At 33.9% G+C, this 128385-nt stretch overlaps 1 protein-coding gene across 1 annotated transcript; it reads right to left on the bottom strand.

Moving 5' to 3' along the window:
• Positions 1 to 6830: 6830 nt before the first annotated feature.
• LOC141550954 (mannosylglucosyl-3-phosphoglycerate phosphatase-like) lies at positions 6831 to 104662 on the bottom strand. The gene is made up of 7 exons (XM_074282111.1): positions 104534 to 104662; positions 90469 to 91049; positions 83940 to 84087; positions 82354 to 82519; positions 28586 to 28733; positions 27727 to 27910; positions 6831 to 7015 (listed from the first exon to the last, which is right to left on the bottom strand). The coding sequence occupies exons 1-7, from the start codon at positions 104577 to 104579 to the stop codon at positions 6831 to 6833; spliced, it is 1458 nt and encodes a 485-aa protein (XP_074138212.1). The 5' UTR covers positions 104580 to 104662.
• Between the last annotated feature and the right edge of the window lie 23723 nt (positions 104663 to 128385).

Raw genomic sequence — 128385 nt, 5'->3', positions numbered from 1 at the left:
AGAACTCTTCGTCCTGGAAGTGCCCACATTCAACAACATCCCTGGCCCACAATTCTCAATGGAGGCTAAATCTCTGTAGTACAGTTAGGTCTGATGCTCCTTATTAGCAGAGGTTCCCTCAATTTTCCTGACTCAATCCATTCCCCACACTATCTGGGAAGGAAAAATTCCTGTGGCCAAGGCTACTTCCTAACCCAGATAACCCTGGAGGCTCATTGCTAGTGTTTCATTAGAACTGTCTGGCAGTGTTTACATTTCACAGGGGCCAAACCTCTGTGGTAGGATTTTTCTTCAGATCTGATTGTCTCAGGAGGATCACTATTTTGTGCCAACTCCTATTTGTTTTTTAGCTGCACTATGTTCACCCTGAGGTGCAGTTATGTCTAATTTGTGAGGAAAATCTAGAGAGCTTGGAATTTTCCCACATTTAGTGGGAACAGGAAAGCTTCTCATATAAAATGGGATTTTAGCTGGTTCTTGAAGGAAGCCAGGAACATCAGGACATGGAGATGAGGAGGAACTAGCATTCTAAGCACAGGGGAACAGTCAGTTAAAAATGAAGTCAAGAGGTGTGACTATAGCAAGGTGAATGTCATTGAATCAAAGAACTCATGAAGGGAGAGCAATCTGATATAGAAGATTGGAAAAATGGGAAAAGGGACAGACTATGAGAGACTTTGAAAACCAAATTGAGAATTTTATATTTTAGATGAGAAATAATGAGTAAATGGAGTTTACTGAATCTCGGGGTGAGTTTGGGGTGGGAATGGTATGTGATATGGTCAGACCTGCACTTTAGGAAGATTATTTTGATTACTAGGTAGAGGATGGGCTAGCATGGGGAGAGATCTGAAATTATGATACTGCAGGAGTCCAGGTATGAAATGATAATCAGGGCTTTCAACAGCAAAACAAGTGTCAGAGAAGTGAAAGGGATATTTTCAAGAGATGGTACAAAGACAAGTCTTGCCAATAAATTGAATGTGTGTGTGGGGTGAGAGTGAAGAGTCAGAGATGACATATAAGTTATGAGGCCGGGTGACAGGAAGTATGATGTTGATTTCAACAACAGCAGAAAAATTAGGAAGAGGAAAGAGTTTAGGGGAAAAGATAATGAGTTCAGTTTTGGATATATTGAGTTTAAGATGTCTTTGGAGCATCCAATTCAATATGTCCAATAGGCATTTGATAATGAAAGACTGGAACCTGGGAAAGAAAATAGGGTTTAATAGCTAACTGTTATTAGTCAGCTCAATTTTAAAAGACAGCCACTCCCCTCAAAGTGAAAGGATATTCTAAGTCTTCCCCCCTTACCTCTAATTGTATATTGGTAGCTCAACATGCTTTGCTCTTTACTACCACCTGCTGCCTATATTAAGAACAATGATATAATAATCAGCATTTACATACCACTTTGGTTTTGCAAATAATTCTCTCATTTGCTTTTCACAAGTCTTGGAAGTAGATGCTATTGTTATTCTCATTTTACCTAAGAAAAGTAAGAGTCACACAGCAAGTTAAGTGCTTAAGGCAACTTTCCAATTCAACTTTAATTTTCTAACCATAGCACTACCTAGCTGCCTTTAAATATAGTACCAAAACATAATCACTATAAACACATCATTCCACAAATATACATACATCACTGGAAAGAATAGATTTTCTTAGCTCTTCCATTTGGAAGGCCTCATAGTTAGGCAGGCACATGTGACCAAAATATACTCATGGAAGAGTAACTAATATCTGTGACATTGGTAGAACTTTCAATGTTTCCCTCCCTGAAATCCTTAATTAGTTCTTTTTCAAGAATTCAACAGACACTGCTGGGGAGGGATTGGATTTGTTTATTTTTTTTTCTGTCATTAGAAATAGGTAGGAGCCCTTTTTGGGGACTAACAAACATTTCTCCTGTTAGCCATCTCAATTCCTATCTGTTAGGGGACAATAGCTAGAAAACCTCTCCATGTTAAAGAAAAATCGGCATCTAATCTTATTCATAACTATAAGCTATGAGCCACCACACCACCGAAAATAGGAAAATTGCCTTTGGCATTAAGATTAAGTATTTTCTTTTAACTCCAATCTGACTGAATAATATATATATATATATATATTTTTTTTTCCCCAAACAAGTATGTGATAAAGGATTAGAAATTATCTTTCTTGTCAGTATTTATTATGTCTTTCAGGAGCAAAAACAGATCTAACTTTGGGTGACTTATCAATATTACTCTAAAATATAGTCTGATCAGAAGAGAATGCAACAGAATTTTGTAGAACTATTATCACATCTCCCTTAAGGTAATTTGTTTTATTAGCTTTCTTGGTTGCCATATATCATACTGTTGATACATATGGAGCTTACATCCCACTAAACAAGCCAGATATTTTAAAATAATTTGCTGAAAAATTATTTCACCCATCTGTGCTTCCATAAACTAAGAATAATACCACCTAATCTACATACTTCACTGGATTGTTTGTGATACAAAATTCATTTTGAGAAAAAACTGATATAAAATACATTAAGCAAAATAATTTTTTAAGAAAGGCTGTGCTGCTAAATGTTTAAGAACTGACTCAGAGGGGGAAAATGTATATAGGGTACATTTTTAAATTTAGCATTTTTTAAGCCTACACAATTAACAAAACTATAAATCAAGTCCTGATTTGTATTGTTTGCTGAACTCTGAATAAATGCTCATGCTGAAAGTTTAACAGTCTGCTCTCATAAACGGGTTTGAGTTGGATCTTTCATATCCCTCTCCCTCAGCATCTAACACAATGCTTTACACAAAATCAGTACTCAACAATATATCTTTTGGCTTTTATCTTTGTAAAACTAGTGCCTAATACAGTCTAGTGGAGTTTTCCAAATAGGAATCTCTCTTTTATTAAGTAAAGCTTTTTATTTTCAAAACATTGCACAGATAATTTGACAACATTGACCTTTGCACAGCCTTGTGTTTCAGATTTTCTCCTCTTTCTTCCCACCTTCTCCCCTAGATGGCAAGAAATTCAATATGTGTTAAACATGATAAAATATGTGCTAAATCCAATATGTATAAATATATTCATACAATTCTCTTGCTGCACAAGACAAATCAGGTTAAAAAAAAAAGTAAAGGAGTAAGAAAACAAAATGCAAGTGAACAACAATGAAAAAAGAGTGAGAATGTTATGTTGTGATCCATTTTAAGTCCCTACAGTCCTTTCTCTGGGTGTAAATAGCTCTCTTCATCACAAGATCATTAGAACTGGCATTAATCATCTCACTGTTGGAAATAGCCATGTCAATCGGAATTGATCAACATATAGTCTTGTTGCCGTGTACAATAATCTCCTGGTTCTGCTCATTTCACTTAGCATCAGTTCATGTAACTCTCTCTCTCCAGGCCTCTCTAAAATCATCCTGCTGGTCATTTCTTATAGAACAATAATATTCTATAACACATTCATATAGCATAACTCATTCAGCCATTCTCCAACTGATGGACATCACTCAGTTTCCAGTTTCTTGCCAAAACAAAAAGAGCTGCCACAAACACCAAATAGGAATTTTTTAAAGGTTTATTGAATTGAAAGATATTTTTATATGTTACTAAATCTTTAACATCTACAACAAAAACTATGACGCTAATCCAATAAGAAAATATGAAGAGTATCTGAGGCTGGATTTGAACTCAAGTCTTCCTAATTCCAAGTGCAGAATTCCATTGCCTCATTTCCAGAATCACAAAGAACTGAGTCTGATACTAATTCAATTATCCTGGATAGATCAGTTGACTCTGTTTGCCTTAGTTTCCTCCATTGTAAAATGAGGATACCTACATCTTATCCTCAGTTAGGTTATTATGAAGATAAAGTGAGATAATTTTTTTGTAAATTGCTTAGCACAGGGAGGATTCTGAGAAGGTGGCAGAATAGGTAAAAACAATTCTAAATTCTCCAGATTTCTTCCACAAAAAAGAAAATTATGCCTCAGGACAAATAAAGACCAGTGACAAATAAAACTCAGGATAGAACAGAGAGGTCCTCCTGAGATAACCTGAGAAGATTTAAAGAAAGACCTTGGAACCCAGGTTTAACCGTTGTGAAGTGTAAATACCTCCAGGCTAGCTCTATAGTAACAGCAAGTAGGGAGTCCTGAGGCTAGCTGGGTAAGAAGGTAGCTTTAACCCCAACCACAGCAACTTTTATCTCCTAGATAGCTTGGAGAATAGTGATTCTAAGTCAACAAACTAAAACATGTTTTAGTCTTGAGCAGGACCTACCCACTAACTTCTGTTTAAAATATAAACAGTCTTTTGGTGATGGCAAAGAATTGGAAATTAAGGAGATGCCTATTAACTGGGGAATGGTTGAACAAGTTGTGGTATATGAATGTAATAGAATACTATTGTGCTCTAAGAAATAAAGAACAGATTTCAGAAAAATCTTGAAAGACTTACAAGAACTGATGCTGAGTGAAGTGAGCAGTACTAGAAGAATATTATACAATAACAGCAACTTGTGCAATGATCATCTTTGATGGACTTGGTTCTCTTCAACAATAAAAGACAATTCCAAAACACCATGATAGAAAATGCTATCCAAATTCAGGGGAAAAACTATGGAGTGTGAATGCAGATCAAAGCATACTATTATCACTTTGTTTTGGTATTTTTCTTTCTTGTGGTTTTTTCCTTTTGTTTTGATTCTTTAATAACATGACTAATGTGGAAACATGTTTAATATAATTGTACATTTATAAGTTTTAATAGATTACTTGCTATCTTGGGGAAAGAGGAGGGAGCAAGGAGGGAAAAATATGGAATTCAAAATCTTATAAAAGTAAATAATGAAAACTATCTTTACATGTAATTGGAAAAAATAAAATATGGAATTCAAAATCTTATAAAAGTAAATAATGAAAACTATCTTTACATGTAATTGGAAAAAATAAAATACTGTTAAGAAAATAAAGAATAAATAGAATCCAGTCAAGGCTGGTCCTTCCCCTGAGGAAAGAAGACCCTGAACTTGTCAAATCTTTCCAATAGAGTTTAGGGTGATCCAGCTCATGAAGGAGAAAATAAACCAGAGAGGCCTAGGTAGAGATGGATTCCCCTGTTCATATTATTGGAGGCTACTGAATCTCAAGAGCAAGTCATATTTTCTGCAAAAGCTGAAAACTTCTAGCCCACCTCTTCATGTAGTCAAGTCTTTATTATGAAGTCCTTTTAAAGACTTCCTCTTTAAGATCAGAGGTGTCTCAATTTTCTTATTTTAATATATAGCTTAAAAAATTGGTGAAATGAGACCTGAAACTAACTCAGAAATCATGTTAACCATTTCTATCTGCTTCTTATCATCAGACATTCATCAGAAGGCCTTGGCAAACTGGTATATCTGTTTCTACTTCAAGGTTCTGTGATCATTACCGGTTTCACAGTAGAGGAAAAATAAACCCTAACTATACCATTGGAGCTCTCCTCTCTACTAGATGAGTGTCTAATTTTAATAATTCTGCTTAGTTATTGCTGCTGCTTAGTAGTTCCATGTAAAATGTGTATGAATGGATCTCTCTTTTGAGGGCTAGGAGAATAATTTCTGGATTGAAAGTATTAGTGGAACATATTACAATTATCTCCCTAGTTATTCCCCCTAATTATGATTCTATCTATGGAAAATGCTAACCCTCAATTTTCTGACACCTAACTTAAATTTTTATTTGAATATTTATTCCAAATATTCTAAAATTAATGACTTTTTTTACTTCCCTACAAACCCCAATGAAAATACCTATCTCCTCAATATAGCTAGATTTCAATTAGATGCTGGGAAGAAAGCAATCTGATTAAACTGATTCACTTATGTAGGTGACTGCTGAGTTATCTGTACTTAAAAATTTTTTAGGCATCTGTTTACTCAAATTAATTTTAAAATCACAGATTTTCAAGCAATGTAACAATGAACTGGCATACTCCCAAGCCAGTATTAAATCAGCCCCAAATATTTTTCTCTGTAATATCTAGAAATTTTCACTTCATAGTTACATTGTTTGAAACTCTGTGATTTTGACATTAATTTATTATTCTGTATCATCTGAACCTATAAAATTTTAAATGTACCCACATTTTTCACAATAGCCTCAGTTTTCATAGCAGTTGTGATGAAGGCTTTGATGATAGGGAGTCAAAAGAAGAAATGATTTGTGAGTAAGGACATGTCTGTACTGGGACAATTAAGAGTGTTAATTAATGTCACAAACATGTTTTTTTCCCTCTATTTGTCTTCCTGGAGCTAATAAATCTATGCTCCAGTTTGAAAAGTTAATGGATTCTTTTTGAAACCAGGGATGGAAGGAAAAGGACAATCATAACGAAGTAAAGAACAAGATGAAGATACATTAAAAGAAATGCTTATAAGTAGGATAAAAACAAAACAATTAAGTAGTATTAGATATATAAATCAGCACTATGAAATGTAGGTAAAAGAATTATTTAATATGGAAAATAACAGTATGAAATTCATTCATTTAAGGTAAATACAACAAAATATTCTGCACAAAATATATACATATCCCCCCAAATGACACATTTAAGATGCAATAGTTCACATACTTGTCTTGATAAGATATATGGTAAACAGAAACAAAAACTTTCAGTGATAAAAGTAAGATAAAAATCACAATTTAAACAATTTAAAAAATCTAAATGCATTAAATATGCTATTATTAAACCTGAATATATTAAGATTATATATTAAGTGCAATATATTCTATTAATTGGCAAAATTTTCTGTAATTAGGCTTCAAATATTAGGCTGTATTAGACTCCAATAGTATTTCAGTCAGAATCAGAATTTTCACAAATATTGTCATTAATTGTGGGATATGTTCTTAATCCTTGTTTTCTTGCTGTTCTAAGTTGCCGTAAGTGCTCTTTCATATCCTGAGAAATATGGCAAATCCTTCCTTCTATACCAGGTACTGGCATTACTGTTGTTTTTTTATCTGCTTTTTCTTCAAAGGCTGTGATGAAGGTAAGTTTATTAAACTTAAAATGCAGAATTCATTCAACAAATATTTATTAAGCAGTGATGTGCAATAATATCCATATAGATTATTGTCTTCTTGTGTTACATAAAATTTATTTATATATGTGAACTGTATTCTTTACTATAAATAAATTTTCTAATAGAGATTTCTCTGTTCATTCTCCCTGAAGCAAACTATAGGGCCATATCCAAATTTTAATAGATAAATATTATATTCCTAAATAATCAGAATTCCATTCACTTTTCTTAATTAAAATGACAATCTAATATTATTTCAAGAGACCTTAGGTCTTAGCTCTTTCAACTTCATTAATGAATAAGGGAATAAATAGGCTTGCCACATCTTAAAAAAAATAAATCTGATCTGAAGTAATAGTAAATTAGTATTCAATAATATTTTATAAATTTATAAATTAAAGAAATTTCAAAATAGAATTTAAAATATTTATCAGACACCTTTCTTTAAACATTTGTAAGTTGCTGTGCTAGGTTATTGCAATATATTAAAAAGTATACAAAAGCATGAAATAAGGAAAACACTTCTCAAAATAGTAACTATTTCAAATATTAAATCTAGTCATAATACACTATATTAAAAAGAAATAGAAATTCTATTTTAAGACTATTACCCTGTTACTACAATATTGAAAGAAATACTCATTTTATTATAGAATTAATGTTCTGTCATCCTCCACCTCCCACTATTTCTCTATATTCTCTATAAAGTACTGTTCCAATATTTCTTCATGGCATGGAAATAAATGCCATGTTGTCAAAGACAATGCCTATGAAATATGAGATCCATTAGGTCCTACAACGGAAATAACTTTAAATATAGTTCTGGCAATAGACAATCAGCTTTCTGAATACCAGTCCACTTATGTATGTAAAAACCTATTACCAATGGAACTTTGATGCATGCTTTGGCCAGGACAATCCATATAAAAAGAAAAAAAAATTTTTAAAAACCCTTAATCCTGTGTGGCCTTATGCTGCTTACACAATGATGGTGGTATACAAGCTTTAATTTTACTATTGATACTCTAAACAAGAGAGCCTTATCCAATGAACAAAGAATGGAAGATTTAATATTAGAAGAGATGAATTATTCCAATCTCAACATTCTATAAACAAAACCAGAACAAGGCATTGCAGCTAAATGAAAGGATACATTTTTCCATTGGAGTAAGTTTTACATTAAAAAAAAAAAAGTAAAATAAATAGTTATATTTTAATGCATAAAAAAGATAGGGAACTATGAATCGGCTTTCTGTGAACAGTCAGACCATCGAGTTGTCATAGCAAAGATTTGGAAAAGCAAGAAAAAATAAAATTGAGGAAAGGCATGGAAAGTCAAAGGCAATACAGCTTTACAATGAAAATTTGTTTGCAAAATCTTACAAATAAAGATGAAAGACATTTATGGACACTGTCATTTTGATAAAGTATAAAGAAGTAGTGTAGAGTTAAACTAATTTAAGAAAAGCCTAGCAAGAGATCAAATTAAACAATAACCCCAAAGCCATTTATGAATGAAAATAAAAGGACAACAAATAGAAGGAAAATTTAAAAAGATCTGCAAAAATAAATAGTATTAATTCAACTATCAATGGCAGTGAAACCACATTTGAATCCTAATATCACAGTTCCAAATGTGATAATAGAAGTATAAATGGCATAAAAGTGAACAAAGATGAGAAAAACTACTGGATTGGGCTGAGTATATACAGAAAAAATTAATCCTGAAAGAGACAAGTAAGGTGGTTTGAAGAACTAAAAGTGAAGGTATCTAAAGAAGGATATACCAAGGTTGTTTTTTTTTTTTTGAGGGGGGAAATAGTTATTAATATAAAAAAGGCAAACAAAAACATCAACATCAATATATATGTGTATGTGTATGTGTGTATATCTACTTGTCCATCAATACAAAATCTTTGCAAATCATCTATTCACAAATTGAGGATATTTTCCATAATGACATGAAGTAGGTTTATACAAGTGACATTAACAATGGACCCCATCTTTACCATTTTATAACTGACTGAAAGATGAATAAATCTCAAGAGTTGGTTGTACTTATTGTTGGCTATGAAAAAGCATTTGATTCAAGATAGTAACAAGTATAGTAATATTAAAGATTCTTTTTTCCAATGAGTCTCATAGATACATCAAAATCATTAAATATTCCTTGAGAGACTTCACAATAATCATATAAAATAGGATACACTAAAAGTTTGGAGGTTTTGTTAGTTTCTTTGTTTTTGGACAATTGCAAGAGTAAGATGCCCACTCTCCATTATTTTTGATAGTTTTAAAAATGTTAGCGGTAGCAATAAAAGACAAAAATTAATAATGAAATGAGAAGATAAAACTATCTCTATTTGCTGATGGCATGATGTTTGCTTCTATTTTCAGGCAGATATTTTTTATGATATTGCAAAAAGATCCTTTTTTGCCAGATGTTCTCAAACTTTTGAACCTCAATTCACTTTTTACTCCTAAAGATTACTGTTTTATCCTTATATTTGCTGTTAGGAATTAAAACAAATTTCTAAATATTTAACCTATTTAAAAAGAGCAATAATAAACACATTATACAAATAATTTTTATGAAAGTAATCATATTTTTTTACAAAATTGTGAGAAGAATTACATTGTTTTATGTATTTTTAAAAATATCTTTAATGTCTGGCTTAATAAAATAACTGGATTTTCATATCTGTTTCTGTATTCAATCTGTTGCAATATGTTGTTTTGATTGAAGTACATTAAGAAAATCTAATCTCAAACATTTATTTGCTTGGAAAAAGAGAGGGGCATTTTAATAGAAAAATATTTTAGTATTATTATGAAAAGTTTTGATCTTGGGGCCTCCCAGGGGTCCAAAAATCACACATTGAAAATCTATACCCAATACTTTTTAGGGAGGCTTTTTTTGTTAGCATAAATGAGTTTTGTAGTTTGCCAGAGTTATTTCTTCATTTAAAATAATTACATTTCAGATATTTTCATTTTTTGTTTTAATTTTTTTAGGTTATACAGGTACATTCATTTCTTTATATATTTCCATGTGAATCATGTTGGAAGGAAAAAATCAGAACAAAGGGAAAAAAACACAAGTAAGAAAAAAAAATGAAAAGTATGCATTGATCCACATTCAGTCTCCATAGTTCTCTCTTTAGTTGTGTATGGCATTTTCCATCCAAACTTTATTGGAATTGTCTTGAATCACTGAATAAGTTATCATAGCTGATCATCACACAATCTTCTTGCTGCTATGTACAATGTTTTCCTGATTCTGCTTGCTTCATTCAGCATTAGTTCATGTAAATCTTTCCAGGCTTTCAGAAAATCATCCTTTTTTGTCATTTCTCATAGAACAATAATATTACATTCCTTTCATACACCATAATGCATTCAGCCATTCCCCAGTTGATGGGCATCTACTTGTTTTTCAATTCTTTGCCACCACAAAAAGAGAAGCTGCAAACATTTCTCCACATGTGGGATTCTTTTCCTTCTTTTCTGATCTCTTTCAGTCTTACAGACCCAATAATGGCACTGGGGGATCAAAGGATATGCACAGTTTTATAACCCTTTGGGCGTAGTTCCAAAATGCTCTCCAAAGTGGTTGGATCAGTTCACAGGATTTTTTTTTTAATGATTATGCTGTTTTCTAATATTGAGTCATCCTTGCATGTCAGATATAAATCCAAATGAAGTATAGCTGATTTCTTGCATTAATTGCTGTCAATTGAGAGGATTTTACTTCAAACTTTTGAATTAATACACAATAATACTCATAATAATAATTTTTTTTTGCTCTATCCTTCGTTTGTTTAGGAATTAGGACAACAGTTTTATCTCTTGAAAAGAATTTGGTAGAGTGGTTTTTCAATTTTTGATAATTTGTGTAGTGTTAGATGTTTTTGTCACTATGATTTTTTCATACTATCTCTGGGATTTGTTCTTTGATCCATTTACTATTAACATCTACATCTTTTCTTTATATTCCCTTAACTAATTACTATTAATATTATGCATTTACCATAAAAGATGTTGATTATTTCTATCCTTATACTTTTATTTTCAGTTCCTCTGTATCATAATTGTTGTTGTTCAATCATTTCAGTCATATCTGATCCTTCATGAACGCATTTGGATTTTTCAGGGGGCAAAAATACTGGAGTAGTTTGCCACTTCCTCCTCCAGCTGATTTTAGAGATGAAGAGATAGGCAAAAAGGGTTAAATAACTGGCATATGGTCACACAGCTAAGGCTATGAAGCCAGAATTGAAGTTAGAAAGATGAATTCAGAAAGAAGACACTTTGGATCCTGTACACTGGGCCACATAGCTGCCCACTTGTGCATTAATACATAGTTAAATTTTGTAAAACTTCCATGCTAAGAAATATATATATTGTTTAATGTTCACTTTTAGGAGACATTTTCATTTGGAAGATATCTTTTAACTCTTATTTCTCTCCACCAGTGTTTATTTCAATATTTTCCCCATTTTATCTTTTTGTTAGATTTGTCCAAATCTGAGAGGACATTAAGGTCTTACTATTATTGTATTACCATGTGTGTCTTCTTGTAATTCAGTTAAATTTTCCTTCATAAATTTAAAAGTATGATATTTGGAGAACATAAGTTTCATATTGTTATTGGTTTGTTTATGGATCCTTAAAGGATAAAGTAGTTTCCTTTTCTTTATATTGTGATGGTTTTTTTGTTTGTTTTTTCTTTATCTAAAGCATGCTTGCAATTCTTACTTTTTTTTTTTTTTTTTACTTTATGCATAGTAAATTTTGTTGTAAGCAACAGATTGTGGGGTTTTGTTTTCTTATCCAATTTCTTAATCATTTTCTTGGATTGCTTAAAGTATTTGCATTTCTGTAACAAAATTTTGTTTTTTTTAATTTGTCTCTAGTATTAGGTTTTTTTGTTTTGTTTTTTGTGTTTTTTTTTTTAATTTTTGCACTATGTTACTGTTTTGGCAATTCTATTCCCACAAGCTCTCTTCTTACCTTCAACCTACTCATGGAAAGTAGGGCTCTATGCCATTATTATCTTTCATCTTCCTTCATTTTGGAGTTTTATTCAACTTGATTCCTAGTTCCTTTTATTCATCTATGTAAACCTTTTATTTATCTAATTATTCCCCCTTGCCTTTTTATGTTCAGTTTTAAAATTTTTCTGCATTTCTTTTTCTAATAAAGGATTTCTTTTGTTCTTATTTTCTTCTCTTGTCTAAATTGTTATTTTACTCATGTTCTTTATATTTATTCTTTCTTTAGTATCTTGATGTTTCTCATGGAATTAAAACATCTAAAATGCCAAGTTTGAATTTCTTCTTCTAAATAATTTCCATATTAATGTCTTGAAGATATTGTTTCCTCAATCATTTCCCCTCCCACCCACATAACTTTTTTTTTTTTAATTGTTGCTATTTTGTCTAATCCTTACAAGTATCGATTTCTATTACAGGTAGTCAGAATGGAAGTATTGCTCCGTTACTAAATGTGTCTTTTACTAGGTCTGTATCCCAAGGAAATCATAAAGAAGGAAAAAGGATGCATATGTTCAAAAATATTTGTAGCAGTTCTTTTTGTGGTTGCAAAGAATTAGAAAATGAGTAGATGTCTGTCAATTGGGGAATTGCTGAATAAGTTGTCGTATCTGAAGGTAATGAAATATTGTTTGATTAAAAAATCATGAACAAGCTGAATATAGAAAGGCCTTGCAAGATTTACATGAACTTATGCAAAGCAAAACAAGCAGAACCAGGAATACATTATACACAACAGCAGCAAGGATGTGCGATGATCAACTATTAAAGCCTTGGTTCTTCTCAGCAATTCAGTGATCCAAAGCAATAGACTTTGGACAGAAAATGCCATCTGCATCCAGGAAAAAGATCTAAGGAGACTAAATGTAAATCATGTGTTGATTTATGTTATGTTCACTTCTCTTTTTTTTGTTTTTTTTTTTTTTGTTTCTTTTTTTCTCTCTCCCATGGTTTTTCCCTTTTGTGACCTGATTTTTCTCCCAATATAATTCATAAAGCAATGTGTATTAAAAATAAACTTTCTACAATTAAAAAATAAAATACAAAAAAACTCCTAAATGTTTATTTCAATTCTACTCCTTGCATTCCTCTCGATTACCATCATTTCTTTCTGCCATGGAACCTCCTCTTTGGATCCATGCCCTTTCACCATTTCTCAAGACTGGCTGTACTATGGAGCTCAGATTTCCCTTCTTCTGAGTCAATATTGTCAATAAAGGATCAACATTCATTCAGAGGAAAGGATATAAGTATAAAGTCTCTGTAAGTTATGCATACTTCAAGGTTCCCCCTTTTCTGATTATAAAATCTTTCTCCATTCTTGAATCTCCTTGGATGTTTTCTTCAATGGGATCTCTTCTCACCACTGATTCAAGAGCTTTCCTTTCTCTCATTTCAATAATTTCCTTGCCACTTAATCCATTTTCCCATAGTCCCTCTTCTTGATGAGATACTTTTGGAGTTACTTCCCTTCATTATTTACTATTAACTTTATTAGGTTATATCTTACATTTCCCTATAACTTATGCCTTTCCTCTTCCTTTTAACATATCTTCAACTTCTTCAGTTTATTTCCATAAATATATATTAAGTTACTTGTAAAAGAGGGAAAAACATAAAATGAAAGATTGAATCTATGGTGTTTCAGACCTCTTTTTCTACTGCTTCTTCTATCTTCTTAAGTTCCACTTTCATCATTCACATTATTTATTATTATTCCCTTGTATATTTTTAATAAAGAAAACACTAAATAGTTCCTTTTTTTTCTTTCAGCATAGAAGTATCTCTATAGGATTTTCCTTTGAATAGTATTTTGAAACAAGATAATTTATTTTGTTACTTTTTTTCCTTAGTAATTTTATTTATTTATTGAATCATATTTTTGGTTACTTGAGGTGTTTTTTGCAAGTCCAATAATATACTCATTTTTGGGGGGATTGGTAGAGATGCTTCAAAAGCCCTTCTTTTATTTAGTGACCTTTTTTCATTAATGATCAGGTTCAAATTAATAAAATATATCATTTAGAGTTGCATCTTGAGCTTCTTTGATTTTTGGAATATATTGTCTCATTCTTTTATGCTCTGGTGGGCATAAAATATTCCCATACTATCTAAATTTTCCTTCCTTTATATTTGAAAGTCTTTTTCCTGGTCATATGAAGAACTTGTATCAAAAGAATAGCTGAATTTATCATAATAAGTCCTGGAGTTTGAAGCACAGGTTTTTGTTTTTTTTTTCCACTCTTGAGGAGAAGTGTAATTTTTTTTTAAATTAGCACTTTCTTTTCTGTAAAGTTATTAAAGGTTCTTTTGCATTATTTCTTTTTTTTATTAATTTTATAATTATAAAAATTTTGGCTGTATGTATGCATGAGTAATTTTTTTAATAACATTATCCCTTGTATTCATTATTCCAAATTTTCCTCTCCCTCCCTCTATCCCCTCCCCTAGATGACAGGCAATCCCATATACCTTTTACATGTGTTACAGTATAGCCTAGATAGAATATACGTGTATAAATCCAATTTTCTTGTTGCACGTTAAGTATTGGATTCCAAAGGTATAAGTAACCTGGGTAGATAGACAGTAGTGCTAACAGTTTACATTTAATTCCAAGTGTTCCTTCTCTGGGTGTAGTTGTTTCTGTCCATCATTGATCAACTGGAAGTGAGTTGGATCTTCTTTATGTTGAAGATATGCACTTCCATCAGAATATCTTTTCATATAGCATTGTTGTTGAAGTGTATAGTGATCTTCTGGTTCTGCTCATTCCACTCAGCATCAGTTCATGTAAATCTCGCTAAACCTTTCTGAATTCATCCTGTTGGTCATTTCTTACAAAGGAATAATATTCCATAAGCTCCATATACCATAATTTACCCAACCATTCTCCAATTGATGGACATCTATTCATCTCCAGTTTCTAGCCACTACGAAAAGAGCTGCCACAAACATTTTGGCACATACAGGTCCCTTTCCCCTCTTTAGTATTTCTTTGGAATATAAGCCCAGTAGTAGCACTGATGGATCAAAGGGCATGTACAATTTGATAATTTTTTGGGCATAGTTCCAAATTGCTCTCCAGAATGGCCAGATTCTTTCACAACTCCACCAATATTGTATGTGTCCCAGTCTTCCCACATCTCCTCCAACATTCATCATTATTTGTTCCTGTCATCTTAGCCAATCTGACAGGTGTGTAGTGGTATCTCAGAGTTGTCTTAATTTGCATTTCTCTGATCAGTAGTGATTTGGAACACTCTTTCATATGAGTGGATTTAGTTACAATTTCATCATCTGAGAATTGTCTGTTCATATCTTTTAACCATTTATCAATTGGAGAATGGTTTGATTTCTTATAAATTAGGGTCAGTTCCCTATATATTTTGGAAATGAGACCTTTATCTGAACCTTTACCTATAAAAATGTTTTTCCAATTTGTTACTTCCTTTCGAATCTTGTTTGCATTAGTATTGTTTGTACAGAAACTTCTATTTTGTGATCAGTAATGATCTCTAGTTTTCCTCTGGTCATAAATTCCTTCCTCCTCCACAGGTATGAGAGGTAGACTATCCTCTGTTCCTCTAATCTATTTATGATCTCATTCTTTATGCCTAAATCATGGACCAATTTTGATCTTATCTTGGTATATGATGTTAAGGGTGGATCCATATCTAATTTCTGCCATACTAATTTCCAGTTTTCCCAACAGTTTTTTTCAAATAATGAATTTTATCCCAAATGTTGGTATCTTTGAGTTTGTCAAACACTAGATTGCTATAGATGTACCCTTTTTTGTCCTTTGTACCTAATCTGTTCCACTAATCGACTGGTCTATTTCTTAGCCAATACCAAAAGCTATATAATATAGCTTTAGATCAGGTACACCTAGACCACCTTCATCTGACTTTTTTTTTCAATAATTCCGTTGAAATTCTTGACCTTTTATTCTTCCATATGAATTTTGTTATTTTTTCTAGGTCATTAAAATAGTTTCTTGTGAGTCTGATTGGTATAGCACTAAATAGATTAGTTTGGGGAGTATTGTCATTTTTATTATATTCGCTCAGCCTATCCACAGGCACTGAATGTCTTTCCAATTATTTAAATCTGACTTTATATTTGTGGCAAATGTTTTGTAATTTTGCTCATATAATTCCTGACTTTTCTTTGGTAGATGGATTCCCAAATATTTTATACTCTCAACATTTGTTTGGAATGGAATTCCTCTTTGTATCTCTTGCTGTTGCATGTTGTTGGTGATGTATAAAAATGCTGAGCATTTATGTGGATTTATTTTGTATTCAGCAGCTTTGCTAAAGTTGTGAATTATTTCTAATAACTTTTTATTAGAATCTCTGGGGTTTTCTAAGTATACCATCATATCATCTGCAAAGAGTGACAGTTTGATTTCCTCATTACCTACTGTTATTCCTTGAATCTCTTTCTCAACTCTTATTGCCAAGGCTAGCATTTCTAATACAATATTGAATGGTAATGGTGATAGTGAGCAACCTTGTTTCACTCCTGATCTTACTAGGAAAGGTTCCAGTTTATCTCCATTACATATTATGCTTACTGATGGTCTTAAATATATGCTGCTGATTATTCTAAGGAATAGTCCATTTATTCCTATACTCTCAAGCGTTTTTAGTAGGAATGGATGTTGGATTTTATCAAATGCTTTTTCTGCATCTATTGAGATGATCATATCTTAATTTGATTATTAATATGGTCAATTATACTAATAGTTTTTCTAATATTAAACCAGCTCTGCATTCCTGATATAAATCCTACTTGATCATAGTGTATTATCCTGGGGAGGATTTTCTGATCATTTTTTGCTAATATCTTATTTAAGATTTTAGCATCAATATTCATTAAGAAAATTGGTCTATAGTTTTCTTTTTCAGTTTTTGATCTACCTGGTTTAGGTATCAGTGCCATGTCTGTGTCATAAAAGGAGTTTGGTAGGACTCCTTCATCCCCTATTTTTTCAAATAGTTTATATAACATTGGGTCTAATTGTTCTTTAAATGTTTGGTAGAATTCACATGTAAAACCATCTGGTCCTGGGGATTTTTTTCCTGGGAAGTTGATTAATAGCTTGTTCTATTTCTTTTTCTGAAATGGGACTATTTAAGCAATTTATCTCCTCCTCTGTTAATCTAGGAAGCCTATATTTTTGGAGGTAGTCATCCATTTCACTTAAGTTATCAAATTTATTAGCATAAAGTTGGGCAAAGTAACGCCTTATTGTTTCTCTAATTTCCTCTTCATTGGTGGAAAGATCCCCCTTTTCATTTGTAAGACTAACAATATGATTTTCCTCTTTCCTTTTTATGATTAGATTTGCCAAAGGTTTATCTATATTATTGGCTTTTTCATAAAATCAACTCTTGGTTTTATTTATTAATTCAATGTTTTTTTTTTTACTTTCAATATTATTGATTTCTCCTTTTAATTTTAGTATTTCAAGTTTGGTTTTTGGTTGGGGGTTTTTAATTTAGTCTTTTTCTAGCTTTTTATTCATTAATCTTCCCTTTCTCTATTTTGTTCAAATAAGCCTCTAAAGATATAAAATTTCCTCTCGTTACTGCTTTAGCTGCATCCCACAAATTTTCTCATCATTGTCATTATCTTGGGTGAAATTATTAATTGTTTCTATAATTTGCTGTTTCACCCAGTCATTCTTTAAGATGAGATTATTCAGTTTCCAATTACTTTTTGGTCTATTTATCCCTAATTTCTTATTGAATGTAGTTTTTATTGCATTGTGATCTGAGAAGGCATTTATTATTTCTGCCTTCCTGAATTTAATTTTGAGATATTTATGTCCTAATATATGGTCAATTTTTGTATAGGTTCCATGAACTGCTGAGAAGAAAGTATACTCCTTTCTATCACCATTCAGTTTTCTCCAAAGGTCTATCATATCTAGTTTTTCTAATGTTCTATTTACCTCTTTAATTTTCTTATTTGTTTTGTGGTTTGATGTCTAATTCTGAGAATGCAAGGTTGAGATCTCCCACTATTATAGTTTTGCTATCTATTTCTTCTTGCAACTCTCTTAACTTTTCCTTTAGGAAGTTAGATGCTATACCACTTGGTACATATATGTTTAGTATTGATATGGCTTCATTGTTTATGCTACCTTTTAGCAGGATATAGTTTCCTTCCTTATCTCTTTTAATTAGATCAATTTCTGCTTTTGCTTGATCTGAGATAAGGATGGCTACCCCTGCTTTTTTGGCTTTACCTGAAGCATAATAGATTCTGCTCCAACATTTTATGTATCTCCTTGCTTTAAGTGTGTTTCCTGTAAACAACATATTGTAGGGTTCTTACTTTTGATCTAGTCTGCTATCCATCTCCGTTTGATGGGAGAGTTCATCCTATTCACATTTACAATTAAAATGACTTATTCTGTATTTCCTGCCATCATATTATCCCCAGATTATGCTTTTTTTTAATCCCTTGACCCCCCTGAACCTCTTCCCCAATATTTAATTTATAGACCTCACTTGTGACATGCAGACCTCCCTTTTTAGTATTCCTCTCCTCTCCTTTTAAGTCCCTTCCCCTTTCTTGTACCCTTCACTTATTCCTTTCCTTTTCCTTTTTTCCTCTCCCCCCCTTTTAATGAGGTGAGAGAGAATTCTCTGAAAAACAAATATGTCAATTATTTACTCTTTGAGCCTCCTCTGATGAGAATTTCTCCCCCTCTCTAAATTCCCTCAGATGTGGTAGATTTTCTATGCCTCTTCCTGGGATGTAGTTTACCTCTTTTTATCTCTCCTTCCCCCTTTTCTGATACTATCCTTTACTACTTCCCTTTTTTTTTTTTAATAGTATATCAGTAAAATCAAATTATCCATGCGGACTTTCTGTATATCCACAACAGAGATACAGTTCTCAAGAGTTCTTTTTATCTTTGTCTGCTTCTCTTGAGTCTTGTGCATGTAGATCAATTTTTCTTTTTTAAGTCTGGTTTTTTTCTTAGAAACAAATGGAATTCCTCTGTTTCATTAAATAACCATCTTCTTCCATGGAAGAAAATGCTAAACTTAGCTGGGTAGTTTATACTTGTTGCAATCCTTATTCTTTTGCCTTTCAGAATATCAGGTTCCAGGCCTTCGATCCTTTAATGTGGAGGCAGCCAGATCTTGCCTGACCCTTATTGTGGCACCTTGATATTTGAATTGTTTTTTCCTCACTGCTTGCAATATTTTTTCCTTAGTTTGGTAGTTCTGCAGCTCAGCCACAATGTTCTGTGGAGTTCTATTTTAAGGGTCTTTTTCAGAAGGTGTGTGATGAATTCTTTCAATGAAGGTGTGTGATGAATTCTTTCAATGCCTATTTTCCCTTCTGTTTCTATTATCTCTGAACAGTTCTCTTTGATGATTTCCTGTAAAATAGAATCTAGGCTCTTTTTTTGATCATAGTTTTCGGGAAGTCCAATGATCCTCAGATTATCTCTCCTACATCTATTTTCCAGGTCTATAGATTTTCCCAGTAAGTATTTGACGTTATTCTCAAGCTTTTCATTTTTTTTGTTTTGTTTTACTGATTCTTGGTTTCTCAATGAATCATTAATTTCTATTTGTTCCATCCTGATTTTTAATGAGTTATTTTCTTCACTCACATTTTTTAGTTCTTTTTGTAAATGCCCAATTGAGTTTTTAAATGAATTATTTTACTCTGTTGAATTTTTTTCCATTTCACTATTTTTTTTAGTGAGTTATTTTCTTTTTCCAATTCAGAAATCCTACTTTCTTGAGAATTTTTTATCTTTTCCAATTCAGAAATCCTACTTTCCTGTGATTTTTTTTAACCTTTTCTAATTCACAAATTTTGTTTCACTGTACCTCCTATGAATTCTTTATTTTTTCCAACTCAAATTTCAGGACGTTGTTATTCTCTATCATAGCTTCTCTTTCCTTTCCCAATTTTTCTTCAACCTCTCTCAACTTTCTAATAGTCTCTTCTAGGACAGAGTTATGTGATGGGAGGCAGGTATCATTCCCCTTTAGGGTGTTATCTGCAGACTCTCTGCTGTTAGCATCCTTGGGTTGGATGCCAGCTCTTTCTCTGTGTAGAAGGTGTTAATCGTTCTCTTCAGCTTCTTACTCATAGTTAAAAATCTGTTGGGGTTTGCCCTTGGGGTAAGATGTTTATTTATTTATTTACTAGCTTCTTCCCAGACCAGAGGTAGAATGCAACAACCCTGTGACTGGGCTAAGAGAGAGCTCTGGGAGAGAGTTCCCCTCCCCCTTCCCTGGAAATGCCTCAGAGGTGATTAGTAGGGCTTTGCTGTGATGAGTGCCCAGTGAAGGACCCTGCTGTATGGCCTAGCCACTGCCCTGAGGTTTAAGGCTGAAAGTCACAAACCCCAACCAATGCTTCCCCTGGGGCTGTGGATATCAGCAGCTGATGTGAAAAGCCCCTGTGCTCAAACCGGAAGTGTCTGCCCGGAAACCGCAGTCCCTACTTCAAAAGTTCTGCTCCTCTGAGAGTTCCACTTCTCTGGGAATTCCACAGCTGCTAGAATTCCACTGCCTCAGGCTGAGCCCTGCACTATGTGGATTAGAGGCTGCCTCGGGCTGTGTTCCCACTGTTGGGGCTCTTAACTACCCCAAGGAGAAGCCCCAGGCAGCAGTGCAGATCTATTAGGTCACTTTCAGATTGGGGTGGTTTCTAGGCTCTGGCTTTATATTTTAAAGTGGCTTGATTTCTCTTCTGATCTGCTGTTTTATAAGCAGAGCCTGTGTCAGATTCCTCTATCTCAGTGGCTTCTCTGATCCCAGAGTTCTCCCCAGCCCTATCGGCACAGTGTGTTAGCACCTAACCTTGTCTGTGCTGGCCTTTTTTTTTTCTTCCCCTTGGAACCGACCCTTTCTGTTGAAATTCCACATTCTCTTCAGCTGGTAAGTTGTGCTTCTGATCCTTGTGGTTTTTATCAGTCCAGCGTTATTTTTGAGGCTGATTTAACTAATTGGTAATGAGGGAAGAAGGGAGCTTGCAAATTCGCGTGTAACTTCTCCGCCATCTTGGCCTGCATTATTTCTTAAATTATGGTATACATTTATTGTACCTGTTATATTCTTCTTTAAAAATGTTTAACTTAAATCAGAAAGCATTTCTCAAAAAAGGTAATTTATATACATTATCATTATATACATTATCAGATTTTGCTTTCTTAAATAAGTATAGTCATGTATATTACTCTGATTCTAGAAGTCAATTATTTTGTTTCTTTTCATATTTCTTCATGTATTTCATTAATATTCCATTGTATTGATATCTTATTATCTGTATGACTGAGCAAGGCTCATTTTCCTCTATGCATAATTGCTTCCTCATCTAAATGGGAAAGTTGGACTACATCTCATAGAAGTTCTTTTCCACACAAATATTCTATGACTCTATACATATGACACTTTGCTCAGTTATTTCCCACATTTTGGACATCTTTTTTTCTTTCCAAATTAAGCTGCTATGATTTGTTAATATAATGTCAGATTGTACCAGTTTATTGGGATGCCAGATAAAGAAAAATGTATCCCTTTGCCCAGAATATGACTAGGCTTTGCTAAGCCTGAGAAAGCAGCAACACAGTGACTTCAGGGGGCCAGATTCTCTACCTTGCAATTCAGGGGAAAAGTAACTGGTACCATTGGAAGGAATACATGCTATGAAGAAACTTCTAACCATTCAAATACCATTATTAGGCATGAATATCAAGAGAGATTTTAAAAAGGGGAAGAAAGAAAAAGGACCTATATGTAAAAAAATATTTGTAGCAGCTCTCTTCTCAGGGCAAAGAATTGTAAATTGAGGGGATGCCCATCAATTGGGCAATTGGGAAATGGCTGAATAAATTTTGGTGTAAAATTGTCATCGAATATTGTTGTTCTGTAGAAAGTGATGAGCAGAATGCTCTTGGGAGAAAAAAAAACCTGGGAAGTCCTCCATAAACTCAAGCAAAGTAAAATGTACTGTATACAAAGAAATAATAACATTCTAAGATGACCAGCTGTAAATGACTTTGCTATTCTCAACAGTACAATGATCCAGAACTACCCCGAAGGACTTATGAAAAATCTTGTCCATACCCTATGTCCATAATCATATAAACTAATATACTGTAATAAAAGCAAAAGAGTTCTGCTTTGGCTGTATCATCGGAGTTTTAATATGTTTTCCTTATTCATTCCCTAATTATCACTTTCTATCTCCTCCTCTTTTGATGGCTGATCCCCTAAGGGATGCTTCAAATTCATGTAAGTTTCCTTTTACATAAGGGAATTCATTTTATATTAGCCTCAGTCCTTGTCTAAAGTGCCTCCTTGGGGGACAGGACTGACCTAAACTAGTTCTCCTTTCTCCAGGCTGGATATAAATTCACATGAATACTGATGCCCTCCCTGAGGTCCCTTTGTTCTTTAGTTCTCTGAACACTCTCCCACCCTCGTATATATCCTCCTTTGCAAGTAAGAAGACAGAACTGAGATATTTTCTTGTTACTATAAAATGGTGAGGTGAGGGCAGGGGCAGAGTGTACTAGCAAAAACTGCAAAAGCAGCAAGAAAATATGAATCCTGTAGCTGGTGTATAGGGTTGTGCATCTTGCCAGAGCATGGTAGCCTTTGAGGATGGGAAGTAGTATTGAGGGATGTAATGTGGGGAGGAGTTAGGAATTAGTGTTCTCAACTTAATTCATGAGGCTGTTACCTAGATCTCTTGGTGTCAGCCTGTGAAGAAAACTGTAATTGCTCTATCTCTAATACACAGTTGTTTTCTCAGGGAATTTTAGGAGGTGGTAGGGAAAAAGAAAATAATATTCTGACTTATTGGTCTCATAATCTAGGAGGCCTGAGTAAATTATTTCCTCTCTTTATAATATTAAAATCCTTCTAGACTTTTCAAGAACCTTTCACTCAAATCTTACCATTAACTTACTATTTTCCTTGATCATCACAGCCTATAGTGATCTTTCTCCTCTTAAGTATTATAGTAAAATATTGTGTATTGTGTTATGACACTTTCTATTATTGTCATAAACTGTTCTTTAAATATTTAGCTTTTCCCATGTTTATGGCTTGGTTACCAAGAAAAAAGTTGGCTTAAAGGCAAGAACTAAACACCCTCGAATATTTCCTTAAAACACAGGTTTTTTGCATATATTGGGTGCTCAATAAATACTTAAAATTTAATGTCATTTAAACTTCGGGGAATGAAAACTTTTTGAAAATTTTTAAGCAAAAAAAATAAACTGATAAAAATAGTATTATGGTATTCCAAGGTCTTAAGAGTCTTAATTAGGATGGCAAAAATAATAAAGATGATAATAATAATGTTTACATTATGCTTTAAGATTTACAAATATATTTGTTATTTTTTTTAACCTAACAACTTTTTGAAATGGGTACTATTATTCTCATTTTATGCTGTGTCCTGTCACTGAAATAAAATCCAAAGGAGTGGATTAAATCAAGAAATTGTGGAGATACAAGGGATAGGCTAATGTATGTGGGACGGAAAAATAGAAAGAAATTAAAGATTGCTCCAAAATTCCCAGACTAAGTAACTAGTAGGATGGTAGCATTACTAAAAGAATTAGGAAGTTAGGGAGGGAAGTCAGGTTTTTTGATATAAAGATGATTTCTGTTTCTGACAGCAAGTTGTGAGACATCTAAATGGAAAAACATGTCAAGTAAAGCAGTTGACTTTGGTTCAGAAGAGAGCTTGAGAATGAACCTTAATTATTTGGGAAATCATCCAAATAAAAGTATTAGTTAAAACCATGAAAATAAATAAAATCTCTAAGAAAATGAAATAAAGACAGAAGAAAAGAGAACTGTGTGAAAAATGATAAATGGTAATACTTAAAGGGTAGGAAAAAAAATAAGATGTATGATTATACATAATCACGTTGAGAAAATCATTTTAAGATGAAAAGTACTACAAAAGAGACCTGACTCAGGATTGTCAAGTGGTTCAAGTTCAGGACTATTAAAAAATAGGTAATCCTAACATATTTTTATAACTGACATTTAACAAAAGGAAGTTCATGAAACCATAGCATGAAAAGACATTTAGCAAGAATGCAACACTGATTCACTTGGGTGCAGTTTTCCTACTTCTGCATTTGCCATAGTGGTATGCTAGGTGTCAAGCTTGAGGAAAGCACTTTTAACTCCTTGTATACTGTTTTTAAGCCTCAAACACTTTCAACAGTTTTTAAAAGAAAATTACCTCTCTCCTGAAGTATAATCACCTATCTTCAATTTGCTCTTGAATATATGGAGTTGGATATCCAATAGGCATCTCAAATTCAACATTTATAAAACAAAACTCATTATCTTAACTTTTCTGAACTCTATCAATGTCAATGACACTTCCATCTTCTCAGTCTCATTTACCCATCTCATAATTTTAGCCTTATCCTCAATTTTTCATCCTCAGTAACTCCAAATATCTAATCAATTGATAAATCTTGTCATTTCTATCTTCACAACTTCTCTCATCTATATCGCCTTCTGTCCACACACACAACCACATACACACATATTGTAGATTTGATCATGTTACTTCCAATAATGTAACGTGCTCTCCTGGCAGTTACAATTACTATTCTGTCCTAGACCCACCAGAGTACCTTTGACCACTGTCCTCTGCAGTGTGAACTCTACCCGGCTCGCCTCCTCTGAGGCCTTCAAAGGTCTCTGGCCACAATCTCTTGAATCTATAGCTTAATAACCGGTAGCGCACTCAAGAACAGCCACGTGTAATCTTAAAAGCCTTTATTATACCTACTCACATAATGCCCTGACTGATGCCCTGACTTGTTGGTTCCCGAGTGAACACCTGGTCAGAAGACCCATGTGTTCACTACCAAAACCCTTACCTCTTTTGGCTATCCATCTTGGCTTGGCCACCCAGGCTAGGGAGCCAGGGTGAAGAGCGCCAGGTTAAAGAGGGCGATTGCTGCCTGCAGTGGGCTTATATAGGGCCTGTGAGGTCACACACACAGCCAATCAGTGAGAGAGTCACCCATTATGAAGCTATCTCAATATGGCCAGGATCCCGCCCAAGGGCAGTCCTAATATCCACAGAAATTACTTCCGGGCCTCAATCTCCCAATGCGCTGTGGCACCCATTTAAAGGCCCCTTACACAATAAGCTCCACTGCTCCTTCTCACCATCAGAATCAAGTATGTATTCTTCCTTTGACATCTCAAGCTCATCACAATCTGCCTTCTTGCATTCTTCATTCTTCTTATCCTTACTCCTCTACATGAACTCTGTAAGCCAGCTACACAGTCCTACTTGCAGTTCCTTGAATACAGTATCCCACCTTCTTTCTCCATACTTTTGTTTTTGCTGATTCCCACACCTCACATGCCCTTCTCTTTCCCCTATAGCTCTTCTTGTCCTAGACTTCCATAAGGACTTATCTTAAATACCACTTTAGATAAGAACACCCTTTTCTGGTTCCCTTGTTGCTAATCCTATCAGAATATTTCATATGTATTCTGTACATAGCTTATTCCATTATTATTATTAGTAGTAGTAGTATTATACCTAGTTATTCATATATTGTTTTCCCCATTAAAACTTGGAACAGTACCCTACACATAGTAATAGTAGTATTTTGGCTTTTTTGGCTGTATTAAATCACTAGTGTCAAATGTGATCAAGAGAACTGAGGACTGAGGAAAGGCCATTAAATTGGGAGACTAGGAAATTAAAAGTCCTTAAAAGAGTGAAGAGGGCAGAAGGCAAACGATAGTGAGTTATGAGTTACTAGGAAAATGGAGTGAAAAAATCAAAGCAAAACTTGGATAGATTATTACCTTATAATCAAAGATGGGCCAGAAAAAAAAAAAAAAAAAAAAAAAGAAAAGGAAAAAAAAAAGGAAACAGGATAGTTGTTTTAGGGGGCAAAAAGATTTGAGTGCCATGAATTTTTCCCTTATTAACAAAAGGTAATTCTGACCACTGTTGTAGACTAAAAATCCCTAAAAAAAATTAAGACTGAAAGAATAAGCATATAGAGGGAGAGGAAGTGAATAGATGGAATCATAGATACAAAATGAGAGACTAACCATAAAAAAAAAAAAAAAAAAAAAAAACTTTTACTTTCATATGAGAAAGAAAATTTAGCATGAAATAAAAGGTTTTCCAGTTCAAATTGGAGGTGAATTCAGAACAACTCTCCCTTCCAGAAAATCTAAAGTCCAGTTGTAAATTTTAAGTTAAAAACTAGCATATGTAATGAAAGGTTGCCTAACATGAAGGCCCCTTTTATCTCAATAGTCCACTACCTGAACTGAATCAAGAAGGGATTATATACTTCTTTCCCTTTCTCCTTTTAGGTCCTGTAGGATTGCAATGTTTATATTTCTCTTCTATTTCATTTGTTTTTCTCAGATTTGTATAATCCCCACAAGACCCAGCATTTCCAGCCATATTGACCTTGGAACTAGAATTCCAAGTGGGATATTACAGCCAGCTAACTCAACAGGGAACCCTTGAAAAGATTGAGTGTCTGGGACTCAAGCCCAAGAAGGATTTTGGACTATGAATTGGGACTGTGCTATACAGAAACTGAATCTATGAATCTAATCACTTTCTCTTCTCCAGAGAATGAAGTGGTATGGGGTTGGGAGAGAATAGCATAGGACTTATGCCTCCTTTGTGTTATAGAGTTTGTAAACTTGTTAGTATACCTCTGATGTAAATATTCCTTTGCAAAAACTAATCTGACTTTTAATGGTTAAATGGAATTTGGGTTAAAAGGGGTCACCCTTACAATTAGAGAAGCATCACTGATGGGGGCTATTGCCAGTGGTAGAACCTGGACATCCAAGTCCTTTTTAAGAGTACCAGGGAACTCTGAGGAAAAGGTGAAATATAAGATAACTGCTTTAGACAGTAGGGGCCAGAGTGGTCAAGTATTTATACAACAAAACAAACAAGCTTTTAGAAAACAGAAATTTCTAAAATGATAGTTTAATATTAGTACTCCTGGAAACCTTTATGTTTCATTTTTGTAATACTGTTTATCTTTTAGGTAATTCTACGGGATATAGCCTAAACCCCATACTTAGATAGTAGTTGTGATTCATTTGGAAATTATCCTTTCCATTATTCCTCTAATACATTCTCAAAAGAATATATAACATTATATAACAAGATTTCCTTATAGGGAAGAGTGATATGCAGAATCTTTCTATTATTTACATGACAAATGAAAAGCCCTGAAGAAGGCCAAATATGCACAATTTGTCCTCTTAAGAGACACTCAGTGTTTCTCATAGCAGTAGATAATAAATAGATCGCTTATTTCATAAATTAGAAGCCACAAAACTACAAATGCTCAACAGGAGATCCAAAACCCAGTAAGATTATTAAATAACTCAGATATTTGACCAAAAGTTGAAACACAATGGATAAGAGTATCTATTTTTGACATTTGAGTATATCTTCAATCTTATTGTATCAAGTGATGAGTGATATAAAAATGAATGTGAATCAATACTGAGTAAATGATACTTATTAAAATGTCATGAGTAAGCTATTTTCTATAAAACAAAATGCTAATTACCTGTATATGAAGCTGATTTGGACATAGTAATTAAGCTCATTCGATGGCCTGAAAGGCACTGCTTCCTACCCTGCATAATTTTGACTGATTCAAAGTGATTCAGAACCACGGTAGAAAGTGTCTGTGCAGTTTCTGTATCAAACATTCGAGGACAACTTTTAAACATTATATAACCATCCTTCCCCTGAAAAATTAAAAAAAAAAAAAAAAAAAAAAAGATTTCAATTATCCATTTCAGGTTAGACAACACAAAGGACAAAGTTTTCATATTTACTTTTGAAATAATGACACACATTCATTACTATATAATCAAAAACGGACAATTCTACACATGTGCATAACTAAACTCACAAACTCCCTTCCCACTTCCTGGGCTTACTCCTGATGCTTTTGACTGTTATCAAGCAGTCTAGGGTTTGTGTGGGCAGGAAGTTCTTACAAATGAGCCCCAGCAGGTTTAAGTTTTTACATAATCAAAAGCTACTATAATTAATAAAATGTGTTTAAACAAATTTAAAATATTTATAAAATAAAAATGCAGAAATTCATTCTTTCTAGTAAATATAACTAAGAATGCTGACAACTGATTTAAAAAAAATAATGTCAAAAATAAGATATATGAATGTATTACTGTATTTTAATTATCTAGCCATACAAAAAGCATAATTATTATAAAGTGGCTAAAAATCCAACTAATGAAAAAAACAAAATTCAAAATGCAGGAAACAACAAAAAATATGCTGGTAATATTTACTGAAATCAACAATAAAATGAAATCATAAAAAAAAAAAAAACAGTCTTTACAAAAGACATTCCAAGGTACTAATTCAAGTTCAAATATTTTTTTTTAAACTCTCACATTTGCAATGTACTCTTTAATAGCAAGAAGATACACTTTTTTTTTCCTTAAGTATTGTCCTTGAATTTTTACAGTATCTCGTATAATTCGGTGTCCTGGTTCAGCATCTGGATCAAATCCAAATTCCATTCCTGCAACCTGAGGAAATCTGAAATTTAAAAAGATAATTTTCTAATAGAATTGTTATCTCTATCAAAAGATATATAAATGTGAGAGAAATCATTTTTTAAATCATACAGGAACAAACTTTGTTAACCAGTTAAAAATAAGTTACCAAAACTAATTACCTTCAAGAATCATGAACCATAAGAAACATTCCTTAAGTGCTGCACTCAATATGCCAGCAAATTTGGAAAACACAAGAGTGGCCATTGGATTTGGGGAAAAAAAGATCAGTTTACATCCCAATCCTAAAGAAAGGCAAGGTCATCTTGAATTGGATGTTCAAATTATCAAATAATTACATTGATTTGTCACGCCAGCAAGATTATACTTCTAATTCTGCAAGCTAGGCTTCAAAATATGTAAAACAAGAATTACCAGAAAAGTATACTGACTTGTTTTCAAAGAAGCAGAGGAACAAGAGATCAAATTGCCAACATTCATTAAATTATGGAGAAAGCAAAGGAGTGCCAGAAAAGCATCATTTCCTTCACTGACTATACTCTTTGTGTATGGATCATGATAAAACATGGCAAGTCCGCAAAGAGATGCAAATACCAGATCATTTTACTTGATTCCTGAAGAATCTATATTCTGGCTAAGAAGTAACAGAACCCGAAACTGAGCAATTAATTGGTTTAAGACTGGAAAAGCAGTACCACAAGGTTGCTTATTGTTACCTTGTTATTTGACTTATCAACAGAATATATCATGTGAAATATCAAAATGGATGAATCAAAAGCTGGAATTAAAGTTGTCAAGAGAATTAGCAATCTCAGATATGCAGACAATACTATTCTGAAAGCAGAAAGTGCAGAGGAATTAAGGAGTCTCTTGATGAGAATGAAAGAGGAAAATGTGAAAGCTGGCTTGAAGTTTAACATAAAAAAAATCTAAATTCTGGTTAATTGGTTCCACAACTTCCTGGCAAATAAAGAAAAAATGTAAGAAATGTCAGTATTCTCTAGGTAGGATTCAAAATATATAACAACAAATTGCCAGATCAAGAAAGTATATATATATTAGCAGGAGAAATTATATTCATGTCGACTTTTTCTTTACTTCCTTGTAAATTGTTCTTTGGTTCACTGATGCATGCCTTATTTATTTTATTCTTTTTTTCCTCCTTTCAGCCCCTCTCCCACATCATCCCCAAGCAAGCTACAGTTAAGATATACTTATGCATATATATATGTAGATATATACATTCACACATATACATCTTTCTTATCTCTTCTGACTCTAAATTCTGCTCCCTAACTTGCCTTACTATTACTTTACCTCCCCCCACCCAAGATCCCTCCCTTATTTTCTTTCCTCATCTTTGCTTTACCATCTGGTAAGGGTTCTTTCTTCTTTGCCAGTTCATTTTTTAAAATATGAGGTATTAGTGTAAGCATCTTTAATTGCGGCATGGGGAAATAGTATCTCAAGCTTCCTTTCAGCTCTCCACTCTGACTAGGAATTCCAAACCAAGAGTTCCACCCTCGTGAAAGTGCCAAAGCCAGTGTCCCTGCCCCACGGTTTCTTATTGGTGTTTCCTTCTTACCAAGGGACCCATCTCAGCAGCAAAGCTGCTTTCTAATCAGCCAAGGTTTCCTCCTTCCCAAACTCAGACCTCAACATCACAAATAGTATGGAAGATAAAAGTCTCTGTGGTTCTTACTGAGACTCTAGTCACACCTAGCTAGCTTGAGGCGTCCACATTTGGTATTTCTATGGGGAGAGCCCAGAGGTGCTTCAAACAGGTTAATACTCAACCCAGGTTCTTTCTTCAGATTTTCTTGGGTTGTATCAGGAGACTCCAGTTCTGCTCCAAGTCTGTGATCACCCTAAGATACATTTCTGTTCTATTTGTATGGGAATTCAGGAGAGCCTGAAATTTACCAACCTACTCTGCTATCTTCCCAGAATCTTCCCCCCTCCTCAGATTTTGCATTCTCAAAAATCTATGAAGATGACAACTATAGTCATGAAATCAAAGGATACTTCCTCCTTGGGAGTACACTAATGTCAATTCTGGACAGCCTACTTTAAAAAGCATGGACAACATATATTCAAAGATGGTTTTTCTAATAGCAATGTTGGGCTGTGAGAATTAAGACTATAAGAGAAATTGAGCACCACAAAATCAAAGCTTTTGAATTCTGATATTGGAGAAGATTTTTGAGAGTCCTTTGGACAGCAAGAAAGTCAAATTAGTCAGTACATAAAGCAATTAAAGCTATTTAATGAAAGGTCAAATACTGAATCTGAAGCTTAAATACTTTGGGCACACAATAAGCAGATGGGATTTATTGGAAAAGACCTTAATGTTGGGAAAGATTGAAGATAAAGGGGACAACAGAAGATTAGATGGATATATAATATTATGGGAACAACAAAACATGAATTTGGACAGTCTGAGAGAAATTGGAAGATAGAAGGACTTGGTATGTTATAGTCCATGAGGTCATAAAGAGTTGGCCATGGACTCAATAGCAATTATATTTCCTCTCTTGCTCTTTTCTCTCTGTCTCTCTGTCTCTGTCTCTGTCTCTGTCTTTCTGTCTCTCTCTCCTCTCTCTCTCTCTCTCTCTTGGATTCTCTCTGTGTGTAGACATATACATATATACACACATATACATGTATATAGATATATGCACTATATCTATATACATATACAGATATATAGCGACTTATATTCCTTTTTCCAGTCTTAATTCAGTCATACACACACACACACACACACACACACACATACATATATTACATAAACACACACACATATATTAAAATAGAAGAGAAAAAGAATCAATGTTGGGAAATGCAAGACAGGAAATGTATGAGAACAAGTTTCCCCATAGATAAGATCAAAGGATACTAACAATAGTTTTCAAATGAAGAAATGAAAACTATCCACAACTATATGAAAAAGCACTCCAAATCACTAATAAGAGAGAGAAAAATTAAAACAACTTAAAGGTTTTACCTTACAACCACATGACTACCAAAGATAATGTAATGAAGAAAATCCTAAGTATCAGAAAGTTAAGGGAGAACAAAAATCCTTTTGCAATATTGGTGGAAGTGGGAATTAGTATAACTATTTGGGAAATTATTCTGGAACTATATTCAAACTTGTGGCTTTCTGGACTACCCATATTACTACCAAATACATGCCACCTATCAGATACATACCAAAAAGAGATCAAAAACAGAGGGAAAAAAACCCATTTCTAGGTCTATTTCTTTTTTTTTTTTAATTTATTTTTAAAAAATTAATTAATTAATTAAATTAATTTTTATATTTATGCATATGTAATTTTTCAGCATTGACAATTGCAAAACCTTTTGTTCCAACTTTTCCTCTCCTTCCCCCCACGCCTTCCCCCAGATGGCAGATTGATCAATACATGTTAAATATGTTAAAGAATAAGTTAGATACAATATATGTATACATGTCCAAACAGTTATTTTGCTGTACAAAAAGAATCGGACTTTGAAATAGTGTACAATTAACCTGTGAAGGAAATAAAAAATGCAGGTGGAAAAAATTAGAGGGATTGGGAATTCTATGTAGTGGTTCATAGTGATCTCCCAGAGTTCTTTTGCTGGGTGTAGCTGGTTCAATTCATTACTGCTCTATTGGAACTGATTTTGTTCATCTCATTGTTGAAGATGGCCACATCCATCAGAATTGATCATCATTGTTGTTGTTGAAGTGTATAATTGTATTGTTGTTGAAGTGTATAATGATCCCCTAGTTCTGCTCATTTCACTCAGCATCAGTGCATGTAAGTCTCTCCAAGCCTCTCTATATTTCTCCTGTTGGTCATTTCTTATAGAACAATAATATTCCATAACATTCATATACCATAGTTTACCCAACCATTCTCCAATTGATGGACATCCATTCATCTTCCAGCTTCTAGCCACTATGAAAAGGGCTGCCACAAACATTTTGGCACATACAGGACCCTTTCCCTTCTCTAGTAGTTCCTTGGGGTATAAGCCCAGTAGTAGTATGGCTGGGTCAAAGGGTATGCACATTTTGATAACTTTTTGGGCATAATTCCAGATTGCTCTCCAGAATGGTTGGATTCTTTCACAACTCCACCAACAATGCATCAGTGTCCCAGTTTTCCCACAGCCCCTCCAACATTCATCGTTATTTGTTCCTGTCATCTTAGCCAATCTGACAGGTGTGTAATGATACCTCAGAGTTGTCTTAATTTGCATTTCTCTGATCAATAGTGATTTGGAACACTCTTTCATATGAGTGGAAATAGTTTTAATTTCATCATCTGAAAATTGTCTGTTCATATCCTTTGACCATTTATCAATTGGAGAATGGCTTGATTTCTTATAAATTAAAGTCAATTCTCTGTATATTTTGGAGATGAGGCCTTTATCAGAACCTTTAACTGTAAAAATTTTTTCCCAATTTGTTACTTCCCTTCTAATCTTGTTTGCATTAGTTTTGTTTGTGCAGAAACTTTTTAATTTGGTGTAATCAAAATGTTCTATTTTGTGATCAATAATGGTCTCTAGTTCTCCCTTGGACACAAACTCCTTCCTCCTCCACAAGTCTGAGAGGTAAACCATCCCATGTTCCTCCAATTTATTTATGATTTCATTCTTTATGCCTAAATTTTGGAACCATTTTGATCTAATCTTAGTATGTGGTGTTAAATGTGAGTCCATGCCTAGTTTCTGCCATACTAATTTCCAGTTTTCCCAGCAATTTTTGTCAAATAATGAATTCTTATCCCAAAATTTGGGATCTTTGGGTTTGTCAAAGATTAGATTGCTATTTTTATTCACTATCTTGTCCTGTGAACCTAACCTATGCCACTGATCAACTAGTCTATTTCTTAGCCAATACCAAATGGTTTTGGTGACTGTTGCTTTATAATATAGCTTTAAATCAGGTACACTTAGACCACCTTCCTCTGACTTTTTTTTCATTAGTTCCCTTGCAATTCTCGACCTTTTATTCTTCCATATGAATTTTGTTGCTATTTTTTCTAGGTCATTAAAATAGTTTCTTGGGAGTCTGATTGGTATAGCACTAAATAAATAGATTAGTTTGGGGAGTATTGTCATCTTTATTATATTCGCTCGGCCTATCCAAGAACATTGAATGTCTTTCCAATTATTTAAATCTGACTTTATTTTTGTGGCAAGTGTTTTGTAATTTTGCTCATATAATTCCTGACTCTCCTTTGGTAGATATATTCCCAAATATTTGATACTATCGACTGTTATTTTGAATGGAATTTCTCTTTGTATCTCTTGCTGTTGGATGGTGTTGGTAATGTATAAAAATCCTGAGGATTTATGTGGATTTATTTTGTATCCTGCGACTTTGCTAAAATTCTGAATTATTTCTAATAGCTTTTTAGCAGAGTCTTTGGGGTTCTCTAAGTATACCATCATGTCATCTGCGAAAAGTGACAATTTGATTTCTTCATTTCCTACTCTAATTCCTTGGATCTCTTTCTCGGCTCTTATTGCCAAGGCTAGAGTTTCTAGTACTATATTGAATAGTAATGGTGATAGTGGGCAACCTTGTTTCACTCCTGATCTTACAGGGAAAGGTTCTAGTTTATCACCATTACATATGATGTTTACTGAAGGTTTTAAATATATGCTTCTTATTATTTTAAGGAATAGTCCATTTATTCCTATACTCTCAAGCGTTTTTAGTAGGAATGGATGTTGGATTTTATCAAATGCCTTTTCTGCATCTATTGAGATGATCATATGGTTTTTATTAATTTGATTATTAATATGGTCAATTATACTAATAGTTTTCCTAATATTAAACCAGCCCTGCATTCCTGGTATAAATCCCACTTGGTCATAGTGTATTATCCTGGGGATGATTTTCTGAAGTCTATTTGCTAATATCTTATTTAAGATTTTAGCATCAATATTCATTAAGGAAATTGGTCTATAGTTTTCTTTCTCAGTTTTCGATCTACCTGGTTTAGGTATCAGTACCATGTCTGTGTCATAGAAGGAATTTGGTAGGACTCCTTCAATCCCTATTTTTTCAAATAGTTTACATAGCATTGGAGTTAGTTGTTCTTTAAATGTTTGGTAGAATTCACCTGTAAATCCATCTGGTCCTGGGGACTTTTTCTTAGGAAGTTGGTTAATAGCTTGGTCTATTTCTTTTTCTGAGATGGGACTATTTAGACTACTTACTTCTTCCTCTGTTAATCTGGGCAAGCTATATTTTTGAAGGTATTCTTCCATTTCATTTAAGTTATCGAATTTATCGGCATAAAGTTGAGCGAAGTAGCTCCTAACTATTGTTCTAATTTCCTCTTCATTAGTGGTGAGTTCACCCTTTTCATTTTCAAGACTATCAATTTGCTTTTTCTCTTTCCTTTTTTTAATCAGGTTTACTAAGGGTTTGTCTATTTTGTTGGTTTTTTCATAAAACCAACTCTTAGTTTTATTAATTAATTCAATAGTTTTTTTACTTTCAATTTTATTAATCTCACCTTTTATTTTTTGAATTTCAAGTTTTGTGTTTGTCTGGGGGTTTTTAATTTGTTCCTTTTCTAGCAATTTTAGTTGTAAGCCCAATTTGTTGGCCCTTTCTTTCTCTATTTTATGCAAGTAGGCCTGTAGAGATATAAAACTTCCCCTTATTATTGCTTTGGCTGTATCCCACACATTTTGGTATGATGTCTCATTATTTTCATTTTCTTGGGTGAAGTTATTAATTATGTCTATGATTTGCTGTTTTACCCAATCATTCTTTAGTATAAGATTATTTAGTTTCCAATTATTTTTTGGTCTATTTTCCCCTGGCTTTTTATTAAATGTTATTTTGATTGCATTATGGTCTGAAAAGGATGCATTTACTATTTCTGCCTTACTGCATTTGATTTTGAGGTTTTTATGCCCTAGTATATGATCAATTTTTGTATAGGTTCCATGAACTGCTGAGAAGAAAGTATATTCCTTTCTGTCTCCATTTAGCTTTCGCCAAAGATCTATCATATCAAACTTTTCTAGTATTCTATTTACCTCTTTGACTTCTTTCTTATTTATTTTGTGGTTTGATTTATCTAATTCTGATAGTGCAAGGTTGAGATCTCCCGCTATTATAGTTTTGCTATCTATTTCCTCTTGCAGCTCTCTTAATTTCTCTTTTAAGAATTTAGATGCTGCACCACTTGGTGCATACATGTTTAATATTGATACTGCTTCACTATTGATGCTTCCCTTTAGCAGGATATAATGCCCTTCCTTATCTCTTTTAATTAGATCAATTTTTGTTTTTGCTTGATCTGAGATGAGGATGGCTACTCCTGCTTTTTTGGTTTTGCCTGAAGCATAATAGATTCTGCTCCACCCTTTTACTTTTAGTTTGAATGTCTCATCCTGTTTCAGGTGTGTTTCCTGTAAACAACATATAGTAGGATTCTGACTTTTAATCCAGTCTGCTAACTGCTTCCTCTTTATGAGGCAGTTTGCCCCATTCACATTTATGGTTAGAAGGACTAATTCTATATTGCTTGCCATCCTATTAACCCCTGCTTATGCTTTTCCCCTTTCCTTCCCTTTTACCCTTCTATCCAGTATTAAACTGGTAAACACCACTTGCTTTTTACAGCCCTCCCTTTTTAGGATCCCTCCCCCACCTTAAAGATCCTCCCCTTATTTTACCCCTTTTCCTCGAAATTACTGTATTCCCTTCCCCTTAGCTTACTCCTTCCCTTTCACTTTTCAATGAAGTGGAAGAAGTTTCACCATAAATCGAATATGTCTATTGATACACGCTATGTTCATCTCCCTCCTTTCTTTCTCTCAGATATAATAGGTTACCTTTGCCTCATCATGAGATGTAGTACCACCACTTTATACTTTTTTTATGATACAATCTCCTTTCCACATCTAGTTTCTAAGACAAATTGTACATATGTTCTTTACATATTTTTTGATAGAAGTATAGTTCTCAAGATTTCTTTTTACCTTTTTTAGAAGTCTCTTGAGTTCTGTATTTGAAGATCAAACCTCTTATGTAGGTCTGGTTTTTTCATCAAAAATAGATGGAATTCATTTATTTCGTTAAATGTCCATCTTCTTCCCTGGAAAACGATGCTCATTCTTGCTGGGTAAGTTATTCTTGGCTGCATACCAAGTTCCTTAGCCTTTCAGAATATCATGTTCCAGGCCCTGCGTTCTTTTAATGTGGACGCTGCTAGATCCTGGGTTATCCTTATTGTGGATCCTCCATATCTGAATTGTTTTTTTCTAGCAGCTTCCAATATCTTTTCCTTTGTCTGATGGTTCTTGAACTTGGCCACTATATTTCTTGGCGTTTTGATTTTAGGGTCCCTTTCAGTAGGTGATCGATGAATTTTCTCAATGTCTATTTTACCCTCTGTTTTCAAAACGTCTGGGCAGTTCTCTTTGATAATTTCCTCGAAAATGGTGTCCAAGCTCTTTTTTTCCTCCCATTTTTCAGGGAGTCCGATTATTCTCAAATTGTCTCTCCTGGATCTGTTTTCCAGGTCTGTTGTCTTTCTGGTAAGGTACTTGACAGTCTTTTCAATTGTTTCATTTCTCTGGTTTTGCTTGACTCCCTCTTGGTTTCTCCTTGAGTCATTCATTTCTACTTGTTCCAGTCTAATTTTCAATGATGTATTTTCTTCACTCACTTTTTTTTATATCTCTTTGTAATTGTCCAATTGAGTTTTTATCTTCTATGGAATTTTTTTCCATTTTATCCATTTTATTTTTTTGAGAGCTGATTTCTTTTTCCAGCTCTCTAATCCTGTTTTCCTTGGAGTTGTTTACCTTTTCCAGCTCACTAATCCTGTTTTCCTTGGAGTTGTTTACCTTTTCCAGCTCACTAATCTTGTTTCTCAATGATTTGATTTCTTTATCCATTCTGTCTTTGAATGCATGGGGTGACTTCTCCAGGCTCTCTTGCCAAGCTTCCCTTTCCTTTTCCCATTTCTCTTCCAGCTCTCTTGTGAGAGCCTTTTTGATTTCCTCTATGAGGTTCTTTTGTATTGAGGAGCAGCTTATATCCCTCCCAGGGGATACATCTGGGGACAGTCTGTTCCTAGTCTCCTCAGCATTTGAAGTCTGCTCCCTCTCCACACAGAAGCTGTCAATGGTTAGAGCCCTTTTGAATTTTTTGTTCATTTTGTCAGAGTAGGAATCAAAGAAAACAAACTGACAAGAGAAACAATTGGTCTGTTTTGCGGGGGATAGGGCTGGATGTTATTAATGGGCTTCCTCTACAGACTGGGGGTAGGGCAGCAGAGAGCCACTAACAGAACAGCAATGATTGTACTGAGTCTGCGCTCTGAGGCTCTGAGAACGCACCGAGTCAGTCCAGGTGGGGGTTGGGGGTGGCCGGGCTCTGAGAGACGCTGGCTTTCTGGGGTTTTAATCTTCACCTCCGGTGTTTACACCCTCTCCACCGCTCCTGGCTTGCTGCCAAGACGGAGCATCCACACTGGGACAAACGCCCTTTCACAGAAACGGCAGAGATCACACCCCTCCCCCTCTGGTCTGAGCTGTGTGAGCTGCCTGTCTTGCTCTGGCTGCCTGCCCTCAGTCTGCGCCCAGTCTGATTGACCCTCCCCCGAGCAAACACAGACCTTTTCTGGCGACTCTCAAGGATGTCTTCTCTTGGTGACCATCTGTGGATTTCTTTCTGGGTCAAGCATTAAGTCAGAGGCTTGTCATGAAGTAAGTTCTGAGAGAATACGAGGAGCTCAAGCAGCTGTCTGCCTCCACGCCGCCATCTTGGCCGGCCAAATAATGAATTCTTATCCCAAAAGTTGGGATCTTTGGGTTTATCAAACACTAGATTACTATTTTTATTCACTATCTTGTCCTGTGAACCTAACCTATTCCACTGATCAACTAGTCTATTTCTTAGCCAATACCAAATGGTTTTGGTGACTGCTGCTTTATAATATAGTTCTAGATCAGGTACAGCTAGGCCACCTTCATTTGATTTTTTTTCATTACTTCCCTTGAAATTCTTGATCTTTTGTTCTTCCATATGAATTTTGTTGTTATTTTTTCTAGGTCATTAAAATAGTTTCTTGGGAGTCTGATTGGTATAGCACTGAAAAAATAGATTAGTTTAGGGAGTATTGTCATCTTGATTATATTCGCTTGGCTTATCCGAGAGCACTTAATGTCTTTCCAATTATTTAAATCTGACTTTATTTTTGTGGCAAGTGTTTTGTTATTTTGCTCATATAATTCCTGACTTTCCTTTGGTAGATATATTCCCAAATATTTTATACTATCAACAGTTATTTTGAATGGAATTTCTCTTTGTATCTCTTGCTGTTGGATTGTGTTGGTAATATAAAAAAATGCTGAGGATTTATGTGGATTTATTTTGCTAAAGTTCTGAATTATTTCTAAGAGCTTTTTAGCAGTCTTTAGCATGTCATCTGCAAAGAGTGATAGTTTGATTTCCTCATTACCTATTCTAACTCCTTGAATCTCTTTCTCGGCTCTTATTGACAAGGCTAGCGTTCTCTAGTACAATACTGAATAGTAGTAGGTGATAGTGGCAACCTTGTTTCACTCCTGATCTTACTGGGAAAGGTTCCAGTTTATCGATGTTTCTAGGTCTATTTCCAAACATAATTAAGGGAAAGGAAAATAAATATCTATGTTCTAAAATGTTTAAAACAAAGAAGTGGAATGGCATATGTTCATGATGGAATATCACTATAGTATAAGAAACTATGAGCTCACTGATTTTAGAAAAACATGGATAGACTTGCACAAAATAATGAAGAGCAAAATGAGTAAAACCAAGTGATTGTATATAGTAAGAAAAATATTGTTTTAAGAACAACTTTTAGCAAAACAGTAATTTTGAGTATGATAAATACCCAAATTAACTCCAAAAGACCTATGAAGGAAGATGCAATTTTCATCCAGAGAAAGAACTGATAAGTAGAAGTAGATATAGAATGATTTTACATATATATGTGTACACACACACACACACACATATATATATATATATATATAAATAAATATATATATATATATATATATATATATACACACACACACATACATACATGCATTCATGCATATTTCTATCTAATTATTTCTAAGATAGGGAAGTGAGGAGGAAAGGGAAAAAGTGTGTGGGAGAAAGTCATATGATAACTATTATATTTAAATGGACATTCTCAAATTATACATAATAGAGTTGCTGTTTCATACACAATTATTTTAATTCAACTGTTATGGAAATATTCTTTTTACTTCATAAATTAAAAATACATACAAATTTAAAAAAAATGATAACATCTTACGTTATATCAAAGAACTAAAAACAAAGTACATGCTCATTAGCTGGGAAATGATCTGCATTGGGGGGGAAGGAGAATTGTTAGACCCTTAACCACAGGTGCTGGTCCCCACATGATGGTTTTGGGGAAGTCAGAATGAAAAGCAAGATTAATTGCTAGGTAATGCTCTTTTTAGAATTTTATGGTACAAGATACTTGGTTGTTTTCATGAGAGTATCAATGGAAGGAAAGCAAGGGTTTGGTCTGCTTGGTACTGCTTCCTGTTTCACAGAATTTCATATAGTTGGCTTGCCTATCTCATTGGCAGTAGATAAGCAAGATGTTGTTGAACTCCTTTTTTATAGGTGTTGCTTTCTAATATGAGAATTGAAGGGGGCATTCTGGATGCAATGATATGAAAGGTGTATGGGGGCAGGGGTCACTGCTTATTCCCAAGGCTCTGACAAACATGGATTCAGGGAACTGTAGAGAGATTTATATGAGTTAATGCAGAATAAAATGATGAGAATCAGGAGAACAATATACACAATGAAAAGAAAAACCCTGGAAAAGGAAAGGGAAAAAAGGAAAAGGAAAAGGAAAGGGAAAAAAGAAAAGAAAAGAAAAGAAAAAGAAGAGAAAAAAGAAATAGAAAGAGGGGGAAGGAGAAAGAATAGAAGGAAGATGGATAAATGGAACATTTAAAAATACAGTAGAAAAAGCACAAGAGATTCAAATCAAAAGTGGATATAAACAGGAAATTTTGTTAAATAAAGTAAATATTTTAAAATTACATAATTGAAGTCCAGTTTCACATGCACTCCTCCTTTTTGATCTTCTTTATATACTTTATATAAAAATGAATACATTTTTATTGGTAGTTAAGTTCATAATAAAAAATAAAAATTTTAAAAAACTTACCAAAAAAAGACAAAAAGCTTAATCCTCCTACATAATAGTTGCAGTTTAAAACTAAATAAATAAAAAGTAAAATACAGCTATAAAAGTAAAAATGCTTTTCTGACTAATATTACAACCATCACCAAAAAGTATATAATATTTAAATAAGCACAAATGTCCTCATGACTTTATGCAAGGTGATATGCCAATTTTAAGAAACTGAGGATATGGGCACTGGGTGTCACATAAAAAGCTGATGCTAAGTGAAATGAGCAGAACTAGGAAATTATTGTATATGACAACATCAACATTACGCAATGATCAATTCTGATGAATGTGACTCTTTCTAACAATGAGATGATTGAGGCCAGTTCCAGTGATCTTGTGATGAAGAAAGCCATCTATCTACACCCAGAGAGAGAACTGTGGGAATTGAAAGTGGATCCCAACATAACATTCTCACTCTTTTTGTTGCTGTTTGCTTGCATTTTGTTTTCTTACTCATTTTCTTTCCTTTTTGATCTGATTTTTCTTGTGCAGCAAGAGAATTGTATAAATATGTTTATACATATTATATTAAACATATATTTTAACATGTATAACATATATTGGATTGCTTGCCATCTGGGGAGGGGTGGAGGGAAGAAGGTGGAAATCTGAAATATAAGGGTATGTAAAGGTCAATGTTGAAAAATTATCCATGTATATGTTTTGAAAATAAAAAGCTTTCAAAAATAGAATAGGATTAATTTTAACTGAATTTGAATCCAACATTTAGAACCTGAAGATTTATTAGGAAAACTTACCTGTCAGTTTTTCTTCCTTTGACTGGTATTCCTACATATTTTCCCCCCTACCAGTTTTTTTATCTAGTACTCTATTTGTTTAAGTGAGTCCCATTCTTCTCATACACATGTAATTTTGTAGTTGGACCAAATTTCATAATCACAAGTCAAGTGAGTAGAATTTCTTAAGAGAATATCAATACAAAATGTGCCATGATATCCATTCCACCACTGACAAACCAACCTAATAGAAAATTATACCTGCTTTTTCCTACTCTCATCACTTTCCTACATCTCATGCATGCGTGTGTGTGTGTGTGTGTGTGTGTGTGTGTGTGTGTGTATACTTTCACAAAAGGGAAAAGCCTCATTTCTGATCCTTTTGACCTATTTCTTATACTAATATGAAAGTTGAACTATTTTAATTTTCACCATAGTTTACCCATGAGAAATATCCTCTCCCTCCTGCATTGGAGAAAAAATTCATTCATTTATTAAATAAACTAATATTTATTGAATATCTATTCATTGTTCTAGATATTGCAGGTCATAAATAAAGCAACAATCCCTGAATGTCACCTCTTGAAATCTACCTCTGTGGGCTCCATAACTTTTATTTTAATGTAACCCTCATTTCCAAAGTATAAAAGAGATGACATATTGGTTTGGATTAGTAAATGGATTCTGTTTATTAGTTTAATCCAAGAAAATAAAATGTGTAAATAAACTATAGATAGATAGATAGATATAAACATTGTATATATATATATATATATATAGATATGTACATATCTATATATATATATATATGTAATATGTTTATTTGTATCCTTCTCTATGAAGTTGCCATAATACAATCCCTCCTGTAAGAGATTTTTAATTTATCTAATCTAAATGATAAACATGTACACAAAATAGGAAAAGAAGGAAATACATGATACAAAAAAGGAAAACATTCTTTTCTCTATTTTACTCTCCTTTTTTTCTTCAATTAATAAGCATGTATTAAGGAACAAGCATTCCAGGCTTCTGAAATAGGCAGTACAAAGTTAGCAATGATTAAAAAAAAGGCTATTGCAATAGTCTAGACATGAGATGATAGGGCTTGATCATGATAGTAGCAGTTCCATGGGAGAGGAGTAAAATATAATAGATGTTATAAAGGCAGAAGTGACAAGCTTTGACAATAGGGTATTAAGTGACAATCCAGTCAGTATGATTGTAAGAGTTATTGGGAAGATGGTGGTATCTTGGATAGTGCTAAGAAATTTGGGATAAGAGAAAGGCTTGAGTAAAAAGCTAATGAATTTTGTTTTAAACATGTGAAGTTTGACATACCAACAATATAAGAGCTTAAAATATTTTGTTGGTAGTTGGAGACGGGAGATTAGAGGTTAGGGAAGGATACACAAATCCAAGAATCCTCTGCCTAGAGATGATACATAAACCATGAGAAGTGATAAGAACATCTAGCAATATAAAATAGAGGAAGAAGAGAAGAGGGTCCAGACTAGTGCTCTGGGGGACATCCAGAGTTAATAGCTATGACCTGGGTGGAAAACCAATAAAAGATACTGAGAAATAATTAGGCAGATAGATAGCCACAAATGTCTATACACCAGATACTTTATTATTATTGTCATTTAATCCTCAGAACAATCCTGAGATATCCTCTTTTTATAGATGAAGAAACTGAAGCAATAGCAGTAAAATTACTTGCTCAGGGTCCACATTTGAACTCAGGTCCTCCTACCTCTGAGTTCAGGACTCTTTATTGACTGTGCCACCTAGCTATTCTTAATAATCATGCAGATGATGAAGGGGAAGAATTATTCTAGAATTATTCTATTAGCTGTTTCTAAACAATAAAAAAATATTAATCAGCACATGTCACATAGAAACAAGTGGGTCATCCAACAAGTAAATAAAGTAACAGCTTTTATTCAGCATAATACCTTTCTCAAACAAAAGTTTGGCTTGTTTTCTTAATAGAAAAGCAATGAAGTGGAGCCAAGATGGCAGAATAAAGGCAAAGGCTCACCCAACTTGTTCCCCACATCCCTCCAAATATCTTTAAATAACGATTTTAAACAAATTTTAGATTATCAAAACCCACAAAAATATGGAGTAAAACCATTTTCCAGCTGAAAACAACTTAGAAGATCAGCAGGAAAGGTCTGTTGTCTCAAGAGTGGGAGAGCAGGGCATTTCCAGCACTGCCCTGTCCAGCATAGCCTTTGTCCCAGCAAACCAGGGGAGGGGATTCTGAATCAGTGGCAGCAGCAGTGGTTTTCAGACCTCTCAGCACACACACACCTCAAAGATCTCTTAGAAGGTCAGCAGAAAAAATGTCTCACTCGGGTGAGAAGGCCTTGGGAAACCAGAATAGCAAGAATGAGTCGTAGGAGCCACTGAATTATCAGTGGCAGCTTCCAGAGGTCTCATACCACAGACATTAAGTGGGACAAATAACTAGTTAGCAGGAGGTTTCTTTACTAGCACTGAAGCAGAACTCTGTTGCTTTGCCCATACTCAGATCTGGGATACAGTCCTGGCGCACAGCTCTAGGGTGAGTAGGAGCACTAGAACTAGAGCCTGAGTGGATTAGATAGCCTCCTCATTGGTCTAGTGAAGAAAAGAGTACATGTAGTCACTCACAGATTAGAGCATAGACCAGGAGAGCAGTAAACACACCTCTCCTTGGATCATACCACTTTGGAAGAACTGAAAATAGAAGTATCTCTGAAAAGAGCTGCATAAAACCCCTATAATTTGGGACAGTGCACCCTCCACCCTGGAAACAGGGCCCTACTTTAACAAAGCTAAGTAACAGTACTATGGTGACAAGGAAGATCAAAGCACAAACTCAGAAGATAACAAAGTGAAAGCTCCTAAGTCCAAAGCCTCCAAGAAAAAGTAAGAATTGGTCTCAGGTCATAGAAGAGTTCAAAAGGAATTTTGAAAATTAAGTAACAGGGGGCAGCTAGATGGCACAGTGTTCCAGCTCTGAAGTCAGGAGGACCTGAGTTCAAATTTGATCTCAGACACTTAACACTTCCGAACTGTGTGACCCTGGGCAAGTCATTTAAACCCAACTGCCTCAACAAAAAGAGAAAAGAGAGAGAGAGAGAGAGAGAGAGAGAGAGAGAGAGAGAGAGAGAGAGAGAGAGAGAGAGAGAGGAGAGAGAGAGAGAGAGAGAGAAGAAAATTAAGTAACAAAAGTTGAAGAAAAATTGGGAAGAGAAATGAGTGATGCAAAAGGAAGTACAAAAAGCTAATGGGAGAAGAATGATTTAAAAAGCAAAACTGGCCAAAATGGGGGGGAAAAAAAGGTACAAAAAAACTGAGGAAAATAATTCCTTAAAAATTAGAATTGAGCAAATTAAAGCACTAACTTTTGAGAAATCAATAAAAGCATTAACTTTATGAGAACTCCAGAAATAATCAAACAAAACCAAAAGAATGAAAAAATAGAAAACAATGTTAAATATCTCATTGTAAAAATAACTGTCCTGAAAAAATGGATCCAGGAGAGATAATTTAAAAATTATTGGTCAGAAAACTCATGATCAAAAAAAGAACCTGGATATCATCTTTCAAGAAATTATCAAGGAAAACTGTACTGATATTCTGTAATCAAGGATAAAATAAAAATTGAAAGAATCCACCAATTACCTTCTGAAAGAGATTCCCAAACTCCCAAGAATATTATAGCCACACTCTGGAACTCCCAGGTCAAAGAGAAACTATTACAAGAATCTAGAAAGAAATAATTCAAGAGGGCTTAGAATATGGTATTCTAGAGAGTAAAGGAACTAAGATTACAACCAAGAATTAATTCCCCTTACCATATTTTTCCTTCATAACAAATCCATTTTTACCTCATGTTTATTTCATGTATTCTTTTTATCTTTGTGGCCAGGACATTCTTTTCTCTGACATTTCTAATTGAACTTATAGAGCTCTCCTCTCTATCTCAATGGACCATTCGGACTTCTCTCTTCCCCTCCATTAGAAAGCTTTTTTTTTTTTTGCTTTTATGGCAGATAATTTATGCCATTCTACCTTTCCCTTTTTCTTTCTCTAAGTATATTCCTCTCTCACCCCTTAATTTTATTTTTTTAATTATTATCCCTTCATATTCAACTCAAACCTATGCTCTCTGTCAATATATACTCCTAACTGTACTTATAATGTAAAAGTTCTTATGAGTTACAAGTACTATTCTCCTACATAGGAATATAAATAGATTAAGTTTATTAAGTCACTTAAGATTTTCCATTCCTGATCATCTCCTTATGTTTCTCCTTAGACCTATATGTTAAAGTCAATTTTTCTATTCAGCTTCAGTCTTTTTATAACAAATACTTGAAAGTCCTTTATTTATTTGAAGAAACTTTTTTATTGAGTCAGAACTAAAGTGGTAAAGAAGCTTAGATAATAGAGAGACAGAATGATGGTAAAAAAAGTTTCTGAATTTGGAGGCAGAGATTATCAGCTAAGTTGAATATAGGATGATCCAGTCATAGAAGGAAACAGGATTAGGTCAGCATTCAAGCAGCAAATATACAGGCATCCAGGGTGCCTGTGATAGATCCATAATAGGAGACAAGACCAAACAATTCCAACAAAAGATAAAGCCCAGTCTTACTCAGTAAGTCAGGATTAAATAAAAACCTACTCAAAGTAACAGACTGCAGTTTGCCCCACATATCAGCCCTTAGTTCAGAAACTGCTGTTGAAGTCTCCAAACACATTGAAGAAATACTATACATTTGAAAGAAGTCCAAAGACTCAATTTATAGAGAGAGAATAACTCCCCAACAAGTCCAGTTAGAAATATCAGATAAAAGAATATTCTGGACACAAAGATAACAAGACAATATGAAAGAAACTTAAAATGCAAAATGGACTAGTTATGGAAGAAAAATATGGTAAGGAGAATTAATTCCTTAGAATAGATAGTGATAAACCTTACCTAAGAATTAAATTCCCTAAAAATCAGAATGGGCCAAACACAAAACAATGACTATGAGACAAAAAGAAATATTAAAACAAAATCAAAACATTTAAAAAACAACACATAAAAAATTTTTAAAGTACATATTATCAAAAACAACTAACCTGGAAAACAGGTTAAAAATAAATCATTTAAAAGAATCATATGACTACATGACAAACCTCCCAGGAAAGTCATAGCCAAAATCTTACATTTTCCAGTTAAAGAAAATATGCTTCAAGTATCCAGAAAGAATGCATTCAAGTACCAAAGAACTGTAATCAAATCATGTAAGATCTTATAACTTCTACTAAAATTTAGAAGAAATCTTAGAATAAAGTATTCTAAAAGTCAAAAGGAATAAGACTTACAACTAGTAACAACTGACCTTGCAAAGGTTAGTATAACCCTTTATGGGTAGAGGGGTAGAGGGGGAGGAAATAGACCTTCAATTGAATAAAAAATTTGGAGGGTACAAGAGCTAAGATGAAATATAAACACAAGAATGATGATCAAAAGTGAAGCCAAGAAACCTAGAAAGGTTATGTTTAGTTTAGCAACTGAAAGAAGCAATGTGATAATGAAGTACTAATATTCTGGATGACAAGAAAAAACATTTTAAGAATGCTAATGTTCTGTGGTCATGTGACTTGTCCAGGGTCATACAGCTAGGAAGTGTTAAGTGTCTGAGGACAAATTTGAACTCAGTTCTCCTGACTTCAGCACTGGTACAATATCCACTGTACCACCTAGCTGCCCCAGAATGCTAATGTTTTCAAAGAGCAGTAAAGGAATTTAAAACAAACAAGTCCCTAGGGAACAAATAGGTTATTTATGTTTTTGGGGATTTTCAGAGGAAAAAGAAAAGACAAGGTCTAAAGAGGAATGCACTCGTGTAGAACAAGGCCATATAACTTGTAATTTCATGTATCAGAGAGAAAACAGTGAATTCTGTCCATATCTTCCCTTAGAAAAAGAGTTTCAGGAAACACACTTTCTCTAGTACCTTTAAGTCTTAAAAGATCTAGTTCCTGTGGAACTTGTCATTTCTCTATAGTACTTATAATTTCCCTTCAAACTCTTTTAAGCTCTTAGATATAATCACCATGTCTGCAGAGATGTTACCAAAAAAAGACATGAAAAAGCCATACAATACAATAAAATCAATACCTTCTTTAAACTCTGCTGGGACATAAAAACATGAAAGTTATAAAACTTTCCTGTTTGTGCAAATGGGTGCTGCTGAACTTCCTAGATATTTCTAGGACATTAATTACTATACTAAGTTGTAATGGCCCCAATTCCTCGCAATTAAACTTAATAATTATTCCAAGGATTTTTTTAATCTATTAAAGTAGGTACAAAACTAAAAGAAATATTCTAAGGCCTATGAATTTATTTATATTTTCTTTGAAAATAAAACACCTACATTTAAAAAATGAATTCCTAAGAAAATATTTACTAATTCAAACCTGTTTCATACAGTATCCAGCATAGTGTCAAACAAATAAGAATTCTTAATTTTGGTACATGACAATATTTATAACTAATTATTCTAGAATATTTCCACATATAAATAATAATTCCAGTTGAAATCTGAATTTTGGATATGCAAAAAATTATTTCCTCACTCAAATACAAATACCCTACCTGTTTTAACAGCTTTTAAAATTTGAAGCAAAATATGCATGGTAATAGACTAAAATCAGTCATTCTTGCTTGTTAAAAAGAAAGTTTTGTTAGAGATAAAAGATATAAATAATATGTTCCATAATAAATAAAATATTATATAAATTTTATACTATGCCTAGTTTTTCCCCATGTCACCTGGAAAAAGCAATGATGATATCAGCAATTACAATAAAATTCTAATTCAAAAAAAATTCTTTCTCTACCAACAACTGCAATTTCTTTTCACAGTTGTGAAAGTTAACTGATGAGGGACTTTCAGGGCAGAGCCAAGATGGTGAAGAGAACACACAGTTCTTTCTGATCTTCTACTACTACTCTTACACTAATTATGAAATCTAGCCTCTGAATTAGCTCTGGACTGACAGAAACCACGAATTCCGGAAGTGTAACAAATTATCAGCAGAAGACAATTTTGAACATTTCCAGAAAAAGTCTGTTTCAATCAGCATAGAGGGAGGAAGGTCAAGCTCAAGCAGGCTGAGCACAGACCAAGTACAGGCATCACAGAGTCTGCAGGCTCTGTTCTAGATAATCTAAGAGGAGGAATTTATAACAGTGTTGGCTATTCTGCCCTGGTAGCAAGCCTGGTAGCAAGATCAGCAGAGAAGTAATAAAACACCCACACAAACACAAAAGGTAAATAGTGAACCCCAAAATGCCAGAAACTCATGGGATCTGGCTATGCTCACTCAGCATCTACAGTGAATCAGCAGGAACTGCTGCTGCTACTTGTAAAGGAAGTTTAGACAACCTCCATTGCCCTAAAAACAAATCTCAACTTAAAAAAAAATGAATAATAAAACAAAAAGAATTCTGACCATAGACAGTTTTTATGGTGAAAGAGATGAACAGATTTCAAACCCTTTGGAGACTAAAAGCAGATTTTCTCCAGATGAAGTCCCAAAGGTTGATATAAATTGGTCCCCATCACACAAGGCTCTCCTAGAAGAAATTATATAAGATTTTAAAAGAGAGCTATAAGAAAAACAGGGAAAGGAAATGAGAACTTTACAAGAGGGTATGGAAAAGGCAACACAGAAATTATCTGAAGAAAATTCACTACAAAATGGTGAAATGGAAACAGCATATAACTCCTTAAAAATAAATTTGACAGACTTCTGGCCAAGATGGTGGAGAGGGCGCACACATCTGCTAAAATTCTGCGTTTTCTCTCAGAATAATTTATCTCATGACAAGCCTCGGAATTAGTGCTTGACTAAAAAAAAAAACAACAAATAATTACCAAGAGAAGATATCCTAGAAAGTTGCCAGAGAAGATCTGTTTTTGCTCATGTGTGGGGACAGTTTTAGATCGGGCAGCAGCACAGCAGAGTAAGGCAGACAGCTCACAGCCAAGCACACCTGAGAGGGGAGGGGTGTGATCTCAGCCATTTCTGTGGAGAGTGCTTTAACACAGTGTTGGCTACTTTGCTCTGTCAGCAAGCCAGTAGACAAGCAGAGAAGCTTAAAACAAAAGGAGTGAAGACTATAATCCTGAAAAGCTAGGGTCTCTCAGGACCTGGCTACACCCATCCACAGTAACTCAGCACACTCTCACAGTCTTATAATTCAGACAGAGCACAGCCATTGTTGTCCAGCTAGTGCCTTGCTGCTGCCCCCTAACAGTCTATAGAGGAAGCTCAGTAATGCCATCCAGCTCCCCCCCCCAAAAAAAGGAGACCATTTGTTTTTCTTGTTAGTTTGTTTTCTTTGACTCTTTGACAAAATGAGCAAAAAAATTAAAGGTAAAAGGTTGGAGCAGAATCTACTGTGTTTCAGGTGAAGTCAAAAAAGCAGGGGTAGCATCCTGATCTCAGATCAAGCAAAAGTAAAAATTGATCTAATTAAAAGAGATAAGGAAGGGCACTATATCTTGCTAAAGAGTAGCATAGATAATGAAGAAATATCAATATTAAACATATATGCACCAAGTGGTATAGCATCTAAATTCTTAAAAGAGAAATTAAGAGAGCTGTAAGAAGAAATAGACAGCAAAATTATCTATTATAGAGAGAGATCTCAACCTTGCACTCTCAGAATTAAATAAATCAAACCACAAAATAAATAAGAAAGAAGTCAAAGAGGTAAATAGAATACTAGAAAAATTAGATATGATAGATCTTTGGAGAAAACTAAATGGAGGCAGAAAGGAATACACTCTCTTCTCAGCAGTTCATGGAACTTATAAAAAAAAATTAACCATATATGAAGTCTAGGCTAGCTCCCTCTGAAGGGCTCAGAATCAGCCCTAGTCAGGATAAGCAAAAGTCTTTGCCCCACATTGTGGGTGCCAAATGTAATGTTCTGATCCTCTCTCAGTTGTAATCCTCTGGGAGGAGGATTCTTTTCTCTGTGAATCTTTTCCTCTGTGAGCAGGTTTCTTGGGAGGTTTCTTGAACCTTCCCCTCCAAAAATGTGGGACTGCTGGACTTGAGACTCCATAGGCCGTCTTCTCTTTGAATCAATCCAGACTGCTGTCCCAACTCAATATCCCAGTCTAGACTGCTCTTCAGACTCAATGTTGCCTTCTTATATTTTTGCAGAGAATGGGCTTGTGAGAACTCCTACAACCAATCAACTTGCTCCTTTTAAAGGTGTAAACTCTTCAAATGTGTAAACTCCTTTTCAGAAGTCTAAAGGTGTAAACTCCTTTTAAAGGTTTGAACTAAAGGTGTGAATTCTGAGCTAGAGAATTATTTAGACAACCTGAGTTAGCATCTTGTAATCCTAACAACCATATATTAGAACATAAAAACCTCAAACTCATATGCAATAAGGCAGAAATAGTAAAAGCATCATTTTCAGACCATAATGCAATGAAAATTACATTCAATAAAAAGCCAGGGGAAAATAGACCAAAAAATAATTGGAAACTAAATAATCTCATACTAAAGAACGATTGGGTGAAACAGCAAGTCTTCACCGAAGAAAATGACAATAATGAGACATCATACCATAATGTGTGGGATATAGCCAAAGTGGTAATAAGAGGAAATTTCATATCTCTAGATGCCTACTTGCATAAAATAGAGAAAGAGAAGATTAATGAATTGGGCTTGCAACTAAAAATGCTAGAAAAAGAACAAATTTAAAACCCCCAAACAGTAACTTGAAATTCTAAAAGTAAAAGGAGAAATCCATAAAATTGAAAGTAAAAAACCTATTGAATTAATAAAACTAAGAGTTGGTTATATGAAAAAAAAAACAACAAAATAGACAAATCCTTAGTAAATCTGATTTAAAAAAGGAAAGAGGAAAATCAAATTGTTAGTCTTGAAAATTAAAAGGAAGAACTCACCACTAATGAAGAGGAAATTAGAGCAATAATTAGGAGTTACTTTGCCCAACTTTATGCCAATAAATTCAATAACTTAAATGAAATGGAAGAATACCTTCAAAAATATACCTTGCCCAGATTAATAGAGGAAGAAGTAAATAGTCTAAACAGTCCCATTTTAGAAAAAGAAATAGAACAAGCTAAGAACCAACTCTCTAAGAAAAAATCCCCAGGACCAAATGGATTTACAAGTGAATTCTACCAAACATTTAAAGAACAATTAACTCCAATGCTATATAAACTATTTGAAATGATAGGGATTGAAGGAGTCCTACCAAATTCCTTTTATGACACAGACATAGTACTGATACCTAAACCAGATAGGTTGAAAACAGAGAAAGAAAATTATAGACCAATCTCCCTAATGAATATTGATGCTAAAATCTTAAATAAAATATTAGCAAAAAGATTACAGAAAGTCATCCCCAGGATAATACACTATGGCCAAGTAGGATTTATACCAGGAATGCAGGGCTGGTTCAATATTAGGAAAACTATTAGCATAATTGACTATATCAATAACCAAATTAACAAAAACAATATGGTCATCTCAATAGATGCAGAAAAAGCATCTGATAAAATACAACATCCATTCCTAATAAAGACTCTACTGAGGATAGGAATAAATGGAATTTTCCTTAAAATAGTCAGGAGCATATATTTAAAACTGTCGGTAAACATCATATGTAATGGGGAAAACCTGGAACCCTTCCTGGTAAGATCAGGAGTAAAACAAGGTTGCCCATTATAACCATTATTATTCAATATTATATTAGAAATGCTAGCCTTGGCAATAAAGAGTCGAAAAGAGATTAAAGGAATTAGAGTAGGTAATGAGGAAACCAATCTATTATTCTTTCCAGATGATATGATGGTATACTTAGAGAACTACTAAAAAGATTCTACTAAAAAGCCATTAGAAATAATTCATAACTTTAGCAAAGTTGCAGGGTACAAAATAAATCCACATAAATCCTCAGCATTTTTATACATCACCAACAAAGTCCAACAGCAAGAAATACAAAGAGAAATTCCATTCAAAATAACTGTGGTTTGCATAAAATATTTGGGAATCTACCTACCAAAGGAAAGTCAGAAATTGTATGAGGAAAACTATAAAACACTTTCCACAAAAATAAAGTCAGATTTCAATAATTGAAAAAATATTAAGTGGTCTTAGATAGGGTGAGCAAATATAATAAAAATGACAATAATCCCTAAACTAATCTTTTTATTTAGTGCCATACCAATCAGATTCCCAAGAAACTATTTTAATGACCTAGAAAAAATAACAACAAAATTCATATGGAAAAACAAAAGGTTGAGAATTTCAAGGGAATTAATTTAAAAAAAATCAAATGAACGTGGCCCAGCTGTACCTGATCTAAAATTATATTATAAAGCAGCAATAACCAAAACCATTTGGTATTGGCTAAGAAATAGATTAGCTGATCAATGGAATAGGTTAGGTTCACAAGATAAAATAGTCAATAACTATAGCAATTTAGTGTTTGACAAACCCAGAGATCCTAACTTTTGGAGTAAGAATTCACTATTTGACAAAAACTGCTGGGAAAACTGGAAATTAGTATGGCAAAAATTAGGCATGGACCCACACTTAATACCATATAGCAAGATAAGATTAAAATGGGTCCATGATTTAGGCATAAGGAACGAGATCATAAATAAATTAGAGGAAAATAAGATAGTTTACCTCTCAGACTTTTGGAGGAGGAAGGAATTTGTGACCAAAGGAGAACTAGAGATCATTATTCATCACAAAATAGAAAATTTTGATTACATCAAATTAAAAAGACTTTGTACAAACAAAACTAATGCAAACAAAATTAGAAGGGAAGAAACAAACTGGGAAAACATTTTTACAGTTAAAGGTTCTGATAAAGTTCTAATTTCCAAAATATATAGACAATTGACTCTAATTTATAAGAAATCAAGCATTTTCCAATCGATAAATGGTCAAAGGATATGAAAAGACAATTTTCAGATGATGAAATTGAAACTATTTCCACTAATATGAAAGTGTTCCAAATCACTATTGATGAGAGAAATGCAAATTAAGACAACTCTAAGATACTACTATACATCTGTTAGATTGGCTAAGATGACAGGAAAAAATAATGATGAATGTTGGAGGGGATGCGGGAAAACTGAGACATTGATGCATTGCTGGTGGAGTTGTGAATGAATCCAACTATTCTGGAGAGCAATCTGGAATTATGCCCAAAAAAGTTATCAAACTATGCATACCCTTTGAACCAACAGTGATACTACTGGGCTTGTATCTCAAGGAAATACTAAAGAAGGGAAAGGGACCTGTATGTGCCAAAATGTTTGTGACAGCCCTTTTGTAGAGGCTAGAAACTGGAAAATGAATGGATGCCCATCAACTGGAGAATGGTTGGGTAAATTGTGGTATATGAATGTTATGGAATATTATTGTTGTATAAGAAATGACCAGCAGGAGACAGGTTTGGAGAGACTTATATGAACTGATGCTAAGTGAAATGAGCAGAACCAGGAGATCATTGTACACTTCAACAATGATACTGTATGAGGATGTATTCTGATGGAAGTGGATATCTTCAACAAAGATAAGATCTAATTCAGTTCCAATTGATCAATGATGGACAGAATCAACTACACCCAGAAAAGGAACACTGGGAAATGAGTGTAAACTGTTTGCATTTTTGTTTTTCTTCCCAGGTTATTTTTACCTTCTGAATCCAATTCTCCCTGTGCAACAAGAGAAGTGTTCGGTTCTACACACATATATTGTATCTAGGATATACTATAATATATTTAACATTTATAAGACAGCTTGACATCTAGGGGAGGGAGTGGAGGGAGGGAAGGGAAAATTTGGAACAGAAGTGAGTGCAAGTAATAATGTTATAAAAAATTACTCAAGCATATGTTCTGTCAAAAAAAATTATAATAAAAATAAATAAATAAAATACATAAATAAATAAATATGACAAAATGGAAAAAGAAAACAACTTCCTAAAAACAGAATTTATGAAATGGAAAAAGAAAATAACTGCTTAAAAACCAGAATTTTTGAAATGGAAAAAAATCCATACAACAAATAAAGTCATTTAAAAATTCAATTGGACAAATAAAAAAAAAGTAAATGAAAAATATCTACTTTGGAAAACAACAGACCTGGAAAAAAGATCTAGGAGAGACAATCTAAGGGACTATTGGACTTTTGGAAAACCATGATGAAAAAAAAGGGCCTAGAAACTATTTTCCAGAAAATCATCAAAGAGAACTGCCCAGATATCATAGAATCTGAGGGTGAAATAACCATTGAAAGAATTCACAGACCACCTCCTGAGACCCCAAAATTAAAAGTCCAAAGAATATCATGGCTAAATTTCAGAACTATTGAACCAAGGAAAAAATATTACAAGTAGCCAGAAAAAATTTTTTTTCAAATGCCAAGGTTCCACAATAAGGATTACCCAGGACCTAAAGGATATGAACAATTTTCAGATGAAGAAATTTAAACTATTTCTAGCCATATGAAAGATATTCCAAATTATTATTGATCAGAGAAATTCAAATTAAGACAGCTCTGAGATACCACTACACACCTCTCAGATTGGCTACGATGACAGGAAAAGATAATGATGGATGGTGGAAGGGATGTGGGAAAACTTGGACACTGATACATTGTTGGTGGAATTGTGAATGAATCCAACCATTCTGGAGAGCAATTTGGAACTATGGTCAAAAATTTATAAAACTGTGCATACCCTTTGATCCAGCAATGTTACTGCTGGACTTACATACCAAAGAGATCTTAAAGAAGGGAAAGGGACCCATATGTGGAAAAATGTTGGTGGCAGCCCTTTTTGTAGTGGTGAGAAACTGGAAATTGAATGGATGCCCATAAATTGGAGAATGGTTGAATAAATTGTGGTATATGAATATTATGGAATATTATTGTTCTGTAAAAAATGACAACAGTATGATTTCAGAAAGGCCTGGAGAGACTTACATGAACTGATGCTAAGTGAAATGAGCAGGACCAGTAGATCATTAAATGCTTCAACATGATAATCAATTCTGATGGATGTGGCTCTCTTCAACAATGAGATGAACCAATTAAGTTCCATTTGTTCAATAATGAAGAGAACCAGCTACACTTAGCAAAAGACTATGGGAAATGAGTATGGACCACAATATAGCATTTGCACTCCTATTTTTTTTTCTACTTGCATTTTTGCTTTCCTTCTCAGGTTATTTTTACCTTCTTTCTAAATCTGATTTTTCTTGTGCAGCAAGATAATTATATAAATATGTGTACATATATTGAATTTAACAAATACTTTAACATATTTAACATGTATTGGTCTACCTGCCATCTAGGGGAGGGAGTTGGGGGAAGGATGGGAAAAGTTGGAACAGAAGGTTTTGAAAGGGTCAATGCTGAAAAATTACCCATGCATATGGTTTGTAAATAAACTATAATAAAAAATTTAAAAAAGGATTATCCAGCACCTAGCAGCTTTCACCTGAAGGGCCTGGAATCTGATATTCAAAAAGGCAAAGGAATCTGGAATGCAGCCAAGAATAAACTACCCGGCTAAACTGAGCATTTTCTTTCAGGGAAGATGGACATTCAACTAAACAGGTGAATTCCATTCATTTCTGATGAAAAGACAAGAGCTAAAAAAATTTGACCTTCAAATATAGAACTCAAGAGAAACATAAAAAGATAACAAGAAAAGAACTCTTGAGAATTGTATTTCTGTTATGGGTATACATAGAGACTACATGTATAATTTGATTCTACTGTTATAAAAAAAAATTAGAGGTGCAAAGGGTAATATAACAAAAAAAGGGTAAAGTGGAAGTAAATGAGGAAATTACATCTCAGGAAGAGGCAAAGAAAACCTATTATAACTGAGGGAAAGAATTTATAATTGAAGGAAAGAAGAAAGGGGGATGAAAATTGTATGAATCTTACTTTCATCAGATTTGGCTCAAAGAGAAACATTTAGATCTATTTGGTTTCACAAAGAAGCTTCTCTCACCTTATAGAAAAGTGGGAGGGGAAAGGCAAAAAAGGAAGGGGTATGCTAAATAGAAGGGAAAGCAAAAAGAGTAGGGGAAAGGTAAAAGCAATGGGGAGGGGACCCTAAAGTGGGAGGGCTGCTTGAGGCAAGTAAGTGAGGCTCATAAGTAAAATAGTAGGGATAAAGGAAAGGGGAAAGGGAAAGAGAAAAATGTAATTTGGGATTAATAAAATATCAGGAAGTACAGAATTAGTAGTTTTAATTGTTAATGTGAATGGGGTGAACTCTTCCATAAAGGAGAAGCAGATAGCAGACTAGATTAAAAGCCAGAATCCTATAATATGTTGTTTACAAGAACACATTTAAAGCATAGTGATACATACAGAGTAAAGGTAAAAGGCTAGAGCAGAATCTATTATGCTTCAAGTGAAGTAAAGAAAGCATGAGTAGTCATCCTGATTTCAGATCAAGCAAAGGCAAAAATTGATTTAATTAAAAAGAGATAAGGAAGGTAACCATATCTTACTAAAGGGTACCATAGATAATGAAGCAATATCAATACTAAACATGCACCAAGTGATATAGCATGGAAATTCCTAAAGGAGAAGTTAAGAGAGCTGCAAGAAGAAATAGACAGCAAAACTATAATAGTGGGAGATCTCAAACTTGCACTTTCAGAACTAGATAAATCAAACCACAAAATTAATTTAAAAAAAAAAGAAGTTAAGAGAGGTAAATAGAATACTAGAAAAATTAGGTATGATAGATCTTAGTTATTTATTCATTTGTTTATTTTTTTTTTTTTGTATGATAGATCTTTGGAGAAAATTGAACGAAGACAGAAAGGAGTACACTTTCTTCTTGGCAGTTTATGGGACCTATACAAAAATTGACCATATATTATGACATAAAGACTTCAAAATCAAATGCAGGGAGGCAGAAATAGTAAATGCATTTTTTCAGAACACAATGCAATAAGAATTACATTCAATAAAATTGAAGGGGAAAATATACCAAAAAGTAATTGGAAACTAAATAATCTAATCCTAAAGAATAAATGGGTAAAAGAGTAAATCATAGATACAATTAATAATTTCATCCAAGATAATGACAATAATGAGACAACATACCAAAATTTGTGGGATGTAGCCAAAGTGGTTAATAAGGGGAATTTTTTTTTATCTCTAATGCTTATCTTATGCTTATTTGCATAATATAGAGAAAGAGAAGGTCAATGAATTGGGCTTACAACTAAAAAAGTTAGAAAAAGAAAAAAATTAAAACTCCCAATCAAATACCAAATATGAAATTCTAAAAACAAAAAGAGATTAATAAAATTGAGAGTAAAAAAACTATTGAATTAATAAATAAAATTAAGAATTGGTTTTATGAAAAAAAAACCAAAATAAATAAACCTTTAAATTTGATTAGAAAAAGGAAAGAGGAAAATCAAATTGTTAGTCTTAAAAATGAAAAGGGAGAACTTTCCACCCATGAAGAGGAAATTAGAGCAATAATTAGGAATTACTCTGTCCAACTGCTTGCCAATAAATTTGATAACCTGTTAGAATTCTTACAAGGTATTTATGTACTTAGTTCACACCTTTAAAGGAGTTCAACCTTTAAAGGAGTTTATACCTTTAAAGGAGTTCCCTCATTGGTCCACACATTAGACTTCACACTTTTAGAGAGCATATAAAAGGACAAGCTCACTGGGAGGGGATGGAGAGTCAGGATTCAGTCAAGGAAAGAACTTCGGGAGAGGACTTTGGGAGATTCACAACTAGGATTGACTTCTGGAAAACCCACAATCCCACATTCCAGGAGATTCAGAGTCAAGATTCATTCCCACTTCAACTTTTGTGCTGGCTGGAGACATTGGGAAGACAAGAGGCTGGATTCATTCAGACAAGAGCTCTCAGGAATCAAGGAGAAAGATAGGCTTCTAAGAAAGCTAACGGAGGTCAGAAAAAGATTCAGGATTTTGAAGGACACAATAAAGGATACAGACTTTAATTCCTGGCTACATTTTGGGGTTATTGAACTGAACTGAAACTAAGGCTGTCTCCAGAAGTTCCCCAAGAAATCTGCCCCAAGAAAACGATTATAATTTAGAGAAAAAGAGCATTCCAATAACCTAAGTGAAATGGAGTAATACCTAAAAAATATAGATTGCCCAAATTAACAGAGGAGGAAATAAATTACTTAAACAGTTCCATTCTAGAAAAAGAAATAGAACAAGCTATTAATCAACTCCCTAAGAAAAAATCTCCAGGGCCAGATGGATTTACATGTGAATTCTAACAAACATTTAAAGAACAATTAACTACAATACCATATAAATTATGTGGAAAAAAATTAAGGAATGAAGGACTCCTACTAATTCCTTTTATGACACAGACATAGTACTGATACCTAAACCAGGCAGGACGAAAACAGAGAAAGAAAATTATAGACCAATCTCCCTAATGAATATTGATGCAAAAATCTTAAATAAAATATTAGCAAAGAAATTACAGAAAGTCATCCCCAGGATAATACACCATGACCAAATAGGATTTGTATCAGGAATGCAAGGCTGGTTCAAAATTAGGAAAACTATTAGCATAATTGACTATATCAATAACCAAATTAACAAAAAATATGATTATCTCAATAAATGCAGAAAAAGCATTTGATAAAATCAACATCTATTCCTGTTAAAAATACTAGAGAGTATAGAAATAAATGGTCTTTTCCTTAAAATAATCAATAGCATTTATTTAAAACCATCAGCAATCATCATATGTAATGGGGATAAATTGGAACCATTCCCAAAATGATCAGGGATGGAACAAGGTTACCTACTATCACCATTACTATTCAATACTGTATTAGAAATGCTAGCTTTGGCAATAAGAGAAGAAGAAGAGATTAAAGGAATTAGAGTAGGTAATAAGAAAATCAAATTAGCACTCTCTGCAGAGAATTCTAGAGAATCAACCAAAAAACTATTAGAAATAATCCATAACTTTATAGCAAAATTGCAGGACACAAAATAAATCCATATAAATCATCAGCATTTTTATACATCACTAACAAAATCCAACAGCAAGAGATATATAAAGAAAAATTCCACTTAAAATAACTACCAATAGTATAAAATATTTGGGAATATATCTGCCGAGGTAAAGTAAGGAACTATATGAGAAAAACTACAAAATACTTTCTACACAAATAAACAATTAGAAAAATCAAGTGTTCATGGAAAGGTCCAGCAAATATAACAAAAATGACAATACTACCTAAACTAATTTATTTATTTAGTGCTACACCAATCAGACTCCCAAGAAACTATTTTACTGACCTAGAAAAAATAACAAAATTAATCTGGAAGAATAAAATGTTAAGAATTTCAAGGGAACTAAGGGAAAAAAACAATCACATGAAGGTGGCCTAGCTGTACCTGATCTTTAACTATATTATAAAGCAGTGGTCATCAAAATCATTTGGTATTGGCTAAGAAATAGAGCAGTTGATTAGTGGAATAGGTTAGTTTCACAAGACAAAATAGTCAGTAACTACAGCAATCTAGTATTTGACCAACCCAAAGAACCCAGCTTTTGGGATAAGAATTCACTATTTGACAAAAACTTCTGGGAAAATTAGAAACTAGTATGGCAGAAACTAGGTACTGACCCACACATAATACGGTATACCAAGATAAGGTCAAAATGGGTTCATGATCTAGACATAAAGGATGATATTATAAATGAATTAGAAGAACATAGGATAGTTTATCTCTTTCATAATGTGGAAGGAGAAGGAATTTGTGACCAAAGAAGAACTAGAGATCATTATTGATTACAAAATAGATAACTTTGATTATATCAAATTGAAAAGTTTTTGTACAAACAAAACCAATGCAGACAAGATTAGAAGGGAAGCAATAAACTGGGAAAACATTTTTATATTCAAAGGCTCTGATAAAGGCATTTTTTCTAAAATATATGGAGAATTGACTCTAATTTATAAGAAATCAATCCATTCTCCAATTGATAAATGGTCAAAGGATATGAACAATTTTCAGATGAAGAAATTGAAACTATTTCTATAGTCATATGAAAAGGTGTTCCAAATGACTATTGATCAGAGAAATTCAAATTAAGACAACTCTGAGATACTACTACCTCTCAAATTGGCTAGGATGACAGGAAAAGATAATGACCAATGTTAGAAGGGATGTGGGACAACTGGGACACTGATACATTGTTGGTGGAACTGTGAACAGATCCAACGATTCTGGAGAGCAATTTGGAACTATGCTCAAAAATTATCAAACTGTGCATACCCTTTGATCCAACAGTGTTACTACTGTGCTTATATCCCAAAAAGATCATAAAGAAGGGAAAGGGAGCCATATGTACAAAAACATTTGTAGCAGCCTTGGTTGTAGTGGCAAGAAACTGGAAACTGAGTGGATGCCCATCAATTGGAGGATGGCTTAATAAATTATGGTATATAAATGTTATGGAATATTATTGTTCTGTAAGAAACAGCCAACAGAATGATTTCAGAGAGGGCTGGAGAAACTTACATGAAATTATGCTAAGTGAAATGAGCAGAACCAGGAGATCATTACACATGGAAACAATAACACTAGAAGATGATCAATTCTGATGGACATGGCTCTCTTCAACAATGAGATGATTCAAACCAGTTCCAATTTTTTAGTTATGAAGAGAGCTATCCACACCTAGAGAGAGGACTGTGGGAACTGAATGTGGACCACAACATAACATCCTCACTCTTTCTGTTATTATTCGTTTGCATTTGTTTTCTTTCTCAGGTTTTTTTTTTCTTCCTTCTTGATCTGATTTTTTTATGCAGTAAGATAACTATATAAGTATGTATACATATATTGGATTTAACATATATTGTAACATATTTAACATGTATTGGGCTACATATATTGGGGTGGGGGTAAAAAGGGGAAATTTGAAACAGAAGGTTTTTCAAGGGTCAATGTTCTAAAATTACTCATGTATATGTTTTGTAAGTAAAAAGCTTATAATAATATATTAAAAAGAAAGTAAAAGAAAAGACTTAATCATTGCATAAAGAAACAAAATTAACTGATGATATATTTTGATTTAGCAGCAGAAAGCAAAGTACTCCATCATAAGATATACTATCTACCATAACAGATAATTCACCCTCTGTTTTGGTTGGTGTTGGTATTGTTTTAATGCTTTAAGACCTCTTTGTACTGATTTATGATGCTAAGTCTCCTGTGCAACAATGAATTCAGCACTATATATAAAACCCAAAAGTTTAACGGCATATGAAAAATGTTAAATAATGACAACATGCTGACAACACCAACATTGGATACCATCAGCCTCATCAGTTATTACCTATTCCCAAACTATCCTTCCTCAAAACAGCAGCAGGGATATTAGGTCAGGACAATTTTAAAATCTACTGGGGAACAATAGCATCCCAGAAATTTTTTTTTTATTATATATATATATATATATATATATATATATATATTTTTTTTTTTTTAATAATATTATCCCTTGTATTCATTTTTCCAAATTACCCCCCCTCCCTCTATTCCCTCCCCCCGACGACAGGCAATACCATACATTTTACATGTGTTACAATATAGTCTAGGTACAATACATGTGTGTGAATATCATTTTCTTGTTGCACAATAAACATTAGAATCCGAAGGTACATGCAACCTGGGCAGACAGATTGTAGTGCTAACAATTTACCTTCCCCTCCCAGTGTTTCTTCTCTGGGTGTAGCTACCTCTGTCCATCATTGATCAACTGGAAGTGAGTTGGATCTTCTTTATGTTGAAGATTTCCACTTCCATCAGAATACATCCTCATACAGTATTGTTGTTGAAGTGTACAGTGATCTTCTGGTTCTGCTCATTTCACTCAGCATCAGTTGATTTAAGTCTCTCCAGGCCTCTCTATATTCCTCCTGCTGGTCATTTCTTACCGAGCAATAATATTCCATAACCTTCATATACCACAATTTACCCAACCATTCTCCAACTGATGGACATCCATTCATCTTCCAGTTTCTAGCTACAACAAAAAGAGCTGCCACAAACATTTTGGCACATATATGTCTCTTTCCGCTCTTTAGTATTTCTTTGGGATATAATCCCAGTAGTAGCGCTGCTGGGTCAAAGGGTATGCACAGTTTGATAACTTTTTGGGCATAATTCCAGATTGCTCTCCAGAATGGCTGGATTCTTTCACAACTCCACCAGCAATGTATTAGTGTCCCAATTTCCCCACATCCCCTCCAACATTTGTCATTATTTGTTCCTGTCATCTTAGCCAATCTGACAGGTGTGTAGTGGTATCTCAGAGTGGTCTTAATTTGCACTTCTCTGATCAGTAGTGATTTGGAACACTCTTTCATGTGAGTGGATATAGTTTCAATTTCTTCCTCTGAGAATTGTCTGTTCATATCCTTTGACCATTTATCAATTGGAGAATGGTTCGGTTTCTTATAAATTATGGTCAGTTCTCTATATATTTTGGAAATGAGACCTTTGTCAGAACCTTTGTTTTATCCCAGAAATTTTTGATAATTGTATTATACTTCTTGAAAAAAGATGTTTGTTTCAAACTATAATATCAGTAAGTTCACACAATTTTAATTTTCCTTTTGCTACACTTACCCTTTAATCATTACTAGAATGAATCAATTCAAAACATACCCTGACCTTCATCTTCAGGATCTTAAGTAGAAAAAACTTGGTTCTTTTAGGAACCATCTTAACTTTCTACTCACCTCCATCATGGAACCTTCTCATTGTAGCTGTTTGTTCTCATATTTAAGCTGGCTAGGCCTGGTGAAAGAGCATTCTTGTCCAGGGCCATCTTTAGGAAGAGATGCAAGTCTCATTTCTTTGCCTAAACCTTCTTGAATTCCCCTAAACTTAGTACAAGAAACCTGGAAGTAATAATCCAGAAAGTTATCACAAACTCTTCACTACTTCACCAAATGTGACTCCAGAGGACAAGGAATTTCTTGTTTTAGGTATATTTTTTTCCTGCCACGTCTAATGTACTGAAATAACAGCACCACTAAAATAACGTTTTAGAAATAAAAATCTAAATGAGAACTGGTCTTCTATATCATCAATATTTATATTTACATGGCAAATATTTCTAAGTAACTCAAAGTTTTTTGAACACACTTCATTATTCTTAACAATATCCTTTAAGTAATATAAAATAGTTATTAACTCTAATTTATAGGAGGAGAAAAGTAGATTAACCAATTCAAGTTTCATGCTTTTTAATTTCCATCCTGTAAGCCATAATGCCTATGGGATAAGTGCCAAAGCTATATGTGTTAAATTAAAATAAAGGTTTGTTTAGAGTACTTGACACACATAGAACTGTGAAAATCATTACTTCCAATTTTTATATATAAGTAGTATATTTATTAACTGACTACTCTCCCAGAACTATCTGTCTTCTGGAATAGTATTAATAGACTTGAAAGAAGTCAAGGGAAGAACATTTTTGGCATTAAAGAAGCAGCATCATTTATACCCAGCATAAATCACACAAGCAAACCCTCAAAACAAGAGGATTATATCTGATGCATTGTGACTGAGTCACCATATACCTTAAAAAGGCTTTCTCTAATTATAAAAACATTAGCATTGAGCCACAAAAAAAGATGGAGAAAATATGGAAGACAAGACATACAAATGGAAGAAAGTGCTAGAAATTAGTAGCGGCAATTAGAACTATAGGACACTATCAAGTTCCAGACTCAAATAGTGAAGAGAATCAACTAAGTTTTAAAAAAGGAAGAAGGGGGAGAGGAACCAAACAGTCACCTATATTTTAATACTTCAGACCTAGAAAGGATAAGAGAAATCATGCAGAGAAAAATCAACTCAACAGCCTGGAATTCCCTCAGTAAGACATAGTAACCAACTTAGCCAGGAAGTACCTATCTTCTCAGTAAGATATATTCAAGCATTATTAAGAACTAGATATATCATGGAAACCATTCTACAATATAGATTTCAATATTTTTCTAGTAAAAAGGAAAAATACAAGTTTCTGCTAGCTTTAAAAGAGAAGAGATATCATTTTAAAGGAGAATAAAGAGAATAAATTAATAAATTTTAATAATATTGCTTCATTTCTTTTATTTGATACTAAAGTTGAAAAGGTATAGCCATTAAAAATCCATGAAAATTATTTTATTTAAAGGTGTAACATAAACAGTATTACATAATTCATCTAAACTACTGAGTATGAGTTGAGTATCAGTAAAAAGCTTTGAAGATGCCCTATTTGGGCTTACTTCTCACTAAATACACACCATTAAAAGGACAGCTATAGTTAGTAAAAATCAAATTAGTAATGTAATCATGATGTGTCAAAATAATTAGGAAAGTTTTTAAATATGTTTTCTGAGGCCATCCATATATGCTGAAGAGTTTTACAATGCTAATGAATCATAGAAACCTGTCAACTCTGGTAATGCTTGTTTTTATCTTGGCAAGTGCCAGTGATTTTCAAGCCCTTAGAAATTTAAGCAGAATATCAGGTTGACTGTTTTTATTTCTGCTGATAATGTATTTAAATAAGATTTTTGTGTAATTAAAAAATTTCACCATAATAAAGCAAGGAAAAGGATTATATTTCACCCATCTTTATACAGTGCAACCTAATAGACAAATAAATGTTTTCTAATTGATTCTATCACCTTTGTAAGATCACAGAATTTAGAGTTGCAAGTAAAATCCCATCAGAATCATAAGTTTACCTAAAAATAGCAAAATCATTCTATAGATCTAGTCAATTAGAGAATGCTGCCTGAGAAAGCAGGGTTAATGCTTAAGAGTATTTTTCTTACCACTCAGTATTATGTTACTGATTAAACCCAGAGATAGAATGTTATTCAAAATAATATACTATTATATGAGAGATTTTATGAGAATGTTAATCCATCATATAGACACTGGATTTAAGGTTCTGTTACAGAACAAAAAATATATCATTCAAAAACTCACATAATCTTTTCATTGATGGGACCTTAGATGTCAACGAATTTAAACTCCTAACTAAACAGTATATACTCTCTACATAATATCTTTCAAGTAAAATCTTAGATTGAGGGCTTCCAGTGGGAAGAATTCACTATCAGATCCTAAACTAGTTATCTTAGTGATTCACTGTAACAGTGAGTTCACTGCTACTTTGAATAGCTTTACTCAATAGAATATTCAAGAAATGGTTAATGAACATCTATGAAAATATATCTTTTGGTTTATGGATACTGACAAAATTAATGGCTAGTTCTAAATGAGTTTTAAATGAGGTTCTCGAGTATGATTCAGGTGGGATTCTTATATAAATATGTATTGGATCAAATGACCTCTAAGATACCTCCCAAATAAAAGATTCTGTGATTCTTTGAATTGTTCAAATTATAGCTATCTAAAATGGGAATGAATTACTTTCAGATCTCATAGATACATAGATAGTGAATAAGTGATCCATTAGGGTCAAGACCTCTTAGGCTAAAGCTCTGCCTCTTACACAGAGAAGCCCCATGAATCTGGGCAAGTCTCTTAACCTCCCTGTCACACAGGAAACCTAAGACTAAAAGTTTTGGAACAAGTGTCTACCTGCACAAGTAAGACATGGTTTCTTTATAGGACATTTCCTATACCAATGAAATCACAGTTTTGTACCCTCCCAAAAATAAATAAATAAATAAAATGTCGGGAAGTTTTTCTTATGTCAAATTCAAATCTGCTTCTTTCAACTTCTATGTAGTATTTCTTATTCTGCTCCCTGGGGCCAAATAGAATGGTCTAATCCTACCAATTTCAGTACTTTAAACACTTACAAAGTATGAGAGCTCTCTCTAATTCCTTTTCTAGGGTAACATTCCTCATTCTTTCAACTGATTCTTAAACGGTACAATCTTCAGACTCATCAGAACAGCAGATCCATGTCCTTTTCTAAAATGTGGCACCCAAAACTAGACACAAAAATCCATATGTAGTCTAAATATAATAGCAGACCATCTAAGACACTTAGCTTTTTGTTGTTGTTGTTGTTATATGGAATTCTTAACTGCACTGAGCTTGCAATTCACTAAAATGCCCAAATCTTTTTCTGATAAATTGCTGTCTAGTTATATCTCTCTTATACTTATGATTTTTTTTTCATCTCAAGTATACAGCTTTACTCTTGCTGCAATTAAATTTCATATTTTTAGATTTGATCCAGTATTCCAGCTTGTCAAAATCTTTTGGATCCTGATCTTGACAGCTAATATTTTATTTATTCATCCTGGCAAATCTAAGAAGTATGCCATTAAATCTTTTATCCAAGTCACTGATAAAAAAGTCATACAAAAGAGTTCAAATTCTGATCCCTGAGACATTCCAGTGAAGAATCCCTTCAAATCTGACCTCAAACTATTACCTTTTGAGTTTAGCCATTCAACGAGTCCTGAATCTCTGAATGTCTGGTATCTTTTCACTCATATCTCTTCAAGACATCAACTAGAATAGCACAGGAGACTTTTTTAAAACTTCCCCTGAAATTTAAATAAAATACCTAAGTATTCCCTTCACTTATAAATCAAATTAACCATGGAAAAAGAAATCAAGCATAATCTGGCATGAGTTGTTCTGCAATAAGGCACAGTGGCTCTTCATGATCATGACTTATTTTTCTAGATAATAACTTATAATTCCTATTTTACAATTTTTGTCTAAAAATCAAAGTCAAGCATAATAGCCTAGAGTTTGTTATTCCATTCTCTTTTCTTTTAAGCAAATCAGAAGATATTCCCTTCTCCAATTCTATGTTCCCTGTATCTGTTATCTTTAAAAGAAAATTAGCAGAGGCTTAGAAAGTAATCATATTTGTCAAATCTGGTCCTGGTGTCAAACATATCAAGATTCTTATCTCCTTATTTATATTGGTTATCCACTCTGTATTAGCTATTTATGTTATACCCTTTTCATTACAAAATTAATTTCCTGATCAAGAAAAAGATATCAAAATACAAGGGACCTATGCTTTTGTAAGTCAACTAATCAATAATAAAAAGCTTTATTAAGTGCTTAATATGTGCTAGAAACAGTATAAAGAAAAAAATGAAATGGTACAAAAACTTCTCAAAGAGCTTAGACTCTGTGAAAGATTTTTCTCCTCCTTCCTCCTCTCCTCCTACTCTTCCTCTTCTTTCTCTTCTTCCTCCTCATTTCATTCTCTCCCTCTATTTGTCCCTCCCTCTATTCCTGTCCCTCTCTTTCACTATCCCTCTCTAATTTTTGACACTTCTCACTAGCCCCATTTCCTCTCAAGCTTCACCATTCTTAATTAGATGCTTACAATGCCTTTTATTTTCTATTACTAGCCCTTGCTACTATCTTCTTTATAGGCCTTTTAAAATTCTGATTAAATGAGTTCCCTGTGCATTTACATTGATCTTTGAATCCCCTTGTCCTCCCCACCAAGAATTGGGGTGAGGGGTGTATACATACATGTGTTTTTCTTCAGAAATTCTTTCTTGGGCATAGGTTGACTTCATCTGAAGAATCTTAGTCCACAAAATTCTATCTTTTCTCTATAAACTCTGAAATCTCTTATCCCCAAATCTAGATGATATGTCAAATAATGCCTGACTTTCTGCACTTTTTATATCACAACTACAAGACGGAGTAGTTGCATGCCTACAAAGTTCTCAACAATTCTATAAAGGGTATCAGGTGAAATCATATGTGGAAGTTCTTCTACCTTTTGAAGTATGAAATAATCATCAAAGCAAAGTTAAAAATTACTATTCTATTTTTGGCAGAGTCAGAGAAACCCAGAAAAAATCAGGATAACTGAAGAAAATCTCTACCATATTATATCTCTGTGCACAGTTTGTGATCTGCTTATTGAGTGCATCTATTCCTTTTCTTTCCAAGTGGTCTATGTCGGGTCTTCTTAAATGTTTTTTTTCACTTGTGACCCCTATTTGTCTGAGAAATTTTTAAATGACCCCATCTTGAATCTGAGCCAAGGTATTTCTGGCAGCATTTATGTACATGCAGGGCAAAATGTATATATTGTGTTCAGAACCAAGGCTTCAATGAAATCCATGATATATAGCAAAGGCAAGTACTGCCAGAAATACTTCAGGTTAATTACACATTTGATTTTGAATGAATTTTTGACATTGCCTTCAGAAACCTTTTGTGGTTGACAAATTTTTCACAATCCCCACATTCAATAATATGACCCCTTTGGGGGGTAACAAAATTATAACATTATCAGTAAATGTTTGAATTGCATACCATTTTTATATACCGCCTAAATACCTGAAGTCATGTAAAGTATTTCGGGTAAAAAGGGGTCATGAGTGGAAAAAGTTTAAGAAGCCCTGGTTTATAAACAGTGGTATCAAATTCAAATAAATATGGAAGTCATAAAACCTTTCAAAATCCCTGGAGCTGCTTATTGACTTAGGAAAACCACATATTACTATTATCTAGGTTCTATTATATTTTAATGTATTTTGTTAGATATCTCCCTTTTCTACTATTTTGAGCAGTATTCAGGAGTGCATGGCCCAAATGCAATGTGTTTGCGACTTCTGATTTACAATGTTTTAAAAATAAAATTGATTCCTTGTCTGTCTCTGTTCATCTTCATCTAACTGTTTTCCATAGTATTCTACCTTCTTCCTCCACATCCATGTTCCTAAAATAATATATGTAATGTACTTATTTGATATGTAATGCTACTTTGATACTTCTTTGATCTATTCTTTGAATAATAATGTCCCTCCAGAACCATAAGTCTACTTAGGTGTCCTCTTCTATCAAGTCTCAGTGATAACGGTGATGTTAAATTTGCTTTCTTGAAGCAATAATTCATTCTCTTTGTTACTCAAGATTTTGGGTATTTGTATTATTGACACCTGAGGCCAGGAGTTCATTTATTAGATTCTTGTCCTCTATGCATTTCTGCACTTATTCACTATTATTTTGATACTCTTTTTAATTGTGCTCAGTCCTGTGATTTTGTTTAAATTTAAATAATATGAAGAACTTAAGAGAAAACCATAGCCTGGTGTTACAACTGCAAAAGACATCCTTTTCTTATGGTAACATATTTTTAAGCTTTAAAACAAGCTACAACATGCTAGCACAAATTTCTAATAGAATCAGGCAAACACTTGTTACATTCTATCAAAAATACAGTACAAATTAGGGGAATGAATATAAGCTAACAAGTAGGTACTTGTAGTTTGCTATGTTAATTACATAGGGATCACAGTTACTTATTTGTAATGGTGCAAAACAAATTAAAGTGTAACAGTGTCAAGGAAAAATGTTGATTCTTTGGAATGTTAGAAAGTTAACTTGTTAAATTAATTTTATAGAAAAGCATCTAAGATTTACTGGCTAATATAACTTACAGTTTTATTGTTTTATCCTAAAAGGAAAAAGGCAAATGATCATAAGGCAAATTTATGAGGGATTTCTTTCAAGTAAATTCAATAATCATTGTCTTTATTGTGTATATAGGATTATGCTAAATATCAGGAGAGATAAACATATAATTTCTGAGTCAATGGTATAAACTTTCCACCATACAAATATACAAGTATCTATAATATGCCTAACAGTAGTGCCTGCAAAGTGCTATGTGAAGACTGAGGGGCCAAAGGTTAGTACCAAATGTAGAATCAGAGAAAGTTTCATGAAGATAAGAGGCATTTAAGTTGAACTTTACATAATGAACAGAAATTCAACAGGTAGGCAAGAAGAAAACATTACAGTCAGAAGAAACCATGTAGGCAAAAGCATGGAGGACTGAAATTGGGAAGCAGGTATTGGAGTAAGGGTGGTTGTCAGGAAGTAGTTCAGTTTTGTCCAAAATATGAGATAATGGAATATACCACAATGAAATATAAATTTGGGAAGATAGTATGGTGGCCGATTGTAGAGACTTTGCATGCCAGGAAAAATAGTATAAACTTTATTTGGTAGTTACTAAAGGTTTTAAGAAGAGAAATTGTATAAAGCTATATTTATTCATATGGTGTGTGGGGGGGGTATGTGTCAATATGAAAAAAATGGGTTAAAAAGGGAAGAGACTGAGATAGCACTCACTGTCAAAAGGACTTCAGAGGTATTCTTGTGTAATCTATATATACTTTCACAAGACTCTCTTCTATGACTGGAAAATGAACGGATGTCCATCAATTGGAGAATGGTTGGGTAAATTATGGTATATGAATGTTTATGGAATATTATTGCTCTGTAAGAAATGACCAGCAGGATGATTCAGAAAGGTTTGGAGAGACTTGCATGAACTGATGCTGAGTGAAATGAGTAGAACCAGAAGATCACTATACACTTCAACAACAATACTGTATGAAGATATATTCTGATGGAAGTGGATATCTTCAACATAAAGAAGATTCAATTCACTTCCAGTTGATCAATGATGGACAGAAACAGCTACACCCAGAGAAGGAACACTGGGTATTGAATGTAAACTGTAGGCACTACTGTCTATCTACCCAGGTTACTTATACCTTCGGGTTCCAACTCTTAATGTGAAATAAGAAAATTGGATTTACACACATATATTGTATCTAGGTTATACTGTAACTCATTTAATATGTATAGGATTGCCTGTCATCTAGGGAAGGGAGTAGAGGGAGGGAGGGGAAAATTTGGAAAAATGAATACAAGGGATAATGTTATAAAAAAATTACTCATACATATGTACTGTCAAAAAATTTTAAATTATAAAATTAATATTAAAAAAGACTCTCTTCTATGTTAATACTGAATAAGCCATCCAACCTTTGCTGGAAGATGCTTAGTGCTAAGATTTCCATTACTAGTTTCCAAGCCTATACCAATCTTAGAAAATTACTTGTTATAGAAGTTTTTTTTTCTTATATCAAGTCTAAAGTTGCCTCTTTACAACTGACAATAAGTATTCTACCCTCTGAAGCCCAGGAAAACAATTCTAAATCACTCTTCTATGTGATTCAAATACTTTAAAAGACTTCTATCCTATGCTCCCCTTATGAGACTCCCTTTGGAGTCTTCTCTTCTCCATGTTAACCATTCTGAGTTCCTTCAATGATCCTCATATTATATGTAAGATTCTTCACCATCCTGGATGCCCCTCTCAGGATGCTCTTCCAACTGATCCACGCTTTCCTAAAAAGTAGTGCTCAGAAGTGGACATTAATAGTCTGGTTGTGGTCTTACCAGAATAAGAATACATCTATCACTTCCCTAGTTGTAGATATTATACTTCTTGAGAAGAATATAAGGCCTGGGTACATTTGCTTTTGAACTAGTCCAGTTATTCTGGAAAAAAATTCATAATTATGCTCCTCATTAAATTCTGCATGCCCTCTGACCCAATTATACCACTACTTGTACTATAGCTAGTGAGATGAATGATATCAAAGAAAGAAAAAAAGGACCAAATTGTACATAAACATTTCTATACTTCTATAACTCTTTCTGTGGCAAAGAATGAAAAACTTAGGGACATCCATCAATTGGTAAATGCCAAATAAGTTATAACACATGTATGTGATATAAGACTCTTGTTCTATAAGATGAAAGGAATGGATTCAAAGAAACATGAGAAGACATATGAATTGATACCGAGTAAACCAAGTAGAACCAGGAGAATTTATGTACTTATAAAATACTGTAAAGACTAACTTTGAAAGATTTATGAATTTTAATTAACACAATGATCTACAACAATTCCATAAATTCAAGATGAAACACACGCTACCCTCGTGAAAGAGAAGTCATAGACTCAGAATGCAGATAATTGAGATATAAAACAAAATGTATTCAGGATTATCATGATAAACATCACACTCCAACATGTGGATACTCCAGCAAAATAAGTCTGAAATCCTTGAAAGTAGGTCAAAAATTGATGTAACACATAAAAGGAAATGGTTTTCTATAAAACTTCTCTATAAACCAGGACTTACTTCCTTTATAAACCTTTATTCACTCCTAATACTGTTAAATACATTGTTGATGATAAAGAAAATTATCATTACCCCTCAAAATGATACATAAGTCAAGATTACTAGAAATACATATTTAAGAGAATATCTCTGGTACTGACATTTGTTCTAAAGCAGTGGTCCTCAAATATTTTATTTATTTTTTTTATAATTATAAAAATTTTGACAGTATATATGCATGAGTAATTTTTATAACATTATCCCTTGTATTCATTTTTCCAAATTATCCCCTCCCTCCCTCTACTCCCTCCCCTAGATGACAGGCAATCCTATACATTTTTACATGTGTTACAGTATAACCTAGATACAATATATGTGTGTAAATCCAATTTTCTGGTTGCATGTTAAGTATTAGATTCTGAAGGTTTAAGTAACCTGAGTAGATAGACAGTAGTGCTAACAATTTACATTCATTTCTCAGTGTTCCTTCTCTGGGTGTAGTTATTTCTGTCCATCATTGATCAACTGGAAGTGAGTTGGATCTTCTTTATGTTGAAGATAGCCACTTCCATCAGAATACATCTTCATACAGCATTGTTGTTGAAGTGTACAGCGATCTTCTGGTTCTGTTCATTTCACTCAGCATCAGTTCATGTAAGTCTCTCCAAACCTCTCTTTATTCCTCCTGCTAGTCATTTCTTACAGAGCAATAATATTCCATAACCTTCATATACCATAATTTACCCAACCATTCTCCCATTGATGGACATCCATTCATCTTCCAGTTTCTAGCCACTACGAAAAGAGCTGCCACAAAACATTTTGGCACATACAGGTCCCTTTCCCCTCTTTAGTATTTCTTTGGGATATAAGCCCAGTATTGGCACTGCTGGATCAAAGGGTATGCACAGTTTGATAACTTTTTGGGCATAGTTCCAAATTGCTCTCCAGAATGGTTGGATTCTTTCAAAACTCCACCAATAATGTAATAGTGTCCCAGTTTTCCCACATCCCCTCCAACATTCATCATTATTTGTTCCTGTCATCTTAGCCAATCTGACAGGTGTGTAGTGGTATCTCAGAGTTGTCTTAATTTGCATTTCTCTGATCAGTAGTGATTTGGAACACTCTTTCATATGAGTGGATAAAATTTCAATTTCATCATCTGAGAATTGTCTGTTCATATCCTTTGACCATTTATCAATTGGAGAATGGTTTTGATTTCTTATAAATTAGGGTCAGTTCTCTATATATTTTGGAAATGAGACCTTTATCAGAACCTTTAACTGTAAAAATATTTTCCCAATTTGTTACTTCCCTTCTAATCTTGTTTGCATTAGTATTCAAAACTTTTTAAATGGGGGCCAGTTCACTGTCCCTCAGACTGTTGGAGGGCCGGACTGTATGGCTTTCCACAGTCCTTTGTATAACCTACAATTTAGACCATTTTAAGCATGATTGCGTTTTTGGTTTGCTTGGTTTTTTTGGAGGGGAGGGATTGAAATTTTTGGTGTTTCATTAGTTACAGCCTTATACTATAGGTTGGATGGAATCTTTCAATAACAAGTAGCTTGGGCTAAGTAAAAGTCACAAATAAGAATTAACCTGATTTGTATTTCCTAATTAATTCTTTACACGGGTCACTAGTGGTCCACTGGCAATTCCTGTCCAAGACAATTGGACAATATTAATTATGTAATTCAATAGCCTCTCTGTCCATGTATATATCAGCATGCAGGCAAGCCATGTCTGTCATCTACTGTGCTTTCGAGTATGTATGATAGAACCAACTGAACAATCACAAATCTTACTGGATAGGACTGTAGTGTTTACAGATTGATAGGTAAAATGATCATGTCATCTGTAAAGCAAAGCATTTATTAAGCCTCAGTGTAAATAGAAAATAAAATTGAGATTTACACATAGTATCCTCCATGATCCTGACAAACACTTCTAGTGAGGTTATATTTTCATATTTCACAGAGGCTGATACTTTATGGCTCTTTGAAGAAAGCTCTCTTCATAGTCATGTTTGTTACAGAATCTTGAGTGACTTTAATATAATCATAGAAAAGCACTCTTTTAAAAATCGCTTTAAATGCTACCTTTTGGGTCAAGAATTGCAAAGGAACTAATGAAAAAAAAGTCAGATGAAGGTGGTCTAAGTGTACCTGATCTAAAGCTATATCATATAGCAGCAGTCACCAAAACCATTTGTATTGGCTAAGAAATAGACCAGTCGATCAGTGGAACAGATACAAAGGACAAAAAAGGCTACATCTAATAGCAATCCAGTCTTTGACAAACCCAAAGATACCAACATTAGGGATAAAAATTCATTATTTGAAAAAAAAACTGTTGGGAAAACTGGAAATTAGTATGGCAGAAATTAGATATGGATCCACACTTAACACCATATACCAAGATAAGATCAAAATGGGTCCATGATTTAGGCATAAAGAATGAGATCATAAATAGATTAGAGGAACAGAGAATAGTCTACCTCTCAGACCTGTGCAGGAGGAAGGAATTTATGACCAGAGGAGAATTAGAGATCATTATGGATCACAAAATAGAAGATTTTGATTATACCAAACTAAAAAGTTTCTGTACAAACAATACTAATGCAAACAAGATTAGAAGGGAAGTACCAATTGGGGAAATATTTTTACAGTTAAAGGTTCTGATAAAGGTCTCATTTCCAAAATATATAGAGAACTGACCCTAATTTATAAGAAATCAAACCATTCTCCAATTGATAAATGGTCAAAGGATATGAACAGACAATTCTCAGATGATGAAATTGAAATTATATCCACTCATATGAAAGAGTGTTCCAAATCACTACTGATCAGAGAAATGCAAATTAAGGCAACTCTGAGATACCACTACACACCTGTCAGATTGGCTAAGATGACAAGAACAAATAATGATGAATGTTGGAGGGGGATGTGGGAAAACTGGGACACTATTACATTATTGGTGGAGTTTTGAAAGAATCCAACCATTCTGGAGAGCAATTTGGAACTATGCCCAAAAAGTTATCAAACTGTGCATACCCTTTGATCCAGCATTGCTGCTATTGGGCTTATATCCCAAAGAAATACTAAAGAGGGGAAAGGGACCTGTATGTGCCAAAATGTTTGTGGCAGCTCTTTTCGTAGTGGCTAGAAACTGGAAGATGAATGGATGTCCATCAATGGGAGAATGGTTGGGTAAATTATGGTATATGAAGGTTATGGAATATTATTGCTCTGTAAGAAATGACTAGCAGGATGAATAAAGAGAGGTTTGGAGAGACTTACATGAACTGATGCTGAGTGAAATGAATAGAACCAGAAGATCACTGTACACTTCAACAACAATGCTGTATAAAGATGTATTCTGATGGAAGTGGCTATCTTCAACATAAAGAAGATCCAACTCACTTCCAGTTGATCAATGATGGACAGAAACAACTACACCCAGAGAAGGAACACTGGGAAGTGAATGTAAATTGTTAGCACTACTGTCTATCTACCCAGGTTACTTATACCTTTGGAATCTAATACTTAACATGCAAGAAGAAAATTGGATTTACACACATATATTGTATCTAGGTTATACTGTAACCTGTCATCTAGGGAGGGAGTATAGGGAGGGAGGGGATAATTTGGAAAAATGATTACAAGGGATAATGTTTATTTTTAAAAAATTACTCACGCATATATACTGTCAAAAAATTTTATAATTATAGAAAAAAAATGCACCTTTTGACCTATAAATAATTTTTTTAAAAAAATCAATTAATTTTCTTACTAATGGTCACCAATCTTTTAAACATTGAGTTGTTTTTTTTAATTCCATAAGTCATGTTGGAGGGAAAAAACAAAAAACAAAAAAACTCAGGAAAAATAAAGTTTAAGAATGTATATCTCATTCTCTATTCAGCCACTATCAGTTATTTGTCTAGGGATAGATAATATTTTTCATCATAAATGTCTTGGATCATCATATTACTTACAATAGCTAAGTCATTCACAGCTGATCATTTTACAACATTGCTGTTACTATGTACACTGTACATTTCACTTTGAATCAGCTTGTATCATTTTTTCCAGTATTTCCTGCTCATCATTTCTTTTAGCACAATAGTATTTCATCACAATCACATAGCACAATTTGTTCAACCATTCCCAATTTATGGGCAACCAATCAATTTCCAACTCCTTCACACCATAAAGGAGCTGCTATAAATATTGTTATATATAAGAACCCCCTTTTTAAAAAAATCTTTTGCATACAGACCTAGTAGTAGCATTTCTAGGTCAAAAGGTATACACACTTCTATAGCTCTTTGGGCACAGCTCCAGATTGCTCTAAAGAATGGTTGAATCTTTTTACCATTTCACCAAACAGTGCACTAAGATCTTTTTTCCCACATCCCCTCCAATATTGGTTAATGGGACAGAAAAGGAGAATGACAAATCTAAATATGCCATGAGGTAGTACCTCAGAATTGTTGCAATCTGCATTCCTCCAATCAATACTGATTTAGAACACTTTCTTATATGGCTATGAATGGCTTAGATTACTTCATTTGAAAACTTCATATTTTTTGATTATTCATTAGTTGGGGAATGGCTCTTATTTTTATAAATTTGATTCTGTTCTTTGTATGTTCGAAAAATGAGGCTTTTATCAGAGAAACTTAAATTTTTTTCACATGCACTATTGCTCACTGTATTTCCCTTAATTCTATTCCTCCCCTTTTTATTCTATTTCTCTATTCGTTCACCCTGTCCCTTCTCAAAAGTATTTTTCTTCTGTCTACTACTTCCCCCAATTTGCTATTCCCCACCCTTTTTTTAAGCCCTTTTCCTCACGTTTTCCTATAAGGAAAGATACATTCCTGTACTCAATTGAGGTTGTATGCTATTCTTTGAATAAGTTCTAATAAGAATAAGATTCACTCACTTTCCCTTACCTCTCTCATCTTCCCCTTCATTGTAAAAGTTTTTTCTTATCTTTTTTGTGAGATAACTTATCCATGCTACCTCTTCTTTTTTCTTTCTCCCAGTGCATTCCTCTCTCACCTCTTAATTTTATTTTTAGATGTTATGCTTTCATATTCAACTCACAACAGTGCCCTCTGTTTACATATTTTCCTTCTAATTGTCCTAATAATGAGAAAGTTCTTACAAATGTAATCTTCCAAATGTAATCTTAAGAATGTAATCAATTGAACCTTTATTAAGTGCCTTATGATTTCCCTTGTCCATTTAATATTTTATGCTTCTCTTGAGTATTGTATTTAAAAGTCAAATTTTCTATTCAGCTCTGGTCTTTTCATAAAGAATCCTTACAAGTCTTTATATTTCATTGAACGGCCATTTTTCCCCTGAAGGATTATCCTCAGTTTTGCTGGGTTCATGATTCTTGATAGTAATCCAGGCTCCTTTGTCTTCTATACTATCTTTTCTGAGCCCTCTTGTCCTTTAATATAGAAATTGCTAAATATTATGCTATCTGAACTATGGCTTCAGAATATGTGAATTGTTTCTTTATGACTCTCTTTGTAATATTCTCTCTTTAATCTAAGAGCTCTTGAATTTGACTATAATATTCCTGGAAGTTTTCATTTGGGGTTCTCTTTTGGAAAGTGGTCAGTGGATTCTTTAAATTTCTATTTTGTCCTCTGATTCTAGACTATCAGAATAGTTGAAAATTTCTTGAAAGATGATGTCCACATTCTTTTTTTTTTTTTTGGTCATGGCTTTCAGGTAATTCAATAATTTTAAAATTACTTCTCCTGGATCTATTTTCCAAGTCAGTTATTGTTTTTCCCAATGAGATATTTCATGTTGTCTTCTATTTTTTTCATTTTTTGGTTTTGTTTTACTGCTTTTTGATGTTTTATAAAGTCATTAGCTCAATTTGCTCAATTCTCATTTTTAAGGAATTGTTTTCTTCAGGGAGCTTTTGTCTGTCCATTTACATCTGATCAATTCTACTTTTCAAGGAGGATTTTTTTCCCTTCAATGAATTTTTGGCATTCTTCTTCCATTTCAAATTTTCCCCTCCTTCCCTCCACCTCCTCCCCTACACAGTAGGTAATCTAATACATGTTAAATATATTTAAATATATATATATACATATTTATACAATTATTTCTCTTGCTGCACAAGAAAAAAATGGATCAGCAGGATGGATTCAGAAAGGTTTGGAGAGATTTACATGAACTGATGCTGAGTGAAATGAACAGAACCAGAAGATTGCTGTACACTTCAACAACAATGCTGTATGAAGAGGTATTCTGATGGAAGTGGAAATCTTCAACATAAAGAAGATCCAACTCACTTCCAGTTGATCAATGATGGACAGAAACAACTACACCCAGAGAAGGAACACTGGGAAGTGAATGTAAACTGTTAGCACTTCTGTCTATCTACCCAAGTTACTTATACCTTCAGAATCTAATACTTAACGTGAAACAAGAAAATTGGATTTACACACATATATTGTATCTAGGTTATACTGTAACACAAGTAAAATGTATGCGATTGCCTGTCATCTAGGGGAGGGAGTAGAGGGAGGGAGGGGAAAATTTGGAAAAATGAATACAAGGGTTAATGTTATTTTAAAAAAATTACTCATGCATATATACTGTCAAAAAATTTATAATTATAAAATTAAAAAAAAAGAAAAGAAAAGAAAAAATGGATCAAGAAGGAAATTAAAAAAAAAAAAAAACCTGAGGAAAAAAAAACTAAATGCAAGTAAACAACAACAGAAAGAGTGAAAATGCCATGTTGTGGTCCACACGCAGTTCCCACAATCCTCTCTCTGGGTGTAAATGGCTCTCTTCATCACTGAACAACTGAAACTAATTTGACTCATCTCGCTATTGAAGAGAGCTTTGTTGATCAGAATTGATCATCGTATAATCTTGTTGTTATTGTATATAATGATCTCCTGGTTCTACTCATTTCACTTAGCATCAATTCATGTAGATCTCTCTGAAATCATTCTGTTGGTTGTTTCTTATAGAACAATAATATCCCATAACATTCATATACCACAATTTATTCAGCCATTCTCCAATTGATGGGCAACCATTCAGTTTCCAGTTTCTTGCCACTACAAAAAAGGCTGGCACTGTGCAGTTGTTTTCAAAGAAACTTCTAGGGAACTATAAAATTTCAGTTCTTCTAAGGTGGTATATAAACTAAGAGATTATAATCTAATCTAAGAAAGTATAATCTACACTTCAGTAGTAATTACACTACTCTGCAGTAATTACACTACTCTCCTGTCCTGTCCTCTGTCTCTAAGTGATCACAAACACACTTTTCTGCACTGGAATTATGATCAGGCTTCTTGCTCAATTGTGGTCACAAGCTCCAATGTGCTAGTGCTCTTCCTTGCCCCAAGACCACCACTCAAGATTGCAATTCCAATCAGAGTACTAACATAGGAACAAAGTCCTGTCACAGTGTTACCAAAGAGCCTGACTAACTATTTGACCCCTACTATAAATCTATGGTTAAGAACTCTGGAAGCCTTCACTGCTGCTGCTGAGTCAGTGGTTCCTAAGGGGTACTGCTGCAGCTTGTGCTAGACTCTCCCTAATGTGACAGACCTTTCCTGCCAACCTCCTAAATTATCATGAACTGAATTTTTTTGTGAGTTCTTCCATTCTACAATTATAGAGTAATTAATTAAAAGTATTATTTGTAGAGATTTGGATGAGAGCTCAGGTGAGTTCCTGCCTTTACTTTATCTTGTCATTGTTGCTCTATTTCCTGACTATTGTTTTTTAAGGTATTATTTTCTTCAGTATTTTTTATGTCTCCTTTATCAAGCTTTACCAACCAATCATTTTTCATGATTTTCTTGCATCAGTTTAATTTCTTTTCTCAATTTTTCCTCTACCTTTCTTACTTGATTTTCAAAATCTTTTTGAGCTCTTCCATTGTCTAAGACTAATTCATATTATTCTTGAAGGCTTGCCATATAGGAGCTTTTACTTTATTAATTTCTTTTGAGGGGGTGTTTTGATTTCCCTTCTTTCCATAACAATTTTTGGATTGTAATAACAATTCTGTGGTCAGATTTTTTTTCTGTTATTTATTCATTTTTCCATTCTATTTCTTGACTTTTAAATTTGTGAAAGTGGGAATCTGCTTCCAGGGTTTAGTGTACACTGTCTCAACCTTTAGGGGTTTTATGCAGATGTTTTCAGTGATGTTTTACTAGAAACTTTTAAGTTTATGTTTTTTCAGTTTTTCCAGGGTGGCAAGAACTAAGGAGAGGTATTTACTATTCTCCTAATCTGTGATTTGGTCTGAGTGAGCACAAACACTCTTTTCTTCTGCCCTGGAATTGTAATGAGAATCTCTGATTCACTGCAGCCACAAACTATAGTGTTCTAGTGCTCTTTCTTGCTCTGAGACTGCCACACAGGACTGCAACTCAGATCTGAGTATAGGCAAAGCAAAAGAATCCTGGCCCCCCTAGTGCCAGCAGGAACCCTGTAACCTCTTTCTAACAAATCTCCTTACTTTACATCTCCTAAGACTTATTCCTGGTTTTCTGAGGCCTGGTCTGCACTATAACAGCCTGTACTAGACTGTGCTCCACTTTTACCCACATGCAGAAGACTTTTCCTGCTGACTTTCTAAACTGTCTTTGGCTGAAATATTATTTCTCCCTGTTCTACTGTAGATTCTGCTATACCAGAATTGTTTCATGGCATTATTTAAAGGTGTTTAATGTGGTTTTAAGGAAAGCTCGGGTGAATCCTTGTCTTTTCTCCACTATATTATCTCCACCTCCAATTGTCATTCTATATTTTGTGACATAATAGAATCTTTTATTCTCTGTACCTATTAGTCAGTTATGATCTTGATGTTGTTTCCTTTCTTTATCTTTGTAAATAAGCCTGACATTTTCTCCAATAGTTCATCAGGTACAATGTGATGAAGTCCTAAAGTGGTAGTTCTATTATTTTTAATGATAAAAACAAATCACAGAAAGAGTGAAAGATCTGTTTCATTTCACATATATTTGCTGTCCTCTTTGTTTCATCTACAAATGTTCTCAGAATGATTTGGCTTAGCTGGGTTTCATTTCAAGCTTTCTAGCACCTTTTCCACATGTTCTTCTGAGGTGTCATTATCAATAATCTTTTATCACTCTTTGTTGTGTTTGCAAATGATCTTGTACTCTAATCAAATTTTACCTTGGGATACTATCACTCTTCATTTTGTAAGAACATCAAGTTATTTGCTGACTAAGAATATTTAAGATCTTTTGATCTCTGGATCTGGATAATTATAGCTAAATTAAAAAAAACATTTTTCATAGACTAATATGTTTTTAATTTGCATGTATTTAATTTCATACTTTAACTAAAAATAATCAAAATGGAAATTAAAATATCTTTTTTTGCTATTATTCTTTTTAAAAAGCCTCTTAAAATTTATAACCCTTTTTCACCTATATTATTTGAAATTTAATGATAACTGGCAAAAATATATTATACATACCTCCCATCAAGATCTGGGTATTTGTAAACTCCATTTTCAAGTGCTTCAAGCAGCTGTGCACCTGTTATTCTGACAACTAGAACTGGGTCCACCATAGGAAGAATAGCCAAAAGATCATGCAAAGTGAAATCCCCTGCTGGATGAATTCGATCAGAACGAAGAGTACCTATAATAGTTACAGTAATAAATAATATACTTCTTAATTTGATACTTAACAGAAATAATATTCAACTCAATGATTTCATAAAGTCCCATATTTCAGATTTTTCTATATCACATTGTCAGAAATATATTTTCCAATTATTTTCCCCATATTTTTTACTTTGAGATCTGTATCTATTGTATCTGTTTTTTATTATAGCTTTTTATTTATAAGATATATTCATGGGTAATTTTTTAGCATTGACCTTGCAAAACCTTCTGTTCTAACTTTTCCCTTCCTTCCCCTCAAACCTCTTCCCCAGATGGCAAGTAGACATGTTAAATATGTTAAAGTATATATACAATATATATCATATCTGGTTTTTTTTTAAGTTATACTTAAAAGCTATCTACTTTAAGCCCATTATCATTGACTACTAGGGATAAAGGGACTTAAATCTCCAGTTTTCTCTTATTACACATAAAGCTTTCCAAAGTGATTAGAAGCTAACTCTTCCACAACCTTTCCAATAAGTTGTTCCAAAATGCAAATAACTCTTAAAAATAGGACATTTCTCTCTATGTCAAGTCTAAATTTCTTGTGTGGGTGCTTAAAACCAGTTCTTCTTCTGTCCTTAGAGGAAATAGGTTTTTGAACAAGTTGCTTGTTAAGACAAATGTTCAATGATGTCATCAAGAAAATCCAGCATTTTTCAATTCAATGGTAACTCAGAATAGCCAAGCCATTACCTAGGTTCCTGATTTATGTGATATAGTGATAACATTTGGCATCAAAACAAGTTTAGTTCTAAGGTAAAAAAGCATGCAGAGAATTCAACTTCAACCCAGGGTCCTATGACTAGATAAAGAAAATTTTATAGGACAAGCCACCTTTAAAGTACAGAGTAGAAGCAAAGATTCACTATTTAGCTTAAAGAAACCAATCTAGCTTTATAATTCCTTATTATCACATAGTTAAGTGAAGAAAATAGGACATAAGAACAGCTGCGTTAAGATTTCTCCAATGAATTAAGTTTCTCAAGTTATCCAAAAGCATCTCAAAGTCTAATGATTCTAAAACAAGACTTTCATATACTGAATTCAAAATCTACAACTTTAAGAGGTATCATAATTATCTCGATGGAAAATATAATAAATTAAATATAAAATGTTTATTATGAGGCAAAGTCAAATTAAAAAGAAAGCAAAGTTTAAGTTTACAAATATGTAAACTACTTATTAATTCTACATTGATATTATTCAGCATAACAAAAGTATACCAAATGAAAATTTGGTGCCACAGAATAGAATGTATTTCTGAATAGTAATTTTAAATTTATTAATAACTGTCTAAATGGTAGTAAAAAACTTGACCAATATATGTTTCAGTTTAAAATCAATCTGAACTGTGATCAACATTTTTTTAAATTAAATAATAAAACTACCTGAATTAAGTAGTGCTACATCAGCACGAGTAGCTTCCAACATTGCATTAGTTACTAGATTTCCCAGATTGCTCTCTGATCTTCTTACAGTAACTGCACGTCCATCTAATTCCATGTCAATTGGACAGAGAACTTCTTTTAACATACACTAAAAGAAGAAAAAAAAGAGCTATCTAAAATTAACTTATTTCTTCTATTTTTCTAACAGTCTTTTTTTCCCTCTAAGTTTTCTTTCTTAGAGTAGTTTATGTTCTTTTTACTCTCTAGATCCCAATGGATCTAAACATTGTAACATATTCCAGAAAACTCCTAAGGTTGAGAATTTATATAAGGGTAAGAAATTAAGTACACTAGCATGTTAGTTTACTAGACCAGTCTAATAAACATTCAAGTTTTAGAAACTTCCATTAGATATCATTTTTGTACCAGACACAGGAAAAAAAGAGAAGAGATCCATTTCCCAATAAGTAATAGTCCTTTGAACTCCTCAGACTAAGATTAGATTCATGGTTCTGAGTGGGTTCCAAGAACCTGAAACCAACCTGAGGTCCAGGGAACCAGGAAGAGGTGCTAGAAGTCTAAGAAAATACAAAGACATCAAAATACTAAACACAAGCACATTTTCTGGGCTTTCATCCTAGAATCTGCCCCTGGAATAGCAAAGTATATTACATTTAACAACACCAAGATGTTTATTTATCTTCCTGTCAGTTTTTAAAAGCCAAACTTGAACATTTTAATTCCTCTACTTTTACCCTTATTACAATCTTATATGTATGCAATGATCCACCCACTAAATACGCAAGATTTTCACATCCTAAAATCTTGCCTAAGTTTTACTGTAACTTAGTTTAGATCTCAGCAATGTCATCTAACTTTTATCCTATTAAACATTACATTATTTCTTGTTATATTCATTAAATACATTATTATTCCTTCTCTGTTACTACAAGGAAATTTTAGGTAGAATACATACAAATTTCTAATTTTCATAAAAATGGATAAAGTACAGTAATCAGTATATAGTACATTAGAATACCAAGATAACTGTCAACGAGGGACCAATGCAATATTTTTATTAGATTATACAAAATGTTCACAAATGTGAACATTGAGGCAAGAAAAAAGCAACTATTAACATAGGTATATCTTAAGAACAATGCCCCTTTCCAATATATATTGCAAGAAATTATGCATTAATAATATCAGTTATCAAGAATGACTAGGGAATGTACCAAGTTTCCTGATAACTTAAAATTAATTTTGTACATTCTAAAATCCTTTTTTAACTACTAAAGATGGGGAATATTTCTTAAACAAATTATATACTTTCCTGCCTTATTAAACAATGAATGTTAAATATAATAAAACCTTTCCCTGATAATTCAGGAGCTTCATTATGACCAGATTTTGTAGTATTCAGTAATAAAACTGGAGGTTACTGTGTTTTGGGAGGAAGAGTTCCTCAACCCTATATTTATCATTCTTAGTCTAGTCATTCTTTCTCCTTTCTTGGGACATTTTCTGTTTTCTCTGCTATTTCCTCTTTGCTGCCTATCTTCATTTCTATCCCCTGGTAACATGTCTGCTATTCACTGACTCTGTCCCTGCTTTCCCCTTTCAACTTTTCTTTTTGCTTCATTGTTATGTTCCTGTCATTTTCCAAGCAGACCCTGACACCACTGAGCAATGGTAAAATTTCCCTTTATGCTATCCACTAACCAAATCCTGCTTCTGTTTTTTTAATTACTCAATGACATTGACATTCATCACTTTTCTGTCTTTGGTTCATCAGGTTATCTTGTCACTTCTTATGTTTACAGGCTTTAAAAATTACTCTCAGGTTTATGGCTATCCTGAACACCTGAATATGCTGGACATCTCTGCTTATTAAGTAGAATCTTCCTATATTTGACCTATATAAAATAAAAAATTAGGCTAGATTAAAAAAAAACAACACCTAAATATCTATGAACTGAAAAAAATATTATTAAACTTAAACTGTCAGTCTATATAAATAAGATTTTCTAAATTCTAAAATACTATCACAGCACTTCTTCAAAAGTTTAAGGTTATTAAATCAGAAACATTTTTCAAAAGCACATTGTATATATGAGAAGATAAGATTTTTTAAAGTATGTCAGTCATTAAAGCCAATTTACTACTTCCTTAAAGTTATTAGTTTATTTTGACTTATACTTGAAATACCTCCCTGGATATATGCTATTTCTAAAAGTACTTATTTAGTGGCAGATAAACTATGTCAATGGCACCTTCAGTAGGTCAAGGAAAAGTTATGACTATATTTTAATTGCTCTCTTATTTTCTATGACATTCTGTGAAATGGAACAAAATAAAACAGATACTGAAGTTTAAGATGCCTTATAAGTGCTCAATAAATATTTGTTGAGTGAACTTAATTTATAGATTAAGTGTTAAGACCAATTAAAAGTTGTCTGAAAAACTAAAAAAAAAGTGAAGGTAGCATGAGAAAAATATTAGAATAGAAATCGAGTCCTAAAAACCAAAAAAGTAAATAGACCTTAAAAGGGGGGATGAAATCACTGTCTACATGCTTAATATTGTTTACATCTCTTTCTTTTCATCAATTGATTTTTCTATCATTATATGTTCGGAAAAAAATGTGGGTATTAAATAAAGTAAACAACTTTTTATAACTATTTTATGTAGGACAATTTATACCTTTATATCTTCTATAAGACATCATTCAAATTTATTTTAAAAGACTTTTTATTAATGGCCAAAAGTTTTTATATTGATATAAAGTGTTAAAATACCATAAATGAGTTTTTCTTCAAGTTAAAAAAGCTCTCCCCTCTCTCTATATAGATAGATAGATAGATATAGATATAGCTATAGATATACATACATATATATATATATATATATTAGACCTGAAAGTGATCTGAGATATCTCATCCAAATCCCTCATCTTATATATGAAACTGGGTCACCAAAAGGTTTAGTGACTTCTCTAAAGGACGTAAGTAGTGGATTATAAACTAGAACCAATTTCATTATCCTAGTATTCTTTCCATTATACCATGGTGACTATATATTATGTTAAAGTAGAAATTATTTTATTTGCTAGTATTTCAACTGTCTAGTGTTAAAAGTATCATCTACTCAAAGTTTTCTAAATCTCTCCATAAGAGTACCCATGAAAACAGAATTGCAATCTTATCTTATGGAAACCTGTAATGGTTGATTAAAAAAAAAATTTACTTTTATGTATTAGGACTGTAGGTGAATCATGAAAATCTTCCTTTTTTGACTCAAAACAGAGGTCCTAATACCCAACTAGAGGACCAGGAACAAGGGTAGATTAGGCACATCAATATTTGTTTTTGGAAAGTAAAATTTGTCAAGCAATTGTTTTGCCCCAATCCATAAAAGTATAAGTTGGAACCATGTTGAGCTCCCAAACTTTGTATCCACATTCCACATTCATACTCTGAAAGAAATTCAATGTTTAGATCCTCTGACCATCCCAATTCTTCCAGGAAGATACTCAGGCAAAGTTGTAGATGAAATCAAGCCTGAGATGATCCAGGATAAAATGAAATTGGAATACCAGAGGTCTTCTAGAAAAGTGAAAGGTTCTATATGCTTTATGAACCTCTTTGGATATTGAAAAGTACCTGATATGAAAGATATCCACAGCTTAGGCTCACTATGATGGAATCAAGAATATGAAAAAATTATAATGAGTCTGAAGACACTATACAGTGTTAGCTCCAGATACAAGTAAAAGCAGGCAAAAGCAATTTTCTACTGTGATGAATCGAGTGAATCTTTTCAATAATCATTAAGCAAAAACTAGCAGATTTTGGAGATCACAGATGAACAGAAAAGAAAATGTTTTCTTTCCTATTACTGGCTCTCTGAATTGTTGATATGTAGAGGAAAATATGTGACATAGGCTCTGCAGATGGGATGTGGCCATATTGGAAAGGGCTTTGGCTTACAAAGTAAATTAAGCTTTATTTAGAAAGTAACAGAAAAACACTAATGATTTCTGAATAAGGAGTAATCTGAGCATCCCTATTAGGATAAAATTATTTTGGGGAGTGATATGAAAGAAATTGGAAGAGAGTGGGCCAAAATACTTGTCAGAATGTTGTGGCAACTAGATGATAGGTACAAGGACCAATACTGGAATGGTAATATTAAAGAGAGAAAAGACAGATTTCTTTTGTCTTGGAAAGTGGATAGTATGGTGAGGGGCAGGGAAGAATAAATAACCTCAAATTTACAAACACGAAAGACAGGATAGTTAATCAGCTTAGACATAATTTAAGACATTGCTACAACACACAGATAGAGATGCTTTAAAGAAAAGTAAAAGAAAAGAAAGAAAGAAAGAGAAGAAAGGGATTTACCATATGCATCTCTGGTTTGGTTTGGACTCCAGCAAACAGAATGTCCCACCCAAGACAAACTGACCACTGAAAATCTCATCATTTCAATATTTAATTTTTATTATTCAACATCTTCCCAATTCTTTCAGTCTCCTCTCCTCATTGATTGAGAAGCTGGAGGGTAAAATACTAAACTCCCAAAACTATTCTTTATAGAGGGCTGGATCTGGACTTTAAAAATAATTCTTCATTTCCCATCTGTGACTCTGCTTGGTCTGGATGCCATAGAATATGATGTCGCTCTTGTTGGTATCCCCGGTGCTCCCCTCCCCATTTTAGTTTCCTTTTGTGTGTCTTCTCCCATTAGGCTGTAATCTCCTTGAGAGCAAAGGACTGCCTTTTTAAATTTTGTATAACTCCTATTCCAAAGCCCATTGGGATAGGATTCTCTTCTTCCTGGTAGAAATGAGGGGCAAGGTAGAATTAGAAAGAGAGAGACAGCTTTAGTTCTCAAGCTGAATCTCACACAAGAATCTGGGAAGATGTGAGAATAGCTAGCAATCTCCATCATGTTCATATTCCCAGCTTGCTATTTTAGATAATAATTCCAATACATATACAGAACATTCTCAAAAAAATTTATAAAAATAAGAAATCAGGCCTATGATTGAGTAGTTGATATTCTCTCAAATATGTATCAGTTATCAACCATGAATTTTCCCCCATTCTTGTGTTATTAGTTCCTTAAAGATGTTTATTTTGAAGCTATCCCTTGAAGCTATCAACACTATAACAACACCTCCAACACAGATGTGTAGAGGATGAAAAGGGAGAGAATTCATCAAATAATGAATCAATTTATTAACTGACTACTATTTGCCAGGCATGTAAATACTCATGATACAAACACAAAGACAAGCTATCTGCCTTCTAGAAGCTTACATTCTCAAGACAGAAGGCCTCAATTTTTTTTTCTCAATAAAATAGAAGATATTATCTGCTCAGAGGGGGCAGGGCTGACTTAAATGTGACTTGAGAGGAGAAAAAGTCTGAAATAGCTCAGTCTTAAGAATTAGCAGGTCTCTAGAGTTAGAGACCAAAATCTCTGGTAGCAATCCATTTGTTTGTATTTTCCTCTTACATTCTATTTTCTTTTGCTTGTTTTTCTGCATTTATGGAACTGACAAGTATTGCTACCATAAAGAATCTAAAGACCGAAGTCAAATTTACCTTTTCTTCTCATATCAATAAAGTAAATACTTTCACCTTTGTTTGGAAGACTTATTTTCCATTTCTTTTTCTTGTCTATATTTTGTTCTCATTATCTTTAAATCATTTATATCAAAACTGAACATAACTCTCTAAAAAAAAATCTAAAGAGAAAAGACTACTTTCCCTGTTCTTGTAATATATAAGATTATTTTGATTTTTTTCATTTCATGATTTCAAATATAGTTTTTATTTTTCTCACATGCACATAAAATATTAATTTTTGCACTAATATTTAGCCTCTCTGGCCAGTTATTACTTACTACTTTCTTCAGTATTTTGTAATAACAAGTTCTTTCCAATCCCATAAGCTAATGTTGGTTACATTTTGTTTCTTTCCATATTAATTTACATTTGCCCCTAATAAATTTCATCCTATTTCTGGTAAAGGCATTTTTCCTATCAAATGACCCAGATTAGGATCATTTTTAATTTCACAGAATTTTTCTACAGTATTAATAACTATATCTAATTTAGTATTTTTTGTAACTGTGACAGGAATAGACTTTATTTCCTTCAAATAGTACATCAATATTTATCAAAACAAAAGTTAATGGATAGAATATGGATCATGACCAATTCCTGTCAGAAACCATGAAATATGACACCTAATGCTTACAGTAATTAATAAGTATTGTTTGTGAACATCCTTTAAATCCATTAATCACTAACTTAACTATAATATGATCAGAACCATGCTTTTCTAGTTCACAGAATGAAATGAAATTGGTATGACAGGATTGCCTCTTCACAAAAGTATGCTAATTGCTAGGAATTTTATGTTCTTTGAAGTGACCGTGATGTAACACTCACCTTTGAGGCTTTGTTAAGTTGATCTATGATTTCCAAGATATTATTCATCATAAAATTTTACTTACCTGTAGGTTTTGGGTATAATCTTTTACTATAGCTTTAATACATGGGTCTTCTTCCAAATGATTCACAATGTCCAATTTCTCAAATATATATTGAAAAGATGCACCAAAGCGTCTTATATTTATCTTTGTCAGGTTCCTAAAATCAGATCCACTTTTCACAATCCATATATCATTAACTCTCTTGATTCCATATTCATGGTCATGGCCTCCTAGAATTAGATCTATTCCTTGAGCTTTTTGGGCAAGCCGTGTATCATTTATCCATTTCATGTGTGTAATAGCAATGATAAGATCTGCTCCTTCTTCTTTAAGTTCTACGGATATTTGATTAGCAACTTCAACATAGTCTTTATAGTTAAGATTTGATTTGCTAACTGTAGCTAATATATCTAACCAGTCTTCTTCCACTAGTCCCATCAAGCCAATTGTTATATTGTTCCAATTAACTATTTTTTTAACTGTGCCATGTCCAAGAGGTTCTGAAGTAAATTTATCATATACATTGCTGAGAAACCATGGGAAATGCATTTGTCGTTTGTATTCTTCCAAAATATCCACACCAAAATCAAATTCATGATTTCCTAATTAAAAAAAAAAATCAATCAAAAATGTTTAGTAACTACTTTGATAAAATAGGAGTATTCTACTTTCATTTAACTAAGAAATTGTAGGTCTCCAAACAATAAATTAATAAAACTGAATCATGCATTTTAAGACCTAACTTATACTGCTTAATAGTAGTTTATTTTTAAAAATTCATGTAAAGATACTTTTCAATATTCATTTTTGCAAGATTTTGAGTTCTGAATTTTTTCTTCCTTCCTCCACTTCCTCTTTCCTCCCCAAAACAGCAAGCAATCTGATATAGATTATACGATAACATATACCTTTTATGTTAAAGTAAATTTACAAATCATCAAATTTCAAAAGTGTTCCAAGGAAGCCATAAAATTTCCATGTAAAAAAAAGGATGAAAAAGTTGTATTATTCAAAATAAAGAATTTTTAAAATATTTTCAAGGGCACCACTGACTAAATAATGCTACCTTAACGAAGTGGTCATTTAATTTGAATTAAGTCAATATTAATGTTCTTAAGAACAGAAAGTTGGACATTTTTTCTTTTAAAAAGCAATCAATAAAATGTCATATGAGGGACTAAAAAAATCTCAGTAGCTATACTGTGTTAAATCTTTTTTACAATGTATACACATAAAATATTTCTAAGTTGTAGAATTATATTCAAAATATATGCTTATGGTTTATGATGTAGAGGAGTTCTCTGATAAATCCTTTTATAAATGATAGATATAGATATGAATATGGATCTATAATAATCAATTTCTCCTCAATTATCAGATTTATAAACTCAGATTGGCCCACATGCTATCCTAGGAGGGGGGGAGGGGCAGGAGAAGGGGAGGAGGGAGAGAAGGGGAAGGGGGAGGAAGGAAGGAAGGAGGGGGAGGAGGAGGAGGGAGAGGGGGAGGAGGATGAAGGTGAGGAGGAGGAGGGGGAGGGGGGGAGAAGAGGAGGAACGGGGGGGGGGGAGGAGGAGAAGGAGGAGGAGGAAGAGGAGGAGGAGGAGAAGAAGAAGAAGATATTTCTCTCACCTACCTAGCAAGGCTGTTCTTGCCAAAGATGACATTAAACAACATTCAGCAAAACCAACATGTCTAACAATATAGTCAACATTCTATACACAGCATTCCTTATCTTTCTAATGAAAGAAGTCATCATTCTACAATGTGAGTCATTATCACTATACAGTGTTCCATTTCATTTTATCATTTCATCTGTTTACAGTTTTATCATTGTATATAGGTTTTCTCATTCTCACTTTGCTCATCAGTTCATATAAGTGGGGTTTTTTTTGTTTAAATGATTACAATTATATTCTGTTATATTCCTATACTAATTTTTGTGCCATTCTCCAATAAATGGGCACCTACTTTTTTTTCCCCAGTCCTGTCACCAAAATACTTCTATTAATATTTTGGTATATATAGATCCTTTCTTTTAAAAATAAAAATTTGTTTTAATCATGCAAGATCCATCTTCTCATCTTCTCATAACAAATCTCTCCCTCCCATTCCCCAAATTGAAAATCCAAGAAAAACCAAACCCATGAAGAATATGTGTACTCAATCAAAACAAATTTTCATGTCTTAAAAAAAAATTGTCATATTCTTCATTCTGAGTCTTTCAACTATCATGTAGTAAATAACATGTTTCATTATCAGTCCTCTAGAAACCTATTTGTTAACCTGATAAGAGTTTAGCACAATAATATTCCATGATATTTTATTTATTCATATATAAATATATGGATATATATGTGTATGTACATATGAATGTGTTTATCTTTAGGTTTTTAGCTTGCATTTTTTTCTTTTGACCAGTTCAGATCAAAGTGAGATTCAAAAGTCAGCTGTTTCCCCCCCACCCCTTATTTGCATAGATGTTTGCTTATGAATCCTGATAATGTAAGGTAATTTTCTCTAATACTCCTTACTCTCCCCTCAGCCTATTGCATTCCTTTTCTCCTCTTTTCCCATTCTTTCGTTAACATCAAGACATAACAGTTTCCATGAAATCCAATAGGATTGCTAGATATTATCTATCCATATTTGAATGTAAGCAGTTCATTTATTTCTTATGTTTCTCTTCACTCCTTTGAACATTAAAGTTTCTCTGAACCTTTGGTCTTTCCATTAAGAATGCTTAAAGTCCTTCATTTCATTAAAGATCCATTTTTTCCCTTCTGTAGCATTTTACTCAGCTTTTCTGCTTCAGTTACTCAGTTTCAAACTTACGTGCTTTGTCTTCTGGAATATTATATTTCAAGTTCACTCCTCCATTAGAGCAGTATCTGCTAAATCATGTGTGATCTTGATTTGTGACTTCTCAATACCTTTTTTTTTTTCTTTCTGTCTGCTCACAGTATTTTTTATTTGGATACTCTAGAATTTGGTTATGCTATTGCTGTGAGTTTTCATTTTTTTCCCCTAGATTGCCAGTGGATTTTTTTATATTTTTGTTTTGCCTTCTGAGATCTAGACAGTTTAAAATTTTTAAATATCTTGAAATGTGAGAGGCAGAGCCAAGATGGCAGAAAGCAAACACAACATTCTGTGACCTCCTCTGACATTCTCTCAAACCAACAGCAGATTAAGCCTCTACACTGGTTTTGGAGTCAAAGAAACACAAATATTTGGAGTACAACAAATTTCTAGAAGATCTCCAATTTGATCTCCAGAACTCAAGAGAAGCATAAAAACATAAAAAGGAAAGAATTTTTGATAACTATATTTCTGTTATGGGTAAACTTAGAGAGTGCAGGTATGATATGATTTTATTATGATAATATGAAAAAGAAACTAAAGAGGGAAAGGAGATCATACTGGAAGAAGAGGAAAAGGGAGGTAAATAAAAGAATTTACATCTCACAAAGAAAACCTGTAATAATTGAGGGAAAGAAGGGAGAGAGGTGAGCATTGTATTTTATGCTTATCAGATTTGGCTCAAAGAGAGAATACCAGACATATTTGGTTTGACAGAGAAACTTGTCTCACCTTATAAAGAAGTGGGAAGGGAAAAGGGAAAAGAAAGGGAAATACTAATAGAAGGGAAAACAGAAGAATTAGGGGAAAAGTGATAAAAAGGGAGAGGGACTTTAAAGGAGGAAGAATGTTTGAAGGAGATGGTCATCAAAAGCAAAACACTGGGTAGGAGAGATATCCAGACATGACCAATCAGCCAAGAAGCCATCTGATGGGAGAAGGGATTCAAAATCAATCACCCAGGAAGCAACCTGATGGGAGAAAGGGATTACAACTGGGGAGAATAGAGTTGTATGCAGCTGGGACAACTGAGATACCTCTTGGAGAGGTGAAATCTATTCCAAGCCTCCAAGCACAGTAGACTTGACTATTTCACCTCCTGAGAGTACTTACAAAACAATGTTCATCCATACATTGATATGGGAAACTGGGGAATATGTAGATAATATCCCAGTTACTAATATAGGTAGATAATATGTGACTTATCTACCAGGAGAAGTAGTAGCATCAGGTTTACTGATACAGACTCCTAATAGACAATCTGGTGATAGTTGCCTAGATTCTCACTCCAAGCAGCAGAATCCAGGAATATTCTTGACTGCAGCTGTAATAGCTGACTGTCCTATGCTCACTATCTACATAAATAGCATACCATTAGAAAGATTGGCAGACACTAGTGCAGATTGTGCAATCATTAGGGGTGCCAGCTGGCCCAGTCACTGGCCAAAGATTAAGGCAGAAACCTACATGTCTGGTGTAGGAGGATCAATAGCAGCTGAATTTAGTGCTACCCGTTTGAGATGGACATTTGAAGGCGAAACAGGAGTTTTTACTCCTGTCATAGTTGAAAAACTCCCCATTAATCTGTGGGGAAGAGACATTTTACAACAGTTAGGATTAACTTTGGTTTTTTAGGAAGAGTTGCTGTTAAAGACCTGCCAACACTCTTACCTGTTCCCTTTCAATGGAAAACTGATACAGCAGTGTGGATAAAACAGTGGCCCTTAGCAAGTGATAATATATTCAGGCCCTATAAGATATAGTACAGGAGCAACTTGACCAGGACACTTATAACCTTCTCTAAGTCCTTGGAATTTCCCAATATTTGTTGTAAGAAAGAAATATGGAAAATAGAGGATGTTGACTGATTTAAGAAAGGTAAAATGAACAGATGGAAACTATGGGAACTCTTTTGAACTTCCATCTCCTACTCAATTGCCTAGAGAATGGCCTCTTTGGGTTATAGACATTAAGGATTGTTTCTATTCTATCCCCCTAAATAAGGAGGCTATGAAAAGATTTGCCTTTTCAGTGCCCAGCGTTAACTTAGCTGAACCTTATAAAAGATATGAATGGACAGCCTTGCCACAGGGAATGAAAAATAGCCCTACTATGTGTCAAATGTATGTTGCTGCTACTCTTACTCCAGTAAGAAAAGCATTTCCAAAAGTTATGTTATTATTGCATTATATGGATGATATCTTGGAGTATGCACCTAAAGAGCAAATGTTAGAAGCATGTCTATAAAAGACCACAGAAACACTAAGGAACTACAAAAAAACTACATATAGCTCCAGAAAAAATTCAAAGACATGCTCCTTTTCAATATTTAGGATACGAAATATACCCTAAGGTACTTATAGTACAAAAACTTTCCTTAAGAACAGAGAAGCTTATGGCAGAAACTAGGCATGGACCCATACTTCACACCACATAAAAGATAAGATCAAAATGGGTCCATGATTTAAGCATAAAGAACGAGATCATAAATAAATTAGAGGAACATAGGATAGTTTACCTCTCAGACTTGTGGAGGAGGAAGGAATTTGTGACCAAAGGAGAACTAGAAATCATTATTGATCACAAAATAGAAAATTTTGATTACATCAAATTAAAAAGCTCTTGTACAAACAAAACTAATGCAAACAAGATTAGAAGGGAAATAACAAATTGGGAAAACATTTTTACAGTTAAAGGTTCTGATAAAGGACTCATCTCCAAAATATGCAGAGAATTGACTCTAATTTATAAGAAATCAAGCCATGGTCAAAGGATATGAACAGACAATTTTCAGATGATGAAATTGAAACTATTTCCACTCATATGAAAGAGTGTTCTAAATCACAATTGATCAAAGAAATGCAAATTAAGACAACTCTGAGATACCACTACACACCTGTCAGATTGGCTAAGATAACAGGAACAAATAATGATGAATGTTGGAGGGGGATGTGGGAAAACTGGGACACTGATGCATTGTTGGTGGAGCTGTGAAAGAATCCAACCATTCTGGAGAGCAATCTGGAATTATGCCCAAAAACTTATCAAATTGTGCATACCCTTTGATCCAGCAATGCTACTACTGGGCTTATATCCCAAGGAAATACTAAAGAAGGGAAAGGGACCTGTATGTGCCAAAATGTTTGTGGCAGCCCTTTTTGTAGTGGCTAAAAACTGGAAAATGAATGAATGCCCATCAATTGGAGAATGGTTGGGTAAATTATGGTATATGAATGTTATGGAATATTATTGTTCTGTAAGAAATGACCAACAGGAGGAATACAGAGAGGCCTGGAGAGACTTACATCAACTGATGCTGAGTGAAATGAGCAGAACTAGGGGATTATTATACACTTCAACAACAATACTATATGAGGATGTATTCTGATGGAAGTGGATATCTTCAACATAGAGAAGAGCTAATCTAATTCCAATTGATCAATGATGGACAGAATCAGCTACACCCAGAGAAGGAACACTGGGAAATGAGTGTAAACTGTTTGCATTTTTTGTTTTTCTCCCCAGGTTATTTTTATCTTCTGAATCCAATTCTCCCTTTGCAACAACATATATATTGTATGTAGGATATACTATAACATATTTAATATGTATAGGAATGCTTGCCATCGGGGGGGGGGGTGGAGGGAAGGAGGGGAAAAATTCGGAACAGAAGGGAGTACAAGAGATAATGTTGTAAAATATTACCTATGCATATGTACTGTCAAAATGTTATAATTATAAAATTAATTTTAAAATTTTTTTAAAAATAAAAATTAAAAAATTGAATTAAAAAAAAGAACAGAGAAGCTAAATACCTTAAATGACTTTCAGAAATTGATAGGAGATATTCAATGCATGCATCCAGTGTTAGGCTTGACTACCTATCAATTGCAACCATTGCATGACATTTTAAGGGGAGACAGTGCTTTAAACTCACCAAGCCAGCTTACAAAAGAAACTCAAGAGGCTTTGAGAGAAGTTGAACTGGCTTTATCCAAAGCAATTGAAAAAGTCACTCAAAAACCCTTGGAAATATCAGTTTTTGCTACAAAAGAATCACCCACAGCAGTCCTTCATCAAGGAGACAATGATAGAGTGGGTGAACCTCCCAGCACAACCAGAACAAAGTCTTACTCCTTACCTAGTGCTTGTGGCTAGAATTTTATTAAGAGCCATGAAGTGAGCAGTACAATTATCTAGGATAAGACCTGACAAGATAAACACCTTTTATACCAATGCACTAATTAATGTATGCTGTGAAACCATCCCAGAGTGGTAAATTTTATTGGCCACAGCACATGGGTCTCCATTAAAGATAACCAGACTATTACATAATTGGTGATGGATTCTTGAAGAAAAGGTTTCTAAAGTTTCTTTTAAAGGACCAACTATCTTTACAGATGCTTCCAAACATAACATTTGTGCTGTATACTCTCATGACTAAACTATAAAGAGAGTAGTCAGAACTCCTTTTCAGTCTACTCAGCAGAATGAATTGTATGCAATCATTCTAGCTCGCTCTTATTATCCAGGAGATATAAATATAATATCTGATTTGGCCTATTCAGTAGATGTGGTACAAAGAATTGCCACATCCCAAATAAAATTTATAGCTTCCAATATATATCAGCTCTTTAACTTCAAGAGCAAGTGGAAAGCATCCAGTTAACATTTATATTTTACATGTCTACTCACATAGTGAACTTCCACGTTCTATTTTTGATGGTAATTCAAAGGCAGATAGCCTTCCAACTATGTTGGCCAATACTCCTTTATTTCAAGAAAGCCCAAGAATCTCATTTTAAATATCATCAGGCTGCTCGAGCTTTACATTTGCAATTTGGGATAACAAAAGGAGAAGCTAGGAGCATAGTAAAAACCTGTACAGCTTGCCTACCTTTCCATGCTCCTATGTTCCCTCCAGAGAAGAAGCCTCGTGGCTTGAGACTCAATGAAATTTGGCAAATGGATGTGACCCAATATAAATCTTTTGGTTGTCTGTCTTTTATCCATGTTGTAGTAGACACCTTTTCAGGATTTACTTTTGCAATACCAGCAGCAAAAAAATCCCGTGGTCACTGAATTCCTTATACAAGCATTTGCAATTATGGGTGTGCCACAAGCATTAAAAACAGATAATGGACCTGCATATGCTGCTAAACATTTTTCACACTTTTGTGCACAGTATAAGATTTTACACACCACTGGCATACCTTTTAATCCTCAAGGACAGGCAATAGTAGAGAAAAGAAACAGAGACTAATTAACACACTCCTCCAAAAACAAAAGAAAGGGGGAGCCACAGGTAACCTTAGAGAATTTTTAAATTTAGCTCTTTATACAATTAATTTATTGATTTTTGACAAAGACGCACTGGCTTTTATAACCCATCAGAAGGGCAATGTCCAGTGCAAGCAGCTCCACTATTTTTAGATAATCGCCAGGTGATGTGAAAGATCCAGAAAGTGGTGAATGAAAGGAACCAGACAGGTTAACTGCTTGGGGGAGAAGGTTTGCTTGTATCTTTACAGATGAAGAAGGAATCAGATGGGTGCCAACGAGCCCTATTTGCCTTGTTCATTGGAGAGAGATGGAGAAGACCCTTGAAACGAAGGAGAAGACCCAAGAAACAGAGAGTGGTTCCATTGCTGATTGTGTCCACCACTGAAAGAACATGACAATTATGGCAACTGACTCATGGACATCAAAAATTGTTAATGATACTGATGAAGGACTTCAAAACCCTTAGGAATCATTGGAATCCCTGAGACATGAAAAGATTGTTGTAAGACTTGAAAATACTCAGGAATCATTGGATTCTTTGAGGCATGAGACTGTTGAAGGACTTCAAAAACTTGTAGGAATCATTGGATTCCTTGACACATGAAATAATGGACAATAGATTGATTTTGGACTATCTCTTGGCTGGTGAAGGAGGAGAATTTATGTGTGATTGTTATTGATATACCTGTTATGGGCCAGAACTCTCAACTTGAAACAAGGATTCTTACAAGATACTAAATGGTATTGATGAGACAATGTCTATCTAGTTTAGCATGGTGATTAGTAGTTCTCTAAATTCAGTATGATTGATTTAATCTTACGACAAATAATGGTTTCCTAGTGATATAATGATTGGTTTAAACTCAGTGAAGAGTATATAAGCTGGGAGCCTCAGATAAATTCATTCAGAGGCAGATAAGACAACAGAAGTGGAGGCAAGAGCTTAAGCTCTCAGACAGGAGGAGAAAAGAAATTCAGTTCTATCTTTGATCAGGCTCCTGGTGGCAGACTCCCCTCTTTCATTTTCTCCACTGAAACAAAGACTCCAGAAGGCCTTTAAAAAAACCTAGCCAAGCCCTAAGTGAAGGAGTTAGGGTTTTGAAAGAGATAATAAAGGATTTGGTCTTTAACACCTGGATATTTTTGTAGTGATTACTCAACTGAAAAGAAGGCTGCTCCAAAGACCTACAGAAAACCAAAGAGACTTCACATATACCTTTCCTTCTAGGACTTCTGGAAATCTTTTACAACACCATGTTGATTTATATTGTTTGTTATATCACTATTTGTATGTACAATTCTTGTTTGTTAGACCACATTGAGCTTGTACCGGCTGTGGGGAGAGTCATCACTACTAGCCTGTGTTATATTGCTATGTGCTTGTGTAATACCTCCCATACTGATGGATTTATGTACACCTATTTCTAGTAAGACCCTCAGTCCAGAAACCCACTAACAATGGCTTGACTCCCCACTTCTCTTTAGTGGTTTTTCATCTCTTCCTGAGAAGTCAGGGAGGATGTGATCACCTCCTTTTTGGGGCTCTCATATCCCTGAGAAGTCAGGGATGGCATGACATCTGTGTTCTAAAATAAAAGAAAGTGGGAGATGTAGAGAGCTGAAACTCTGAATCAGACAAAAGAGCACTTAAGGCTACCTATTTGATGTGAGATTATGGCAATTTGGATGATGGCTCTCCTCTCCATTGGTGCTTGCTGAATGTTTGGTAGTGAGGTAATCATAGGCAAGGATTAGAGAGTGGAGGGAGAGAATCAAAAGGACTTGGCTGCAGGACAAGGAGGAGAGAGGCTGGTGATTCTAGACTCCAAAATCCAGGAGAGATCTTTCACAAGCCTTGTGGCAGCTTGCCTGCCTCCTTCACTCTTCCCCCTAAAGACCAAGGACTTTGATTTATCCTGACTCTGGCTGACCTTGAAGCCCTCAGGGAGCTAGCCCATATTTTACAGGTTACTGTATTGCTTAGAAGAACTAAGTCTATCATAATTCACCATCATATAATCTTGTTGCTCTGTACAATGTTGAAGGGAGGAGCTCCAAAACACACACACACACACACACACACACACACACACACACACACACACACACACACACACACTCTCTCTCTCTCTCTCTCTCTCTCTCTCTCTCTCTCTCTCACTCACATTCTCACATTCTCACATTCTCTCTCTCTCTCTATCTCTCTCTCTCTCTCTCTCTCTCTCTCTCTCTCTCTCTCTCTCTGACTTTGGGGGGAACACTTGAGAAACTCCCTCAGAGAAGCTCTCCCCTGAGAGACCTGCCCCAGGGAATCAAAATAAAGTGGTTTCATTCTGTTATCTGGGTGGGACTAGTTAAGTCCAGGACCACTCCTACTTAGCCTGAGCTGGAGATTGAGATTTCTATCCAACTCTATTGGGTTGGAGATTAGTCCAAGGACACTCATTCAATTGGAAGATTTGATTTCAACTCAAACTGCTCCCAGCCTCCACCAAGAACTATCCAAGAGCTATCCATACAACATGCTTCTTGCAGAGGACCTAATCATGCCAAGGAACCTCTCTCTCTGGCATAGCTGCGACCCTCTGCCCACTGAAACGAAATTCTCTTTTCTGTGTTACTTCCTCTTTATCTCTCTCACCTATTTCCCTAACAGGACTTTACCCCTCTTTACCTCTCTGTTGGGATTTTTCTCTGTTGGGACCTTGCCACTAAGGAAGTCAGCCTGTAAAGCTGACTTCCCAGTGCCAATAAACTTCTTTTGCCAGCTTAACTTTTCAAGTTCATAAATTCATTTACAAAGGACCTGTGCTGACCAGAAGGGGGTTCCCACAACTCTTTGCCCTGTGCCAAACCTCATCATACTCACTTTACTTAGTATCAGTTCATGTAAGTCTTTCCAAGCTTTTCTGAAATCAGACTGCTGATCATTTCTTATGAAATAAAAATATTCCATTACATTCACATACCATAACTTAATTAGCCATTCCACAATTAACAGGCATCTTCTCAAATTTCAATTCCTTGCTACCATACAAAAAGGCTGAGATAAGCATTTTTGCACACTTAGGTGATTTTTGTTCTTTTATGACTTCTTTGAGATACAAACCCAGTAGAGCCACTGCTGAATCAAAGGGTATGCACAGTTAGATAATCCTTTGGACATTAGTTCCAAATTGTTCTCCAGAATGGTTGGATCTGTTCACTCCAACTGTCAACTCCACCAACAATGTATCAGTGTCCCAGTTTTCCCACATCCTCTCCAACATTTGTCATTATCTTTTCCTGTCATCTTAGCCAATCTGATAAGTATGAAGTAGTACCTTGGAATTGTCTTAATTCCCATTTCTCTAATCAATAGTGATTTAGATCAGTTCATGCCATTTTGCATCTGCTGCTCTGCCTAATTTCATCTCTACAGAATAAGATACCTCCTGGTCTCCATAAGCCCTTTTCTGTTTCCTTTAATGTTCTACTTTCCCTTTAGAATTCAAATTCCTTGAGGGCAAGACTATTTTCACTAATTATATATCCCCAGGCCTTAGTAGATGCCTAGCATATATTAACTGGATTGAATTGACTAGAAAAGAACAGAACAAAAATGGCAAAGAGGAAGTTGAAACTCAAGATAAGTAATAGTAACAGAGAACCCAGCTGCCCTGCATAAGTCCAGTCTCTTTGCCCAAATAAACTATACAAGAGAAATAAAAGATATGACTGCTGAATCACTGAGCTTAAAATAGAGGAGAGGGCAGCTAGGTGGCACAGTGAATAAAGCACTAATCCTAAAGTCAGGAGGACTTGAGTTCAAATGTGATATCAGACAATTAACATTTCCTAGCTATTGACCCTGGGCACATCACTTAACCCCAATTGAAAAAAATTGAAGGAGAAGAGAAGCATTAAAGGATTATAAAAGGAGAAAGTTATCTCAGTTTTCAAGAAATGAAAAAGAATAAAGTAAAAAAAAAAATTACATACTAGTATTCCAAATATAGATTTTTAGCAAAATTCTAGAATGTATTACTCAAGGGATAGTTAGGGAACACAAGAAAATAGTGACTATCAAAAGCAAAACTAAACTAAACTAAAACCCACAATGGCTTCCACAAAATTAGTCAAAATAAATTACATTTATATCAGGATCAGGGTCAGTTCAATTAAGCAAGTTACTATTAACTTGAAGACCAGTAAAATGTTATACATATTATTTACCTAAATTATTATTTTTTTTAATTCTTCAGTTTTTTACACAATTTTCATTTCTGGATTCTCTCCTTCCTATTTTCACTTCCCCCATCGAGAAAAAAATTCCAAATATAATTAAGCAAAATAAATTTCCACAGTAGCCATATATATGTATATGCATAGATATATACAGATAGATAAACTTGGATATAGATATAGATTTGTATACTTAGTTTATACATTGTGTCCATCACTTTTCCATCTGGAGGCAGAGAGCATGTTTTATCATGAATCCTCTGGAATTGCAGTTGGTCATTATGTTAATCAGTATTCCTAAATCTTTCAAAGTATCTTTACAACAGTGTTGTCATTGAATAAGTTGTTCTCCTGGTTCTTCTTCCATCACTTTGTATCACTGCATACAAGTATTCCTATCTTTTCCTAAAATGATTCCCTTCATCATTTCTTACAGCAAAATAGTATTTTATCATACTCATAAAACACACAGCCATTCCTAAACTGAGGGGTACCTCAGTTTCAAATTCTTTGCCACCATATGATACAGCTGTTATAAACATTCCTATATGTATGCATCCTCTTTTTTTATTTCTTTGAAGGACAGACTTAAGAATAATAGTGAAAGGATATATATGATTCAATTTAAGAGCATAATTCCAAACTGCTTTACCAAAGCATTTAATAGTCAACTAGCTCTTACTATGTGCCCTTAGGCATTATACTAAGTTATCCAGACAGGGAAAAAAAAGGAGAAATTTAGATTAAACACTGGCATAATCAGATGGACCCAGACCTAGAGTATTCAGCCAGACCCAAATAATCTAATAATTTAATGTCAACTTGGAAGGCCATCTCCAGTGAAAAACTCAGAATTCTATAAAAACTTGGACCTGTACTATTAAACATTTTTATCACTTACTTGAATAAAAGCATAGATGACATGCTTATCAAATTTACAACTAATCCCAAAAGGTAAGCTTACACTCCAGGTAACACACGATAATGTTACAAAGGACAACTAATGTGGGACAAGAGCTGTATATCCAAAAATGGCTATAATGTAGAAACAAAAAGAATCAATAAAACATACTTTTTTTTTTAAAAGACAGAAAGAAAAATCTTAAATGCTGGTATGTTATATTGACAGAATTTCCTATCTATATATTTAGAAACCCTGTCAAAAAAAGAAAAGAAATGAAATGAGAATACATTGGCATCATTTGTTCTTATTAAGTCCAAAGTGTTTTCAAATATTTAAAAAATGGTCACATGAAGTCTTTTTTATCTGCTTGGTCAACTACAGAAAACAAAATTAGTGTCATTGGATGAAAGTGACAAGAAAGGAGGTTTCAGGTCAATATATATATTTTTTAATTCCAATAACAAAAACTTTCCAATCACAAAATAGGATGATATGAATGATAGAGAGGTTTTCAGCAGATAATTTATTGGGCATATCCATATGTCAAGATATAGAACTAATCTGAACCAAATTATATTACGCAAAATTATAGCTGTCCTTTAATTCTATATAATTAGCTTATACAACACCTTTGTTCCAGTAATTTAAAAAACATAAGAACAGCATAATATTTAAATTAACAAAATAAGATAACACCTATTATTACTCACATCGGATTGATAATACTTTCATCCCTTTACAATAGAAATAAACTAAAAATGTTGCTATATACAGTATATTATAAATTTTACTGGAAAAGTGACATTTACTTACCAAAGACAGCAAACTGTACTCCCAATTCATTTAAAATAGGAATCATGTGTTTTCCTTTTGTTATTGTACTTAATACTGAAGGATTTAAGCAGTCTCCACTAAAAATTAAAAGTGGATTCAGGAAACTGAATTTTTTCACAGCTGTTGCAAATCTAAGAGAAACAGAATTTTTCAAAATTTTATTAGAAAGATGTCTTTTTTAAATGGAAAAGTAAGTTAACATGAAAGAAATATTTACTAATATAAAATAATAAAATTTAAATAAAATTTGTTCTTTAAATAATAATAACTAAAACATTAGAAAAAGCTAAATATTTTTTCCACAAAGTGATTATTTTATTTTGTTTTGTTTTGAGAAAACCCAAATACCTTCCAAATGTGAGTCTGTTTCCTAGATGTTGCATTTGTTTTTTTAAGGACAAACTGCTAACCAACATAAAATATTCAAGAATCTAAAAAACTGACTAACAACTAAACTTTTACTAAGTCAACATTTTCCTTTCATGATTTAAATTGAAAGACAATATTTTTACAATGATGTAAAACTCTCTAACAAAAATTCTTTGGATAAAGCAGTAACAATCATAATATGTTTATATGTATTTACTTTACATTCATGTTATATATACATATAATATGTAATATATATATGTATATATATATATATATATTTGTATACTTGTGATTTCCTCAATTGAAATATAATTCCTTTTACTGGTAAGGACTATTTGATTTTTTGTATTTATATCCCCAGTGTCTCCTCACTAGACATAGTGTCTGGCACATAATAAGTGCTTAATAAATGCTTATTGATTAGTATTAAGTCCAAATAATATACTGAAACTTAAAATACATTAAAAATTAATGCTTCCCTGGGCACAACTCCACAACAGAGGGAAATGTGTTTTATATTCTATTTGTCTATTTAAATTTAATCAATTATTGGCACTGAATAAAAAATCCAGCCATTTATACAGCCTGTCCCTTCTCTTTATGACATAGGTTTTTAAGCATTTTATATAATGGAATTCTTTTGGCAGTTTGTTGAAATTTTATGGATCTCTTATCAAAATAATGTTTCTAATAAAATGAAATACATAGGATCATAGAGGAAACAAATTATAATGAAATTAGCTATCATTATTAAAATAACAAGATCATGAACTACAGTGTAAGAACTCTTACTTTAGGGCTTTATCCAAACATATAAATGGGTCTTTACTACTTTTCTACTTATAAGCATTTTTTTAAAATTGTTTCATTTCTTTTATTTATTTATTTTTGGGTTTTTTTTTTAATAGGCATACATATTTATAGAATTACCTTGCTGCATTAGAAAAATCAAATCAAAAAGGAAAAAGAAATGGGAAAGAAAATAAAATTCAAACAAATAACAACAAAAGAAGTGAAAATGCTATGTTGTGATCCAGACTCAGTTCCCATCATCATCTCTCTAGGTATAGATGGCTCTCATCATCACAAGATCATTGGAACTGGACTAAATCTCATTATTGAGAAGAGCCACATCCATTAGAATTAATCTTCATATAGTCTTGCTGTTGCTGTATACAATGATCTTCTGGTTCTTCTCATTTCACTTAGCATCAATTCATGTTAGTCTCTCCAGGTCTCTCTGAAATCATCTTGCTGATCATTTCTTATAAAATGATTCCATAATTCCATAACATTCATGTATCATAACTTATTCATACTTTAACTACTGGGCATCCACTCAGTTTCCAGTTTCTTGCCATTAAAAAAGGGCTGCCAGAAACATTTTTGCACTTGCCTTTCCCTCCTTTAAGATCTCTTTGGGATATAAGCCCAGTTTTTCTACTGGATCAAAGGGAATGTACAGTCTTGATAACCCTTTGAGCATAGTTCCAAAATAGTCTCCAATGGTTGGATCTGTTTACAATTCCACCAACAATGTATCACTGTCCCAGTTTTCCCCCATCCCCTCCAACATTTGTCATTATCTTTTCCTGTCATCTTAGCCAATCTGAGAGGTGTGTAGTAATTTTAAGTCATCTTAATTTGCATTTCTCTGATCAACAGTGAAATAATTAGAGCACCTTTTCAAATACTTAGAAATGGTTTCAATTTTTTTATTTGAAAATTGTCTATTCATATCTTTTGACCATTTATCAATTGGAGAATGACCTGAATTCTTATAAATTTGAGTCAATTCTCTATTTATTTTAGAAATGAGGCCTTTATCAGAACCCTTGAATGTAAAAATGTTTTCCTAATTTATTGCTTCCCTTCCAATTTTGTATGCATTAGTTTTGTTTGTACAAATATTTTTTAGCTTAATACAATCAAAATTATCTATTCTTTGTTCAATAATGAGTTGCAGTTCTTCTTTGGTCACAAATTCCTTCTTTCTCCACAGAATCCTACATTCTTCTAATTTGCTTATATCACTCTTTATGTCTAAATAATGAATCCATTTTGACTATATCTTGGTATATGGTGTTAGGTATGGATATAATTTAGCTATGTATCATTTTAGACAGCTAAATTATTCATAGAATTCAGGGATCTTAGAAATCACATAGTCTAATTCCCTCATTTTATAGTTGAGAAAACAGGTTAGAGAACTGGGGTCCATTATTGGCATTTTCATCTCATCTTCAATGAAAGAATTCTTATTAATATGAGAATTATCACAAAAGAATCCTTTTGTAATACAGGAGCCACCTGCCAGTGGCTACTGAAGGTCTAACTCAGACCTATAGAATGGATCTCTTCATATGAGAGGATGAGGCAATACAAGGAGACTGAGAGGCAGCTGCATTTTCTGACCTCTCTCCTCTTCCCTCTGCCTCCAATTCATTTCATTCCCAATCCACAAGAACATCTGCATTAGTAAAAATAACTTTGCAACTACTTCAAGTGTTATGATTCACAGTTGTGAAGGCTCTAGGAGAGAACTGACCTGCCCCTTCACTTAGTTATGGTCCTTAACAATTTTCTCTGTCAGTAGAGACCACAACCCATCCATACCTTCCTATTCTGTGCAATTCTTCTCTCAAGAAGCCTAAAGAAATGATTAACTTGTGCTGGAGATCTCTTTGTAGTTCTTTTTAAATTTCATGAATATTAATTGTGTATTTATGGACTGATATATATATATATATACACACACATATATATATATATATATATATACACACACACATATGAATATATGTATACATATATGTGTGTGTATGTATATGTATATATATTAAGAAATCCAAGCACATATTTTCTCAATGATATTCCTTACCCCACTTCTTAAGCATGAATAGCACTAATTAATATGACTGATATATACTGAAGTCTACTAGAAACAACTCTGAGTGTCTCCATTATACTTTGAATTACTTGCAATCTCATAGACTGCCTAAATTGGCCTCTTTGCAAGTAAAAGAGAACTAGTCATTCAATTGTGTTCCCCTGAGCTGCCAATATCCCAGAGAGAGTTCTTATGGTCCGGAGCCCGGAGGAGCAGGCAGGTCAGCGCGCCGCACCTGTGCTCGCTATGGCAACTGCCCAGCCAGTAGAGGTCACTAGCCCAGGGGCCGTGAGCGGGCCCCAGCATCCCGAACAGCCCCAAGGCCTAAGAACGCCACTAGGACCTCACTCAACCCTCGGGTTCGGTTCTCTGGGGGGCGCAGAATACAGACAAGACAGCGAGGGGGTACCTGGCGGCCCCACCGACGGGCTCCTCGACTCTCGAGTCTACGTCGTAAACGTCATTAAAATGGAGGATGGTGAGGTCGCAGGGGCCATTCTCCAAGCACAGGACCCCCGAGGCTAAGGGAGAGACCTCCATCTGGAGCTCAGGAGAAGACCCAGACACTGGGGCCGAGTCGGTGGCTTCCATTTACCCACAGGGCTCGATAGCCCCGCAGCTACACTAACAACCTCTCCAGATGGGGACTATTAGGCTCTCCTGAGGGGTCGGGAACTTCGGAATACTCTCTTCCCCCTCTATCCCCCCCCCCACGCTGAGCTGTAACGCAAGCGCGGGAAAGCTCATAGTCCCGTGACCTGCACGTGCCTGGGCCTATTTCCTTCCTTCCTACTGCGCAGGTGTGGGGAGTGGAGGACTACTAAAGGTGGGGCAAGAGGGGACGGTTGCCAGGATAATAACGGAAACTTAGGTTGGTGTTGGTGGTCACCTCTGCTGGACTGGAGAAAAGCACAGTCCTGAATGACTAGAGACTTTTTAAAGTAGTAGTTTTTGTTTTGTTTTAACCCTTGTTGGGCAAAAAAGTAATAGCTTAAGTGCCCTGGACTATGGAGAAAAGGCGAGGCAGTGCCTTTGCTAATTTTTGATCAGGAAATGCAAACTTAGCTTTGTTGAACGTTATCATTAACGATTGAGGTGGATAGTGCAGTCTGTCAGAAAATGAGTCATGGGATCGTAGATGGCGACTGCAAGGGGCCTTGGTGTCAAAAATAAGTGGGGGCGTGCCATCCTGCGATGCGCTTGGGGCAGCTTTCTAAAAAAGATAGATTTAGAGTGATTATATAGGTTACAATATTAGACCCTCATTCCAATACTGACTAGTTTATTTTGAACAAGCCATTAAAAGAAACCAATTTTCTTGCACACTGATAGTTTGAGTCAACTATACTAAAAATAGATTTGCCTAAATGAGGTGAATATATTTTAGGAATAAAATGAGTAGTATGAAATAAAAGAAATATCTCAATAATTATGTAAGAGTTTCTCCACTTCACTTTGACTAATCTTAAACAATTTACTTATTATGGTTTAAAAATTATCTTTTTAAAATTTGCTCTTTTTAATTTTAAAATTCCATATGTTTTACTTTTAAAATATTTCTTATCCATCTGTCAATAAACAATCACTATTAAGTGCCTTTAAGCATTGAGGATGAGATGTAATCCCTCTTTGTAAAGAGTTTATCAGCAATCCTCAAACTTTTTAAATAGGGAACCAGTTCACTGTCTCTCAGGCTGTTGGAGCAGCCCGACTATAGTAAAAACAAAAGCTCACACTCTGTCTCCGCCCCTCAGCCCATTTGCCATAACCGGGTGGGCTGCATCTGGCCCACTGCCATAGTTTGAGAACCCCTGGCTTACAATGTATCGTTAGTTCTTTCTTTTCTTTTCTTTTCTTTTCTTTTCTTTTCTTTTCTTTTCTTTTCTTTTCTTTTCTTTTCTTTTCTTTTCTTTTCTTTTCTTTTCTTTAATTTTCTTTCTTTCTTTCTTTCTTTCTTTCTTTCTTTCTTTCTTTCTTTCTTTCTTTCTTTCTTTCTTTCTTTCTTTCTTTCTTTCTTTCTTTCTTTTTCTTTCTTTTTCTTTCTTTCCTCACCAACTCTTGGTTATCCCATTTACCGTTTTCTTGGTAAAATGACTCGTCCAGGACCACACAAATAGTAGTCTCTGAGGCCAGAATTGAATGAAGGAAGAAAGGTTTTCCTAACTCCAAGCCCAGTACTCTATCCATTGTGCCACCTATGTTCATAGGCTTAGGATGTGTGAGAAATAAATACACAATGCTTTAGGAGGGAAACATAAACAACTTAGATAACTAGATCTCTAGCTAGAAGTGACGCTTAAGCCATTAAACTATGGTTTTCAAAAGGCAGATGTTAGGAAAGACAACATCCTAGGTGTGGATAAACTACTTATATGATAATATAGTACATGAAAATGCGAATGTAACCTATGACTCCACAGGAAAAAAATATAAACTACCTTGAATAAATATAAACAACAAAAGAAGGTCCAGGGCAAATCTTGCATGTGACACTAGGCCATACTGGCACTATGCCATCTTTGTTATATTATATATATATATATTATAATACCCAGCCTGGCCTGGCATTGGTTCTAGGATCCATAGTGTCATTTTGTCCTATTGCCATCCAGAAGGACAAGCCTCTAAAGAGAAAAACTTTCCAATTAACCTAATTAATCCTAATGAAATCTATTAATAACTATGCCAGTATGGGCCCCTCTTTCTTCAGTATCTCCTTATTCTCTTGGAGGTTATGCCATTCTACAATTGGCATAATTAGGGCAGAACAGATTCTGCCACCTCTACAAAAGTGGAAAGATATGGATAGAAGCAGTTATGTCATAGTCAGGGTCATTGGCAGGTAGGCCACTTTGTAGTGTAGAGGCCATTACAGTGTATTAATTAGCTTAATTTCAGTGTTGTCCCTCAGGAAATAAGGAGGCCTGAGGAAAGGCAAAAAAGATGGAGAAGAATCCATTGATGGAGCAGTCGGAACACACATTTATCCATTAAATTCCCTGGCTTCTATGGGCATGTTCCCCTGCCCCATACACAATAGTGACATTAAAGGTCATTGATCACAGATCATCATAACAGATATAATGATAATGAAAAAAAATGGAAATATTGTGAGAATTACCAAAATGTGACACAGATATAATGGGCACATGTTGGAAAAATGATGCCAGAAAACCTTCAATTTGTTAAAAAAACAAACAAAAAAACCTCACAATATCTGCAAAACAGTGGAATAAAATAAGGTATGCTTATGCTTTCATATTAGAGAGTATATCAGATTTGCTTTTGAGACTGGGAAACTTAGGAAAAGGCAAATAACTTGTATGTATAAGATGCAGTTTTACCATAGTTGTCTACAACTGTTAATTCCTACCCCACCCCATCCCCATGCTTTAAAAAGTAATCAGTAAATTTTCTTGATCCCAGGATGAAAATAGCTTTAAAACAACACAAACTTTGGAAGTTTCTGACAGATGTGAAGAATGGTAGTAGGACACTAGTATGAGAATTAGGGTAGTGGTAGACAATATGCTAATTGATGATGAGACTCTCTGTATATAACTAAACTACTATAGGCCTAGAGGACAGGTGCAGTCCATTGTCATATTCTCATTTGAAGCTTTTGCACATTAGTAGGATCTGCTAGAACTTGCATTACATTGGCATAACTTTGAAAAACTCAGGATATCCAACAACTGCTTAAGGCAGTGGTCCTCAAACTTTTTAAGAAGGGGGCAAGTTCACTGTCCCTCAGACTATTGGAGGGCCAGACTATAGTAAAAACAAAAACTATGAACAAATTCCTATGTACGCTGCATATATCTTATTTTGAAGTGAAGAAACAAAATGGGAACAAATACAGTATTTAAAATGAAGTAAAGTTAAATCAACAAACTTGCCATTATTTCAATGGGAACTATGGGCCTGCTTTTGGCTAATGAGATGGTCAATGTCTGGTTCCATATTTGTCAAAGCTAGTCATAACAAGTGATACAAGTGTGCATCAGTTAGTCATCATCTGGTTGGAGATTTCAGATGTTTCATTCTAGAAAAAAATCTGTTCACAGACATAAGTGCTGCCAAAGATGGTTGCCATTTTGAGTGCATGGTTCCTGAGCTGAGGATATGTCTCAGAGGGGAGAGATGCATAGAAATTATGAAGGCTGCTTGACTTGAATGTGAATTTCAGAAAGTCACAATTCTGCAGTTCAGCCAGTTTCATTTGGTAAATTGTATCCACATTTTCAATGTCAATAGAAAATGGGTTATGGAAAAGCTGTATGTCCTGTTCATGGAGAATGAAGCTCTTTAAATCTAAATTGGAACTCCTTTTGCAATTTTTTCCAATGAATCCACACATGTTTTGTTTGGGAATGCAATCAGTGGTTTTTCTGCTAACAGATTTTGAGTTGTGGGGAGATGGCAGAAGTTTTCCTCCTTCACTTGTTTGATGAGGAGGTCTAATTTTACTTCAAATGCTTTTGACATGTGATTGCTTATCACAGATGAGCTTCCTCTTTCCTTGAAGTTGCATATTGAAATTGTTGAGTAGCTCTGTTACATCTGTCAGAAAGGCAAGGTGCCATTTCCATTCTGCATCGTTGAGCTCTGGTACTTCGTTTTTTGAAAGCAGAAAAATTGTAATCTGTGGAAGTAAGTCATAAGTGTTTCAAAACTCTCTCTCGACTTCAGCCAACGAACTTCTGTGTGATATAGAACATCTTCATACTCAACATTTAGCTCAGTCAGAAGTTCCTGAAATTGTCTGTGATTTATTGCATTAGCTCTAATGAAGTTAACATAAGATATCACAATTTTCATAACTGAGTCCCACTTCAGTGATTTACTACACAGCACTTGTTGGTGGATGAGGCAGTGTATGGCTATTGGATGAGAATGATTATGTTTGTCCATCTCTTGGTTAATGCGAGCAATTACTCCTTTCTTAGACCCCACCATGCTAGGGGCACCATCAGTTGTCACGCTGGCTAGTTTAGCCCAGTCCAGCTCCAAACCATTCATAGTTTGGCAAACCTTTTCATAGATATCCTCTCCTATAGTTATTTCTTTGATACTTTGCAGTGCAGCAAGCTCTTCTATGACTTCAAACTAATCATTTGTCCCACGAATAAAAATTAGAAGTTGTGCAGAATCACAAACATCATTGCTTTCATCAAGTGCCAAAGACAAATGTGAAATTTTTTTTTGTGGATTTTTGCAAATGCTGATGCAGATTGTCTCCCATTTCTTCAATTCTCTGTTTAATTGTAGGTCCTGAAAGACTCACTGTACTAAATAAATCGGCCTTCTCTGGACACATCTCTTTGCCAACAGAAAGAAGGCATTCTTTAACAAATTGTCCCTCCACGAATGGTCTGCCAGTGTGTGTTATTAGCTTTGCAACTTGAAAACTTGTTCACAGTGATGAAATATTTAGCTGCTTCTGCTTTACAAAAATATTTTGCTAAGTTGTCAAACGTATTTTTCAGTTTTAATATTTTATCTTTTCTCACTTCTCCAACCAATCATATTATCTTTATGTTGAGTTTCATAGTGTCGACACAAATTATATTCTTTGAACACAAACACTATATTCTGCCATATCAGACATACAGCTCTTTCCTTGTACTGCATGAAAAAGTAATCATAAGTCCATTGTACTTTGAATATCCTAACTCCAAGTCAATTTTTCTTTTTCTTGACATTATTTCTAAGGGATTCCAAATTGCTATTAGTAAAATACCAATATATATATATATATATATATATATATATATATATATATATATATATATATATATATAAAGAGAGAGAGCACTACAAAAACAATAACTTTGCCCATACACAGACTGCAATGCCCAACTTCCTCCATGCTGCCTCAGTGCTGTGATGCCTCCGTTTCCCACACTCACTCCCGCTTTAGACCTTCACTGCACACAAGTCACAGGTCAGGCAGCCCTCCCAAATGCCCTGGGATTCAATTCTCATGATCCAGCGCTGCATGATCGTATGTGCTGCCCTCATAATTTATCATAATCGCAGGCAAGACTATGCACATATGTATATAACTGCACAATATATTATATGTGCAGAATGAGTTTCAGTGACAAATAGTACATTGGGGCTTCAGGGGGAGGTCGTCATGTGACTTGAAGCTGCACAAGTGTATGGGGACCTTAAGAATCTGGAGGGGGATGAAGCAGTACACCAGCTCTGCACCGCCTCATACTCAGGATAAGTGGGGGGGCACTAAGGTCAGACCCCCAGTGATTATAAGTTGATGACATATATTAGCAATATTCCATCTCTTTATGAAACTACAGAACATACAATGATAAAACTGATGACCACAACAGCCAGACATGAGGTCACTATGGATATAGGGCCAAGGTCTGGTACCAGGAGCCTCACTCTGGGTGACACATAGCAGTCAGTACTACAACATGTGCTAGAGAGGAAGTCGTTACATTGTCATTATAGCATAATGACAATGATACAGTCAAGCTGGGACTTGTAGTACTAAGTTACTATACCCATGCACCAGACACAACTCATACATTCCCCCTGCAGTGGCCGTGACATGTGCAGCATGCACTGTACATCCCTTGTGCCTGTGGTGGCTTCTGTTACTTTACAAGGCCGCTGGCCGTCAGTTCTGCGTCTTTTGCATCTCTCTCCCTTCCCCACACCATAGACCCCAACCTGGAAACTCACCTCTGTATTGCCTCACACTCTGTCTCCTCCGCCTCAGCCTGGTGCCGGAAGTATGCATTGCTAGCTTAGGTCGAACATCACTTCCGGTCTGATTTTGCCATAACCCAGTGGGCCACATAAAACATCCTCAGCGGGCCACATCTGGCCTGCAGGCCATAGTGTGAGGACCCCTGGTTTAAGGCTTCCACAATGAGGCAAAATACTTATATAAATAAATTTAGAAATTACCATATAAACAATTTATATTTATCTGTATCCATAGTGACCTCATGTCTGGCTGTTGTGTCCTCTCCCAACTGTTCCTTCCCCAGAAAGAAAAAAAAAAGGAAAGGAAGAAAAAGGAAAAAAAAAAAACTTTCCCTTGTACCAAATAAATACATCCCTGATAAATAATCCATGTCAGCCATGTTTGAAAACCTATGATTCATTCTGTACTCTTTAATCTATCCTTTTTTTGCTAAGATGGAAAAGGGAACCTGGAAACCTCAAATCTCCTTAGTGTGAATGAGAACTCTGGGGGAGAGGGAAGACATAAAATATATTACTTCCAGGTAGCAGGGTCTTTGCTATACATAAATTGTTTATATAAATAATAAAAGATTTCCAAATCTTCTGCTCCTGACTTTCTAGCCTCCACCAAAGATGCTCTCTTGATTGTAAGAAATGCCTTTGTACTGTAGTTCTATTTAACCACTTAATAGCTGATGAACTTTTACAAAACAATATTTACTTCAAAAATATAGCAAGAATAAATATGCAATCATTCCCTCTAACACTTGGGGACATAAGTCTCACCCCCTCCTATTCTGGGAATAGTGAGGGTATTCACTACTTAGCTCAAGTGATACAGCAGATGCCCAAGTTCCAAGTTCTAAGTGCAAAATTTGGCTCAAGTCTTAGGATGGTTCAAGTCTTAGGATGGCTCAAGTCTTAGGACCCTGGATTCTGAGGCTTTCCCTGTGGGCAGACTGGCTTCAATTTGACCTGTCTCAAAAGTTGCTATAGTTGTAATTCCTGGGTGCAATTGAATTCTGCCATCTCATCCTAGAACCAAATCAGATAAAAGATATAAACCAAAACCTAATTCTTACTCTGATTCTCAGAGCCACAGGGTAAAAGTGTAAGAGGAAAAGGAAGTTCCTCCCTCCCTTTCACTGGTTTAGTTCATGATACCTCCAATATGAGTAAACTGTGACCTTCACCAAATCTGTATTCAGCAAGAAAGACTATCCCAGGTTGGCAGTTTTACAGAAGCAGATTAAAACATCATGGGGAAATGGGATAAGAAGAAAGACACTGTGAGGCAGAATGCCACCATGGTGGGCTAACTAACACAAAAGGAATTAAGCAAAGATGGTTTGAGCCATGGACAGATTTATAGGGAAATTCAGGCTGGGGGTAAAATAACTGAGATTTCTAAACACAGCAGGGTGGGGCTATTAGATATTATCATTGAATGCAGATTTGTTCACTCTGCCTCTAGGAAATTCATCTTCACTTTTGTTTCAGATACACAGGACATTTTTAAATTTTACACCTTTTTAGAATGCAATCAGGTTTTGTTACTGGAAAGTGGTGAATTTTGTTACATTTTAGAATTTGTCATGAAGAGATTACATTTAAACTCGGTTCTTATCACTGAAACATAAAATGTATTTGAAAGTCTCATATTTTCTCCCCAGGTGAATTAAGTTCTTCATAGTATTTTTCTTCTTTTGATTATTGTGCATTATTAATTATTGATAGATTGGGGATTTTTGGGGGGGGTGAATTTCTTCTTAGATTTTAAAATAGTAATTAAAATGATGCCCATTTTAAAAAATGTGAATATATATATGTGTGTGTGTGTGTGTGTATGTATTTGATTTTTACTTTACAATATTTTTTCTTTATTCACTATAAAACAATTCTTCACTATAAAACAAAGTTTCAATATTTTCAAACAGTTTAAAAGGACATTCTTTTCAGGTATTCCACAACCTAGCAATGTTATTAAAATGTCATTTTTTATTTGCAAATGTCTTGTGTTAAGACAAATATGGGAGAATAGTTAGAAAAGAAATATGTGGGATGTAAAAAGAATAAGAATTTGAAGAACAAAATTTGACCTATTACTAATGTGACAGATCACTTCTGTTTGCTCTGGTTAATAAAGCAGATAATAGGTACATATCTACTAAAATTAGTTTTTTGAATCCTCAGTCCCTTTGAATTTCTGTTCCTACAAAATAAGCCAGGAATTAATCACATAATATCACACTGTAGGGGTACAAATAGAGGAGGCAACATATCTATACTATGTCATTGCTGTCATCTTAGCCTTTCATCTAAATCAGGGCTTCTTAACCTAGGCTGTCTACATTCAGAGGGTTAATGGATAGATTTCAGAGGATCAAATAAAGGTGGATGGAGAAACATTCTATCTTTATTTTCAGTAAACTCTTAAGTGAAATTTATTTCCTTCAATTATTTTTAAATGTCATTATAAGAGTGGGTCCACTCCCCAAAATGCCCAAAGGAGTCCATAACACACACACACACAAAAAGATTACAAACCCCTGTTCTAGAATAGAAATGTCAAGCACATGGCACATGGGACCCACAACGCTCAAATGTGATGCATATCAGATTAAAATTACTTCTTATTTAATGTTAATGTGTTGTTGTATTAATGAGAAATAAACATATAAATATGTGGTTTTCTAAGTCAATATGTGGTCTGTAAGGATCCTCATGTACAGGCAGAATCCAGTTTGTATTTGAGTTTAATACCACTGGTTTAGAGGATAGAAATGGTCCTAGAGATTTACCCAAGACCACAGGAATGCCATGACTCAATACTTAGAAACCATTATTAAATGCCAAAATAATACGAAGTTTTAAGGAACTTGAAGATACTGCACAAAAGGAAAAGGTGCTTAGGTTAGTAGGGCATGACCACAAGGAGCCCCAAATCAGGAATTGGGAGGAACAATGCAGTCTCCTTGAGATGTTAACAGTTCTGTAATAGCAATGTCTCAAAATTTACTTTGGATAAAAGGAGAAATTTCAATGTCTAGATAGAAATCTTTGTGGTATAAAGTGCAGCATAAATCTAAGAATTTTTTCTTTCTCTATTTCCTCTTTATTTTTTCTCCAGTTCCCAAGGTCTCCTTATCTGAAACTTCTCTATGCCATGTGCTCATATAAGAACTCCTGGGAGAATGTTTCTGGTCCCAAAGACTGATAGGCATGACCTCCCCAGAATCTTCCTTTATAATGTGTTCTCTACCAGAATTGTTGTTGTAGCTATTCCCCCTGTTTTGCAACAGGGTTAGTCTTTTATGCGCAGGGATCTTTTGACAATTGGCAATAGAACATTTTGGCAAATTGCACTGCAGTTAATGAGTCATAGACTCACAGATGTCTTCTTAAAATTATATCACAGGTTTCCAGATGCCAGACTTTCAGATCCCTCAGATTCCACAATGATTTTGAATTCAGACATGGTCCCCAAAATTAATCTCTTCTAGTGAACAAGCAACACTCAACCCTCCATAAACAAAGACAACTCAAAAGATTCAGAGACCAGAGGTCTGCATCCACTATGCAGATTAACAAGTTTGCCTCCAACCTTAGCCTCTCTTTCACTCTGTCTAAAGCCAAGAAAGATGGATAAAATTGTAGGGGCTAATAAAGGCCAAAAAAAAAAAAAAAGAAGAAGAAATTGATAACAGAATATAAAAAACAATAAATAACTGAAGTTATTGATTGGAAGTGATGGGAATGGTTCTAGAAAAAACAGAATTTGTAATGGCAGATGTCAAACTTCTAGCATTACTAAGATTTCCTCATATCTTCACCTGAATGGCCAGTTACAACCTCAAACTCATTTTTCTTTCCTCTAAACCTATTCCTCCTATCCTCACTATGTCTGTCTTTGTCATCATGACTTATATGTTCTTTCACCTTTAAAAATATTTTCACCTATTTCTCATTTTCCTTTTATATTCTATTAGAATGCAAGCTTATTAAGAATAGAAATAGTTTCATTCTTTGAATTTATGTCTAAGATAGTGTCTGGGACTTAGAAGGTACTTAATAAATGCTGATTGATTCTTATGTTCTATTAATATTTCTAGAATATTTCTTGAATCTGTCTCTTCAGGCCTTTCTTACTGCATGAACAACTGCAATAACTTGATATCAGCAATTCCTACTTCCACTTTCTTTTGAATCTGTCCATATCACTGTAAGGAAAATTCTTATTGACAATACTGGTCATATTATTCTTATGTTCAAAAAGTTCAATTGCTTCCTTCCCATTGTCTACTACTAAGTCTTTACCCAGCATATAAGGTCCTCATGCTATTTTCTCCTACTTACCAATTTTTTTTAAAAAATATTTTTATTTCATTAAATATTTTCCAATAAGATGTAAATTTTTAGCATTGATTTTTAAAAATGTTAAGTTCCAAATTCTCTCCTTTCTTCCCACGCATGCCCAATATTTGAGAAAACAACAATTTGGTATCAATTATATATGTAAAGTCATGCTAAACATATTTCTATATAGCTACATTATAAAAGAAAACAAATTTAAAAAGGATAAAAATAAATTAAAATGTATACACAAACACACACATGCTTCACTATGCATTCAGAGTTTATCAGTTTTTTCCTCTGGAATAGCTAGAATTTTCATCATGTATCCTTTGGAATTGTCTTGGATCATTGTAATGTTGAGAATAGCCAAGTTATTCATAGTTTATCATTATACAATACTGTGGTTACTGTGTACAATGTTCTGGTTCTGCTCAAGAGTTCATGTATATTACATGAGTTCACTTAAATCATCTTAGGTTTTACTAAAACTAATCCTACTTGTCAATTTTTATAGCACAATAATATTCTATCACAATCATATACTACAAAATGTTTAACCATTATTTCTACTCCAAACTGCTTTCTTTTCATTTAAATACAATAGTCTTTTCAAATATTTATTTTATTTTTAATTTATGAAATAAAACAATATTTCCATAGTATAATAAAAAAAGATGATTACACATGAAAATGCAAGTCTGCTATGCAAAATTTGCTATTCCTTTCAAATATTATCATACAATTTTTTTTCTTTCCCTTTCCCCTTACCCTCTAGAGATGGCTATCATTAGATAGAAATATATTGATGTGTGTGTGTGTGTATTCACACACACATATGTGTATATGTAAAATGATACATCTATCAATTCTTTGGATGTGCAGATAGATGATAGATAGATAAGATAGTACATCTATGTTATCTTTACCTTTATTTCAATGAATTCTGCTTTCTGGAATACTTTTTTCTATTCCATATACTTAATGCCTTTTCTTCCTTTGAGGCCTATCTTCTCCATAATGTCTTCTAGTTATATTCCTTCAGACATCCAGCAGTGTTTAATGAGTAGTCATTTGGCATTCACCATGTGGTATTTTGTACTATTATTTATCTCATTAACATGTCTCACTTCCCTAACCATATTTTATGAAATTGCCTTCTACATAACATTTCCATATGCAAGCAAAGTGCTCTGAACACAGTAGATGTTCTGTAAAAATTTACTTATGATAGTCATAACCACAGAACCATGAAAAGAAAGCAAGATCTCATCTAGCAGAGAGAAGCAAGGTCCTGCAAGATAGGAACTTGCTCATATTAAGAGATCATTTAGGCCAATCTCCTACCAACAAAGTTATTATAATTCTTATTTTACATATGAAATAACTGACCTGCCTGGAGATGTTAAATGACTCACAAAAAATACACCAGATAATAAATATTGGAGGGAATATTAGAACTCATGGCTTAAGTCTCCTATATTTTGTGCTTTTTCTACTTTCCAAGTGCCTCTCCTTGATTGATTGAATAGATTTCAATATCAGAGTTCAATAAGTTCCAAACAGTCTTTTGCATTTTAGGTATTTTATTTCTATCTATAGGATGGAGGTTTCACTTGTGCCATTAGCCCCTGTATGCATTTATACAAGTCATTTCCCTCATGTGGACCTCAGTTTTCTCAGCTGCAAAATTGGGTAGGGTAGTACATCAGGTCTAACTTCCTTTTCTTATCTAACATTCTATCAATTACACTGTTAGACCTTCTATAACATCTTTACATCTGATAAAATTTCTCAAAATAAATTGGGAATGCATTAACTTTATTAATATAGGTGCCTTTGTGCTATCTTTGAGATCATTCAGTATGTCCCTCAGAAGCAGTAGATTGTTCCTACTAGGAAAGACAGTACTTCAACAAATACTTAAGAGCCTTCTCATGAGACATAATACAGATTGACTACACCTGGAAGGCAGTTCAAAAGCCAAAAAAAAATAAAAATCTATTTTACAAAGATTTTAATTTGAAATTTCAGTTGCCTCTTTAAGGTAGTTGATTTCTTTTTTTCAGTAAAATGATTCCATGATCAGTAATCTCATTTTAAAACCCTATAACTAATTTAGTAATTGGTTTCTGACATATTCCAGCATCTAATTCTTCGTACAATGAGGAAATAATTCAAAAACACTATTTTTTTAATCCACCCAAATGAGTTTTATAGAAAGATTATCTTTATGCAAGATAAATAGAGCATCAAATCTAATTTTCTGGTTAAAATGAAAGTATAAAAATAAAAACATAAGTTTAATAGTCTTCTCCCATTCCCTGCTGCTTATATTTACAGAAAGATTTAGCCTTATTATAAGTAGAGTAGGCAGTTACCTCAACTTTGGGGGAAAGAATGTCTGTTACAATGACTAAAATAATCCCTTTTTCAATAATGAATTATAATAAAATCATAGAATTTCATTATTAGAAGAGACTTTAGAGGGCATCTAGTCCACCTTCTTGCCCAAATGCATGAGTAATTTCTATATCAACTTCAATTGATTACCTGTTCTATCTTTGGGCATTTCCAGCCACTGGAAATTCACCACCTTAGGACTATTCTTTCATAAAGAAAGAAAAAAAACTGTTAAGAATTTAACTGTAATTCTTATTCAATAGTCTGGTTCAACTTTTTAGAGCCAAGATAGAGTATGCCTAATCCCTTGTTCATAAGACAGTTTACTATATAATTAAAAACATTAATCACAGTCTTTTCTCCAACTTAAATCTTGTCAATCCTTTCAAATGATTGTCATGATAATAGATTTAAATCCCTTCCTATGCTAATAATAACCCATTATAGTTTGTCAATATTATTTTTCCCCCTTAAAGGTGCTTTCCAAATTAAACAAGATAATGACTTGCCTTGAGTACATTGGCGCATTGTCTTGCCCCATGATCTGGACATTGACGTTTCTTCATATCTTCTACCAATTATATCATGCTGTTGAATCATTCTAAGCATATAAATTGCAATCTTGCTATAGGCCAGCTTTGTCCTTCATTAAATTTATTTCATTCTTTGTACTTGTATCCAAAGGACCTAGCACAGTTCCTAGCAGATGATAAACACTTAAAACTTGATTGTCATCTTTATCCTTATACTTGTGAAGTTAACTTAAGTTAAAAAGGACTTTACATCTAACTTTTTAAAGTCTTCCTCCATGCTTTCATACAGATCATTCAACTAATTCCCTGTGCTGGGAATACACTTTTTTCTTATGACTACCTGATGCATGCTATAGTAGAAAGATCACTAGATCTGAAGTTCAAAGATGTGGATTGAAATCCTGTCTTTGATGTTTGCTACCTATGTGACTATAAGCAAGACACTTAAACTACTTGGTTATTGGCTTTACAAATGAGGGAGTTAGATTTGCTGGTTTCCAAAGTCCCTTCTAGCTTTAGCTAAATGATCCTAGACTTAGTTTAAAAGCCATCTTCTCCATAAAGTTTTCCCTAATATCTCTAATGGAAAATGTTCTTATCCTACTCAAATTTTCCCAGAGTATATTATCTGTATTTCTAAACTTCTTGAATTATACCTTACCCCTTGTCTTTATTCGCCAGTAGATGAGATTTTTGAGCATGATTATTTTTCTTTCCTTCCTTCCTTTTTTTCAATCATATAGTAACTTGACCATGGGGACACTCTTCCTCCTGCCTCTCCTCTATTTTTCCCTTAGCCCCAAGTTTCCCAGAACCCACCTGATATATAATTGGAACCAGCAACACTAGGAAAATCCTTCCCTGCTGGCTTCCCTTTACCCTTCTTCTCAGACTCAGACTCAGGTCTGGACAGAAGTCAAATCACATCAGTAAGTATTAATTAAACTTTTACTGTGAGTTAAGCATTCTGTTAAGTTCAGGGAGACAAAGAAAAGCAAAAGTTCTTCCCTTGAGATCTCATTATAATGGGGGAGAAAATGTGCAAACAATTATATATATGGAAGTAATTTTAAAAGGTAAACACTTATTGAGAAGGAAAGGGCTCTTCCTGAAGATGTTTTAGCTGAGAACTGAAGGAATCCCAAAAGCAGAGAGGAGGGAGAGCATCTCAGGTATAAATAACATCCAGGAAAAAGGCAGAGTTGAGAGATGGAGTGTCACTGCATCACCAAACGAGAGGGAAGGATTAAAGTATAAGAAATCTGAAAAGTTAGAGATGAACTAGGATATGAAGAAATTTAAAACCTAAGATTTTATATTTGATGCTAGGAGTAATAATGAGTGATTGGAATTTGAGCGTGTTGGGGATGGGGAGGGCAGGCAGGAGGAAGGCAAGTTTTAACATGTGCTTTAGGTAGATCACTTTGTAAGTTTAGAAGATGGACTGAATCAGAGATTTGAGGCAGCAAAACTTCTATGGGACCACACCAAAAGGGAGTACAGAGGCTACCTCGACCTTTGGTGCACAATAAGTTTTGTGTCACGTAGTAGAAATGCCCTTGTTGAGCAAGGAGCAGCGATGCATGGCATGGGAACAGGTTTTGGCCTGAGGATCACAGTGTAGTTGCTTGTGAGCAGGGATGCCTTAACAGGGTTTTCTCCCCTGTGAGTGAGTTGCTAAAAATTTGGATTGTTCTCTTCCCATTGGAAGATACCATGTATACACAAAGCCCATGAGCTGCTTGCTTCTCTAGTGATCGGGGATTGCCTACTGTTCATATGCTGATCACACTTGCAAAAATGTATTAACAAGACTGTACTGCATAATAAACTGGAGCTCTTTTCATACTCCATAAGACTCCAACCTCATTCATCTTACCTGAGATCAAAGGGCTTACTTTTTTTAATTTTAGCTTTTTATTTACAAAACATACGCATAGGTAATTTTTCAACATTGGCCTTTGCAAAACCTTCTGTCCAGTTTTTCCCCCCATGCCCTCCCCTAGATGTCAGGTAGTCTGATACATGTTAAATACAATATGTGTATACATATTTATACAGTTATCTTGCTGAACAAGAAAAATCGGATTTAGAAAGAAGGCAAAAATAACCTGAGAAGGAAAACAAAAATGCAAGCAAACAACAATAGAAGTAGAAATGCTATGTTGTGGTCCACACTCATTTCCCACAGTACGTTTGCTAGGTGTAGCTGGTTCTCTTCATTACTGAACAAATTGGAACTGATTTGGATCATCTCATTGTTGAAGAGAGCCACGTCCATCAGATTTGATCATCATATAGCGTTATTGTTAAAGTGTATAATGATCTCCTAGTTCTGCTAATTTCATTTAGCATCAGTTCATATAGGTCTCTCCTCGGCTCTCTGAAATCATCCTGGTGGTCATTTCTTGCAGAACAATAATATTCCATAACATTCATATACCATAGTTTATTCAACCATTTTCCAATTGATGGCATCCCCTTAATTTCCAGTTTCTAGACACTACAAAAAGGGCTGCCACAAATAGCCCTTTGTACATACAGGTACTTAAGATATTTTTGGGATAAGCCCAGTAGAAACACTGCTGGATCAAAGGGTATGCACAGTTTGATAACTTTATGAGTATAGTTCCAAATTGTTCTCCAGAATGGTTGGATTCATTCGCAATTCCACCAACAATGTATTGGTGTCCCAGTTTACCCATATCCCCTCCAACATTCGTCATTATCTTTTCCTGTCATCTTAGCTAATCTGAGAGGTATGTAGTGGTATCTGAATTATCTTAATTTGCATTTCTCTGATCAATAATTATTTGGAGCATCTTTTCATGTGACTAGAAATAGTTTCAATTTCTTCATCTGAAAATTGTCTATTCATGTCTTTTGACTATCAATTGGAAAGTGGCTTAATTTCTTACAGGGTCAATTGTATATATATTTTAGAAATGAGATCTTTATCAGAACATTTGAATGTAAAAATGTTTGTTGCTTCCCTTCTAATCTTATCTAGCATTAGTTTTCTTTGTACAAAAGCTTTTTTAACTTTATATAATCAACATTTTCTATTTTGTGATCAATAAAGATCTCTAGTTCTTCTTTGGTCACAAGTTCCTGCCTCCTCTATAGGTCTGACAGGTAAACTATTCTATGTTCTTCTAATTTATTTATAATTTCATTCTTTATGCTTAAATCATGAATTCATTTTGACCTTATCTTGGTGTACAGTGTTAACTGTGGTTCAATGCCTAGATTCTGTCATACTAATTTCCAATTTTCCCAGCAGTTTTTGTCAAACAATGAATTCTTATTCCCAAAGCTGGGGTTTTTGGGTTTGCCAAACACTAGATTGTTATAATTATTGACTATTTTATCCTGTGAACCTAACCTATTCCAGTGATCAACTAGTCTTATTTCTTAGCTAATACCAAATGGTTTTGAAGACCTCTTTATAATATAGTTTTAGATCAGGTACAGCTAGGCCACCTTTATTTGTTTTTTTTTTCATTAATTCCCTTGAAATTCTTGACCTTTTGTTCTTCCAGATGAATTTTATTATTAGTTTTTCTAGGTCAGTAAAATGAGTTTCTTGGGAGTCTGGTATAGCACTTAATAGTTTAGGTAATATTGTCATTTTTATTATATTTGCTTGATGTATGCAAGAGCATTTAATATTTTCCCAATTGTTTAGATCTGCCTTTATTTGTGTGGAAAGTGTTTTATAATTTTGCTCATATAGTTCCTGACTTTCATTCAGCAGGTAGACTCCCAAATATTTTATACTATCAACAGTTATTTTAAATGAAATTTCTTTGTATCTCTTGCTGTTGATTTTGTTGGTAATGTATAAAAATGCTGATTTATGTGAATTTATCTTGTATCCTTCAACTTTGCTACTAAAGTGGTGGATTATTTCTACAAGCTTTTTAGTAGAATCTCTGGGGTTCTCTTAAGTATACCATCATATCATCTGCAAAAAGTGATAATTTGATTTCCTCATTATCTATTCAATTCTTTTAATCTCTTTTTCATCTCTTATTGCCAAAGCTATCATTTCTAATACAATATTGACTAGTATTGATGATAGTGGGCAACCTTGTTTCACTCCTGCTCTTATTGGGAATGGTTCCAATTTATCTCCATTACATATGGTGCTTACTGATGATATTAAATAGATGCTACTGACTATTGAAGAAAAACTCCATTTATTCCTATATTCTCTAGTGTTTTAATAGGAATAGATGTTGGATTTTATCAAATTCTTTTTTCTGCATTTATTGAGATTCATCATATGGTTTTTGTTATTTTGGTTATTGAGATACTCTGATATTAACAGTTTTCCTAATTTTGAACCAGCCCTGCATTTCTGGTATAAATCCTATTTGGTCATGATGCATTATCCTGGGGATGATTTTCTTTAATCTTTTTGCTGATATTTTTATTTAAGATTTTTGCATCGATAATTCATTAGGAAGACATACAATTTTCTTTCTCTGTTTTCATCCTACCTGGTTTAGGTATCAGTATCATGTCTATGTCAGAAAAGGAATTTGGTAGGACTCCTTCATTCCCTATTTTTTCAAATAGTTTATATAGCATTGGAGTTAATTGTTCTTTAAATGTTTGGTAGAATTCACATGTAAATCCATATGGTCCTGGGGATTTTTTCTTAGGGAGTAGATTAATAGCTTGTTCTATTTCTTTTTCTAAAATGGGGACTGTTTAAGCAACTTGCTTTTTCTTCTGTTAATCTGGGTAACCTATATTTTTGAAAGTATTCATCTATTTCATTTTGGTTATCAAATGTATTGGCATAAAGTTGGGCAAAGTAGCTCCTAAGATAATGCTCTAATTTCCTCTTCATTGGTGGAAAGTTCTCCCTTTTAATTTTTAAGACTAACAATTTCAACTTTCTCTTTCCTTTTTCTAATAAAATGTAGATTTTATCTATTTTGTTGATTTTTTAACAAAATCAACTCAGTTTTATTTATTAACTCTAGGTTTTTTTTTTGTTTTTTTTTCTGGTTTTTTTTTTTTTTTTTTTTTTGAGGCTGGGGTTAAGTGACTTGCCCAGGGTCACACAGCTAGGAAGTGTTAAGTGTCTGAGACCAAATTTGAACTCCGGTCCTCCTGAATTCAAGGCTGGTGCTCTATCCACTGAGCCATCTAGCTGCCCCCTTTTTAAAAATTTTCAATAAAATCCTTTTATTTTTAGAATTTCAAGTTTGGTGTTTGATTGGGGTGTTTTAATTTGCTCTTTTTCTAGATTTTTTAGATGCAAGTCTAATTCACTGATCTCTTTATTTTATGCAAGTAAACCTCTAGAGATATATAAAATTCCCCCTTATTACTACTTTGCATCGCACAATTTTAGTATGTTGTCTCATTATGTCATTCTCTTGGGTTAACTTATTAATTGTATCTATGATTTGCTGTTTCACCCATTCATTTTCTTTTTTTTTTTAATTTGGAATTTTTTTTTCACAGTATATATGCATGAGTAATTTTTTTTATAATATTATCCCTTTCATTTTTCCAAATTATCCCCCCCCTCCCTCCATTCTCTCCCCCCGATGACAAGCAATCCCATACATTTTACTTTGTATGAATCACCCTGCTTCAAGTGTGTTTCCTGTAAACAATATATTGTAGGATTCTGGCTTTTAATCCAGTCTGCTACCCACCTCTGCTTTATGGGTGAGTTCACCCCATTCACATTTATGGTTAAAACTATTAATTCTATATTTCCTGCTATCTTATTATCCCCAGATTATGCTTTTCTCTTTCCTTTCCCCCTTACATCTTCCACAGTATTAAATTTATGAGCACCACTTGCCTCATGCAGCCCTCTCTTTAGAATCCCTCCATCTCCCTTAGAGTCCCCATTTCTTAACCCTTTCCTCTACTATTTCTATATTCCCTTCTATTTATCCTACTCCTTCCCTTTTTGCTTTTGCTCTCCCACTTTTCTATGAGGTGAAAGAAGTTTCTTTATAAACCAAATATATCTAATATTTTCTCTTTGAGCCAAATCTGATGAGAGTAAGATTCACACAATGTTCATCCCCCTTGCTTCTCTCTCTCATATATAATAGGTTTCCTTTGGCTCTTCATAAGATGCAATTTCCCTCTTTTTGCCTCTCCTTTTCCTTTTTTTCTGGTACAATCTCCTTTCCATCTCTAGTTCCTTTTTTATAACAATAAAATCAAATTATATATGTATTTTTTCTGTATCCTCATACCAAAAATATAATTCCCAAGAGTTCTTTTTTACCTTTTTATGCTTCTCTTAAATCCTATATTTGGAAGTCAATTTTTTTTTGCTTAGCTCTAGTTTTTTCATCAGAAATAAATGAAATTCACCTATTTCATTGAATGTCTATCTTCTTCTCTTCCCTGGAAGAAAATACTCAGTTTAGCTGGATAATTTATTCTTGGTTGCATTCTAAGGTTTTTTTGCCTTTTGGAATATCAGATTCCAGGCCCTTACTTAGATCCTTTAATGTGGACACTGCTATATCCTGAATAGTGGCTCCCCAGTATTTGAATTGTTTTTTTTT

This window comes from Sminthopsis crassicaudata, chromosome 1, assembly GCF_048593235.1.
Source record: "Sminthopsis crassicaudata isolate SCR6 chromosome 1, ASM4859323v1, whole genome shotgun sequence".
Taxonomy (NCBI): Eukaryota; Metazoa; Chordata; class Mammalia; order Dasyuromorphia; family Dasyuridae; genus Sminthopsis; species Sminthopsis crassicaudata.
Note: the sequence above shows the minus strand (reverse complement) of the source record. Positions and strands in the feature narration are given on the sequence as shown.

Excerpts from the sequence above, each read along its gene's own strand:
- LOC141550954 (XM_074282111.1), bottom strand. The coding sequence starts at position 104,579 with ATGATTCCTATTTTAAATGAATTGGGAGTACAGTTTGCTGTCTTTG. Across the intron at positions 28,734-82,353 it reads TACCCAGATCTTGATGGGAG|ATTTCCTCAGGTTGCAGGAA; the intron begins GTATGTATAATA and ends TTTAAATTTCAG. Across the intron at positions 27,911-28,585 it reads TTAAAGAGTACATTGCAAAT|GGGAAGGATGGTTATATAAT; the intron begins GTGAGAGTTTAA and ends TTAATTTTTCAG.